Genomic DNA, 144,179 nt, shown 5'->3' on the forward strand with positions numbered 1-144,179 from the left:
AATAGCCAATATATGTAGGCAACTTGGGTGTGTATCAATAGATGAATGGGTAAAGAGGTGGTAAATATATACAATAAAATATTACTCGGCCATACATAAAAAAGAATGAAATCTTGTAATCAGCAGTAACATGAATAGACCTCGGGGAAGTTAGACAGAGAAAGACAAATGCCATATGATTTCACTTTATGCGGAATATAAGAAGAAAATAAACAATAAAACAGAAACAAATTCAGAGATATAGAGAACATTTTTATGTTTAACAGATAAGGGAAGATTTGGGGTGAAAAGGGGGATGGGATTAAGAGTTACCAACTGAGTTCTATATTACAAAAAGGGAAGGGGTTAATAAGTACAAATTTGTAGTTACAAAATATTCATGGGATAATAAAGTATAGCATGAGGAATATAAACAATAATATTATAACAACCTAACAACCATGTGTGGTGTCATATGAGTTCTATATTTATTAGGAGGATCATAAGTTATATAAAAGTCTAATCACTATGTGTATACCTGAAACTAATATAATATTAAATGCCAACTTTAATTGAGAATTTTAAAAAATATATTTTTAAAAATGCGTGACTTTCAATAAAGGTGACTCTTTTTGTGTATGACTTTCTTTTAGAGTTCAAAAGACACTTATAAAATTTTTCTGGGAATTAGCTCTAAGAGGGCTATTATTTCCTCTCTGAGGTGCTCTGCCTGCACATGTAATAGTCCTGACCTGCACTGACAGTAGAGCCTCTTTTCTTTTCAAGTTCTGAAGAAGGTCTCTGGATAACCTCAATATCATTATTTAATCTCAATTAATGTGTTGTGTTGGGGTTTTACTTTTTAAGAGAAGATACTGAAAAACTTAAAACCAAGAAGATAGTATTCTCATTGTATGGCCAGACAATTAGCTGTTTTGGACTTGGTATTCATGAGATGGTAATTTCAATTCCTAGATAAAGTAGTTAGTTTCTACTCCACAAACACTTGTTGGTCCTCATCAGTTCTAGAATCTCAAATCATCCAGTGTAGGTCCAAGTAGCAATTGCCATTATTTAAAGAAACTGTGACAATTGTTTAAAAAAGAGTGGATGCACCCATGTACATCTGTGGCATATGTATTCAACGAAATGTGGGTCAGTCAAATCATCTTCATATATAAAGGAAAGAACATATTATTACCTAAGTAAATGTACTGTCTTGGGGATAGAGACATAATTTGAAAAATGAACATATTTCTCCACTGCTAGTGATTCCCCTGCAAGTGTTTTTAATGTTCTTAACTTAATTACGCATAAAAACAGATAGAATGGAATCACAACATTCTAGATAATCTAAAAGCTATTTCTATTTAACTTTGGAATACAATGTTCACCATTCCTGCACAGACCCACTTTTCTCATTATGTTTTTCTTAACATAAAACTCGTATTTACTAGAGAAGGTCATTAGAAGATTTTGGACATGGACCTTTATGCAAATTTTCATTTTTTACTTTCCTTTAGATATTTTCACCAGTCTCTTCATCTTTTTTACCCATGCAAAAATTAGACGGAAACTTACACCATTAATTTTCCTGGGATGGAATGTAGTTTAGAGCCAAAGGAGGGCAATCATTTCTTCACGTATCTCTCTACTCTTAACTAGGTGAGCACTTTTGAGGACCAGGATTCATCTTTGTATTCTCAGGATGCAGTGAGTCCTCAATTGATGTTTATTGAATGAATTAAGTACAAAATATGTAACAATCCATTAAAATATTTTGCCAGTTTATTTTATAATTTTTTAAAACTGCTAGTTTAGCATAAAACATTTTGCTCTGGGAAAGCAGGTTAGTGACTATTTACAAAACATATTTATATACTAGATATAAAGTAGTTTAATGATTTGAATTGATTTAGTCTAATGTGGATGAAAGATGCTCTGGCCATTGATATTATTTATTTCCTAATGGTAATAAATGAGATTCCTTCTAATACCTTGCTGATGGCAATTTGTGTGTAGGTAGAAAGCTGGAGCTTTTTACTTTTTTACTTTTGGTATAGAGGCAAACAATATGACCCTTAAAATCCCATTTAATCCAGCTTTATTGTTTTACAAGCTATCGGACTCTTCATTTTCTTTCTCATAGTAGGAAGACAGGACAGGATAAAAGAAAGGCAGAGAGATGACCATGGGGCTTAAGGAGCTAAAGGGCTTAGAGATAATATAAATTTAAAATTTGGTGTGTTGAGAAGCTGCTTTCTCTCTAATCTCTCTCTCACTTTTGTTTTTTGGAAACATGTAAGTACATAAAACCAGGTAACTCACACATATAGAGATTTCTAACTAACTTGTGAATATAAGATTGTGAAAATAAAACAATGTCATAACCAACTTGTAGAACCAGGTAGGAGGCTATTTTACTATAGCAAGAAAAACTAAGGGACAAATTGCACCACAATTAATATGTTTAGTGAACTAAAAGACAAAGTTGAGATCATAGTCAAAGCCATTATTTATGATCATAAAAATAAGAGTTCCAGGTAAATGAGTTTCAAAATTTCATAACATTTGAATGGAAATCCTTAAATTAGGTTTAGTTCGTCTCTAAATAGCCAATGACAATTTTTACTCAATTTTCTAATTTTTTGGACAACGCATTTTAGATCAAAGCAGTTCACCTGGATTCCAGGAGCTGAACTGGGTTTTGGAGTTTAGAAATTTAAAAAAAATAATCTTCCAAGATTTCAAATAAATCATTGAACTGGAAGTCAGGAAAGCTGAGTCCTGCATATCTTGTCCTGCAATTCTCATGATTGTTTAATATCTCTTTCCTCAAATGTCTCCTGTACCAAAATGAGATATCACATGGATATTAGGCAGATGAAAAAGATCATAGGTAAAAAGTCGTGCTCTAACCCTTTGGAAGAAATACATTATAGAAATATCAGGGGTTGTTTTATTATGTCAGAATTAGCCAGTTCTAGCCATTCAGCAGAAGATAGATTTAGAAATAGTTTGAAGGAGAGCTACCCTGATGATTTAAAGCTCTAAAAATAGATGTTACTAAAGAAAATTAAAGAAACTGATACTATTTGTCTCATTGAGAAAATGGTCGAATGAGGATAAAATAATGGTTTGGAAGTAGAGCAGTTCTCAAAATGTGGTACCACAACCAATAGTAGCAGGAACTCTTGGGAACTTGATTGAAACGCAGAACCTAGGCGTCTGCCCCAATCTACTGAAGCAGAAATTCTGGGGATAAAACCCAGAAATATGTGGTTTAACACCTTTGCAAGATGATTCTGATGCACATTCCAGTTTAAGAACCACTCAGAGAATAGGAGTGATAGTCACAAGGGAAATAATAAAAGTGAGTGCTGCTCGCCCTTGAAACAGAAAAGAAGGAATGTATGGGTTATTTTATTTTAACATAGGTTTATTCAAAGATGACATCTTTAATATAATTGTATTAATTAGTAATAGCATGAGAAATAAAGTCACATTTACACACCAAACTCAAATAGCGATGTCTCTTAAATGTTCATAGTTGGTGAAAAAAGCCATAATTTTTCAGAAAATTGAAAGGGGGAAGAGAGGAAGGGAGGGGGGAGAGAGAGAGAGATACAGAGAGAGAGAGACAGAGACAGAGAGAGACAGAGAGAGAGAGAGGAAAGAAAGAAAAGAAAGAAAAAAGAAAGAAACAAACAAACAAGCAAAAGAAAATGGAGTACAGAAAAAGACTGCCACATTTTAGAAAAGAAAGAGTAAGAAAAATAATGAAAAGAGGACTTTCAATATTTCTGGATAATATTATCATCCAAAGCATAGCACACTGGAGCCTTGCTAAGAATTCTGTTCTCTAGGGTAAGATTGTGGAACAGAATTTGTCATGAATTTAAATCTTGTTTAACAATATGGATTGAGTTGAAATACCTTGAGTATTTTTAGGCATTTTGGTAGCTAAACCTCTGTATAGGTGCCAGACCATGCTCATCTTATGTAACTCCCTTCCTCTTATAAAGAATTGTTACTATAGTAACGAATCTTTTTTTTAATAACATTTACTTTTACTTTATTATGTGGGATAGGTAAGTGCAATGATATACAGACATATTAATATTCTTATATACTATAAACAAAATTATTTCCAACTCCCATGATCCTAATTCTTCTATTTTAAGTAGTTCTAATTTTTGCAACTGTCACCCAGGGCATTTTGCCAGATCACCTTGCCAGTAGGGTTAACACTTGCTGTCCCATAAGACTATATATATTTGTATACTTTTAAAGCTGTTGCCTGAGGATCTGGCTTTCAAATAGACTAAATCTAGGTGCATTCTTAGGGATGCTGAAAGCTCTTGACACATTCTAAACTACTGGGAGCTATTAAAAATATGATAAGCTACTTGGACAAGCACAAATATTTGAGAGACAACAAACATCCAGGGCAGGGTTGAACAGTAAGCTTCACCTCCTATATGAGGTCACTACTACAAGACTAGGAGACATGGCTGTTTCATCTATTGTATAGAAACCAATACAGAGAATTAAACAAGACAAAGAAACAAAGGAATATATTTCCAATAAAATAATAAGATAAAACCTTAGAATAAGAAAAAAAACTTAATGGAACAGAGACAAGCACTTTACCTGATGAAGAGTTCAAAGTAATGTTCATAAAGGTGCTCATGAAATTGGGGGAAGAATAGATGAACATAGTAAGAACTTCAGTAAAGAGATGGAAAAAGTAAGTACAAAACAGAAGTCATAGAACTAAAAACTGCAATAGATGAAGTTAAAAACAGATTAGAGGGGTTCATTCAATATCAAACTAGATAAAGCCCAAGAAAGGATCAATCAAATAAAAGATGAGGCAGTGAAACTCAGCCAATCAAAGCAGTTAAGAGAAAAAAAGAATTAAGAAAAAAGTGATGTTAGCATACGAGCATGTGGGACAACATCAAAAAGACCAACATTCACATTATAAGGGGCCTATAAGGAGAAAGAGAAAGAAAGGAGCATAAATCTTTAATTTTGAAGACATAATGGCTGAAAATGTTCCTAACCTAGGGAGGAAAACAGACATCCAGATCCAGGAAGCCCAGAGAGTTCCAACTGAGATAAATCCAAGGAGACCCATACTAAGACATGTTATATTCAAATTGTCAAAAGTTAAAGACAAGGAGAAAATATTATAAGCAGTGAGAGAGGTTTTAAAACATTTTATCATATTTATTTTCAATGTATTTATAATATATGAACAAGTCAATTACCACGTTTCTCAGAAAAGCTAACTGAACTTCAGAAACTTTAAAGAAAATAGTTACTGATAAAGTTAAATCTAGAACATGAGATCTTTGTATCATAAAAATAAAACTCTCAGTTGTACCTCTCTACCTTCACTAAATTTTATTTCCTAAAATTCTCCCTAATGTTGACTGAGATCATTCGTTGATTACTTTAAGTTCACTGAGCACCATCCAAAGCCATAGCCCATTATTCTATAATCATGGTAGTACTTTATGAGAGCATGTGTTTGATCATAATCTAAGTGAATGGGAGAGTTGTAAAGATTCCTTCTCTAGATAGTATGATCATTCTACTGTTGGCTAGGTTATACTTTTCCACTAAATCTACCAGTTATCACACTGTGGGCAGAGTAAGAGAAAATTCTGGAAATAAGAAATGCTGATGACTTTACTTATGCTTTACAATTGCACTGAATTTTTGTTTTCTCCATCTCACTACTGTATGTATGATAATCACTCTCCTCAACACAATACTTGACCCCATGCAATAATAGTGATGTGCTTATTCACAGTCCCTGTGACAAGTATTTAAACTGCCTTGAGCATCAACAAAAAACAAAAGGTTCTTTTTAATCCTTGAGTTTATTATAAGTTTAATAACTAATTAGATTTACCTGCTGTCAGGAAATAACCGAGGTTCTTTATCAATTAATAATCCAAGGGGTAATAATCAGAAGGTTGAGAGAAGAAGCCTAAAATGAGTTTTCCGATGGGCTAACTTAAGTGATTTAGCTAACTGAATACAAACTATATAATCAGAGCTAAGTTTAAGCCTCATGTCCCATGTGATTTTTACTAGTAGATTAATCTGAATAGCCTCATTCTTAAAGGACTCTCCTTCCTATGCACATATCTGCCACTTAGTGAGCTTCGTCATGCTGAGATTCATGTCACCATCATTATAGCTCTGCCACATGGTAAAAATTCAGTGGGCTTTGTCAAACCAGGATAACAAACCTCTCAATGTGTTAAAACAGTTGGTAGCCAATTCGTGCATGGGGTAAATTATGCATAGAGATTAATAATAATAATTACACACAAAGTCATATATACACATACAATCTTTTTCAGGACTGGTTTGCCTGAAATCTTGGTATCACGGAATGTCAAATGATTTTAAAATGTGATTATCTGAGCCTCCCAAGTGAAAAAGACAATAAACTGGCAGAGAAATGGGCATAATATGATAACTTAACATTTTACATTTTTCTAGCTATATAGTGGCATCCTTGGGGTTAACAGATGCCAGTATGTCTAGATCAATTAATTAGAGAGCACCACCTCCCACAGCTTCCTTTATGAAAACTAAATATCCCCACAGAATGTTGATAATAGCAAGATTTTGCTAAATATTCCCATTTTAGTATCCACATTTAAAATGTAGGAACCTAAAAATATACACAAACAAAATGCTGATGCATAACAGGACTTACATTTATGATTTCCTTACTGCATCTGGTAACTGCATGTTATTAACTATACTTGGCACAACTTGATACAGCTTGACATACTTGGGGATTTATTAAAATGTAAATGACAAAGCAGGAAAGAATGTTCAGACAATTGGATTACTCCATTGACTGAATGCTCCAATACAGTATCTATTTTTGTCAAATCAATAGTGGCTCCTGCTGTGGAATGTTGAACAGAATATTCCATGGCAGGGTATAGGGAGAACTTAAATAAAGGAAATTGAAACCTAATCATTGAATGTTTAATTCACCTCTCTAAAAGCAACAGATTTCCAATACTTTTTCAAAAATTATGATAATGTTGGCACATAATTATTGAAAGATTATAATTCACAATTACATATTCAGCAGCTATTTTTGGATCTGTAACTTTATTCATGAAAATAATGACACATTTGCTTGTTTTTGCTCTTGGTCTTGTTTTAGTTATGAACATTATTTGGAGAGCATGGATATATGTGATATGACAGTGAATATGCACAACCCAAAAGAGACATTTTCCTGATGAGCACTGTTATTATTTATTCCAGAAAAGAGAAGGTTGGAAGGTAGGTGTCTTTAAGGAGTTGAAAGGATTGAGTTTAGAGAGAATGGAGACCAGCTGTTCTTTGTTTCCACAGAGAACAAGAGAAAATGGGATTAAATGACAGCATGAAGGATTTGGGCTAGAAAAAAAAACACAAAAAAACAGAATTTCCTGGCTGTGTAGGTTCTCAAACACTGAAATGCATTTTCAAGGAAGTGTGTGAACATTAGTTTTATTTTGATGCTTTAAAAAAAATAGAAATGTACATGTTCAGTATGTGGTCTTATATGGATGAAGAGTGAACTAAATGGTTTCTGGTTCCTGGATTCTCTTGATCTATGAATAGAATCTAAAAATGTGGGATGGTGGTAGTTAAGAGAGCAACTATTTTTTATGGTAGCTATTTTTCAAAGCCAACTTTTCTTGTGGGAACAGATTGGACATTTTTACCTGTACTATGAGATGTTAATCTGAATGGAATACCATGTAATAAATTAGGTGAGAACAAAGAATATTGGAGCACAATGCACTCTTATTTTTTCCTCCCACTACCATTTCTGCTATTGAGTAGTTCAAGTTTAAAGGCAAAATGTCCTTAGTTACATGTGGTTTAACATGCAAATATCAATTTTTGAATTTGTAAGGATGTGGTTAGGGCTCCTGAGGAACTGAACTCTTTCTTCACACACACACACACACACACACACACACACACACACACAATGTTGTACATTTTCAAAAAAATGTTGTACTCTAACAAAATGAATCTATAATCCACATTTATCAGAAAAATTTGAGTACATAGGGTTCCAATTGATCTAGATTCAATTCTTGTTTTAATAAAAGTATAACCACAGTGGATGTTGTCTCTTGGTGTGAGGGCAATTATATTTTCCATTTCCCTGAGACAGCTTGGGATAGCAATAAAAGTTCTGGGTTAGAGTCAGAAACCTGGGACCGGGTCTTATCTCAGGCATGATTAACTCACTGTTTGATCTCAACAGCTCAGTAACACTTAAGTATTTGCTTGTATTCTGAAGAATAAAAAGTAAAATGAAGATAGGATAAACACATAATTTTGAAGTTTCTTTTTTGTTTTAACATGCAATCAATTATCAATACTTTTGATTCAATACAATATCGACATAATAATTTTTGAGCTCTTGATCTCTGAGCTCACTCTAAGATTCTTCCCTATAGATTAATAGTTCTCAACTTTGGCTAAATATTATAATCACTTTGCAGGGGGTGGGGAGGCTTTAAATAAATCAGAAGTTACAAAACACACCCCACTCAATTATATCAGAGTCTTTTGAGGAAGGACTCAAGTGTCACCATTTTTTAAATTCCTCAAGTAGTTACAATGTGCAGCTGAGGTTCTAACTCCTGCTTTAGGTACAAGCAGGAAGATATTAATGTTGCTTCACTATGAGGACAAGAATTGTGCCCATCTTGTTCCTTCCTATATGTGCAGGACCTAAAAAATATCTGGTACATACATAGAAGGTACTCAGAAAAAAACAAAAATTTTTAGTGAACTCTGGCCAATTCCTAAAAGAAACAGGGCTTATCAAGTCCAGTATTTGCTTTAAGTCCAATATTTGCTTTGATTATTTTCACTTTGATCTTATTCACTCAATAAGAGCTCAGTTCTCTATTTTTACTTGCCAGTATAAATAAAAAAGGAAAGTGAAATAATGGATAATCTTATTGCAGTGATACAATTCAACTATCCTTGGGATGAAAGTAAGGAGATAATCTATCATAATATCCTCTAGAGAACAGGCCCTTTGGAATCTAAAGACATGTTTCCTACATGACTCCATACATCTAGGCAAAAAGTAAATTAAATAAATAAATAAAATGTCTAAGTATCTGAGTGTGTCATTCATTCATTCAGCCAGTATTTATAAACTATTTACATTGTGCCAAGCTCTGTGATAGACTATTGTAGACTTTCTCAGTGAGGGCTTTATGTTAGAATTAAACCTTAATATCCTGGGCATCATTGCATGTAATGAATTAATTTACTTCCTATGCATATAGTATAGTTTAGTTATATATGCACATAGTATAGTATAATTATATATCATCCCTGAAAAATTTGAGAAAATAGTCACTCATATAATTTTTTTCCTCTATGGTTCAGATGACAAATTCCAATTACAAAAGGCTACATGTATAGGCAATGAGGTAACAAACAAAACATTAGAACAATATTGTCTAATAAAATTTTCTCAGTGATGGAACTGTTCTTTATTTGTGCAGTTCAAGAGGTTGGCCACTAGTTATATGTGGCTCTTGGATTAAGACGTGGCCAGTGTACCTGAGAAATTGAATTTTTAATGTTATTTACTATTATTAATTTAAATTGAAGTAGCCACATATGGCAAGTGGCTGCCCCACTGAACAAAGCAGCTCTAGAATTGCATATTCAAATGAAGAAGACTGTCACATAAGTTATAAGCTAAGTGATAAGTGCTAACATGAGGTAAACACAGAATGCTGTGAAAGTACCTATGAAATAAGCTAGTCTTAAGGGTAATGGCAGGATGGTTGAGGCAAAGACTTCCAAGAGAAAAGACTTGTGGAATGAAAACTGAAGGACAAGAGATGCAATCTGAAAGGGAAAGTAGACAGAGTACTAAGCAAAAAAGTTTAGGTGTATTAGAAAATGCAAAGATAAATAGAACATTAAGAAATGACAAAGATGCATGGCAAGAAAGTAGAAAAGCAGTGGGAAAGAAGTACTTGATGTTGAAGTTATTAGGCAAGGATCCAGGTTATGAAAGACTTTAGGTGTCCTGATATTTCAAGGGTCATGGGAAGCCAATGAAAAGTTTGAATCTGTGAATGATATACTCATATTTGTAGTTTAGAGGGATTTCCCTGGTGGTCACTTGGCAGTGCAGAGGGGAAAACTGGAGGCATGATGCAGTAGTCCAGATGAGAAATGAGGATTGTCTTAACTATAGTCACATATAAAGTGGAGATAAATAGACATATTTGAAAACAGAAAAAAGAAAAAATCAAAAGAATCTACCTGATTCACTGTCCATGACAGGAGAAAAGAGAGAAGACAAGGATCATATCTTGGTTTCTGACTTGGGTAGATAATAGTTATATTTACTGAAAGGTAACATGTGATCAATCAGAAATAGTCTCTAAATTAAAAATTTCCCATCGTATTAGTTCATTTGCTCCTCATGGATCCTGAAGCTAGCTTTGATATACACTAGTGAAAACAAATTACGAGAGTATGCTCTTCCAAGGAATCAACACAAGTTCACAGTTGATGCAATATTGCTTTTATTGAGGTTTCAGGAAACATATGACAAATCTCATAAAATGTCAACAAAGTCACATTTTGTGCTTAGCTACTCTTTTTAAAAAGCTATTTATAAACTTATTTAATGAGAACTGTGTGAGATATGGCCAATAATCATTTTGAAAACAGAACAACCTGAGTGTAACAATGCCAGATATCTAACTGGAAATTTACAACAGACAAATATTCAGATACTTCCACACATCTAGATATTTGTCCTTAAGCAGACACAGCTTAATTCCTTCAAGACATAACTCTATTTTGAGTCTCCGTGTTATCCAGCTAACTACTTTATTAATCATTACTAAATACCAACTGAATGCAAAGGGGCTGGTAAAGAAGAGTAAGATTTCCTCAGTTCTAGCTTTTTAAGACTGAAGTATTCTTGAGTTAGTTACATGGATAAGTGAGGATTCAAATAGTAAATAATCATTGACCTATTCAAAAACATAAGGACTAATGAAATAGTCATATATAAATATTTATGCAGAAGCGCTTATAAATATATACTGTGCCAAAAATTGGTTAATAAAATACCCATTATAAGGTTTGATTTGTTCAGGTGAACTAAGAAGTCCAAATAACATAAGCTTATCATTGAAGACATTGTACAAATAACTTGGACCATTATGTGTTCTTTGAGGATGGACCACTGACAATTTCTGAATCTGAAGATGTTGGTTCATAGCTAGCTACTTCTCACATTAACATGGGAAGCCAAAAAGGTGCAAAATTGAAGCGATCTACTAGGTACAATGCTCCCAGATCAGATAAAATGTTCTCATTGATCAAATTCAAGTTCATACTTCATTTAGGCGGGGTGGAGTCATTAAAGAGCCTCTGACATTAGACTGGAGGGCCTGGTTTCTGTACCTAGCTCTGCCACACTTCTGTAAGTGCTCTTCTGTAAGTCACTCTAATTTTATGGATATATTTTATTTGTAGAAAAGGAAATTGCAATAGATGACCTTTAACCTCCTGTACTTCCTTTTTTTTTTTTCTTTTCAAGGATTTGCAATTTCAAGCAGACCAAAGTAGAGAAACTTATCAGCCTGGAGGAAAAAAAAAAAAAAAAAAAAACTTGCGAAGATTCTGATAAGCTCTCTTCCCCAATATTTTAAATTTTCTATCACAAAAATATATTCTAGCACTCAAGTGTAATTTAAACAGAAAACTGAAAAATTAGAGGGAATAATTAAATGAAATAGCTATTTGTTTACCACAAAAAAAAAAAATCAAGGAATATAAGAAGTGATAATATGTGGTATTGATTGCAATATTGTAACTTACAGCTTTAGATCATGAGGTTTACAACTGTAATTCTGAATGTGGACCCTGTTTATGGCAATTTGGCAAGTTACTTTATCTTACTTAACTTCAATTTTTTTATTTATGAAATGTAAATAATTATACTTATTTTGCAGTTTAAGTGAGTTAATATAGAAAATGCTTAATATATAATGAGAATTCAATAAGTACCAATTGTTAATAGGTCAACAGAAAAATCATAAGTTTTCATATTATTACCAGTCATTTGCTTTAATGGCAAGGAAATATAATAATTCTAGGTGACACCTGGGATGGGAGAAGGGAAGTATATATATGTATATATATATTGGCATTAAATGTCTAGAGTGAAGTCAACTTGATGTATATATTTGTAATTTCCTAAACTCATCAAGTAGATTACTTCTTCCATGGCTTTGCTCACACAATACTGCATCTATTTAAAAAACACTATTTCCCCCTTCCTTTCCATTTATCTAAATCGCTAACATCCTTTAAGATTCATAAGATTTATAATTTCCTCCTTAGGGGAATTGTTTCCCTAAACACACAAGTTTTGCCCAGCTTATGGTGACCTCCCCCGAGTACCATGTTTATATCATTAGTTTTGTTTGAGTTTTGGTCTTATTTATTGACCCAATTTGTTATTTATTTTTTTCAAAGGTTTATGCACCTATGTCTAATAGACTTAAACTTTTTAGAGGCAATGACCACATCTCACAGACCCTAGCTTGCTTAATAAAAAGAACAGTTAATTGGTTGGTATCAGGTTGGATAATGTGGTATTACTACTCTGCATTAAGACTTTCCACTATTATTTTATCTTTTGGTTTGCCTCTGACTACTTTATTATTTCAAGCACTTTATATTCTTTAGGTCACTCTTAAGATCAAATTCTGTGTGTGGTTAAATGGATCTACGTATAGAATTAATTTTGTTCCTCAAAACATTAGCACATTGTGCAATTTTCTATTTTAAAAATTGGTGCATTAATAAACATATGTATACTAGGAAAAAAATTTTCGAAATGAATGTCACACTGAATTTAAATACAAACAGGAATACAGTGAGGAAGGGAAAGTCCTTGGCTCATTAAAAATTTAGATGTCATTAAGTTTTTTGATCTCTTGAAAAAATTGCCTCTTGTTCTGAGAATTCTATGGGCTGAAATTGCACCATTTGGGTGTGTTGCTGAGCAGGAGAAGTATCTTCAGGTGATCTTTGTTTCAACTTCATAGTTGGCTTGAGCATCCACTGGTGCAGCACTCTCTGCGGTCTTTGGCCTTTCATTGGGGAGACATTCCTGAGAGGGGGTAGCTATAGAATCAGCTGAAAGGAACATCAATACAACTAAAAAAATAACAGAACATGTCACAGAAAGTTATCACATTGACTCTTTAATAAAAAATAAATAAATATAATGATGCTTTGATACCACACTATTTCTAACTACAACTGAAATGTTGCATCACCAGAAAAACATAGCTCTTTCTCATTGTTCACCTTGCTCAAGAATCAGTGGAGCAACAGTGTTGCTTGAGTGTGTGTGAGGGCACCATGCTAACCACTCTGGGAGAGAATGCTCCATAAGACAAGCTTCAAATTTATCCCACAGTCAATTTGCTGAAATAGGACACGTAGGAAAATAACAAAAGAACACAGGGCATTAAGGACACATTCAAATACCTAAAGACTAAATGCAAAATAAAATAATTGTGGATACATAAGTGCTTTACAATGCAAGAGTGAATGAAGTCACTAGCATTGTTAGAAATTAATGTCAATTCCTTGTATTTGTATTTCTAGTACCTGCTCAGAGTATGATACATGGTATTCAACGAAAGAAAGAACAAAAGGAAGGAAGGCAGGAAGGCAGGAAGGCAGGAAGGCAGGTAGGCAGGAAGGAAGGAAGGCAGGAAGGAAGGCAGGAAGGAAGGCAGGAAGGAAGGAAGGAAGGAAGGAAGGAAGGAAGGAAGGAAGGAAGGAAGGAAGGAAGGAAAGGAAAGGAAAGGAAAGGAAAGGAAAAGGAAAGGAAGAAAAGGAAAGGAAAGGAAAGGAAAGGAAAGGCAGGAAAGGAAAGGAAAGGAGGGAGGGAGGGAGGAAGGAGAAAGGGAAAAAAGGATGGAAGGGAGGAGGGAGGGAAAAAAGATAGAAGGGAGGAAAAAGGAAGGGAGGAAAAAAGGAAGGGAGGAATTGAGAAAGGGAGAAAGAAAAGAGATAGAGAAAGAAAGAAGGAGAAAAGGAGAGAAAGAAAGATTTCTGAAATACAGAAGCAGAGGGATAGTGTGTGCGAGCATGTTCAAAGACCTGGGAGCCAGTTCTGCTTAATTCAAGAAGAGATTATATATTCGAGTGGCTTTAGAAAATGGGACAGGGCAAATTTCAGGAGGTTTTGAACACATTAAGATTTAATTTGGGAAGCATGGCGTATTAATGTAACTATTGTAGGCTTTTGAAGAGAATATTAGCATAATTCAAATAACTCGAGTGGAAAGAGAAGCATGAAAGTCAAAGGCATCGACCCAATGGGAAAAACCAAACCATACAGCAAGATATTAAATAAAAGCTTAAGGACTAAAGAATATGCATGACCTTAAAATAGAAAGGCAGGTTATTGCCTGTGTTTCTTCTACGTTAATATTGAAGGAAATGAGCTTAGAACTCAAATCAAGAATTTCCTTCTCTCACTGTGTCGCTTTTTTCATTCTTCAGCTGTTCCTCTTTTCTGTCACTGCTTTACTAAAATTGAACTTCAGTCTTTACTATTTTAGCATCAAGCCAAAAATATGTTCATAAATACAGTACCTGGAGGTAGAATCAAATATAACTTTAAGAGGCAACTGTTGGTACAACCAGACTCTAGAGTTAAGAGTCTTGGAGTTGTTCTTGCACCTCTATTTTAGAATAGCTTCAAAAATTCTTAGAGCTGTAAAAGAATTTAGGGACCAACTAATACTAATCCAACCCACTCATTTTACATATAAGGATATTTGGGAAGAGCTGTATTAATGTTTCTTTTATCATACAAAAGTTTTTATAAAAGAAATATACTTTGCAGGTGCATTTTAATTTAACTAAATGTTTTATTGTCGGCCTCTTCATTAAGCTAGCACAATGAAGATGCATAATGAATTAGGTACACTAAAACAGATAGGCTACCACATATCACTGCTTTCTGCCCTGAACACTTTGAATACATTAAAGACATTGGCTCTCTACATGGCAGGCATAATAAATTTTGCCCCCTAAAACCCGTAAGATAACCTAGTGTTAAATATTGTTAATCAGTATTTTTCTGTTCTGACCAAGCATGCAGTAACCGATCTTGGATGAGTAATTAAATGTACATCTTACGGATTTTAGAATTCATTATTTCGTGAACATAGAGGAGGCGGGTGGATGCTAAGCTTTTACTACATGTATGTAAGACTCATTTGTAAATAAATTAACATGTTACTGTGTTAAGGAAAGATGTTTCACATAACTTTTTTGGTGACTCCTTTGGGTAGTTTAATAATAAAGTCCTTGTATACATGAGCAGATAAAAAGTAAACCAATGTACTGCTTTGTGTATCACAAATATAGCCCACACAAAATGTCGCTTTTATAATATAGGCCTTGTTTTTAAAATGAATTTGAAAAATAGTATAAATAAACGAACTACCACATTTGAAATGTCTATTGAGTCAAATGTTTAAAAAATCAGCTTTTTGGGAGACTTATGCCTACTTAATGGGAATGAGTAATGTCTTGTATCATTTCAACACGAGCCTCCATTGGAATCCTTTTTGTCTCCTGAATATATAAGCATAAATTGGAACCTTTGCATTGCCTTGCTCAGAGTCCCTCTGTGATCTGATTGTGATGATTCTTGGAATTTTCATCGAGGTGAATCTTTACCTATTAAGCACATAGCAGGTGCCAATTGCCAGGCTGACCAATCAACTCAGTGTTGCCCTGCCTGGATTTTTACTTAATAGCTAGATCATCAAGGGTCAGCTCTTGGAAAGGAAGTCTCCAGTCCAAGGATACACCATATTTAGACACCAAAAGGATAGCTGATGTTACTGCATATGTGACCTAAGGCAGAGTGTCAGTTATTTATCATGTGCCATACAAAATGGAGAAAAAATAGAAGTTGTTTATTATGGCTATGATTTGGATTACTTTGATTAATTTAAAAATATTATCTCTGCCTAAGGCCATTTCCCTGGTAATTTATCCCATTATTCTAATAAAGGAAGTGAATTTCTTATAAATAATATTTACTATCCAAATTTGATCCATTACTTCAAGTTATCCACAGTTAGGGTGAAGATTAAATCAGGAAAGATTAGCAGATATTTTACAAATATTTTAAAACCACAATGATAACCCTTTCAGGATCATTAACTGCCAACATCTAGGTTACACACTTTCATTCCTGCATGAGAACATATACCATACAGTCCTTTTATTCTTGTATTAATTAAAAAGAAAAAATTTTTAAAGCTGACTTTAAAAACATTCTACTCAGGAGCCATTTCAAATGACGAGAAACGCCAAAGGGAAAAAAATCTCAAGTAAGCAACATGTCAAACAACATACAACTATATGCACATTAGTATAATTACACATTGCAAATTATATCGGATGTATCTAATATCTAATTTTTTGAAAGCTGATTCCACTTGAGATTTCAATAACAGCATCAACATTTTGCAGGTGGCTCCTTCTGTATAGTATCCAAAGGGAATTATTCCTCTAATGTGCTTACAACCCTCAAGAAAAAGCTGAAGTCCTCCCTTAAAGGACAAATGAACAATAAATACTAGGACTATTACCTTGATAGATAAAGAGGGGGGTGGAAGAGATCCACCAAAGATAATATTCAGCATGGTTATTCATTCTGTTCCTTCTGTGTGTAGTATGCTTATTTGCTTCAAGCAATAAGAAACAAACTTAAACACGAGCCTCATTATAAACTGTGGAGGGGCTTCATATAGATTCCGAGGCAATGATATGAAAAGCTAAGGGGCTGACAATTTTTTAGATGATTTTATAGATCAACTGATAATAGAGAAATCTGCAAGTGAATGGCAGACTATATCTTTGATTGAAGAGAGTCCTACATTAAATTCCGTTCCTATAAAACATACGATTAATTTGCCCTAAAGAGGATACCAGATCAAAGCTCCATTTTGACGAATAGGCTTTTGTTCTTATCTTTTGGTTTGAATCAACCAGTCATCAAATAACCAAATATATATTTCTGATCTTGGAAAATGGAGCACATTATTCAAGTTGATTGGATCCATTTTCTTGGTTCCTCCATAAAGATCTTTCTGCTAATTAGTCGGGGTTACTATAGAATTATTTAATTATCTACACTTTTGTGCAATGAAATATGTTGTCATATCACATATTTTATCATGCTGTTGCTGTTCACACTTAATGATGCCTCCATAGTTAGCAGTTTCCTTTGTTCTGCTCAGTAAGTGGTTTTAGAAAGAGGGTGGGCCAGGAAGGAGCCTGGGGTTTGTATAATAAAATCATGCATTCCTGGTGCTCATGCAAACTTTATGTATTTACATGAATTTTTTTTTGGAAATTAAGTTGCAACTCCATTTGGAATAAGCTAAGAGGCACATGTGGTGACTTCGAATGCAGCCAAAGGGATATTACTACACCTTGAACATCTCTCTGGTGTATTTCCACAGTAGTGCAATGGTAAAATGACAATTTAATTTTTTTTTAATCAGCAAGGAATGTCTTTAACAAGGAAGAAGTATATTATGATAATTACTCCGAATGGTCGCATCCTTGAGCATTACTAATTAGCATTTATTGCCTGGATTATAGAACAATACGTGTGAAACTGAACTGCGATTGCTCTTTTGCGTTAAAAAAACTGAAAAAGGCAATGGAACAAAAAGGCAGTATCATCAGTAGGTGAGTCAGTAGTTTACATCTCCTTGGCAATGTTCAGAATTACTCACTTTTGAAATATACAAATGTGGTCCTCAATATATTTGACCCATTCATTTTTTTTGTGTTAGGCACATATCTACATATGATATCATAGTCATGGGAGACTAATGAGAGGAGAAACATTTTTGTTATTATGTCATTTGGGAACAATTTTATTCATCATGACAGTTTAAGAATAAAGAGCATAAAACTCACAGTTTCATAAAAATATGAATTTTTCTTTGGAAATATTTACTTAAAAATGAAACAAAGGACTCAGTTCTTAGGTAATAAAATTTTACATTCACCTCTCCACTTTCTCTTAGGAGGACTACAGTTGAAAATAATTGAGAAAAGGCAATTTGTTTCTGGCTTAAAAACCTTTTTTCATTAGGCATTGGTAATAAAATAAATTCTGAAATTAGAAAAAAATAGATATTAATCAACAGACCAACATCAGTCATGTAAATAAATGCCACTCTTATAATTTGGCAACTAAAATTCCTAAATAACCTGGTAGATAGAGAGAAAGAGAGGAAAAATTAACCATTCATCATTCTTGCTGCAGTCTCACCATTTTCCCCACACCTCATTACAGCAAATGAAGAGTAAAGAACGTCGTAAAATAGAAGGCCAGAACCAAATACAGTCACTAGTCTTCCTAATACCTTTATGGATTCCCTACCCTGATCCTTTTTAGTTTGAAAGAATAAGTTTGAGTAAATCTGTGAGGAGATTAAACAGGCTGGTGATAAAATTAATTCTGCCGAATGAGCAAGTGCATTTGGATCGCAGAGATGCAAATAAGATAATACTTTTCTTTTCTTTTGACATACCAAGCGGATTAGTTTAGAATGCTAAATTTGATTTTATTAGAATATATTAGCAGTGTTTTAATTAATACCAATCAAACATTTTCTTTCCCTGAGGCTTGATGTGTTCTTAATGCTTTCTAAATCATCTGTCTCTTATCCATCAGCTGCCCCCTCCACCACCAAATTGCCAAAGCCTTTGTTACATTCTTCATAATTTTATTTTCTTCAACAGAAAACTATGAGCTGTGCACCTAAAGGTGTCTTGCCCATAAAATTAGTTCCCCAGTGCTAGATTTAAAATGAGCACTTTTCATTAGTACAGTTGATTTTTTAAAAATAGGATTAGAGTCTCAAAAATAAACATCTTCTGTGTTTTTCTTTTGGGGAAAAATGCTGCAAAAGGAATTTCGGTTGATTCGTATAACTTGGCTTTATTCTTCCTAGAGCTTCCTAGAGCTGTTAAATTTCCAACAGTATTGGTTTTGAGCTGGTACTTCTTAGGAAACAGAGGCAAAAAAGAAATAAAAAAAGAAGAAGGGAGGGGGGAGGATCTAGTTAAAAATACTGTGAACCAGTATGCCCTGTGAACTGAATTGTAACTGTGTGTTCCAAGGAGGTGCTGCATTGCATTTCACTCATTATCCCCTCCTTTTCTCTCAGCTTCCTGTCCTTCTGTGTCCAAAAGCTCCAGTTCACTTCTTTCTCTTTTCTTCCCGCAATAGCCCCCCTCCAAATTCCCCGCCTTATTTTTTTTTTTATCTGCCAAGCTGGATTTGCACTTTTAAAGATCAGTATCAATAATGCCCTGCTTGTTTCGGTTGCACTCTCCCTTTAAAAGACAGCCCCCTCTAATTGATGCGTCTGGGCTAGTCTAGACTGGTAGTGATTGAACCAACCACCAATTATGTTATTCATTTCACTGAACTTCACTGATGGGCTCGGTGAAGAAGGGGTGTTGAGAAACCTACCCTTACACTGAAGCGGTTCTCTGCTGAAATATAAAATCTTGTGTTGTTATGCACTCCTAAATGCCTGTGTGATTCAACAGTAACCTCAGAACATGAACAATTAACTTGAAAATATGTAAAAACCCAAAAGAATGCTTTGGAATATAAACTGTATCACTTGTATTAAATTACTTTCCTGTTATAACTTAAAATCACAGAAGAATTATATCTAACATTTTTTTATTGACCCACGAATACATTTTCAAAAAATTAATGGCAGATATTTTTGATTCAAAAAGTACCAAATGTTTTACAAATATTTGATATAAATCATTGGTAATATTTATCCATAAGTTAAATAGATGCCTTTCCATAATTTCCAAATACCTGTGCATACACATCAGCTAAGATGGGGAAAAATCATTAATCCAGTCTATAAAAACCAAAAGATGACTGGAAAATCAAATAATTCTTTTCTTTGAAGTACGTTCAGACTATCAAAGGCTGGAAGGTAATATTTAAATACTACAACTACACAAGAGGTTTCAACAAAAGGTATAGTGCAATTGTTGCACAGTTCATCTGCTCAATTCAGTTTTCTGATACAAAATGGTTTCTTGACTATGATTTGGAATCATTGACTAAAATTGCAATGGACACTTAAAAAAAAACAAGGAAATAACAGTTTCCTTAACTTTAGACTACATGCAAAAAATGAAGTTACAACCAATATAAAGTCTTTAAATGAAGAAAGCATTTACATTTATAGTCAGGACCAATTTAGGTATTTTCCAAAAATAAAAGACAAATGTTGGCCCAAGAATACTAAAATTATTTAAATGAAATTGTATATTGGAATTTTTCACAACAAAGGCAAATTAATGTTTCTTTTCTCCAACTATGAGACAGATCTAAATCAGTGAAATTATCACCACAAAAAGTTAAATTTTCAGAAAACTACAAACTATGCAATGCTAACAATGACCTTAAGAGAAGATAATTTTAAATATATAACTTGATGTTATAAATAACTACGGTGGATTAAATTTAAATACTAATGAATGTTTTTCCCATTTTTAAATGAAGGATGATAATAGGCCTAGATTAGTCCTAAAGGATACAATATAGTGTGTGTATGTTGTTATATCTTTCTTTATATATATATATATATATATATATAATGTATTTCCAATTGCTATTACTTTTAAACTCATTTCGTATAGCATTTTGAAATAGATGCCAAGCAAAGAGGATATATCTTTCCTTTTATTTTATTTTTTAAGATATTGAAAGAAATACAAATTTAGTCTTCATTAATGGCATAAATTCCATCCTTCATACAGCATAGCAAAGTAGAATTTTTAGCTTATTGATATTTTAGCCAAAAACACTGATTTACCCCATCTGTGTCTGTGTGTTCACTGTCTACCATATATGATACACATGCATGGGCACTGAATATATAGTAAGTCCACATGCCTATTTTAATCAGGCACAATTTTAAGATTAACTGTTGAGTTTAAAAGTTGGAGGCATGGGGCATGCTGGGACTTCTGCTGATAACGTTCTGAGGTCAAGCACCAGGTACTGAGCTGTTCTTGTTACGCTCGGATAGTACTGCGTGTTGCTCTCAAGGAACAGACCCATGGTAGATGAGTTCCACAAGCCTCAAGCATCAATAATAAGCATTCACACACATAGCAGCCAACACGCTATTATAACAAAATATACGCCTAGTTTAACAGAAACCCAAGAGCTGCCACTTTCTGGTCACCTGATCTCATCTAACAATGAAAACCTCAGATATGCACTCAATCACTCCAGACAAACTTTCTTTTCTTTTGTTTTTCCTTTAAAGAAAAAAGTTCCACCAAATTTCCAGGATGCTAAAGCACTACTCACAGCTCCCAAGAGCCTAACCCGTGGATTTAAACGGTAAACATCACAAGTTAGGGTCTCAGGGATTGAGAGGAGCGCAACAAATTGTTCTTTCTCGAGACAAAACAAAGCAAAATAAGAATGACAAGCAATTTCTGTTCGAGCTTCATGACTGAAGGCAACAAACAGGTGGCAGGATATTTACCCCTTCGTTCTTCAAGCGCCCTTAGTTCGCAAAATTTAGATTCCACTTAAATGGAATACATACATACACATATAAGCAATACCTGTGGGTGCATATACATACCTGGACATACAATCGCAAGCATACCAGAGAAAACTCTTTGAAGCTTTGGGCAAAATTGCTTACTAAAATAGAAAATAATATGAATAGGCTCTGAAATGCCCATGTTTTTAAGATCATGGTCTAAAATTAGGATTAAGTGTCTCTTCAAAGCTTTAATTTACAACTAGCACAACTAGACTGTAAAAAAAAATATAAGGCATCTCTTTCTCCCTGGACAAGCATGCCACATGCAAAATCATAGAGATTGGATTTTTAGAAGAAGACCAAGATATAGGACGTGGAGGTTGTGAGAGTAAAAATACAAATAGCGTTTTAAACTCACCCACTGGAAGTGGAGCAGGGCTGCAGCCTCTTGTCGCACCATTCGGAGAAAGGGGGGAAATGTGAGCTCTCAGTGCGCTAGCCTGGGAGAGGTGTTTCAATAGAGGACCGAAAACTGGGCGGGGAGGGGGAGGCGGGGGCAGAAGCCATACACCAAATCTAGAGACTGTAACTCTGTAGTTTATGCTTTGACGAGAAAGGGGGAAAAAAAAAACAAAACGGCTATTTTGGTGGGAGTAAAGGAAGCGGCTGGGACTAATCAAATTTTGAAAATATTCAGTTAAAATTTTTTTGAAAATTAGAGAATTAAAAACCTTCCCAGAGCTGCCTTAAATAACCACGTTCTTCCTTTTTTTTTCTTTCGCGTGCACTTTGCCAGTCGTGCAAACCGGGCCTCCTGTACATCAGCTACTTGGCTGCAGCCAAGGCCAAGTCACCCAGAGCCTGCACCAGGCTGTCATTTGGTAGATTCAAAGTGGAAAGGGTGGGTGCAAGCTGGGGAGACACAGCTCCCCCGCCCCACTCCTGCCGCGGACCCTTTGAAGCATTTTCACAATATTTCGGCAAAATCTGAAGCATATTTCCCCTCCATCTTCGGAGACAGCTTTTGATTCTGTACATGAAAGCAGTTTTTCCCCATTTGCCTGAAAACTGAGCTCTCCTATGCGAAGTCGGCTCCTCTGCCGCCTCCAAAAATGAAACGAAAGGGAGGGTGAGTAGGAGGATGATGACTCTAATTTTTTTCCTTCCCCTTTTTTCTTTTCTTTTCTTTTCTTTTCTTTTCTTTTCTTTTCTTTCTTTCTTTCTTTCTTTCTTTCTTTCTTTCTTTCTTTCTTTCTTTCTTTCTTTCTTTCTTTCTTTCTTTTCTTTTCTTTCTTGCTTCCTTTCTCTTCTTTTTCTCTTCCTTTCTTTCTTTCTTTTTTTTTTTCTTCTTTTATTCCAGTCTGAGCAAGGTAGATGGCTGGCTGGCTGGCTAGTCAAAGAGAATAACAAAGCAGCCCCCACAAGGAAACACTTGGAGGGGGTCTAAAGCACTTAGTAAAAATGCTAAATATTTTGTGTATATTTCCATATGCAACTAAATCCCTTAAAGCTCCAGGCTCTTCCCCTCCCCCCTTTCAAAATAGAATCATACCAGCAAGACAGCTAAATTATGTCTCTTCCCCTCTGTACAGAGTCTATTCAGCATCCCCACCCCCATCTTCAAGACAACTTTTTTTTTTCTCACCTCTGTAGGTTCTTCTCAGGCACAATCCTCTGCTCAGTTCAGGGTCTCCTTTTTCTCTCCCCTCTTCCTCTCAGAAAAGCTAGTCCGTCATCATTCTACCTAGTCTGTCTGTCTGTCTGTCTCTCTCTCTCTCTCTCTTTCCTTTCCCCCTTTTTCTTTTACCGTTAATAATAATAATAATAATAATAATAGCCCTTTCGACATAGGAGCATGAAGTGGCTGCGTTTGAGAAAGCACATTTAATCTTTTCTGGCTCCCCTAGGCTCCAGTGAAGAAGGAGAAGGCAAGAAAAAGGTGGGGGGAGAGAAATAAAAGATTGTAAGGGAGGCTGCTGACGGACAGCAAGCATCAGGCACAAATCAGCGACAAGTTGAATTTTCCTAGACCACACTGCCCCCTTTCTTCTCAGCTCTCTCCCTGGGCTCCTGGAAAGCTTGAGTGTCTGGTTACAGGAGGCGATGGGTCTCCTTTGCCAACCATGGTGCAGATTCCTCGTATGCCTGCTTAAATCTCTGGCAGAATAAGGAATCGATATTTCTATCTAATCACCTTTAGCTTCTCTATGGCCTCTCCGCTTTTCTGAGAATCCACTTGGCTCTCCTCATTGCTCCCCACCCTGCCGGAATCCTACATACAAAGCTCGCAGTCTTATCATTTCTCATTTCCTTCCATATCTTGAAGACAAGCCTCTCTTCCAATATCCTCTCATGCACACACACTCTCTCTCTCTCTCTCTCTCTCTCTCTCTCTCTCTCTCTCTCTCTCTCTCTCTCTCTGCTGTAGTGTCTCATCCCTGACTCGCAGCACCGGATGCACTAAGGCATCTCCCTGACTACTAATGAGACCAAAAATATACTCTCAGGTTAGGGGTAAGGCCAGACATGGTATTATACAAATACAAAATTCCTCAGCCTGCTAAATGCAGAGATCAGGTATCACATACTCTAAAAGGATAATAAAGGGGAAAGGAGTAAAGAAGAGAGACCACAGTGCAGTTCTTTGCCCAACTGTTCCACATCCTGTGGGTATTTAAAACATACATGCGCACGTATGAGTGCAGGTAATGTGTGTTTGTGAATCTAGGTTGGTTTCTTTATGGACAGAAAGTTAACAATGTCCAGATACTTCACTGAAATTGGCATTTGGAGGGATAAAAATCTATAATTTAAATATGCGGACATTCTATTCACACACGTGATGACTACAATGCTAAAATTCTTTTTTCCTTTCAGTGGCCGCATTTTGCTTGACTATATTTTCCATATGTATTAATTTACCACTTACACTCCCTTGGATTTTGAAATGAACTCGTTGGTCACTGTAGCTCATCCTAACCCTTTGCTTCTACTGCAGACATTTTCCTTATTCCTCAAGCATTTTACCTCAAATGTCCATCAAATACATATATACTTCATTGATAAGCCTAAAGTTCCTCGATAATGATAAGCAATCATTCAGATACAAAAAGTAGCACAAGAAAAAAATAAAACACATCTAATTTATTGAGCTGACTAAGGGAACATCTCCTACCATTTATCTTCACATGTATTTTAAAAGCTTGACAACACAATGATCCTGTAAAATAGGTATTGCCTGAAAACTAGGGTATCCACCTATTTAAAAGCACAGTGGGTATATATTGCCATCTTAACCCAATTTTTCAGGCTAGAATAATGCAGACTACAGGTGGTGCTGTATTCAGTATAATGCTGGGTTTTATACATAGTAAGGAAAGGAGGAAGGTATCTTAGGATACAGGTTTCCTCCAAGTCAGTGTTTTTAAAAGGTAGCTTCTTTGTGCTCAGCTCAGACATTGTGCTTTGTCTCTAATTGGATACCTGCAGTAACACAGCTAGATGCCTAGGAAAAGGAGAAGAAAAAAACCAAGTGAAGAGGAGACTGAGGGAGAGGAAGGAGGGAGAGTGGAAAGGGTGGGGGTTGGGGAATGGGAGACGGAGCAGAGGAAAAGAGAGGAGAGGAAAGAAGAGGAGAAGGGAGGGGAGGAGAGGGGAGGGGAGGGGAGGAGAGGAAAGGAGAGACAAAAAGAAAAAGACCTATAACCATAGTGTTGGATTTCATTTAAACTTTTTTTTGCTTTTTGTCATTATTGGGAGAAAGAGATGGTTTGCAGGGGTTAGTGACTGGGTTAGAATCTTTTTTAGATTTGGCTAATAGGGTTTTTGCACTAGACTAATGCAGAAAAAAAAATATACTAAAATAATCATAAAGGGTGGAGCTGTCAAAAAAAAGTCTTTGACTCACTGGGTGCCTCCCTGTAACACCAAAATGAATCATTCCTAAGCAGAATCCTTAGTGTACTTGTAAATGAAGGCCAGATTATGGGAATCATGTTATTACATTCATCTTCAAAAAGTAAAGATAAACAGAGAATGAAATTTACTGAGACTCTCCTAAACTTCTATGTATTTACAATGATAGTTCAGCATGATTTTTCATATGAAGTTAATTTGTCCTGTCTGTATTTGCTCAGCTTACAAAGATATACAAATACATGAGTTATGAAAGTTTTGCTATGAACACATCATTTTCTCTATACAACTCAGTGATGTCTTTGGAGGATACTTATTTCAAGCAGTTAACACCTGACCCCAATTTCTGTGGGTAATTAGTGAGCTAGATAACCACGCAAAGTGGGTAATTATTTAGTACCCAAGGGTATGGCTAGAAGTGGGTAGTGGTTTTGTTAACAAAAGCACATCTCTAATTATTGTATTTATGATGGGTGTTTTAAAAATACCAGTTACTATATTGAATGAACCATGATAAATAAGTGAACTATTTTGCTGTCCTCAGCATATCCATAGGTATATTCTATTATGATTAATAACATTTACCTCTTGTATGGAGTGTTGTTAAGATTAATTAGTTAACATCTGTAAGGCTCTCAGAGATGTAATGTGCTAGAGAGCTTTAAATACAGTATTATTATTGTTATTACTATCTTGGCTAATAATCTCAGGGTGGGAGAAGTTTAGGGAGTAGATGCAATTGTCTGATCTATGTCTTGGTTTGAAAATATGCTGAGATCACAAATGTAATAAGTTTGATTATGGAGGATGGTCTCCTACCTGACCGGGTCTAACACAGGCTGTAATAGAAAAGAATGGTAGATGCTAATTTATTGACAGCCAGCTCAGGATGGATCTTAGGAGTCAAGATGGGAGATGGGTGGAGGAGGAGCAGGAGGAAGGAGTCAGTAATGGGCCAAGAAGCTGGCTGAATCAGCCGGACCACACCCTCCTTCTAAAGTCTTTTTATCATTCTCTTTGATGAGCAGCAAACATGCACAAAAAAATTCCCAAAGACGTTCATGTAAAACCTGGGACAAATTAATCATAATTACAATCAATCAGCCACTTATGTTTTTTTTTTATTCTGGAGAAGAACAATCAGTACAAATTATTTTATAAATGCAGATACATTTAAAAATATTACAATGTTGAGAATAGGCACACCCAGATCAAGTCAGATATCTTTAACCCAGGGTATGAGCAGTAATAAAGAAGCACTTTCAATTGCTTTTATGAATCTCCCCCAAAATGGTAAGGGGATGTTATTTATTTTTGCTGAGAAAGAAAGAAAATAAAAAAGGAAACCCCATGCTTTCAGGAACCCTGATTCTGGAGGGCAACCAAGCCTAGAAAACAAACAACGACAAAAACTTACTGTTTTTATCTCTGTAAATGTTCATCTTCTTGAGTCAGCTCTCTGGAGTCTGGCCGAGGCAAGACAGACAGAGGCCTCTTGGATCCAAATCTTCAAGTAGGTTCACCACATTTTTTCTTTTAAAATGAGGTTGTCCTGAGGATTAACTCTAGGGGACTGGGGAATGTGAGCATGTGTGAAGGGTGAAGGGAGATATGCAAAGCTATTGCATTCACCCAAGTTTACGGTATCTAGGTAATAGTAAAAGAAAAGAACCTCTTTAGCAAGCCAACAGGTACCACTGCCGAAATCTCTGCTGGAAGACAGCCTCCAGAACATGTGTTTATGCTGTGATTGGAGGCCAGTGGTATGATGAGCACATTTTAAGAGTTTGAGAGCAAAGGGAAAAATTTTTCCAAAATCTATCCAAACCCAGGCTTCTGACCTGAAGCCTAGCATTTGTCACCCCTTTTCTGAGCTTAGAACTACAAAGCCATTCACCATCCTGCCCAGCTTCTTTCAAGCTCATAGACTGTGCCAGACTGGCCCCACCTCTCACTGCAGCAAATTCTGTAGCCCTGCTCCAGGCTGCGCTGTGAGGAGCCAGATTTCCCTTTTAATTGTCCTACCAGGCCTTCCTCTCTGGGACTGCCCTTGGCTCATGATTCCTGGTGTGGTTTCAAAGACCCAATCAATTGCTTTCCCTCCCCTAACATCATTTTAAACACTTTTATTTCTTCCTTCTTCAAATTTTTATATCTAAAATGTTTTTATGGCTCACAGTTTCTTTCATCTCTGGCTACTACCAAATCCTTTCTTTGGCCTTTCTCATTCTTTTGATTGACATTTTTCTTCTTCTTTTTTTTTTGTCACATCAAAATATAGTTCTATCTCATGTTATAGACTGAAAACCCAAAAGTCTGCTGCTAGTATCTTCCCATTCCCAGTCTTCCTCCACACACATTAACGTATATGACAATTTAATCTCTGGGCATTTCCCTAAAGCTTACCTAAAGAGAGCTGAACAGTGGTGTGTGTGTGTGTGTGTGTGTGTGTGTGTGTGTGTGTGTGTGTGTATGTGTGTGTGTTTTAATTGGCCTAATATATGGATGCAACAGGAAAGGGCCTGATATATATATACATGAGTAGAAGGAAGAATAGAAGAAAGGAGTCTGGCATATTTGTGAATATTTAGAATAAAAGCAACAGAAGCTAATTATTGCAAGAACACACAGAGGAAACATTATATTTTGTATATGTGAGTAATTTATGTGTGTGTATGTATATATTTGCACACACACATACATATATATGATTTGTATCAAGCTTCTATGTGACACAATATCCTAAGATTTCCTGATATCTGAAAGGGTTATTTATTATACTCTGGACAGTGACAGGCAGAGCTACATGGTTCTGCCCCTGAAAGCTGAACACGAAGACCTTTTGGGGTGGATTGAGAGAGGAAGACAAACTCTCATAGATCACCTGCCTCTCTTTACCCTTGGCTGAGCTTAAAGGCTAAGTACTGCTATAGCATCTCTACTGAATTTCTGCCATGAATTTCTGCCAAGCTTATTATCATTATCTAGCCTTCAAACTATTTGCACTCTTAACCTTATTACTTAATGTTGTTTTAATGTTGCAAATCTGTTTTCTGAAACTCCTCTAATAGCTGCCATTGAAGTTCTTCTTTGTGACACTTAAAGATAACTAGTACATCATTTAATCCTCAAAACAGCTGTGAAAGTTATCATCAGTGTTTTATAGATGCTGAGAATAAGGTTCATAATAGTTAAAATTGTCCAGTTCATGAGTGGCACAGCTAGAATTTAAAGCCAGATCTAACTCCATAAGCATGATCTTTCCTTTGCATCATTATACTCAGTCCCCTCAGAGTAGTCTAGTTTGTTTATATATTGATATCTAATGTTTATAAATTGATATCTAATGAATTTTAAATGTTCCCAAGTTGTGCTGTTTCAGTTTGAAGCTGGATAAAGTCTATCTGAAACCTCATTACTCTGTGGATTAGGAGATAGTGTCAAGTGATAAAGTATCCTATCCAGGATGATATGGTTGTAAAGGACTATTCTGCAACATGCAAGAAGGGAGTTCTATTGCACTTCACAGTATGTAGAGAAGTCCAGATTTGAGATAAGCAACCTAGCTTATATGCCCTCATTTCAAAGAAAGAGGTTGAGAAGCTACAAATGGTCGATGACCATATGACCTAAAGTCCCCACAGTTTCATAATACGTATTCTGAAAAATTATTAGACAATTTCTCATTTTACCTAACAAGGGGCTATTTAAGTACGTATAAGTGAACTCCCTGGCAGGCTAGCTTCTATCCTAGTCTTAAGCTGAGCAATTCCTCCCTCTGAATAGAGAAGGGCAAGGGGAACAGGATGACGTTCTTTCTGTCCTTGGACAAGAGTCGATGCACATTTAGAGTTTCAACACCACTGAATTTAGTTACAAATATGTGACTATCTTCACTAGGCAGAAATAAGTTCCATTATATCAACCTAGAATACAGTTTCTAAAGATGCATCCTCAGGGGTTGGTGGCATCTCTCAAGGGAGGGCTGAATGGGTAACCATAGCCCATCTACTCCAAGTACTCCAAATGTACTTTAGATGTGGCCTAAATTCCCCCAGCAAGAGTCCCTCATCGATTGACAAAAATATTCCTTATTACTCTTCACAGGAAGTTAAGCAATGGGAAGCTTACTTAGCACTGTTTAGCGAAAAGCCTTTTTCCTAAAGCAATGAGACTTTGAACCAGTACAAAGCAATGTTAAGTTCAGGCAATTTGTAGCTCAAGTGTTCTTGAAAGGAATCATATGGCAAGTTTTAAACTCCAAATCCACACCAGCTCCAAGTGTCAGACTAAGTGCTATCAGGCCAAATACTTGCAATTTTGACCTAGTAGAGAAATATTCTTGTTGTTTTTTGCTTTCCTTAGGCTTTTAAGATATTAGAGGGAATCAATGGTGAGACAACTTTTTGGTTTATATATTCAATAATATTGTTCTATGAATATGTAAAATAAATAATTTGTCTCCTATCCCTTATTGGGTGAGTTTCAGGGATCTTTTCTTGGCTTCTAGCTTTAACTCCATAGAAGGGCTAGTTTTATCTGATGGACCCATGTGGTTTATGAAGCTGTCGGAACATTGCTTTGGTCTTGACTCTACCAACTTGTAGAAAGTACATTTCAATAGTCTTAGAGTGTAGCAAGATAAGAGAGAAAATTTTCTTTGTTGTATAATAATGGGAAAACAGAGAGAGAAAGAGAAAGAATCAAGATCCTTCTAAAATGTGGGATCCCTATTACCTGAGCACTAAAAGAACTGACCCTGACATAAACATCATTATTCTTGACTGAAATGTGTCATCTAAGAGCCAAGTTCTATTTTGGTCTAGGTTCCCTGCCATTCAATCATTAAGTTTAGGCAGGCAAGCAAAGAGGCATATTTCTATGATCTTGGGACTTCTGAAGATAAAAATAGTTAAGCAAAGAGTCTAGAAATGATATGCAGTGAAGGATATAAGCCAGGGATTTGGACTGGAGTTGTTCAGATATTTTTTTGAAACTGCTACCAAAGCCTGGAGGTTGTGTGAGAGAGAGGTAGGGGAAGGGGAAGGTTCTGGAAGACAAGAGTGTTCTAATCTCAGATCCAATTTTATTGATGCCATGGTTCCTAGAGACATCTTTGCTGGTAAAATTAATACTCTTTGAAGATCAGGTCTCTTTTATGTTATTCACCATTTCTGGGTCTCTAAATACTTTCCAATATAATGAAGAGAGGTATCCACAACAACAGCTATCATTAAGAAAGAGATTGTATTACAATTCAGATTTCAGCATTTCCAGTCAACTTCTTAATACTGTATCTCACCTTTTCATTAATGATCATAAAATCAAGACACACTCCTTCTTCACTTTCAGGCCTTTCATATTTTTCCATCTTTTCCATTTTTTAAAGCTATTTAAGTATTAAAGTTTTAGAATAAGGAGAGGGGGGAAGCAAATATCTTCACATAATTTTATTATTCACGTTTTATATTTCAGAACTGAGGCAATTAGTGGGTAAGTTCTTTCTCAAGAAGGTGTTACAGCACTAAGGATAGAATCTAGGTCTCTCAACCCAGCTGTTGAGAAGAAGAATGGTATATTGTGTATGAACTATCTGAAGTTCATTCAGAGTGAGTTTGTGTAAATCCAAGGCATCATTAATAATATCCTGTGCATCTTGGTTTCTTCCATTATTAACTGACACAACATTAAGGAAAAGCTTCCAAAAAATATGATTAAATTTACTTGAGCATTTATAAAATAGATGAGTTTCAAAAATGCTGAGCACGCAGAATTAATATAATTAGAAGAATACAGAAACATAATTTGAGACACATTTTTGGGACTGAGGTGCAACAGAATTGCTGCTAAGATTAACATAGAGTGCAATGAATAGGGAACACTCTGGGCAGAAGCAGAGGAATATTTTAAAGGTGGAAACCGCTCCCTCAGATTTTAAATTTGGCACATTCGGTGCTTCTCAAGGAGTCTCTCCATGATACAAATAGAAATTACATGAAGACCTCAGAGAATTGTCAAATGGAGCCAGGCTTGGTTTGTAGGGTCTGATGCTTTGTCCTTCAGGAATGTTAAACTACATGCTCCAGTTCAGGCCAGCACAGAGCAAACCAACTATATAGTTTGTGAGCAACCCGCCCTCCCAAATAAGGAGAGATTAAGTAATTTGTGTGTGTGTGTGTGTGTGTGTGTGTGCACGCGCGTGCATTTTTGAGCCTCTAAAGATCCACTGTGACATTTTGACTACCTACCCGCAAGTCTGTATTATTCAGTTTATGGGTCCATGTGTCCATGAGCTTAGGGCTATATAGTTACATGCACTGAATGAAGGCATGTGCTGAATTTGATTCTATTATGTTTAGCAGTATGCCTGTCACATAATATGTACTTTGCAAAGTACCGTTAATTCTGTACTCCTCTAAGAATTTAATATAATCTAAGGTTATAGTGTTATATAACACAGGCCAATCAACTGATTATACATAGATAAGCAAACTTTAATTGACTCTTTTTTGTCTCCTGCCATGAGTTTAACTCCTCAAAACTCATATCTTAAATTTTATGGAAAAGTGAGAAAAGTTTTAAGGTAAAGGAGGAAAAGAACTTTGAAAATAAAACAACAACAAAAATCTGGCTGATGTTAAAATTCAGTTTAAACCATTACCAGTGCTTTGGGTGTTTCTAGTAAACATCTAGGTTTCTACTCATCAGCGTGTTTTTAAAAACAAAGTAAACAAGGAAAGTAGATTCAAAAACGAAAGTTGAGGAGGAAATGATTGGTAAACGATATCTTTGCCCAAACAAATCTACTAATCTGTGTATATCGCTGGGCTCTGATGACTCGCTTTCCACAGTGTAGTAAGAATTGATCGAAGTATCAGGAAACAAGCTTTGCTTAGAGAATTCATGGAGAGCTGGTGAAGTATCTAAGACTGGGGGTGGACATGGAGGTAGGAGAAGAATTCTATAGAACAGGTCCTCAAATAGTGTTTTGTTCAATATAGTTTTGTTATAATGTTGATGAGATGCTGTAGGAATTTAACTTGTTTACATCAATTAGCTTGTGGTAAAATTGGTGTCATTATATTCATTTTGTTTTAAATCACAGAACCTATCAACAACATTAAGTGAAGACTTACTGTATAACTATTTCTCTTCTGTTGAAAACAAGGGAGAAATTACTCTGAAAAATACCATTACATAACATTAACTTCTCTGCCCTAATAAGGAAGGGGATAGGAGAGTAAAGACAAGAGAATTATCACCCAATCTGCTGTTTTCTTTGACTTCTTTGGATGACTTCAATCTCTCCTTCCTGGGTGCATGCCACCACCCGCTACCCCCCACCTCCCCGCCTGACTCCTTGCAGCAGCACTGTAAGCATATCTTACTCAGAATGTGTCACACTGTGATTGTAATTAAGAGACTGAGGTACAGCTCTGCATCTCCAGACCTGGAACACAATAAACTCTCAGTAATTGTTGATATAAAATGAAATAAAGTCAACTTGAAGAGAAAATTTAAGAACTATAAAAAAAATGCAAGCTCAATCATGTCCAAAATAAACATGAAAAGGTAGGAGTTCAGTTATGTCCAGGGTTCAGTTAGGTGTTATAGGAAAGGAAGGGTCAAAGAAGAGGCTTCAGAACCATGAATCCTCCATCCTCCATGACAATGTTGACCACTTGCTGGCCAAGTTATACACAGAGTTGGAGTCTGGCCCTGGGAAAAACCAAAGCTTACATATGCTTGTCTGGTCTGCTTATTTGAACTTCAACTTCTGTTTCTGGTTATAGTAATCCCAAGACACATGAACCAAAAGAAAGAATATAGAAGTGAAAGTTAAAGAGACATGGAGTTCTCTGCTTAGCTCTGTCACGGTAACCTTGAATGAGACATTTTACCTCTCAGATCGTTAGCTCCCTCAACTATAAAATGAGAGTTTAGACTAGATGAACTCTTAAGTTCCCTCTGGGGAAATTTGGATAGTTTCCTCTAGAATTGCATAGTCCTCCTCTCTGTCTAGATTCCATTCTCTTAGAAGAATATTTTCTTAACAGTTATAATATAGATAGAATTTGAATTTAGAGAAATAAATAAAGAATATCATCTGATGGTAAAAACAATTTAGAGACTAAATATACAAAACAAGAGAAGAAAAATGTTGAGTCTAAGAATGCTGAAACTAGCAATAGTAGATTTAAGTCATGAACAGGAGATCCTCAATTAGCTGCCTCCAAAATCCCCTGATCATTGTGTGGAAAAAATGAATGTTTGACTTGATTTGGGGGCAATAAGAAAGCATGTTGTTGAGAAGGGACAAAAGTTATTCATTCTATTCAACACAAAGGAAAATGAAAGTCCAGAAAGGATAGATAACTCATTCATTGTGACACTGTGAACATGAAGTCAAGCCTGACCCCAGGAATCCTGCCTCTTACCTAGTCATGTCGTCTGATGAAGGAACCAACACTGCTGCCAATGACCATGAGGATATGGTGCCACAGTCCAGTGGAATCAAGCAGTCCCTGGCTAACTTGACTTTTATCTGCTCTGCTGAATTCACACCTGTCGAAAATTTCCATAATGTTGATTTCAAAAGAAAGCACACACGAATGACCCAGTGGACCCTTTGGAAGATTTCCTATGGTCTTGGGTCAGAATATCTGGTTTCCATTCCTTCATCTGTCACTTTAGGATTTTGCACATAAATTTCCTTCTTTAAGAAGAATCAAAAGACTTATTAAAGATACTTATATTTTAGATGAATTTTTCTCTGGTATTACTAGTTGTTTAAAGAAATTACTCTTACTTTTTAAATGTATGTGTGTATTTAAAATGTGTGTGCATATACATATATACATATAAGCATTTTAAATATGTAATCACATTTTAAATATATATTAAAATGTATATATGTATTTTAAAATGTGTTTTAAAATGCATAGTATATATATATATGGATATACCATTCTTATAAAAATTATGTATATACACACATATATACATATACATATGTGTGTGTGTGTGTGTGTGTGTGTGTGTGTGTGTACCTCAATCTAGCTGGGAAATCTGTTTCAAAATCAACTCTTACTCTCTCCTCAGACTTGATATACAGCCAAGCAAGCCATTCTTGATTAACACAGCTCCCTACTGGGAAAAGTCACAGAATAACTTTATTGATTTCACTTTACTCTTTTCCAAATTTCTCTGCTGAATTGTTCTCTCAACTTTTAAGTGTAAAATGAAAGGAAAAATAAAACTAAAATGAAGAAATTTTCTTCTTTAGGACCATGTTGATTTTAAATTTTTTTCCTTATGTTCTAAAAAATTTTTGAAGCACAGGGTACTTGTGTTGAGGGTATCTAAATAGTTAAGAAAAGAGAGGTTGCTATGTTTTCCAAGGTTTTTATGCAATAGATTTCTTTATATTAAAACCTATATTTTGCATACAATACTGGAATACAGCAGTACCTAAACCTCTTCTCCTCGTTCTCTTTATGACTTGGCTGGACATCTTTGAAAACTGCCAAGACTTTTAGGCAAACAGTCACTCCAGTGTTTCCAGGAGCATAACCTATACATAGGAATATAGGAAATGTTTGTGTTTTTTTTTTAATCATATTTTCCTATGTTAAAAGATCCCAGCAAAATGAAGTTCTTTAAGTACAGAAAAGTCTTTACTTACAAAGATTTCAGGATAACTCCAACAATTTTAGAAATGTAAAAGTATGTTCTCCAGGCAGAGTCTTTTTACCTTGACTTTATAAAATTACTGTGGAAGCATTACCCAGAGTCTCATTCTTATTTTCCTTTTAGCTTCTTAGTTATCCTGTGCTTTTGATTGTGACTGTGGGGAAGGGGCGGGATCACAGTAGTGGAAAAAAGTAGAGAAGGGGGACATTGGAGTGACTTAAAGTAAAAGCTCTAAAAATACCTTTTCCATTTTCTTTTCTTCAATTCATCCCACCCATAGGTTTAGCTCTACTTACTCTAATAACTGAGTTCGTAAAAGACTAGTAGAATTTCTATTTCTTTCAGTTCTCTTTTTTAGCATCCGCAGCTTTTCCTATAAAGGAAAGGAAAGGACTGACTTATTTACAACACAATCACAATCAGATTTTTCACTTTAAGCAAATAGAGATGCTAGAGAAATAAATGGATTGTATTATTTAAAATTTAAAGCTTATGTGAATAAACCACCACTCAGAAACAAGCTTAACAAAAGTACAGAAAGAAAATGAAAGCCTTGTGACTAAATAAGGTTAAAATGATGCACAATGCTGAGTTTACAATTTAGTACAGCGATTGTTAACAATATCACAAATATCTACTGCCAATGTACAAATTAAATACAAAACCATAAGAGGACAGTGATGCTACCCTGAGGTTTAATCACAAAGGTTTTGTTTCTTGGTTTGTTTCTAGCAAAATATTTTTTTCCCATGAACTTGCAAGCTTAGTTTTAATTAAATGTCATTTTACTTTTTACTAGCCACTTTATCTTTTTTTTTTCATTTCCCTGTTTCTCTGCACAATTTGAATCGAAGACAGTGATTTAAAAGCATTATGGGTAAAAGTGGTTAGAAAAGTATTGGGTCTTTTTTGAAATCAAGTTCACTTCTGTATTGTGCAGCATAAAGAAATGGGAAAATTTGTCCTAATATCTTGCTATATCTATCCCAAATCACTCATTTCAGAGGGCCTCAGCAGGGGAATTATGTAGAAATGCAATTGGTATCTTGGTTAAATAGGAAAGTCTCTGGAGTGCATTTCCAAGAGCAGCCCCCTCATGGCAGAGGAGCCTAGATTGTACCTTGTAAGAGGAAACACTGTTTCCTTAGGCTATGTAGGTTCTTTGTTGAAACCGGCAGTAGGTAAGATGGTTCATTCTGCCTCTGGATAAATAGAACTGTCAGAAGCTGGTCTTCCCTGGCAGCATAGAGCACTCTCTCAGCTCCTAGTATCAAATAGAAAGGTTCTTCCTGGCCTCTTACAACACCTGGGTGGAGTACAGCCAAATTCACCACAATTTGAAAATATCGTGTAAGAAAGTTCAGAATCTAACAACCATTATTCAATCATTTCATTCACTCAGCAAGATTTTATAAGGCAGCTCTTATATGGACTGTGCTAAACCCAGTGTTAGGTGGGAGGAAGAACATGGTTATATTCTGCTCCAACTTCTATTATTCTGAACTCCTACTATGCCTTGTATTTCTCTTGATTTCAAGTGGCTACTTAAAAACCCTCAACCAAAAACAGCTTCCAAAAGAGCATGTATTTATTCTATTTTCTTCTCTTTTACTTTCATGTAGAATAGTATTCATCCAGGTTTGCATGATAAACATTATTAATTAATTTTAAGTCTCAATAATGTCCTTTCAACAAATTCGATGCCCAAACTACAGGAAACTATCTACTACCTAAAAGTGAGAAAGAGTCCCTTGGTTATCTCTGACATTTAAAAGGCGGGAATGCTTTTTATATTTTATTTTACCTAATGTGACCAGCCCTAAGAGTACTTGCTTCATTTCTTACTCAGAGAGAACCCAGAGCTGTGGATGCCTAAGGAAGTCATTCTATCAGAGACTAGAATTTCAAGGGAAAGAATTGATCCATCTTCCTTGTCTGATGCTTATAATATAAGAAAGTATTGCCCTAGTCATGGCAGACCACAGGGAATGATCAGTGTGAATTGTTAAGTTGTCTCTTTAATAAGTTGCAAACAATTTCCCTAGAGAAGTAGCAAGTTCTTCACCCCAAAATTGTTCATGAATGAATGAATGAATGAATGAATGAATAAATAAATAAATACTTTTTTTTCACTTTAGAAAGAACTTTTACTTCAATTGATAGTATGGAATCATAGAAAAACATGCCTTCCCTTCTAGTTCTTTGGTTAAAATGTATTAGCAAAATGGTGCATTATTCATATTTATAATTGTGAAACTCCTAGTTATCACATGCAACTCAGATCTAGGTAACTTACGGAGTACTGTTGCATTGAAAGAGAAAAGAGTCTAAAGGTGGAATCATCTTAGTAGCAGCATAGAGGCAATGTGATTGGATCTAGTGTTTCCCATATCTTTTTATCAAGGCATAAGAAGGAATGTACCTTGCACAAATTGGCCCACAGAGCTTTCTAAACTGAACCAATCTGAAACATACATAAAGGTAAGATCTGTTGTAAAGAAAGATCCTCTTCTTTCACACCAAGCCATAAAGATTGCTTGATCTATCATGGCCTTGATCTCTTCATTTCCCTTACGCTATTTGGGTAGAAACTCAAGAAGCAGTGATGTCCCCAGTTAGCCACATCCAAAATGATGGCATCTGATATCATCGAATGAATGCCAGGGAGTTGTGCAGCATACTTTGAAATAAGTTTGCTTTGGATCTTCTATGCTACTTCTGCATATTTTTGTGCTATACACAGGGAATACTTTGGAATTTTTCTAAATTTACAGTGATCCCAACACTCAATTAAGGGTACCACAGGCTATTCTATTCTATGAAAGTTTAAAGGTAATGGGAAAATCCATTAGGTGTCTTATAGAAGACCAAATGGGCAAAAGTACAATTGAAACCAAGAACATGGATAATAGGATCATTTAGACTTGTATATGTGAAACTTAGATCTGCAACTTAATAAATTAGTGGACTTAGGCAAAGTACTCAACTTTTCTATACCTAATCTATAAAATGGGGATAATAATATCTTCTATGTGTAATTATTTTAGGATTAAATGAGATAAGAAATATAAATTTTGTATTACAGTGTCTGATATATAGTAAGTACTCAATAATGTTAGTTCCCTTAGTTATCTTCCTTTATTGATGCATGCTTTCCTTCTTTCTATCTAATCTCTATTCTCTGAGCTCATAGAATTCTGACTTTCCTGTACTATTAAACAAATAAGTCTATTCAATTCAATAGTTTTAAAAAATTATTCTAAGTATCTGACATAGAAGAAATAGGAACTTTGAATAATATTTTCCATTTTTGCAAAAGAGGCTCAAAATCTACTAAGTTAGAAACATGCCTGTGTAAGTATAGGTTAGATAACAATAAATGGAATAATTTCATAATTTTGGCATGAGGGTATCTATTATGTGGCAAGCACTATACAAGGAGGCAGAGACTCAAAGTTATATAAGATGCAATCATTGAATTTTAGGGCCCTTACGTTAGTATAGGGAGAGACATATGGACAAATAACCTTGAAGGAAGGTGGAGGGTACAAATACTACTAGATAAAGCAGTGGCACAAAGGATGAGAAATCATTTCTATTGGAGGTGTCAAGTAAGGTTCCACAGAAAAGAAAGATATCTAAGCTAGATCTATAAAAATAAGTAGGTCAGAACTTAGATAAAATGGACAAAGTTTTTGAAAAATACAACTGAGTAAAACTGACACAGATGAAACAGGAAGTCTAAATAGCCTTATATCAGAGCAATTAAATTCATTATTTAAACCTTCCCATACAGAAAATTCCAGATCCAAATAGTATCATTGGTGATTCCTATCAAATATTTCAGTAAGAAATAGCGCTGATCTTACATAACTCTTCCAGAAAACAGAGGAAGAGAGAACTTTTCCAAACTCATTTTGACCAAAGTTGGACAATTAAATACAGGCCAAGGTATAAAATTGGTGATAACAGAAATTGTACTTCATAAACATAGATACAAAAATTCTTTAAAATTAATAAATCAAATCTAACAATATATAAAAATCACATCATCACCAATTAAGAGTTATTCCAAGAAACTAAGATTCGTTCTATATTTAAAAATCAGTGTGATTCACCATATTACTAGAATAAATGGGGACAAGTATCATTATTTAAATATATGTAAAAAAATCTTTTTTTATATAAAACTCAACACTTGTTCATGATTTAAAAGAAAAAACCTCTCAGGATATTAGAACGAGAAAGGAAGTGTCCCAGTCTGATTAAAAAAAAAAAAAAAAAAAAAAAAGCTCTTTAAAAAAAATTTATTGTTAAGATCATTCTTAACAATAAATTATAAAATTATTTCGCCTTAAGATCGGTACAAGGCAAGGATGCCTGCTCTTACCACTTCTAGTCAACATTTCACTGGATATCCTAACAATTATAATAAAGCAAGAAAAACAAAAGGCATAGATAGAAAAAAAAAGTAAAATTGCCTTTGCTTGGATGCAGCATGCTTGTCTATGTAGAAAATCCTAAGAGAATATATATAACAATGACCAAAAGTAATAACCATATTTAGTAACATACAAGAATAATACATACAAGTCAATTGTATTTTTATATAGTAGCCACAAATTATTGGGGGAAAAATTAAAAATCCATTTATAATAGTGTAATAGTATAGTAAAACATAAATACTTAGGAATAAATTTTTTAAAGTATGTGTACTGAGTCAAATTGTGGCTCCTAAAAGATATGTCTACATGGAATCTCAGAATGTGAACTTTTTTTTTAAAGGTCTTTGAAAATGTAATCAAGGTAAAGATCTCAAGATGAAATCATCCCAGATTAGGCTGATTCCTAAATTCAAGGGCAGCGTCCTTATAAAAGAGAGAAAAAGAGAAGACACTTGAGACATAGAAGGAGAAGACCATGTGAAGACAGAGGCAGAGAGATTGGTCAAGGAATGCCAAGGATTGCTTATAGACACCAAAGCTAGGCATAGAACAAATATTTCTCCAGAGCATCTAGAAGGAACCAGACAACCAATACCTTGATTTGAGAATTCTGGCTTCCTGAACAGTGAGAACAACGTGCTGTTGTTTTAAACTACTCAGTTCATGATCATTTTTTATAGCAGTCCTAGGAAACAAATATAATGTGTAAGACCTTGACATTGAAAATGACAAACTACTGCTGGGAGAAATTTAAAGACCTAAAGAAATGCAGAGATATACTAGGCTGATAGATTGGAAGATTCCAATATCATTAACACGTCAATTCCACCCAAATTGAGCTATAGTTTCAAAGCAATCTCACAATCAAAATTTCGGCAAGACTTTTTTTTGCAGATATTGGCAAGTTAATTTTAACATTGATACAGAAAGGTTCCATATTTTTCACAGTAATTTACAAAAAATGGAGGCTTTATACTACTTTATTTCAAGATTTACTATACAGTATAATAATAAAGTCAGTGTGGTATTGGAGGGTAGGATAAACATACAAATCAATAATAGAGTCCAAAAATAGACTCACACCTGTATGGCCAATTGATTTTTTGAGAAAAGTGTCAAGGAAATTCAATGGGGGGAAAAAGTCATTTCAACAAATGGTGCTAGAAGAAGATAGCTATATGCAAAAGAAAGAACATCAAAACTATTTCTCACCACACATAAAAATTAACTCGAAGAAAACAATAGACTTGAATGTAAAAGCTAAAACTATAAATCTTCTAGAAGAAAACAGAAGAAAATCTCCAAAATTTTTGGAGTAGGCAAAGATAACAAAGGTAAGACACAGAAACAAAGGACTATAAGAGAAAAAAATCAATAAATTGAATTTGTTCAAAATGTAAAACTTTTGCTCTTTAAAAAAGACACCATTAAGAAAATGAAAATACACACCACAAATTGAAAGAATATATCTACAATATATAGAACATGACAGACTGGTATCTAGTATATATAAATACCTCATAAAACTCAATAATAATGAAAACTTAATTTAAAAAAAGATACAAATATAAACAAATACTTCACAGAAAAAGATATATAAATGGCTAGTAAGCACAAGAAAAAGTGTTCAAAGTTATTTGTTATCAGGGAAATACAAATTAAAATCACAATGAGATAAGACTACACACTCATTAGAATGGCTACATTTAAAAGACTGGAAATAATAAGTTTTCACAGACTATGGAGAAACTGGAACTCACATATATTCTTAGTGGAAATGTAAAATAGCAAAACACCTGCATTTTCTTACAAAGTTAAATATACATCTACCATATGACCCAGCAATTCTACTCCTAGAGTTTACTAAACGAAAACATATCCACACAAAGACCTATATATAAATGTTCATAGCAATTTTATTCACATTGGCAACAACTGGCTATGTCCACCAACCAATAAATGAATAAAAAATTTGTGATATACCCATACTATAGTGAAATACTACTCATCAATGAAAAGGAACAAACTACTTACACATAAATGAATCTCAAAATCTTTATACTGAATGAAAGAAACCAGGCACAAAAGAGTACATGTGTATGATTCCATTGACCAAAATCTATAGAAAATTCAAACTATCTATAACTACAGAAAGCAAATCAGTCCTTGCTTAGGGTTAGGGCCAGAGGGAGAATAGACTACAAAAGGGCACAAGGAAACTTTTGGAGCTGATGAAGATATTCGGTATCTTTACCCTCGTGGCTGCTTTATGGGTGTAAGCTTATCAATTGTCAAAACTCATCTATGACTTTTGATTGGGTCAAAACTCATCAATTATATATTTTCAATGGATGCACTTTCATGTAAATATTGCATATAAATTAATATCAGTAAATTTGCTAAACATAATGAGTGGAAGGATAGCAGGTGGGGGGTGCAAAACATTTCTTCAGAGAGAAGCAAATGAACAAAGGCACAGAAGTATGAATGTATATGTGCATTATCTCAGAAAATAATTTACAAATTCCCTCCAGGCAGCAATTCTGTCTATTATATCCACAGTTTTCTGAGTGTGCAGAAATAAGGAATAAAATTATATTTTTGAGTTGCATGGAACCTATATACCCACAGGCAGCTGCTTAAAGAGTGTTAGATCTATTATCAGAAGACTGAGTACAAATCACAACCCTTCTTTATCTTTTTGAGACCTTTGGAAAGTCATTTTACCTCTCAAAGTCTAATATGAAAAATTATCCTTATAATGCATTTGCTGTAAGGGTTAAAATAATACATATGAAATGCCTAATAATATTGAAGTACATGAAACATATCCATGAAAATTGGTAGGGCTTCAAAAACCATTTGTTGATTGACATGCCAACGGTTATTTCATTATTCATGTACTCAAATATCTTATTATCTACATAAGTATTATCCATATGAAACAATTTTCCTAATCAGAGACACATTTATATTCACTTTGGTCAATGAAGTGCCCAGAAATTAGAGTTAATTTTAATATTAGGTTGAGCAGAATACAATCATCAAGGTAAATTTGTTCTCCCCAAAACCAGATCAAGCATTCCAAAGTAGGAGTGATTTGTGGATTGCCCATGGTTTCTAAATTATCTACGCCCTGCTCTCTATTAGTAAAGTCAACAAAGAGTAGGCTACTGTCTAAACAAAAAATAAGCAAAGAAAAGATAAATAAGTGGTGGGAAAATGTGGTCACAATGTGAAGATTTCAAGGAGAAAGGGAAATAATGAATATGGTAAGGGCATATGAATGAAAAAATCAAGGTGAAAGAAGGATCCTATAAATACAGTTTCTTAGAAGAGGAAATGCATGTTAGAATATTATTTTAAAGAAACAACCAGACACAATTAATAAAGGATACACTGATTCCTTCTCCTAGAAAAAAAAATGAATAATATAATCAACCTTTCAAAGACTGATTCATATGAATGTTTGACTGAAATGACAAATTATAGAAGAGTGCAATTATAGTTGTTGAGACATTCTGTGATTGAGGATCTGATGAGCTTTGTCGTTTTTCCATGTTCTGCAATATACTGGGGAGGAACTCTATATTACATATAGGGAAATGTGGGTTGGTTTCAGTACATTTTTGTTAGTAAATGAATGTCTTTCTTTTTGTTTAAGTGTCAGCAAACCTATGTCCTTGCTTGTCCATTCATTACTCTTGTCTATAACTGTTTTTTCATTACAATAGCAGAGTTGAGTGGCCTGCAAAGCCTAAAATATTTCCTCTCTGGTCCTTTATAAAATTTCACACAGCCCTGTTCTAGATAATACAAAATTAGATTCAGCCATCAAAATATCTGCATTATATCAGGAATAGGGTAGATGCATTCATAAGAATAAGTAAAAAGGACACATTGGACTTAAAAGAAAAATATCCAAGTCCAATAATATGAATCAACAACAAAAATGAACGATGAACCAAATATATTTAGCTCTAGGTCCTCAAACTACCTCATATTCTACAACCTTATTAGAACCAAAATCTTATGGAGACTGATTAAAGTGAAGTTTGTGAAGAATTGAGAGTAAGTACTTAATCAGCTCAACCAAAAATGTCTTGCCAAATTTCTTTCTCTAGCATATGATAAGTTAAATCAGCTGTCCTTTCTACTCACAAAGCAATATCAGCATCTCAGCTTAGTGAATTGTTAATTGTCAGACTGTGTTCAATGCCAATTTTATTCAAATATAATGAGATTCACTCAGTTATGGAGGCAGCTTAAATGGTATAGTGCAAAAAGCTCTGAATTTCGAAGAAACAGGTTAGCATTGGGTCTTGGCTCCACTTATATGAGTACTTGTTTGATGTTAAACAGACCACTTAACCTCTCAAACTCATGGCTTCTTCATTGTAAAATAAAAATATTAATTCTTCAATTATAGTGTTTTGGTAAAGAGTAATGTAAACAAAGTAGCCACTCAATAAATGTTATGACTCATCTTCCCTGTCATTATTCTAGAGGCAATCATATTAATTAAAATGGTTACCTCAACATCACAAAGTGATATTGAATGCTACTGCTTACTAGAAAGTCTCCTTAACATGTTTATTTGAGGGAAGAGATTAACTTCTACACTTGGCTTTAATTTGAGTCTTTACCTAGGTATATGATCTTTGTCTCTTCCTAGAGAAGTATGTCATGTTTCAACACATTTTATATATGTGGAATACCCGCTATGTTTTCCTAACAACTCTGTATTCTTTACACTGATTACACAAGCATTTGCAAAATTAATTTAAAATATATTTTTCTTAAAAACAAAAAAGCTTTTCAGAGAGTTTTTTTCTTCTCATGATGCTATTGGGATCCTTTACTGACTTGAACTTTCTAATTTTTTCTGAAACCATTTAATTGAAATGAGGAAAAGCTTTTAAATACTGCAACCCATTTCATAATTTAGTGGAAGAAATCTTGCAGTAAAATAGAAGTTCAGTTTCAATGTGCTGCTCAGATAGAACCAATCATAAGACAATCTGTGTATTTCTGTTCTTGTCTCATTGAGGGGCAGGATTCATCTTTGGACTTCTGTCTGACTATGACTAAATCCTGAGGCCCTAAAGCTATCTATGTCAGAAAACAGCATAAAACCAAGCTGGAAAGAAACCTTCCATTTCTAAGACTGATTTTCAACTTTGCTTACTAACCTATCCCTATTTATCATCTGACCTTTAGATTTTGGGACCATATCTATTTGCTTAGACTTGGTCCTCTTTTATAAATGACTCCTCTGCACTCGAACCTTACTCTGCTGCCACCAGACTGTTTCTACTTAATTGAACTTCTGTCTTGTTCCTTCCAGACAGCCTTGATGTGTTGCTATCCACATCCCAGCATGACCCTGTGTCTTTGGTTCTTCCTGGGTTCTAGTGTAAGCATGTATAAAATGGGAATGCTGTGTTCTCAGGCACTCTGCACAGATCTACTAAAGACAAATAAAAAGGCCCACTGGAGATACAAGCAGTATTCTAATTTCAAGAACAGATTTTCTTATTGCTGTTACTAATGGTAATCTAAGTGGTAGTTTTAATCAAACTATTTCAATATCAGTTTAAAAGAGCCAGTCTGGAAATTATAAGTTTTAAATCTCAAAATATTTTTTTTTAAATAGTAATGTGGCCTGAAGAATGAAGAATATGGCCACATGCACATTCTTAGACGAACCTAAAAATAGCAAGGGAAGAAAAGAATGCTACATATCACCTGACTCATGAAAAGCCCACCTAGATACCAATAGGGACTCACAAATAGCCCTTGAGAAGTTTAACACAAACTCTACACTCTGAGCCAACTATAGTACTTCTTAATCTTTCAGTAATAAGAGACGTGATCTTCAAAGTGACTCTTTTCATTTTCCATCTCTAACCAAAGTCCATGTGCCTAGCTTACTCTTCAATGTTTGCCTTTCAGAACACTGTTCTATGACTCACGGGAGACAGTACTAGTCAGAAGTGCTGAAAATGACAGCATTCCCATTAATGGAATAAAAATGTCCACCAGTGAAATTAACAAAGCATTGTATGTATATGTGTGTAATTGGAAGAGGACAGCCAAAATTGGATTAGAATATTTATCTTTATTTTAATAATGTCATATTATGCTACATTTCTATTCTATCGGATTGATTACTAGAAAGTCTAATTTCCTCCACTTTCCAGACATGAGACTTTGCTTTCTAACCTTAATGTATGTACTAACTTGTGACCTAATACCCTACACTGTAAATAGAGCAAAACACCATGTCCCCTTACACAGAGGTCAGTATTTCTTCAACCTCAACTTCCTAGAGCCTACCTTAGAATGCAGAAGTGAGCAGATCATACTTTTGAACACTCAAAGTAGCAAGCTGAATGTCTCCACGGTAAAGTTATATGCTTTTCTTTTAGACCCCTACTTGGAACTGTATATTGACTCATTTCACTTACAATTTATGACAACCTTGGTTAACTTGGTTAACCAGTCCTACAGGTGTTTTGGAGTAACAAACTATAAGTGAAGCAGGGGAGCAACTGAGGGCCAGGCACAAGAAGAGGGGGAAGCAACTGCCAATAGATGGCTACCAAAACCACTGAGAAGCATAAAGCAAAGAAAGACTTTTAAGAGTGCAGAGTTCAACAACGGCAATTTTTATTGGATAACCTTAGTCATCAAGTGGGTTAGTTACAGAAAACAGTTTAAAGAGGTACAGAAAACAGTTAAAAGTTGCTGTAATGACTAGATAGGTGAGTTTTGATTCTTTTGAAAATTTACTTAACTAGAATATTTTGTTCCTTGATAAAGTAGGATAGTTGAAATATTGCTAATATAATTTTGTTTGACCATTTTATGTTATTTTCTCTCTTGCGCTTGCATGTTGGGTCTACATATCCATAGAGGGCAAGCCCTTGTGACCTTTGCCCAGTGAGTACATACTTAGCATAAGCACGCTCAATCAGGTGCTTGATGAATATCTAGTGATGATTATGATCAAGAGCTGAATAAAAGGGTCTTTTCTAAAGGCTGATTAATGGGGCTTCAAGTTAATATCTTTTCATTCTCTCTTTGCACTTATTTGTGTGTTGGAAGTGGGCAGAGTGACTATAAATTGAGTAGTCATTGAAAAAATAAATAGAATGTTCTTTTTAGAAGTATGTATATAGCTTTGTCAGAATACCTCTGATGGCTAAAGAATGAGATATCCAAAACTTTACTCCTATGACTCATTTTATGATTTAGATATAATTTATCTTAACTAATTTCAATTTCTAAGATTTTCATAACCACATTTACCATTTGCAACATTTTAAATGAATTTGCAGTTAAAAAATTCTTAGTTTAATCAGAAACAAAATTTATTCCTTTTGTAATAATATCATTTATGTGCCAGGAAACCAAGAGGTATTGACAGCTACTCTAATCCTACAGTTCTGCTATGCCACAGAGGAAGTCATTTATGTTTCTACTTGTATATAGCATTCCATAGACATCCTTCTCTTTATGCTAATGGTGATGATTTTTCAAACTTAGTCTCTCATCTAAGAATTACTCTTGTCTTTTATCACCATTAAGTTAAACACAAAAACAAAACCAATCTCACTTTAAACAGGATTTTCTCTACCAATTCCTTTGCTCCTGCCTACTGAACCATCATTCTTCTGGATTTAAACTGTGGGAGTTATTTTTGATTTGCCTGACCTCCTCCCTCCCCAAATCCATTTTTAGTTGCAAAATTCTGTTGCTCTTCTGTGGAAATGTATATTTTATCTGTTGCTTCCTCTCCATTTTTCACTATTTGTCTAATTTCTTTGCCTTCTCACTTCCTTGATAACTCCCACAGCTTCCCTACCAGCCTCCCTCTCTCAACTTTCTTCCCCATCCAGTCAATCTTGAGTTCTATTAACAGTGTTTTAAATTCTGCTTTTATTTTGTTATTCCCTAGTCCCAAATCTTTATTGGCAACTTATTATGTACCATTTTATATCTATAAGACCATGCATACAAGAAACTCTGCAAGCATTGAAACAATACAGAATTACTGTCATTAGTGTCAATGATTGTCACATCATTAAGTCATATCATTTGTAGGATATGACATAATGTGACCCATCTTCTCTGAAGTATAATCTGATTTGAAGCTGCTAGGCAACATGTCACGTTGGGCTCTAGCTAGGTTGAGCTCAGCACTGTCAAGAGCAGCACATGTCCTGCTCTTCCCTCTCCACATGTCCCTCTAGAGGGAGACACAGAGGCTGCATGATAGTGCAGGTGGGAGCTTTCTATATTGTGAAATAATCAGACATATATGACTCGCCCAAGAGCTCTGTTCTTGACTCTGTCTTGTTTGTTTCATTAAAGCCCTGGGGTGAAAAATAGATTATATTCTTATCAAATTTATAGATTTTAAAAGTGAGGGAAAATAGAAGCTATGCAAGATGACAAGATCAAACTCAAAAAGAACTCTAACAATAGGTCAAAGTGAAGAGCACAAAATACAACAGAAATAAATAAGTTTTGAATGTTAGATTCAAAAGTACCACAGAATTGAATAGAGAAGACCTCTTATAATACTTATTACAAAATATTTCCAGGGAAATAGATCAGGATGAGGGTGAGGGCATGAGAAGTAGAGTGAGGAGGAATGGATTATTTATAAGAGAACTACCAATCAAGTCAACAGTTTTGCTTCTAAAAGAGCAAAAGCACTCTTAGGCTGTGTTAATAGAATTATGCTGTCTAGAACAAGTTACATTGTGTTCTTCACAGATTTGATAGTTTGAGAGTATTTTCAATTCTGGTTGTTATATGAATTGATAAACAAATACATAAAGAATTGTGTAGGATCTAGAAATCACATTAGTACATAGATTTTTTTTACATGTTTAACTTGATGGGGGCATTAAGAAAGGACATAATTTCCATGTTTTAAATGACTATCCTGAAAAAGAGAGTAAGATTGTTTTCTGTAGCAAAAGGAGGGAAAAACTAGACTCATTGGTGAAACTTTGGAGGAGGTAAATTTTAGCTCAATAGAATTTTTTTTCTGTCAGTAAAAGACAGAAAAAGATATCTTAGTGAAATAAAATATCTTAAGAAATTAACTTCTTGTCACTAGAAATATTCAAGTATATATTGAGTGACATCATCTCAGGAACTTTTTTTTTTTTGGCATTCTTAGAATTCAGAGAATTAGACTAGATAATCTGAATGTTATCTTCTTTTCCTCTCTAAGGTGTAATATTACTGCCACATATCTGAAATACCCTCTCTTTGCCCATCTCTATACAATATTAGTTATATGTGCTCTTGATTCATAGCCATCTTTGTCTTCAGTAGAGTGGGAGCTCCTTGAAGGTAGGAATTCTGTTTTGAATTCCAACACCATACTCTGGGCTTCTAGCACTGCTCCTAAGGAGCTGAGCCAATATATTTCACTAAATTATGAAGTTCTACCTAGGAAAACCGTACCTATCCTTCAAAGTCTAGCAGGAGTTCCCACTTTCCACAGGAAGCCTTCCCTAATCATTCCTATAACTCTTATATTCTGTACAATGTAATTTACCACAATGCAGTTCTATATATCTTTACTCATGTAATGTTTAATCTGTGCCATACTTATTTCCTCAGCTAGACTGTCAGTTCTCAATGAATTAAAGAATATTCTTTAAAAATTATGCCGATTACTTATTACCATGCTCAATACTGAACTAATGAGCAATAAGGTACTTGCTGATTAATTGAAAAGTAATCTAGAAAATTTTAACATTAAAAAATACTCCACTTATTAATCAACGAGAAGAAAAAAATGTAACTTTGTAATAGAGAAACATGGCACACTACCTTAATCATGTGATCAAAATTAAATATCACCAGTCAGACAACATGTTAACATTATTGAAATTATCTCTTCTGTGTCATTTTTGCTGAAAGTTAGTAATCTCAATCTAATTGTGAGAAAACATCACATAAATCCAAACTGAGGAACAGTCTACAAAATATCTTACTAGCAGTACTCTTTAAAAGTGTTCGGTTTCTGAAAGACAAAGTAAGAATTTTTACAGATTGGAGGAGATTAAGGAAACATAACACTAAATGTGATGTGGAATCCCAGATTGGATCCTGGACTAGAAAAAAAAGACATTAAGGGGAAAAGTGGAGAAACTCTAAGTTGGTCTGTTGATTAGTTAGTAGTAGTATAACAATGTTAATTTCCTGGTTTTAATAATTATACTATAGCTATGAAGATGTTAACATTAGGGAATATAGATGGACACCATACTCTTTGCAACTTGTCTGTAAGTTGAAAATTATTTTAAAATAAAAAATAAATTATATTTTGGTTTCATTGACAAATTACCAAGGGAATAGTGTCTAGGCAAAGTTTATACACTTCTAAGAGGGAATAATCATTACAGATAAAGAACTTGAGTGTGGCCAAACAACTAAGACAGCTATCTTTAACCAAAACAAAAAGGTACAGTCAATTCTTGTTATTTGTGGTACTTATGTTCCATAGAGTTGCTGCAAACACTGAATTAGTGAATACTAAAGAATTGCTTTTAGGGGAAATGCAGGGTTGGTTTCTTGCAAGCCTCTGGTCATATTTTCACAACTGATCAATACATAACCTTGTTTTATGCGTCTTTCTGCTTAAAGACAACTTATTTAATATATACGATTGATTCATTATCATTGAACTTATGTCCAACAGCACTATAGCTGATGCCTGAATGAAGCTTATCTAGCACATGCATTTTCTTCACAGCGTATTGTGCTTACAGACACTAGATAGCACTTCAGTATTACATCTGGAGTCCATTTTAAACAGTGAAATCATAAACAAAAAGTACAAAAATGCAAAAAAAAAAACTGATACTAAATAGATCTCAAAGAGGACACAGTATGAGAGCTGTAACAGAAAGGCAGAGCATTGCCTTGTTTGACTTCAGTTGGGAATGCGTGTTTCAGTTGACATGAATTTTTCATTGCTCTGTCCATGTCTGCAATGACCATAAAAGCATTGCCAGTATTAATTTGGGTTTTCAAATAAATACATTTTAGTGAGTTGGAGAATTTTCAAATATGGAATTGAAACACATCTAATGACTGTACCTTTAAATATATCTAGTGACTGTAAATTTATATTCTTTGTCTTCAGTGAATAAGAGAATACATATAATATTTGTACTCAATTCTCAAAGAATTAGAAAATAACTGACAATTCTTCATTTATCAGAACCTGGCAGTAAGAGTGGGGCTTCTTCACTGAAACTTGCACATTTTAGCATCGCAATTTTCTTAGAGATTAAGACTGTTCATGGAAATCTGTCTCTGAATTTTCATTCAGTAATGGGATGTTCTAATTTTATAATTTAATTATATCACAGTTTACAGTCTTTTCCCTAACCTTGTCTACATTGAGTACCTTTCAAAAATCCTGGCCTAATAAAATGATATTTATCTCCTTTACATTTTTGTCTTCAGTACACATGGCCACAACCTGAACTTCACCATTATCTGAAACTGCTTACTCCTCATATCCACTCCTCACTTCTATTGAATCTATTAAATTTCTATTTGTGACATAAATACTTCAAAATTCCTACCTATCCCCCAGCCAATCACTCTCTAGCTGTACTTAAACTTTATCTCTACTTAATTGGTACCGCTTATGAAGTCATTTCAATTATGTTTTCATTAGCACCAAAGCATCTATTATCTTTTGACCTTTCACGTTTTTTTTTCCAAAACTATGATCTAGAGTAATCATCCTTTGTTTCCTCTTTATTTTTTTTTTTTATTCCTGGTCTGTCAAGTATTTCTGCAAAATTTACATACTGTTTTTTTAAAAAATAATTTACTTAATCAATCTTCAGCAAGTCTTTATTGCTCTTATTCCTATTTATCCAATGTTGAATAGCAGTTGCACTGACTGGATCTGCCAAACATTCTCTTCTTTCTACACACATACTGCCAATACTGTAGTTCAGAGGGATACATAGATCACTTGTCTATGGTAGTAAGTTCTTAACTAGTTTCCTACATTCTGCCCTGTCCACTTTAAAAGCTAATTAATCATTTTAAAGTAGATAGTTAATCATCCAACATGCTCCCCATAGCTATCTGGCAAAATTCCAAACATCTTTACATGCCATTCATGTCCCTTTATGAAATGATTTCAGATTACTTGGGTTGATCCCAAGAATAAATGTGCCTGTTAAGAAAAGCTCCTGGTGGCTAATTTGGCTTAAATTTGTAAACATTCTCTAATATTTATTGCTAAACATGGGCCTCCCATGCACTCTGCATTTCAGGGAAAAGCCACAGACTGAGATGCAATCCTCTTGCACTGTGCTCTTGCTGTCTAAGTTAACCCTTATCAGAGAGCACCTAGGGTAGAAATTTGACCAACAGGACTGAAAGTTTCCCTGTCCAATCAGAACTGAGGAACTATATCTTGATTTGCATTTGCACTGACCAATCAGCGTGGCTCCATTCCAATCAAACAGCATGGTGCTATTTAGACAGATTAAACTGTGTAAATTTGAAGTCCTCATTTGCATAGAAATGGACCAATCTAGGACTGGGGGAACCACTCTTTTCTAAATAATCCAGCTTTGCCTCTTCCTCAAGGGAATTATCTTTCAGTTTCTACCAAAGACTGCATTTCCTGCGGTCCGAACTATAACATCAGAGCTGCCTTGCTTGAGCTTCCTTACAGCTGAATCAAGATTTTTCTTATATTAAACCAATTTGCACACTATATCTAGGCCCAAGTGAACTATTTCTGTTCTCAATATAGGTCAAACTTCTCTCCAATCAAGCCCTTTATTTACACTTTTCTCTTTATTGGGAATATTTTGCTCCCAAACTTTGTCCCTCAAAATCTTACCCATTCTTCAAGCACCAGATCAAAATACCTATCTTCCATGAAGTCTCCTCTGGTTCTACAATTAGAAATTCCCTCTTCCTCTGATTCACTATAGCACTTCGGAATTGTATCTAATGCATTCGTATTTATGAAGTAGTTATCTTGTAATTATTTTATTCTCCTTACTACATTTCAAGATCTTTGAGGGTAGGAAACATACCTATCTTACATTTACCACAGTGCCTAGCATAATGCTCAGGAGAGTGCTAGCTACTAACTGAATGAATAAATGTGATATATATCTAGTACAACAGTTCCCTCCTATCCATGGGGGATACATTTTAAGACCCCTAGTTTGATGCCTGAAACCATGGCTAATACTGAACCTTATATATACTATATTTTCCCTATTCATACATCTATGATAAAGTTGAATTTAGAAATTTGGTACAGTAATAGATTAACAATTAATAATAAAATAGAACAATTTTAAATAAAAGTTATGTGAATGCGGGCTCTGTCTTCTTTTCTCAAAATATTTTATTGCACCATGTCAACATGCTGAACAAATGGATAATTTACATGCAGGCAGGACTGAATGGGGCAGAGCAAGATTTCATCTCACTACTCAGAACAGAATAAAATTTAAAACTTAATAAATTGTTTATTTATGGAATTTTTCATTTAATGTTTCCTGACTATGGTTGATCATAGTCAACTGAAACAGTGGAAAGCAAAACCACAAATAAGGGGAACTACTGTGCCTGCCTAATATGAGTATGTATATAATGTGTGTGTGTGTGTGTGTGTGTGTATATATATATATATATATATATATATATATATATATATTTAATATGATCTATGTACAAGAGAGAAGGTATAACACATTGTTAATGGTCCATATTATTGATGAATTAAAATGTGAAATAGACATAGGGGAACAGGGAATAGAAGTGTAATAAATTAACAATTATTTGTTAAAGTGAACAAAATGAAGGGTTAACTATTATAGCCTTAACTCTTTAGATAGAGTTGTATTAAAATATTTCCAGATAGACAGATTTATTTATTTCATTCCTGGGATTAAAAAATAAAATATAACTTAAGAATAATTGTATTCAATGAACACTTAAGTGAAATGACATTTCTAGACATAGTTAATACTATAATAGTACATCACTTAATTTGAAAGACTATTTAGTTTTGATTGAGAAAGTAAAATAACTCAGTATTTATTGTCTATTGTATTTGTACAGTAAATACTAATGAAACAAATCACCATCATTGCTATCACTATTACTATCATCACAAAATATATTCTTTAGTTTAAAAAACCATGAAAAACTACTAGACATGTAGTTCAGTAGGAAGCTACAACAACTGGGAATCTTATTAATATCAAAGCAAAATCATTCATCATGGTAGTTTTATTTACACTCGATAACAATGCAGAAAAGGGTATATCAAGAAAGATTTCTTCCCCAGTCAGTTTTGTTCCTCTTCAGGGACACTACACGTGATTACACTGAAATAAAAATTAAGTCATGCAATTTAGTCAATTCTGTTCTGATGAGCATTAAAATATTTCTCTTTGAGGTTTATTTTACATATGCATAGTTTAATGAACCTTTCAGTATCTGGGAACTCCCAACATCCTAAGAAAATTTTAAATGCCAAGCCTCCGTTGCACTTATGTTGACTCGGCTATTGAACCTGTTTCAGATTCATTCTTGTGCAGTGAAACAATAGTAAAATGAAAGGAGAAATTTCTATAGATGCTACAGAATGCAAAAGAGAACTTAAATGTGGGGTACGTATGTTACTTGAGTTCAACGTTTCCTAAATCATATGCCTGTCAAAAATTGTTTACTGAAAGAAAATTTTGTCAAGTGAATCAACACTTATTAAGCAACTATTATGTGTCAGCCTGGAAATAAAAAGGTGGTTAAATTGTTGTCCTTCTCATCAAAGAACTCACAAAGACTCATATAAAAGGGTAGCTGTTAAAGTATTACATGGTCACAAAAGAAAGATATGCCAGAGGGAGGTGAGAAGGGAAAAAAAAGAGAGAAAGTGACTTTTAAGCTAGACTTTGGAAGATAAAAACAGTCAAAACAAATGTATCCTCAACCATGAACACAGCCCTCAGTAGAAATATAAGTTTTAGGGCAATTTCAAAGCACGAGCTAAATAATTGAGATTAAAGATAAATCATAGGTAGCATGTATAATAAGACATTAAGCTGAAATATGTTAGTAAAATGAGCTATGTTCAGGAAGATGATATTTTCACTTAAACAGTAAGACTGATAAAACAGTAAGAGTGAAAAATATATTATATCCCATATTGAATTTACTGTGGGAAGTACCCCTGAGAGATGTTTACACTTGACACAGATGGAGTTAGGAGTGTCTTCTTGTGGTTTTTAGTATATACTATCAGACAGCCTGCAGAAAAAAATGGTTATTTTTAAAGAAACACTTTAGTTTAAGGATAAAAAACATAATAAACTGTGTAATAAGATATAGGAAGTCAGAAACTACACATTATTTATATATGACCTTTCTCCAATGTGCTGAAATAGAAAGGATTTTTAAATGTAAATGAGGACTCTGAAAGCAGAAAGCCTGAAAGAAATAGAAGGGACCAATCATTGAATACTCAGACAGAATTCCTCTCTATCACCATTTTTATCAGATAAGATCAGCATCCGGACCCCTCCTCTGAAAATAATGACCTGAAGTTTATCCAATTGTCTTAGGAATACAATCCATCGGTAATATGAGAGTTTTGTCATTTGTCTTCTTAATTGGTATATCTCCCTTACATTCTTCTAACTTAAGCATGCCAGAGCAAGTTGGCAAGCAAGTAATCAGCTGAGAAACTCTAAGCTCTCTGAGAAGATCTCTTGTCTATCCTTATATTTATTTTAAGAGGGTGCAATGTTGACAAATACCAGAGAGGAAGTCAAAATGGCATAGAAGATAGAGGCTTTGTTCATCTGCTCTTATGACCACATCAAAGTTGTGACAGAAACACGGTGCAAACAGTAAGCAGAGTCACCTGGGGTATAAATGGATAACCCCTAAAACTAGGGAGAAAAATAAAGAATCACCCTAGAACAGGAGGAGGTAGGATGGGCAAAGACGTGAGTCTGCATGGTTCTGATTGGGACAGAGGCTCTGGCAGTAGCAGTTTGCTGCTGTAGGTGCTTGTTAAAGGGAATGTGTCTGCAACCAGACTATCGCAGTGACAGACACACTTGCTTTGAGCACTAGCGCCCTGTTGGTTGCTTGGGGGTGTAGGAGGGGCACCAGGGACATACAGGGGGACACTGAGTTGTCGAAGCAAAGGCTGGAGACAAGGCTTTCTCTTAGGCAGAAGTGTTGGTGATATCCATTGTTCCTCTGTTGAGCTCTCTTCACTCCCAGCTATCCAGCACTGCCATAGCTGAGACATTATTAAACTGGATAACAGAGGTTGCTTTGCCCAAGGGATTCCTTGAAACCCTCCTCTCCCATCTCACAGCCCCACCCAAGCCACATCCAGTTGTATCCTCAGCAATTCTGTGCCACTTGCTGAGCAGTGCTTAGACTCACACTGATGGCGGCTGAACTTGTTATCTGGCATGGCCTCTTTAGGCAACTATAATGAGTGATTCTAGAGGGACACAAGCTGGGGCTAAACTTGGCCTACAGCTGAACTCCTCTCAGGACTGTGCCACTGAACACCTATTAAACAAAGCCACACTAATAAGACTGAGAGATTTAGAAGCTTTGTTTAGTACATAGACACATACACAGAAAGGCAGCCAAAACGAGAAGACAAAGAAGCAGAAGCCATATAAGAGAACAGAACAGAGATCCAGAAATAATGGAGTAAAGCAATCTAACAGATGCAGAGTTCGAAACACTGGTTGTAAAGATGCTCAGTGAACTTATGGGAAGTGTAGATGAATTCAGTGAGAACTTTAACAAAGAGATAGAAAACATAACAATGGAAATGTTAATTATAAAAGAGAACCAGTCAGAAATGAAGAATACACTATCTGAGATGAAGAGTATATTAGAGGGAATCAACAGAGTGAATAAAGAAGAGGATTGAATCACCGATTTGGAGGATGGGGAAACCAAGGGACAACCAATCAGAGTGGCAAGAAAAAGGAAACCAAAAACATAATAATAATTTAAAAAGTCTTTGGGACAAAATTAATTGTAAAAACAGCCACATAATAGGGGTGCCTGAAGGAGAAGAGAGAGAGCAAGAAGTAGAAAAGCTACTTGAAGAAATAATGATGGAAAACTTCCCTCACCTGGTGAAGGAAATAGGCATACAACCCCAGATAGCTCAGAGAGTCTCAAGAAAGAGGAACCAAAGAGGCCTACACCAAGACATATTATAATTAAGATGTCAGAGGTTAAAGACAAACAGAGAATCTCAAAAGAAGCAAGAGAAAAGCAGTTAGTTACCTACTAGGGAGCACCTATAAGACTGGTAGCTGATTTCTCAAAAGAAACTTTGTAGGCCAGAGGGGTTTGGCAGGATCTACAACCAAGAAGACCTTATCCAGCAAAGCTATCATTTGGAGTTGAAGGACAGATAAAGAGCTTCCCAGACAAAAATAAGCTAAAGGAATTCATCAACACCAAGCTACTATTACAGAAAATGTTGGAGGGCCTTCTTTAAGAAACCATGTAGCAAAATCACGAATAAAGAATGGTAATAACTATGTTCCTATCGACAAGTACCTCAAATGGAAAAGTATTAAGTGCTCCAACCAAAGGATAGGGTGGCTGAATGGATAAGGAAACAAGACTCCTACACTAGTGCTTACAAAAGACTCACTTCAGATTAAAAGGCACACACAGACTAAAAGGAGGGGATGGAAAAAGATATTGCCTTGGTGGACCTAGAGGGTATTCACTGAATGAAGTAAGTCACATAAAGACAAATACCATATGATTTCATGGACATGTAGAATCTAAAGAACAAAATAAACAACAACAACAAAAATGGAAACAAACTAGATACAGAGAATATTTTGAGGGCTACTAGACAGAAAGAGGTGGTGGGGGGATGGTAAAAAAGGGCAAAGAGAGTAAGAAATACAAATGGATAGTTACAAAATAATCATAGAAATATAAAGTGTAGCATAAGGAAACTAGTCAACAAAGTTGTAATAAATATGTAAGGGGGAAAAAGGGTACTAGATTTAGTGGGGTGATCACTTGAGCTCTAATCACTATGCTATATAACTGAAACTAATATTGAAAAAAACTCATCAAATTGTACAATGTAAATATGAGCAACCAATTATCTATTATATTTCAATGAAACTTGTAAAATAAAAAAGAGGGTGCAATGTCACGTATGGAGGGGATTTTACTTTAAAATTAAAAAACATCAACAACAATACAAACAGTTTTGATTTTTAGTCTGTGGTAGACAAAGTATTACCTTGTAGGGATAATATGAAATGTCTGGACAACATGAAGAGAGGAAAAAAAGAGTTCTTTAAAATGTTGACTATGTCAACACAGTCCTGAGAAACTACTATTTGGTGTAAAAAATTGATATTCTTCTCAATGCTTCAATTTTCTAGATACATGTAGCCCAAGGCACAAAAACAGAATCAGTAAAGTTGAAATGCACAGTAATTATGCTTTATTTATCATGCTTGTATTTTTCTAGCAATTTTTATTATTCTATCATTCCTAACATTTTAAATTTCCCAAGTGCCTGTGATAGAATGTGAAATTAAAACAACAATTAAACCAAATCTCCATTGAAGAGCTTCTTTAATAAGCATGGCAATGGTTTACTGATTTAACAGGACAACTTGTTTTTAATTTGCTGGTGGCAGAAAACTAAATAGTACTGGGGAATTCTGACATCTAAAATCTATATACTGAGATGCTGGTGGTAGGGGGGACTAGAGAGGATGTCTATGATTTTAATTTACTTACCCTGTTTAGAAAAAAAAAATCACTTGAGTCATTCTGGTTCACTTTCCTTAGTATTAGTCATATTGCATTTCCTTAAGCTTGTGAGTGTGTTCCTATGTAAATAAACTATGTAGTTCACTTGGGGATAAAATTCACAGTATTTAGAGATTATAATGAATTATTAGATCATCCGGTCTGGCCCACAAGAGATAGTCCCTAGATAGGAAACATAACTGCTGATCTTTGCCAAGAAGCCAAGAAGAAATAGTTGGCAAAACTATTTTCCCTGCTTTTCTTTTTGTTTTTGTTGTTTTAACTTATCTAATAGTGCTTTGGCCATTTCCCATGTGGACTAGTAAAATTATCATTAAACAGTTTCACTTATCTAGAAGACCAAAGTTAACTTATTTGAGTTGCCAATGTTCCAACAACCTCTACTTGTTGAAGAAATGATCTTGTTTGCAAAATATGAACAGTGAAGGATCTGCACTTTGTAACTAGCCAGGTAGTTTCCTTTCAGTAAAGAATATCAATGAACAAGTAATTCCTAACTGTTTTTTCCTAATCTATTTTCACAGTTTCAGAGAAATTATATATTAAAACATTGTTTTTCACAAAGTAGGAAAAGAATACTATAAAATACAATATAATATCAACTTAATGACTTTATGAATCAAAGCATTTAGCATTTCAATTTGCTATATTTCATAGAATTTGGAGTAATTTTGAAACTTAAAGCATGGAGAAGTTTGGCACTGCAGGAAAAGTCAAAAAGCAAATCAGTGACAGATACCCCAAAGAAATAGTGAAAATACACCTTTTGGGAACTATTCTCTTTACTCTGCAGTTCTTAAATCTTATGTCAACCACAGACCTCTACCCAGATTATATTCAGAATATTATCAATACTACTGAAGAGGCGAAAGCCATAAAAGTAAATGTATATATATATATATGTATATATTAAGTACATATAAAGTATATATAGATATATATGTATAAAGTAAATTATATCTATATCTATATCTATCTATATCTATATATCTATATATAGATATATATCTATATATCTAAAGATATATATGTATAAAGTAAATTATATATATCTATCTATATATAGATATATATCTATATGTAGATATATAGATATAGATAGATATACATTACCACCTCATTCCCTACTATTTGTTAGTTTTTCCTATTTGTTATATATCTATATATCTCTATCTATCTATATATCTATCTATATATAGATATGTATCTATATATCTATATGTATATCTATATATATCTATAGATATATCTATCTATATCTATCTATATCTATCTATATATAGATATAGATATCGATATATAGATATATAGATATATAACAAATAGGAAAAACTAATAAATAGTTATAGATATATAGATATATATAGATAGATAGATAGATAGATAGAGATATCTATCTATCTATCTATCTATATATAGATATAGATAGATATAGATATATAGATATATAACAAATAGGAAAAACTAACAAATAGTAGGGAATGAGGTGGTAATGTAAAAGGAAAATTAGACCTAAATATTTTAACATAATTTTTTCATCTATTAGCTAAAATCAACCTAACCCATGAAGTAAATCTTCTATTTTTATCAACTTAGAATTTTCAGAGTAACTGTGATAATGTGTCATGTGAAATTATTAAAAATGCTGTTTAAAAAATATAGTTCTTGACTTCTTGAAGTCTACATCCTAAATTAAGAGCTTACATTCCATTTAAGTCTATAATAAATTTGAGGATTTCAGAGGAATTCAGTAACTGAGCATGCACTGTGAACTAAGTCCTTCGCAGGTATTGCAAAGAATCATAAAGGAGGTATTATACATGGCCCCTACCCTTCCAGAGCTTACTGTATTATAGAAAACAAATATCTACTCATTCATCCCTCATCCCCCACACAGGGTGGAAATTGAGTGATTAATTTCTGTTATCTAGCTTATAATGACTTTAGCTAGAAATTCAGTGTCCTGACAAGAAAATAGTACACTCAGATGGGCAAATTGAGGGAAGTTTAGCAAAAGGATTACAGTTGACCCTTGAACAATGTGGCACTGACCCTCATGCAGTCAAACATCAAAGTATAGATTTTGACTCCCCAGTCATCCCTGGTATCCGAGGTGGAGGAAATTGGTTCCAGGACTCCCCACAGATACCCAAATCCATTGATGTTCAAGTCCCTCATATAAAATGGAATAGAACAATGCATATAGTCGGCTCTCTGTAATTGCAGTTGGTTTAACTCCAATGTAAATATGGGGATACAGAAGGCCAACTGCATATTTATTGAAAAATATCCACGTATAAGTGAAACTGCTTGGTTCAAATCCATGTTGTTCAAGGGTCAATTGTATTTACAAAGATTGGGTAGAGTCCAGAGAGACCAACAGTAGATGGTGAAGTGTCCTAGGACTAACAATAGAAAGAAGTTATTACCACACCTAAACCTGAGAGAACAAGCATGGGGGTGGTTGTCAGAAGCTGGAGAGAGAACTAGAACTGTAAGAAGTGGCCATCTTCAGTAAAAAATGAAGCCAGATCAGCCCCATATCCTGCAAGAGGAAAGGCAGGGTGATTAAGTACCCTGACCTCTCTCTCCACTTTCCCTTGGGTCTCCTACTGGTGCTTATCTTTGGTTGAACGCATTAGGAAGCCAGAGTGCAAAAAGGATCACTGAGGAAGCCTATAAAGATCAACTGCTGAGAACATAGAACAGGATGGGAAAATGTAGAGAGAAGATGTAGCAAGGCAGAGAATACCAGCAGAGCTGGCTAAATTTAAAGACATACAAGTTCACAGGATAATATATGTGCTGTATTCAGAACTAAACATTTTGGTTAAGAGTAGTGTTTAATTTGCAACAGAATATTTTGGCACTTTTCCATTAGATGAGATAAAGCAGTCAATATTAAAATGAGTTTCCAACTTAAGCCATAGAACGTAAATGGTAAAATCTAGTTTAACAAATATTCTGCCAAGCTTAGGTTTATAATTAGTACTTTGACATGTCAATTAACAACATTTAGCTGTATGATGTTGATCTTAAAGCATTCAGGATTCTGAATAATTTATAAATCTTAAAGAAATATTACATGGTATTTAAAACAATTTTACATTAAGTAGAATATCATCTTTATTTTTTAAACTGATTAGTCATGTATCTTACATATGGTGATTTTGTTTTAAAAAAAACTATATTGATTAATGAGAAAATTCTGCTTCTTGGTCATAAAAGATAATAAGAAGTTTACTCTCTCCCTCCAAAAAAAAAATCTGTTTTTCAAAAATTCATTTCATAACTTTCTGTTCAGTCTTTAGAGACATATTGTCCTTTAATTATGCTTGATCTAATTTGTGTTTTGCATATTGGTTCTAGTGTATCATCAGCACTTTATTACTCAGTAATAAAAAGCTACAAATAGAGTAAAGGACTGTTAAACTCTTAGAGGATCCGGAACACACATTACGAGTGTCTCATTTATGCTGTGAAGTTGCTATTAACAGCTGACCAGAAGCAGCATATTGCTATAACACTGGAGCCATTCTATACATCTTATTCAAATTTAAAAATGGCAACCACAGAACACTTGGAGCCTTATTCATTAAACAATGATTCATTCTGGAATTCCTTTCCCTGTTTCCTGGACTTGATGAACTTTAATACGCGAAATTTGGCCGCACTTGATACAACTGAATCAACAGTTACAGTACTAGTATTACAATATGATACTGGTTTGAAAACATGTCTAAAAGTCTTCAGTTTAACATAAAGCCAGTCTCAATTTTCATGCTCCCCTCCCCACTCCTAAAGCCAGTACATGCATCTGAGAAGATTGAGGGGTAATCAGTAATGTATATCCTCCAAATGTTTCAAAGACTATTATAAGATAGAAAATCTGATAATTATTTGGTGTATCTAAACTGTGAAGATAACCTCTCAAACATTCTTGATCCATATCTATATATCTCTATATATCTATATCTGTATCTATATCTATATCTATATCTATATCTATATCTATATCTATATCTATATTTTTATACCACAGAGTGAAAGTCTTCAGGTCCTAAAGAAATGGAAAATCCTAATTTTAGTTTCTGACCACAACTCACAAACTATAAAACAAGTTTCTTTTTAAAATTCTATGGGAATAAGAGTTGACCTTGACTAATATTTCTCTGAGGGATCCTCTCAAGTAAACGGGCAATAGGACCACAAAAATATGTTTGCATATACTCTTTATATACAGAACACACAGCCTACTTTCAGGTAATTTTCAAGTAAAAAGCCCAGCATAATTATAATGCATTGTTCTTTTGCCATGGTCTCTTTCACAAATATATATAATCATAGTTCCTATACCTGAAGCACACAGATAGGAGATAAAGGGGCAGCTATGTCATCATATATTTAGAAAATACCCCATAAAGCTTCCACTATGATTAGGCAGAGTCCTCTTTCCCTGAGTTTGTACCTTGAAAAGTTAAATCTCACTTCCTCTTACCAGAACTGGAACTATTTTTTGAAATAAGAGAAAGAAAGTGAAAAAGACATAATCCTTTCTCTAGACAAGACTCAAGCCATAACAAGCACAATGTTACATGAACTTCTCCCCTCCTCCATCCTTCCTTAATGCACCATATAGAGAGAGCTCTCATGTTGTAAAGATGTCATATATATTTTCTCTTCACTCAAAGCTTCCTGAATAAAGAGAAATCTATTTGTCTCCATGGTGTTTTCACCATTAACAGTATCAGAGCTGCAGGAACACAATGGGAGATGTGTTTTCTGTTAACCTCTTGACTCAGAGATGTCCTGATGTTAAACGTTATTGCATTTTGCATTAGCACAGAACAGTGGGAGTTCTGTGACTGATGTAAAAAGGTTGAGAAGGGCCACAGAAGCTCTCATGTGCTTCATATTGCAGTTGGTGGTAGGGCATGAAGCACATATTTTTTGTTTAGAAAGAGCACAAACAGGAACCAGGAAAGAGGTGGTAAATTTCACATATCCAACATATCTCCCTCCTGTTCAGCACTGAGATAATCTCTACTATAAAATGATATTCAGTGCTTTAAAATACCCTGTTCATAGATTTTAACCTGGCAGAAATTAATTCACTTTCATTTATTACCCTAGTAATCTGAAAACCATGAAAGGAGGAAAGGGATTAATATTTGCTATTGGTTTAGGCTACTTTTTCCATTGCCTTAATGTGGCTTTCATCATTAGTAGCTTATTGTGGTAACCATTATTGCAGACTGTTCCTTATCACTCTGTTCATGTCCCTTTGACAGTACAGAGACAGAATTGGGAATATTCCCTTCCATATTATAGGACAGAAGGATATGGCGGCTAAGAAGTAAGTCATGCCATCTAAGATTTCTGAATTCTAAGAATTGCAGAATATTCTATATTAAAGCCACCTCAAAAATTATCCTCTGTAGTCCATGGGCTTATATAATTGGATATTTATATTCAGAAAGCTTAAATGATTTGGGTATTGCTGAACCAGGTTTGTACCTGCACTCATGTCCCTAGCTGAATTCTCTTTGTGTGAGCTATTCAGAGATGTTTCTGTTGAATGAATGATCACTGTAATACAAAGATCTTTATAGTCAATGTCACAATGTCACTATCTCTAAAATGCAAGTTTCATAGTGCTGCATCTTAGGATTCTGTATTACTGAAAGGAACAAAGATATTTTTAAAAATTAAGCTATATGACTACAATTAAAAGGGAAACTTGCCGTATTTAAGTAAAGATGAGAAGCTCTCTCCAATTTTTTATTCTCAGGTTAAATGCCTGGACATCTTGGAATTTGGAAGCATTTGATTTCACAAAATCTTGCTACTCAACAGTGTGTATCATGAACAAATAGCATCAGCCTTACTTAAGAGTTGCTTAGAAATGCAGAATTTCTGGTACCATCCAGACCTACTAAATCAGAATCTGCATTGTAACAACATCCCAAGGAATTCATATTAATTAGTCTGGTAAACACTATTTAAAGGATAGAACTTGGAAGTTCAACTATTAGAGAAATAAGCTATTAAAGACCACTAGAGGTTAGTCTTATTCAGAATAGAAAAACAAATGTTTTGGTGGGGTTAAAATTTGGAGAGCAAGAGATGAAGGGGAAATGGTCCAGTGGGACAAAAATATTAATGAGGTAGGGTGTTATTCTATTTACAGTCAAAGCTTGCACTAGGTATTTAGAAAATATTTATTGATTGAAATAAGAAAAACTCAATTTATTCATTCTTCCCTGTGTCTTCAGAAAGCTTAAAGAAGACAATGAGCCAAAACCAACTACGAGAAAGCTAGTGTTTATCTTTACAAGAATGTCTTTGTAAGTGCATACTTACCCAGTAAAAGATGTGGCTTGATTGTGTTATCACATACTAATTAAATGTCTCTACTAATAAACCAAGTCAAAAAGAATGTGATGAATACAAATAAAAAAGTATAGATGACCTGTCGTCAAGGAAGTATGTAAACTCACTTTTTTAACTGGCCAGAGTATCCTTATATTGCATTAGCCAAACATGCCTTGATTGATGAAGAAGGTCAAGATGCCAGCAATGCATTTATGTTTTGAAACTTACCAGTGCTCTAGAAAAGAGCTGGATTAAATGACCAGATTCTGAAAAATTAAAATAACATTTATACCACCATATAGATATAATTTCTTGATGATATTTTAAAAATGTAGCATTCTGCAACACATTTTAAAAATCTTTTTAAGTCCTAACATTAATTCTAAGGAGATACTATTTTTATTTATATTAATGGTATAGTTGGGATATCTGGGATTAAGAATGATTGTCAGATATAAAATTCAATGAAGTGTTTCCCTAAGGACATTGAACACATACTCACTAATGATGAAGGTAAGGATTGAATCATTTTGAAGAATACTTTACCTATTCATTATGCTAAAACTGATACTAAAATGTAAAGTGCCCCCCAAAACATAATTTATTTTCCATGTGGGTCCCAAACTTTGTTGTAGCATGGGATAGTAGCTGAAAATAAAAGTATTACCTCTTAGACATCATAGCCATTCTAAAAGCAAACATTACTTAAACTCTGGTAGATAGAACTTTATTACCAAATCAGTAGAAAATCATATAAAAGTTGCTTTGTCTTCAGAAGCAGGAACTCAAACACTACTTTTCCCTTGGGAACCATGGCTGTATGAAACCACTCAAGATTATGCAACCGAAAAGGAGAGGACCTTATTATCTTGTACAGAAAGATAACTTATATTTTTTAAAAAAAGCTTTATAAAAGTATGAACAGTATTAAGTAGGTCCTTATATGTCAAGTAGCTATAGATGTTTAAAACACAAACTCTTACTCAACACGGATATAGGTAATAGCTTTGTTTCATGTCAAATTTATAATAAATGTGACAAAGCAATAATTGACAGTGTCTTCTAGAGCAAAGCCACCAACCCTTCTAAAGGATGGATGAATGAACTCAGAAATAAAGGCCGTACAGGAACCTTAGAGTCTGGCCCTTAGTTATGCTGCAGACTTTCAGAGTAGCCTAGAACTAACACTGAACCTTTAGCTGTATTTTGTAATCAAACTGGGGCTAATTATCCTCAACCTGTTAGTGATATAACAGTCACTATGACTCACCATAAAAATATTTGAGCATGGAATCAGTGGCGATACAGGGATTTCACCTTTTTTTTAAGACAATTTAGAAAGAGCTATAGCTAGAGGTTATAAAACCATTCTTTTGTATATATGTTGTTTATTAAAATACAAGAAATTAATAAAATTAAATAACCTCATTAGGTACTTTCTGACTACCTGTTTGTATTTTCTATTAAAATGTGTCTAAGCTTGGAGCAACATCATCTTAGCCAAGAGGACTGGATTGTAGTACTGGTTTGCTGCTCATATTCTCCATGGAGATTGTGTGAGTTTAGTCCAAGTCAGGCAAAATGTCCATTATTCATAATATTGGTTATCACCATGAAATGACTAAGCTTTAAATTCTAATATAATCAATCCCCACATTATTACCATTCCAGTCTCTTGATATTTTTTCCACAGAAGTTGGTTGTAGTATATCTCATTAACAAGAACATAAATAGCACTCAAAGACCAGCTTAGCTTCAAATTCAAAGTGTAAATTTACAAATATAGCTCTTGATCTTGGGGGCTTCCTAGGATGGAGGTATATAATTACTTTCAATTTGGTGAAATTCAAGAAAGTGCAATGCAATTGCTAAAATGGATCCCATTTGTCATGCATTCCTGTGTTCATGCCCTTTGCCATGAAACTTTATAGTGCCTCCAACTACAGCTCCAGGCTTGGTCATGTGACTTCCTTTGGCTAATGAGGAACAAACAGAAAGCCAGTGAAAAGTTACAAAATATTTAAGCCATTTGGCACGTTCTTGTCCTTGCTCTTCTGCTTTAACCATGAGAATGTTCTAGGAAGAGGTTGTTGGAAGATATGATACATGAAATAGAACTGAGTTGTCCAGTCATCCTAGTGACCCCATCCTACATATGACAGCCAGAATGAATGAGACCAGTCATGGCCAGACAAACTGCCCAGTATGTCACTAATCCACAGATTCATGAGCTAAATATATATTTATTGTTGTATGCCACTGAGGTTTTGTTTATTATTACACAGCATTATTGTGATAGTGAATAACTGGTACACTGAATCTCTCAAAGTCTTATGTACTGTTAAACGAAATTAGACCAGAAGAAACAGAACATGAAAATACAACATGGGTACGAGAATTAAGCAAAACCTGAATTCTAAAATGCCAGTAAAATAACTGTACCAAATCTTACCTTTCATAGGCTTTCCTAAGAAAAAAAGGCCTGGAGGAATCATGATTGTTCTTGGCATGTTGCTTTGTGCAGGACCCAAGGAAAGCTAGGAGGCTGTACAGTTATCTCCCTTGATGCAATTCTAAACTATACAACCTACTACCTCAACCTGGGAACATGCAGTCACATGGCTGGAAAGCGACTATTTCTTAAGCAATAAAATTGCAAGTCGGTCTTATAATTATTCTTTGTGCTGTCTCCTATTTGGGCCATTCAAAAGAGACAACACATTAAAAAGTCTGACAGTAGAGATAATACCACAAGAATCTTGGCTTGCAATTATTGTGCAGACAAAAAGGGGGAAAATATTTGGGATTGGTCTCAAAATTATTGTGCATGAAAATTATGGTAATGTCATATAATGGCAGTTGTTCTGATCAATCTAATGTCCTCTGGTGTCTGTTGACAGAATACAGAAGTAGAACAATATTTAAACATGGTCAATTGAAAAAAGAATTAGGAAGACAGATGCTTTCATTGTGGAACTGAAAACTTGAAAATCTAAAGGATCAATAAACAAAGGGCAATAGCGTAAGCCAAAACACAGTGAAAAGATATACACAAGATTCTGAGCAAAACAGAGGTAAATGAATAATATAGAAGTTATGTTGAACATTCACTCGACAGTATTGATCATATATGTTATACAATTCACATATTTATAAAATGTCCCTCCTTCCAGAGTTGAATGTTTCAGCACTTTCCAGAAAGCCTGTCCCCAACAGTTTATTTAGCAACATATAAAAATGTGACTGTATTTTTTTCTTTATAAGGAGATTTGGTAAGTTTCTCTATTTCTTCTTTTAATTTTTAATTTGAGTCTTTCCTTTACCTTTGTCTCTAGTTAGATGCTGGGGCAGAAGACAGACTCACAAGTTTGGTGACTTCCCATCTCCATGTGAACTTATGTTTGGTCAGGTTTGTTTTTTCCCATGAGGACTACTCTGTGGTCTATGATGGTCTCCTCTCTTCATTGTTTAGATGGACCCTGGTTTTGCCTGGTAAAGGCTGTTCCACAAAGGAGCTAAGCCTAGGTATTTACAGATGGAAGAGTGTCTGAGTACATGAAGAAGAGGATGATTCTATCATGCCGATTGTGTTCAAAAGTTAGATACAAATGCTGTAGAGGTGATATCTCTTCATGCTTTTCCACTAACTTGTAGAAGGATTATTTTTCTAATCCTATTCCCATACGCAGCTACTATAGGGTGGGGTAGCATTTTTGAGGAGGCTGCCTCCGTTGAATCAATGCTGCTTGGTTCTGGGGAAACACTGGGAAGTTATTTTTATCAAGCAAACTCTCATTAATCTCTCAAGTCTCAATTTAAAGAGTTCTTCCTCTGATTATCTTATAATTTCACATATTTATAATTTAATTTAGAAATTTCTGATTTAACCCTAACGCCATTGCATTATCATTTATATGTCTCCCTCCTCTACTAGAATCTAAGCTATTTGAAAATGGGGCTGTGCCACTAACCTTGACAAATTTAGTATCTCTTGCATACCGACTACTTAGCACATAGTAGAAATTTAAAAATATGTTTCTTGACTGAAAGCAAAAATGTATGACTATATGGATAAAGTGGGAGTATGAACCTAAAGTCAAGGACCAAGTGATTCTTATTTTAATGTCAGGTCTCTTGTTCTTTCCCTTTTATTATAACTTCAATTATAGTAAAGTGGATTTGCTACCAAGATTCCCCAGGGGGAAAATGCAGAATGGCTGAATTCAGCCTGGCAAGTTTTCCTCAAGTCTTGGATATCATGTGGAAATTCAAGGAGAAACTGTGAGTCCTCTGCTTCTAGATACTCACTTATGTAAAAGATTTAATATTCACTGAGACTTTAAAAGAAAATATATTTTCTTTCCTTTGCATTTGAATTTCTTATATTTTCCTTGCATTGACCATTTGCCTGATTCTGTAAAGACCCTTATGAATGGGAAACAAGGCAGTGAGGGGCAGGTAAGAGTTAGAAAAAGAAGATACAATAAAGAGAGGATAAATTTCTATGTGCTAAAATGGTAGTATATTAGCCTAAACATATAGCTTATAGAGCTTTTAAATATCTGAAAGTGGAAATATTCATGTTTCCCCATGTACATTTTTCTTCTATTGGTCAAAGATAAAAGGATGTTGCTTTAGAATACTAATGGTTTTCAATATCCCACTCTTTTGGTTGTGTGAATTTCCTTGTTTATTTACCCTGATTTTAGCCCATTATCATGTATTAGTGCAATTATGGCTCATTACATAATTAGTGTAAATATTTGTAGGCATGTGATAACAACATGCAATTAAGATATGGAATGATGTCATAGTCTCATTGAAAAGAAGTAAAAATTCATATAACTATCTTTTATAGAAGAATAGTAGTTATATATTTTAAGCACAGAATATCTATTATACTTTTTAACTTTAAAAAAGTATATTCTAAAAGTATTCTGAATACATGTAAACAGACTCTCAGTCTATTGATCATTGAGGTTTTGAATGCTACCAGCAGCAAATCCCCCATCCCCAAATGAAGTAAGAATGAACCTCAAACAATATTTTAAGTGTCTGGAATTATGGAAGAGCATGGACTCCCCATTAGTAAACATATTCTGTATTTGATTAGGTATTTGGAAGTGGGACAAATGTTATGATTATAATATGTGATTTATTAAAACGTGTCAGTATGGCGGACATGGAATTCTGCAGAGGGGCTCCTGACCAGATCATCAGCGCAGTGTTTTGAAATAAGAGTCATAATTTCAATCTTTAGCAAAGTGCTAAACACATAGTAAACATTTACAAGTTTTGCTGAATGAATAGAGCTATATGGTTACGCCAGAAAAAAAATGGCTCTATTCCAACTCATAATTTATGACCATGTTAGCTGTTAATAAATTTTTGGAATTTTTGAGGAGTCATTCATATTGATGTCTCTGTAAAATTTCAGCACTATTATAGGCATAAGAAGCTTTCAAAATCTTAATTAGTGAGGCTACATGACATCTGATGAGGTTAAGCACCATAGTCAGCAGACGAGGATCCATAAGATCTAACAAATATTGGGGGATGATTAGTAAGCACATTAAAAAATAAGAGATCATATTAACTTAAAATTCAAAGTTAATCCTATCCTACACACACTATTTTCTTCTCATGTAGAAAATCAATTTACTAATTTTGGAATACAAATAGCAGATATTTCCAAAACTGAATATCAGCTTCCCTGTCTTCCCCAAACTCTGATTTTGAGGAGTGAATTGCTTAATCAAATGCAATTCTTAAAATAGAAATTATTTTTTCTATTTAAAAAATCTAAACTATTTTCCTATGTTACAGCTTAATAAATGTATTTTTATAGTAACAATTTGAGAATTTTAATAAAACTAGTTTATTTTATTCCCATTGTGTCTATTCCTCCATGCAGTAATGACTACTGAAATATCTTTTTCAAATATTTTTGGGGAAAAATCTGAAATTCTATAGCTCACTGTAGAACATTTGGTCCATTCAGAGGAATCTGCAAAAGAATAATTAGTATCTACAGCATCATTTATTCATGAATAATGAAGAAAGAAAAAATACTGAATTTTATCATGTAAAATATTTAATATCCTGTGTTTCTTTTTTTGGTGGCCAGTGTCCAGGGGCTTTGGGCTTTCTATTGGAATATTTTCTAGCCAGGTGAATCAAATAACAATGATGTCTTAGGTCTTTCAGAAACTTTGAAAAGATTGACTGCTCTGCCTAATCTTAATTTTTCTTTGGGTGGGGTGAGTGGTGGTTAAAAATCTCTTCTTAAAAGAAACAACCTGGTAGTCACCTACTGGCCATCCTGCTATCTTCACTTCGTGTTTGTACAGGGAATATAGGCAGCTTGGTGTCCCTTTGGATTCATGAATTCGATGGTCTCTCTTGTAGCACACTTAACAAGAGGTTAAAAGGATTATGAGTAGATGTGATTTTGTCTTTATCAAACATAAGTGTTTATCCAGAGAAGGTACAAGTTTAATTTGCTAACAATTTATCCATTCTCCATCAGCCACTTCAAAGAGGCATGTAAAGCCCACCAAGTAGATTGTTTGCTTAGTGGGTCAATAAAGGTCTTGGGCAAACAATTATACATAATACATACACACCAATGAGGACAGTCTTTCACTTCTGGATGTACTGCTCCATCATTCAATAATAAAGCAATGATTTCTTAGCAAACTGGAAGTTGAGATCTACAGACAACCCTCCTCAGTGCTATGCAGAACAAATAAAGGAAATGCATATACACAGTATCCTCTGGGTTTAGCATTTGCAGAGATTGATATTCTACTCTTCAAACATATGTGATCTATATCAGAGCCTTCCTAATTCTGACATACAAAATTTAATTTTTATATACTTTTTCAATTAAAGTTGACATTTAGTATTATTTTATATTAGTTTCAGATGTACAGCATAGTGGTTAGACATTCATATAATTTACAAGTCGTTTCCTTCCCCTCCCTATTACTCAAGTATCCACCTGGCACTATACATAGTTATTACAATATTATTGGCTATATTCCTTATGCTGTACCTCACATCCCCATGACTATTTTGCAGCTAGTAATTTGTATTTCTTAATCCCTTCTTCGTCTTTTTCATCCAGCCCCTCAACCCCCTTCCCATCTAGTAATCATCAGTTTGTTTTCTTAATAGAAGAATTCTAACTATCCCTAAACAGTCTGGCTCTTAAGAAGAGACATAATTTGATAAGATAAAATGTATCTATTTGTATTTCAAACTTTTTGCTGATGTTAACTCAATAACTACTTCATATTCACTCTTTTTGTTATAAGAGGTTGCAAAAAAAAAATTAAGGGAATTCCTGGTACCAAAGGAAATGCAAAAGTTTAAGAGTTATCCAAATCGGATCAATTTTTCACCTTGGGTTCTGTTTACAGACAGACTCTTCAGCTTACATTGTTGGAATGAAACAAATATAGCCAGTTTTGCTTTGATCTGTAGTCAGTTTGGCTTTCCAATCTTGGCACAATAGTAACATTTAAGAGGCAAGGGATAAAATTACTTTCATTCCAGCCTTTTAAACATCGTGAAGACAGAAAACAACTCTGGTCAAGTATGAAGTTGGACTTAAACAGGCTATTTCTTATTTTAAAAAGTTCTTTTGTCTTACAGTACTGAATATTTACAGAAGTATTAATGGTTAAGCATATCCATTCTTTGCACTAATTTTATTTTTAAAGATAGGACTGATTTGACTGTACTTGGAGAACAATGGGTGAGGAATAATTGCTACAAGATACAGCCTAAAGCAAGGTGAAATGGATCTTATAAATAAGTCCTTGTAATTTTCCAAAAAAAAAAAAAAAAAGATCATCACTCTGAAAACAATTGGTCAGGCTTACAGAAAATAAAACAAACCCTTGTTTACATATCTATTTCTTCATCACTCACAATAAATTGTCTGAGTCACCTGAATTCTTGCTGCCTCACCCAATATTTTAATTTGATAGCTGAGAGTAGTTATAAGAGATAAGGGACTTGAGGGCAAGCTTATAAATTGAAGAACCTCATCCATTCCAGAACAAATGGTCTCCTTCCTTTATATCAGCTCATCTTTCCATTTCCACCAGTCTTAAAGGAACCAAAGGGGAAGAGAAGAATAAAGGAATTTGAAGGGATATTAAGTGGCATACAGGCAAAGCCTGTAGTCTGTGAGATTGCCTAACAGACACATACCTATAGACACAAGCTTGTGTGGACTAACACCACAAGTTCGGATCTACGGGTTTGTGGCAACAGGCCTCAGTATCTTCTTTCATTTGGGGGTTAAAACCTTAGTCCAACCAAAGATGATGCTATTCTGTTAATTTATGCCAGAAATTGGAAGGCTTCATCCTATTCTTAGAGTAAAAGTTAAATGGCATCTTTTATATTTTTCCCCACATACTTCCCTTTGTTTTCACATATTCTACAGATTGGTAAACTTTAGGCAAACGTCATCATTTTACTGTTTAACATTATGAAAGACTCTTTCGTTCAGTCCTTAACACACAATCTGGGTAAAGTATAGCAAATTTTTAAAATAAAGGAAATTCTTTAAATTGTAGGGAAGAGGATGGGGCAGGAAGAAAAACATGAGAGTCCAAATGCAGTGTTAAGCAATAAGTTTCAAGAAAACTTTCTGAACTCCCTAGAATTGAATGTCATGACCATTCTACTTACTGGCTATGAATATTATAAAACTGCTTACTACTTTTAAAAATCAAGTTTACAATGCAGTTATTCTTCATAATTAAATCATGTATGCTCTAAAAATTGCAATACTTGAGGATGGAAAATTTGGGGGAAATTATAGGAAAATACTAATACCTGAAAAAGTTACTTCTTATGAATCTTACTTTTTGAACCTGTTGCCATCTTGTTAGGCCAATATCTTCAAACCATCCACCTGTGTCTGGAAAATAAAATTATTTTAAATGGATCACAATATTTTTGCTTTTTTGGTTGTTTTTTGTCATCCAATTCTTTTCTAATGCTAAATTAGAATTAATGCCAGAAAGAGAGTAAAAAAAAATATCTGAAACTGAAATAAAAGTAATTCTCAAAAAAACTGGGCAGCATTATGTTTACTTCATTTTCCAAACAACATATGATATAAAGTTTCTGAAAATAAGTAACTTTTACATTCTTCCTGGAATTTCCCTGGCTACCAACGAAACTTGAGAACGACTTTACTAGAAAAATGATCAAATAGGAATGTGAAGTCTTGAAATACTCCCAAATTCCAGTGCTTTATACCAAACCACTCATTCACTAAATATAATTAAGAGTAGGCTATCAATAATTAAGAATGGTTAAGTTATAATCAGGTTGGTCAATCATTACCTGGCATGATGTAGCATCACTGAGATATTGTTTAGCTTTTTGATTCTGAAATGATTTGAGAATCATTATTTCTCTCTGCTAATGGGGTTGTTGGAAAGAAGTGGAATATCTGATTGTGGTGGATTCGTGAATTTATCCTCCTTCCACCACAGCAGGATTCTTGGCTTCCTTTTCAACGTGCTTTCATTGCCCATGTTTTAGACACAAGGTTTATTTCTCCTTCATTGTTCCTTTACCAATGGAAGGAAACTCACTGCACAGTTGCTTGCAAAAGGGATAATTTATTTGAGTTTTGTCTAGCTATGGACTTGAACACCAAATTCATGGTGATGTCAGGAGAATGATACTAACAGAAAGGTTTTCTGTCCTCCACCCTCTTTCTTTTTAAAAGATGTATCTCTTGTACAGAATATCAGCCAACCTTCTTTTTCTCAAGGGGATAAATCAATTCGATTGAATAATTTTTTGTAAAGGAAGGAAGGAGGAAAAGAGACAGAGACAGAGAGAGGAGAGAGAGAGAGAGAGAGAGAGAGAGAGAGAGAGAGAGAGAGAGAGGAAGAAAAAAGGAAAGAAAAGAAAAAAGAAAAGAAAAGAAAAAGAAAAAGAAAAAAAAATTCAAATCTACCCTTTGGCGTTCACTCTGATTTCATGAAGCTGGGGAGACAGCTAGTCTTCGGTCTTCCTATGGCTTTTCAGTTTTCTTGATATCTTTTCTCTTATCCTCTGCAGCCCTTGTTTTTTTGTAGAAAGATCCAATAGCCTTAACAAAAGAGGCACATCCAGCAATTGCTGCTCCAAGTGTAATTTATTGGTGCCATGTGACACACAATGCTTTGTCCATCTATAATATTGCCACCAGGACACCAGACACCAATGCGGGAATGCCTCTCAAACATGCAATGCAGAGGCTTCTGGCACCAAAGCCAGCTAGCTTAAGTGAATTAATTCCTATCTACCCAGGAAAAACTGGCGAGGAAGGAATAGAGGAGGGAGGAAACTGCCAGAGCAACACCAAGTTTTTCACATTCCTTTCAGGCAAAGGGAAAATTAGAAATTGATAGTTATAATATCCCTACCACTCACTCCTCACATGAAAAATATATTTTATGTAAAATAAAAACTAAAAAATGTGGCTAGGTTAGCTAAAGAATGAAGACATGAAAATACCATGATAGGATAAGATAGATTAAACTAAAAAAAAAAAAAAATGATGCCCTTAGATTAATTGAGTAGTCAACTTTTTTTGTAATTTAAAAACAATCTTAAATCCACTAAATGTTCATTTACAACAGATGTATAATGAAGATCAACTATTTAAGAGGGAGAAACTGGAGGCAAATTTGCTTTTGATACACTCAATGAAACAAAAGAGAAAGAGGCTGCAAGTTACAAGTAGTTTCATGTGCAGCTGGCTAAAAAAGACTACTTTCACTTTTGAATGAAATACATTTGCTCAGGATATTTTTCCTCCTTTTTAAAATGCAAACAATGATGCCAGCCTACAACTTTCTTTCTAGCTATATTGTTAAGAAAGCCAGGAATATATTTTAAAAATTAAAATTTTAAAAATTATAGATGTTGATTCTGACATAAGAACAAGGTACGTATTTTTAAAAATCAGATAGATGTCTGTCATTTCTTTAATATAAATAAATTATATGCCATACAAGTCTTCCTATATGCCAGTCAACCATAACACTTTTATATTCAAAGTTATATTTTGTTCCTGAGAAGGCATACCACTATTAGATTAGAAAGCTATGAATTAAATGAGGGTAAAGGGTGGCTTGGAAAAAAATTGCAGATTCAATCATTTGTGTTCTGCAAAAATAGAGGTATGCAATATCCAAAGCATCGGTGTTTCTTTACAACCTTGATTGTATAACAATGGGATTCTTGTTCTAGAAAAAGTACAAAAAAGTCTGGAACTTCCATAATGATATTTATAAAAAGAGGCAACCATCAAACACAGGGAACAAAGTTCAACTGAAACAGAAGACGTTTGCCTTACTCCCAAGTATAGATTCACTTAGAGGAAGGAGCATCTGAATACCTTACTAACTCTCTCTGCATTTCACCCTATGAGAGATCAGCTTTTCTCCTCTAAGGCTGTCCTTGTCTACTGATTTTCACATTTTCTTCTTCATTTGAAACAACAAGTAAACAAATGAAATACGATTTTATATAACTCCACTACATTAAAGCTTGGAAAGAAAAAGATATTAATCTATATTACCTACTTCTAGCTCTAAATTTTTCCCCAAATTGATCTACCCCCTGAAAAGCCCCCACTTCAAGCCTTTTTCTCTCCCCCTTGCCTGTCTTCTTCCTTCTCTCTTTCTCTCCCTCCAAAGTACACATGTATGCATGCACACGTGCACTCATGCATATACAAACGCATGCATGCACACCTAACACATACTGCTGCTTGGTCCAATCTGGTGCCTGCTTAACAACAACAGAATGACAAGCAACATCTGTTTGTAAAAGAGCCAAAATCAAATCTTAACATTTTTGGTTAGGTTTCTTTTTTCTTTTTCTCCCCCAACTCTAAAAGGGGAGGAGGCAGAAAGGAGAAATAGTAAGGTTGATATTCAACATCAGCTCCAATGAGGCAGCAACTATACTTCCCCCAGAGCCATTTTAAGGTAAAGCAATTTCAAGGTAAAACCACTGCAGTATTTATGATTGTCTCCCCTGAAATGAGTCGAGTCACATAAAATCCTACATACAGATTCTTAAGAGTCAGGTTTTTTTCTAGTAGCTTTATATGTATCTTATGATTAGAATTACGGATCTTTTGTGCTTGTGTGTGTTGGGGTGGGCATGAAAGATAGAAAGGGAGAAGAGCATGACAGAAAAATAAAAGAAATAATAGAGAGGAAGAGAACTCTGCTGTTTCTCCCCTTTTACATCACACATACATACAAACATAAAAACAGGAACATTTACACAAACACATGCCACACACAAGAACATGTACTAGGAGAGGCTGTGGCAGAAATCTGCACAGCTGTTGCCACATGAAACAGACTCTATCACTCTCCGATGGAAACTTGAATTTCTGAAAAGTTACCAAAAGTGCATAAAGTCACAATACAAAAGATCTACTAAACAGGGGTGGGGTTAGGGTAGGAGAAGAGTTGGTAAGGGAAAGAAGGGCTCATTAACCACGTGAAATAGTTTCATCCTCATAGAAGAGAAATAGGGGGACTGTTAGATACTCAACTCCTATTTCACTGAGAGTTTGGAAGAAACTCACACACATCAAGGGAAAAATAAATTCAGACAAGTTGCTAAGGAGACTTGTGTAAACTCCAAGCACAGACACATTTTTTGGCCTTTCCCCCTATGCTCCATCTTGTATTCTGATCACACTGCTCTGCGACAACGTTGCACCAACCTTCTGCACTAATCTTGGCCTTCACCGTGCAGACTGGCAAAGCACACTGGTTGTATATATCATCATCTTTCAAACCTAACAAGTTAAAAAGTGTCTGTGTATGTGTGTGTGTATAACTAGTTGGAGGGAGAGAGTAGAGTAATTTAATTTGAATTTTGAAAACATAGGTGTTGAACAAAGAAGAATACTTAGACTTCATGTTTGAGAGGCTTTGTGTTTGGGGGGCAGGGGTAGGTAAAATATCTACCTTTGGAAATTTCCCTTTGCCTGTGGATTTTGTCTTTTCTCTATGCCCCTGCCTTTTCCCTTTCCCAAATCTCCAATTAAAATTATTTTTCTCTGGCAGAGGTAAATAGTGCCTGAATCATTGCAGATACCCATGTAGGTGCCCAGACCTCTGCAGAAGGCAGTGTATTGTACAAAGTAGAAGCCTATTCCCCTGCTCAGGAGGGTGTCCCAGAGAGATCAGCTTTTTGAAAACAATCTAGGACAATTCATAAACCTTTAAACCAAATGTGTTTAGATTCTACAACAGCCAGAATTTCAGAGAAGAAACTCCAAACCAATATCCGTGCTCAGGAGTAGAAAATTCACCCCATAATGACACATCTTTGGCAGCAGCTGATATGTATCATTTGATTTAGGGGAAATTTTAACATTTTATTTCAGGACAGAGATGTTTGTAGTGTAAAAGCCATATTTTTCTTTTTCAGCCTCCTGTATTAAAATTTCGAAAATCTTCCCCAGGACATAGAGGGTTAGACAATAAATAGCCTTAATTATTGCTCAGAGTGCTAGGGCAAACCAAAATCAGGTATGTGTGTGTGCGTGTGTGTGTGTGTGTGTGTGTGTGTGTGTGTGTATTTCCCTGTTTTGCAATCATGAACAGAATAGTAAGACACACACCAATGTAGCTGGATGTTGGCATCTGCATGTTCTCTTCCCAAATTCAAAAAGTTCAGAATGTCTGGCCACCAGCCACAACAGAATAGTTTCAGTAAGGAGTAACCTACCAAGCCTGCTGCTGTTTTAGTCACAGTCCCAGGGGTGGCCATGGGTCAAGGAATTTGGTAAGGGGATGGGAAAAGTTTCTGCATTCAGTGCATAGGGCTGGGATTATCTCTTCATGCTCCAAGAAGGCTATTCCAGCTTCCATTTCTTCCCTTTGCCAAATGTTATTTGGTTTTCACACTTCAAAGCTAAAGCAAGCTGTGCTGCCTCAGTTAAAGAAAGGCAGTCAGGCAATTCATGCTAGCAAGATGAAGATTTTGCTCCTGCCATTCACAAAGAAAGACACTATCCTGCAACTAACCCTTCTTGCCTACCCTTTATATGATTCCATGAGACCGAGCTCTAGATTTTAGGGAAAGGGACATCACTGGAGTTCTTTATGATCTTTTTTCCCTACAAAGCATCTTCTCGGATGTTTTGTAGCACTAAGCCATCATGACTCAATCAAAATGAAAAATGAACCCTGATGAAGAAAGCAGGATGGGCCTATCCCAGCAGGTAACTGAAAAATTTCCCTGTGACCAAATTGGCCTAGGGGCAGGAAGCTTCCTTAGCCTGAACCCCAGGAAATCCTGCCTAGTCACCTGTTGGCCTATTTGTCCTTCTTGCTGGCAATAGAAGGCTGTTTCACCCTAAAGTAAAGATATATATGCTAGCACACTGTAGGATCCTATATCATCTAAGAGAAGAACAAAATTACATGATCAGTGCAACAACTAGTCCTATAATAAAGGATTCTTTTCATCTAGATAGTCAACAACAACAACAAAAAAAATTCTACCCTTTATAAGTTGGCTTACTGCTTTCTCAAATTCCCAAAGAACAGAAAACATATTAGATGGCTTTTATTATATCACCCCGTGTCTTCTCTCTAAACCTGCCAGTCCTTTGTAGAAAAAGGAAAGATACCAGTAAATAAATCATTAACCATGGCATGTTAGTCTAGATGAAAGACTGCATCGGAGGCATAAAGAGTCAACTCAGATGACTTTTAGTAAAAAGTACAGCTGTCCACATCATATTGAAAAATCTTTAAGGAGTCTTTTCTTTGAGATGAAGAAAGAAAAATGGCCATATAAATAGTGGTTGGTAAACTAAAATGTTGCCCAGACACACTTCGAAGCATAAAGTAATATAATTTCTATTTTTAACATGGATTTTTAAAGTATTTGCATTATAAATCTCTCACCTTTAGCTTTGAGGTCGAAGAGCACATCTTTTTCACATTTTGTAAAATGACCTTCCCTTAATCCATCCTGAAATTCAGTCTTATGCCCCACACAGAGAAGAATGTTTTCTTTCTTTATCTTTTATGAGCTCATGCTTCAGATAGCAAAATGTTTTACATGTCAGTTAGTTATTGTCTCCTAAGTCCAGTTGGTACTGTTACTCTATATTGCGGTAGAGAGCTAACAAAGAGAAAAGTTAAGTGGCTTTCCAAAGCTCATATATTACTTACACTAAAGTAATATATGAAGTAATATATGGCAGCACTGAATTGGATAGAGAGCTTAGGTCAGGCTGGAGTAATTTGGTGCTGCCCCTTCTCTCATTTTGCCCTATTTGTCAGTCAGCCATTTTGAATCACCTATAATCCCAAGATATAGAAAATACTGGCCACATAGCAGCTGCCATCTTGGGGAACCCCAAAGAATAGGCAACTAAATGCTCATATCTGAGCTTGACATCAGAGGTTAATTAAGGTTGAGAAAGGTCTCCAGCGGTGTGTTTTAGTCAAGCCAATCCAACTATAAATCTGATCATGAGTGCCATATAAGTCACAACTTGATTCTACAAAATGATTTTAGTCTATCTACACCTAGACTAAAGTCCATCTACCTGTTACCTGAGGTAAATGCTATTGCTCTCTGAAATTCTATTTGTTTTCACTTATGGGATGGGAGAGGATAAATGCAAGATTTGAAGAGAGGACATCAAGTTCAAGATATCCTCTGTAAAATTTTTATATATTTTCTATGTATCAAAGTACAATTTTAAAAGTACTAGTGTTGCTCAGGGGGGCATTCAAGGTAGTTAAGCTCATTCTCTTGGATAGGGTTAATATTCATAATATAATCAATCACATATCGATATTTTCATCTCACATAAATAATTTGTTTTTGACATTTAATATAGACCAGACAATACCTTATAGATGGCTCATAAAAGCAGGATCATATTTCCCATTTAATTCTGGGTAGTAGACAAGAATGGGTAGGGTATGTCTTGAGTCTTGAATCCCAACTAAATAATTTGTAAACAGAAAGTCTGGCAAAAGCCACACAGTCCAAAACTCCTTCTTGAGATACTTAAATTATGCCTTGTAGAATTCAAGATGCCACCTTTTACAATTTTATTTTATTTTATTTTATTTTATTTTATTTTATTTTATTTTATTTTATTTTATTTTATTTTATTTTATTTTATTTTATTTTATTTTATTTTATTTATTCCTTTATGCCAACTCTGATTGGCTGGTTGGGGCTGCCTGGAGTACAAACTGAGAAGTATTATGAAATCCTGTCTTATTTCAGCAGGAAAGAGTTTTATGAGCACTCAGAAAGCTATCACTGCCATGGAGGAAGGAGATTAGGGATGAAAGATAGATGTATCAAGTATTTGTCATTCCTGAGTGACCCCAAACTCCTCTTATATCAGCATTTATTTGTCTTCCTCATGACAAGGGGGAAGAACTGTTCAGCAGCCACTCTGTGGTAAATTTTTGAATTATTAGAAAGTATATTGTTGTTATTATATCTCTGGACATTCTGACTACTAAAGAAGTTCTGGTTGATTTTTCCTTTGCATGAAATAAGTCTTAAAATTTTTATTCATACAATCTTTAGAATAAAGATCTCTCCCCAAGCAATACAGCTGGACTAGATGAGCATTATCATTTCTCCATGGAAGCTTGGAAGGTCTCTGGTGCTGGCTGAGGGCAAACAGGAGCAAGGAAAGGCACTGTGATGAAATCTGGATGCATCCCATCCTACAACATAGAATTTGCCAAGCTCCCTCCTTTTATGAGGCTAGACAACTATGACTGAACAGGACCTAAAATCAGTAGACTTGACCTTTATTCAGGACAATCATCCACAGACAGACTTCACCAGAAAACTTTAGTCTCTGAGGAAGCTTCATCATTGTAATTGAGGTCACTATAAATTCGTAGATTCACTAATAAACTCCTGCCACCCAAAAAGGTAAAGCTTTAGTCTATGGCCCAAGTAATTAAAGTAAAAATTCCTTTTCAGAAACAGGGGTCGAAGGGGACTGCATCAGAGACTTTCTCATTCTTGTTGATGTAGCTTTCTCTATAGAATTCTATGTTTCGAGCTGTGAAATTCACCTTCTGAGAAACAGAGTGGGATTCTTTCAAAGGGCAAGTGGATACCAATTCTAATTTGTGGAGAAGCCAGCTTTATTTTCAGATTTCTGATATGAGATAGAGGATACTTTCCCAGCTTCAGCCTTAAGAAACTTGGCATAAGAGTGTAAAAGGTAGGGATCTTCCAACCATTGAAGGGAGGTTATCAATCCTTTCTTGACTGAGTCAAACAGACAGACCATTACCTAGTTCTCCAGAAGTTAGACCATTACCTAGTCACCACAGAGGACTACAAATGGGTTCTACAATTCCTTCTCACTTCAATACACTTGGCAAATGGACAGGAAGGGTCAGGGCTGCCAGATGTTTTCAGTGAACCTGTGTACATACAGTGAGGGATTAAGATCAAATCACTGATGAGTTTTCCTCATGGATCTGGAGCTCCCAGAAGAAGTAGTGACCACAGGAGAGGGAAATCTCAACCTTTGAGTTAGGGATTTTCAAGAAGACCTAAAGGCTTGCCTTCTAAGGAAGAAGCCTGGTTTGAGCTCAGAAATAAAATACAATACAAACTCTGAATCAGGTTTATATAGGATCTCCTGGGTATGAGAAAATTAAGAAAAATTCCATCTGGGAGCCAGGTGAACATCATAACCTTGGTTTTTGCACATCTGTAAGACCTATTAGTGGACTGATTTGGAACTGCAGTTACACTAAAGGGGCCTTGGAGATATGAGAGATAACCTATCACTTCCTCCGCCCCTTGTTAAGAGCTTTCTTTGAGGGTATAAGAGCAAAGGGAGCACAATCTCAACGGTACCCTTTATCCTAAATTATTACCACCATCCTTGTGCAGGACTATAATCATATGTCTCCCCAGCTACTGCTTAGTTTCCATGACTTTGCAGATAAAGATGTTGATATATTACTGCTGAAACCCAGAGCTGGATTTTCTTCTTAGCATGTTCACAACCCCTCTAGACCCATGGCCCTGAGAAAGAGAAACACTTGCTTCCTAACTACTTTTGTTACAACATATGACCTCTTGTCCTCACTAATGTTAATATGATGAAATTCCTATTTAAATATCTTATCAGAGGGTTCTAAAATGGTATTGGCCCCAATGTGCATTTTCTTTTTTGTTTTTGTTTTCTCTTAGATTTCTGCTTTTATTAGAGTCCTACTTCCCTGCATACATATAACTAACAAATGGGTGGTGCCAGATGGGCTCTTAATCATAGCAATCAGCTGAGAAATTAAATGTTGTAAAATACAGCTAGTTTCCTGAATTGTCCTATTTGAGATCAGGGCCTGAGCTGTCACAATGTCCTATGTGAGACCCAGGGTGCCTTTTAAAGAAGGGTCAATGTGATGGACCCAGTGTGGGCTTCAAGCTTTATGGTCATTTGTGTTTCTTTCTCAGAAAATGACTGCAGCTCAATTCAATTTTGTTTAAATTCTGATGGCTGCTATTAGTACCTCCTATTTAGAGAACATACACCTCATCTTGGAAGAGCTCAAAACATTTACAAAAAATTAACCAAGACTTGCAACATCCCCGTCAAGTAGCCAGAAACTAGATATTAGTATTTCATTTCAGAAGAAGAAATTGAGCTATTAAGAAAGAAAATTTCTTTGCTCTGCCCTGTAGACAGGACCCATGGCTCACTCATTTCCAGGGCTCTGATGAACCTGCCTAATGAAGTGGTATTTACTTATACTGTACTCACTAGCTTATTACACTAATATTTTTCACAAACACAAACACACACACATAATGCTATAAGCTCTTCTTTCTATAAATCTCCCCCCAAGTGTATATCACAAGTTTCCTCTAGTGGGTGTTCAATACATGAGATTGATTGATTTGTAAAAAACCTGTACCTCTTTCTAGAGTGGCTTTCTCTCTCTCTGCCCAGAAGACTCCTAGCTTCTGTTTAAATGTCACTTCCCAGATGTTGCCAAGGTTCTGTTCTATCAGCAGCTAGATTTTTGAGTGATCCTATGGTAACCGTCTAAGCACTTATCCCAGTCTATTACAATTATTAGAAAGTATAATAGTGGGAAAAAAAGTAACTCTGTAGTCTTTGAGACAGATATGCCTCCATTTGAATTCTAATTCTGCCATTATAAGACCATGGACAGGTAATTAACTTTCCTCTATCTTCTCATCTGTAAAACAGGGATAATATTACTTTGGAATCCATCATGGGACTAATTGTAATAGGAGAAAATATAAACAATTTAACATTTGTCAGTATGTAAATGGTCAAATACGTGATGGTACATCAATATTGGGAAATACTCTGTAGCTGTTGTAAAGACTAGACATATATAAAGAAAGAACAGACAAAGAAATACTTCTAAGACATATTAAGTGTGAAGAACAAGTTGCAGAGAATATATATAATTCTCTATATATGAAAAACTCCCAAATTATGTTATTATTATATACAGACTTACCTAAAGCTAAGGAATGAGAAAAGTGAGTGAGATAAAATGTATGAAGCATGTATAAATAAAGTGTTCCAAAATGGGAGCTACAACTTTTGCTATGTATAGGTTCCTTGGAGGTGGAGCTGTATTTTAATCTTAGTATCATATCTAGCTCCTGGTACAGTACTTGGCACATCATATGGGCTGATTTATTGAGTGAAAAAATAACTTTCAATGAATGATGCAATCAGAAATTAATTGTTGAGTCAAGAAATAAAAGCACTAATGTGAATCACAGAGTCATGTTTTGTTTTGAATGTTTTTTTTTTTTTTAATGTAGGAAAGCAGCATAGTCCTTTGGGAAGAAATTAGTCTGAGAGTCATTGAGGCCTAGATTCCAGATTAGTGTTTCTTAAAGTGTGCGCTCAGGCCCCTCCAGCTGCCACATTACCCAGGAGGCTTATTAATCATATAGATTCCTGGACACATCCCTGATCTGAATCAGAATCTCTGGAATTGTGATACAGGAATCTGTTTTATAACAATTTCCTTTTTATCTGTAGATCAAAGTTTGAGAATCATTACTTTAGATCCTATTCTGCCTTCCTGTTTGACTTTGGGCAAATCACTAACCTTTCCAGACCTCAGTTTCTTTTCTATATTGTAGGAGTTGGATCTTAAACGCCATTTTAAGTTGTAAAATTATATGCCTATGACCAATACAATTCCCTGCCTTTAGGTAGGCCTGTACATAGCCATATAAGATGGACTGGTTAAACCTGGTTTGAGTTGCCTTTGTGTCTCTGATCTGTCATTTAGATACTTTTCAAATTCAGAAGTGCTTATTATTTCCTCTTGCTCCTCATACTCTTTAATTAGTAAATCCAACTAGTAAGGACATTCTCTGAGCATTTGTTCTTAATGGTTAAAATATATAATTTTTTTATTTTTTATACATTTATGTTTCATTATGATATATTAACATAATTACTATAAAAATAATATAAAAATACACACACAGTTAAGGGAAGGTGGTATGAAGACTTTGAAATGGATATGGAAAACAATGTTAAGAAAGATTACTGAAGAAGGTCAGTAGAATGTCTCTCTTTGGCCTTGAGTATGGATGGAAATAGAAGAATATGTTCAGTAATTTTCGCGGAAATTAAAAGCCAAGAATACAGATGGCTAAGTTGAAGAGGGACTCTCTAGCATGTCCTATGTGCAGCAGGCCGAGAAATGGCAAGTGATAGCATCCTCTAATAAATTCCAAAGGTTTTCAGAAGACAAGATCCAAAACCAAATTAACCCCTCTTTTAGTCTTCAGAAGAATTTCTTAGAGTCACCAAGAAGTGGCCCTAAATTTTAATAAAAATACTTTGAAAGAGATTTTACCTAAGCCAAGGACTTTGAAGTTAATGAATCTGTAGTTATGTGTCCTCCACCCTATTTATTAGATGTGTTCTTGGGTGACTTCCTTAGTCGCTTGAAGCCTCAATTTCCTTATCTCTATAAAAAATAATAACGAAATCTATTTCACAAGATTATTGAAAGAATTTCAATAGTTAAATGAAAAAATGCACGTGAAAGTACCTCACCTTGTACCCAGGGCATATTAAGCCTTAGGCCAATATTTAAAAAACAACACCCCTCTTTCTACAATGATATAGCAGATATCTGTCCTTCTTCACAGAAGTCTGATAGAGTGGTGATTTAGGACTTCAAGAGGGTCATGCTTTTTTGAAATTCTCAAATTGTTTTAATTTTAGAGTTTCTATTTTATTCAGCTCTGTTTCTTATTCTCTTTAATGATTAAAACCAATTCATACACATGCATGTTGAGTTTTTTTCTCAAAAAATAAACTCTAAAGACCTTTTTAGAGGCACCTTGAAATAAATCTTATAAAAGGAAAGCCAAGTTTGTTGGTGTCAACACAGTCAATGATTTGAGGCTGATGAAATCCCATGGCCTGGGATACTGCATGGCACATAGTAAGTACCAAACAAATATATGAAAAAATGAACACAAGATCTAATGCTTTTAGTCATTTTAAAACAGGAAAGAAAGTTAAATTTTTTAAAGGTTGACAGTGTATAGATAGTAGAGATGGAAGGCTAAATCTGAAAAGTCATTGGTAATCTTAGCTGAGAGTGAAACAAGTCACCTGGTAATAAGTTAGCCTCCAAAAACCTAGATTATTGGAGTTCTTTAGACATTTTCACATTTATATTAAACTCACACTCTGTCACCTCTACAATATCAAGTTCTTCAAAAAAGTTTGAGAGAGAGAGAGAGAGTTAAAATTCCAGAATTTAAACACCATCTTTGGAATTCTTTGGCCCTAAAAACAGGGACTGACTTGGAGCCCTTAGATTTGATCTCTTTCTACTGTCCTCATCCCTTTCCTTTCTCACTCTTACTCCTGTTTATGAATATTCACTTCATTTTCAGGTATGAGCCAGACTCTGCACCTTCTTAGAAACAAGTTTCATACTTTTCTTTCTTGCTGGCATATGCCCAGTCTTGGCATTGTGTTGAGCACATAGTAAGTAGTATGGAAAAAATGTTATATAAATTATATATCAGCTCAGAGTATCAGGGAGAGTCTATATCACGGGGAAAAACTTATTCATTGTTTGACTTTTACCAGCCATCCCAGTCATCTCTACAGTACCCCACTATTTCCTATTGCTAGGCATATATTATTCTAAATAGTTCATGTATTTATTTGTTCACTACTCCATGAGCTGTGAAAGTCCCCAGATCAGGTTAACATCTTCCTCCTCTGTATCCTCCCACAAACAACCACTTTAAAGCTACACCACAGTGGTTGATGATTCACTAAGAATGGCTGCTTGACTCAGAACCAACATGATTGGTACAACCCACTCTAGACCTCCCAAGGAAGTAGTGACCATGCCTCCCTCATGCTGGCATGTAGTCTAATATTTGACCTATCCAAGATTCTCCCTAAATAAGAAGGCAGAGAGGCAATATAAATGAATTAAACTTAAAAGAAAAAATCCAAATATTATATAAAGCCAAACATGCAGCAAAACAAATTCATTCTATCCTGCATTCATTCAACAAATAGTTATTGAATGCCTACTTTGTGCCAGCAATTGAACGTGGCACCAGTGACTTACAGATAAATTATATATGAGTGAGAATGCATGGAATGTCCACTCTAGTGGGGAAGGAGACGATACACAAGTGACTGCATGTGTGCTGGTGTTGCCAGTGGGTGAAGATAAAGTACAGTACTTCTTGTACAGGTGCAGAGGAGGCAACAAAGAGACAGGGAATAACCAGGGAGAAATAAGGAAAGGAAAGAGAAGATTAAAGAATATTCAACAAAATTCATCTACCCCTGCAGCAAGAAACTTCTTGTAAGGACAAATGTATTCAGGACATTAGTCACTCTTTAAACTACTGGTTTAATGTGATGACAAACTCTGTATAGCAGACATCTTTTATGCACAGTGATATTGGCATGCATTCAGCCAAGAAACTCCAACATTCTCATTTGACTGACTCATCTGACAAACTCAAATGCCTAAGATCAAGGGTGGGCTGAGCTCCTTGACCTTGGCACTTACACAGGAGCTGTTTCAGTTGTTTTAACAAGTATTGGGAAGTAGTAAGCTGCTGTTTCTCTTGATTTTCAGAGAGTTGCCTGTTGACTTGCACCTGTCATTCAAAATACCATTTTGTACCTGGGAGTCAAGCTCAGTAGGAAAGAGTGGTGAGAATAAAGGATGACGAAGAAAGGCATTTGAGAAATTATCAAAACAGAAGCATAGGCAGTTAAACACTACATAAAGCTATTTGACAAAAGGACCCAGAAATGAGTTATAATATTTACTTAGAATTAATTCGAAATGTCATGGTATTGGCAGAAAAACAGACACACAGACCGGTGGAACAGAATCGAGAGTCCAGAAGTAAACCCATGTTTATATAGGCAAATAATTTTGGACAAAAGAGCCAAAAACAAACAGTGGAGAAAGGAAAGCCTCTTCAATAAATGGTGCTGGGAGAACTGGAAAGCCACTTTCAAAAGAATGAAACTAGACTGTTGTCTATCATCACATATCGAAATTAACTAAAAATGGATTAAGGACCTGAATATAAGATCTGAAACAATAAATTGCATAGAAGAAAGCATAGAAAATGAATTTATGGACCTTGGACTTAAAGAGGATTTTATGAATTTGACCGTAAAGGCAGAAGAAGTAAAAGCAAAAATAAATCAATGGGACTACATCAAGCTAAAAAAAAAAACTTCTGTCAACAAAAGAAATCATCAACGAGGTAAAGAGACAACCATCTGAATGGGAAAATATGTTTGGTAGCAACACCTCCGATAAGGGCCTAATTTCCATAATATACAAAGAACTCATATAACTCAATAACAACAAAGAAACAAATGATCCAATCAAAAAATGGGTGGAGGAACTGAATAGACTCTTCTTCCAAAAAGACACACAAATGGCCAACAAAGATATGAAAGATGCTCAATATCACTAGCTATTAGTGAAATGCAAATGAAAACCATAATGAGATACCATCTCACACCTGTTAAATAGCTGTTATCAATAGGACAAGTAATAAGTGTTGGAGAGAATGCAGAGAAAAAAGAACCCTCATACACTGCTGGTAGGACTGCAAATTGGTACAGCCATTCTGGAAAACAGTATGGAGTTTCCTCAAAAAACTAAGAGTTGTTCTGCCATATGATCCAGGATTCCTTCTACTGGGTATTTACCCCCAAGGACTTGAAACCCATATCTGAAAAGATATTTGCATTATTCACAGTGGCCAGGACACAGAAGCAACCAAAGTATCTTACAATAGATGATTGGATAAAGAAGCTGTGGTATATAGATATACGATGGAATATTACTCAGCCAAAAGAAGACATGAAATACTGCCATTTGTGACAACATGGATGGACTGAGAGATAATCATGCTAAGCGAAATAAGGCAGGCAGAAAAAGTTGAAAACCACATCATATCACTTATATATGGTATATAGACGTAAAAGCAAAAAAATGAACAGGACAAACAAAGACTCATAGATATGGACAATAAACTAGTGGTTACCAGAGGGAAGGAGGAAGTGGGAGAGGGGATACAAATGGGATAAAATGGGTCAAATATGTAGTGACAGAAAGAAATCTAACTATGGGCAGTGAACACATAATGCAATACACATATGCCTTACTGTTGAATTGTACACCTGAAACTTGCTGTATTTCTTTCGATGTCACCATAATAAAAATAAATTTAAAAAATAGAAAAGAAAAAAAAAAGTATCAATTCAAAGTCAAGTCCAATACTTTGAAGATCAAGATGGGTAAGAGGAAACCAAGGTACTCTAGAATTTGACCACATACAAATCTTTGATCTGGCACTTATAAGTCCATTCCTATTCTACCTTTTTCACCTCTTGTGACCATCTTGGCCTGCCAAATACTATAAGTGCAGTCTTAGGTCCTGATCTCCACATCTGTAAAATGGAACCTTCACTGTTGTATGAATATTGGAGGGCCCTTAAGATCACACATGTGGATATGCAAGTGAGTGTCTCTTTGTGTTTGTCTGAATAGAAAAGGAATTTAAGGACTTCTGGTCAAGATGGCAAAGTAAGTAAATATGGTGCTTGCCTCTTCCCATGACCACAACAAAATTACAATTAAATTATAGAACAACCACCCTTGAGTATCATACAACGATTAGCTGAAGAGAACTCTTATAACTAAAGATACAGGGAAGAAGCCAAAACAAGACTGGTAGGTAGGGCAAGATATAGAATGGGCTATTCCCACATCCATGTGTGGTGGTCCTCTTAAAGAACCCATGTGAGGGCCCACTTGATGATAGATGTACTTGCTTTGAGCTCCAGCACAGCAACAGCTTGAAAAGTACCAGGGACATACAGGGAGGAACTGAACTGTCTGGCTTCAGATCGAGAGTTGAACGGGCAGCTTTCTCTTTCGTTTTGTTTCTTTGCTGAGCCCTCCTCATCCAGCCTACAAGTGCTCACAGGTGCCAAATCTGAGTCTCCATCAAACTGGCTCTAACCTGATGATTCCCTGAGAACCTGCCCCACCCGGCTAGAGCATAGACCTAAACCTATTTCAGCGACTGATACTCAGAAGCAGCTGGCTTACACCTACACTGTGGACTTTCCTAAAATTTCTGAAAGTACACAAACCCTGGACAATCAGTGGCTAGCTTTGTGATGTCCTGTACCTCTTGCTAAGTGACCCTAAGCCCAGTGTTAGTGACAGTTTACCTTGGTTCACAGCATAGCCTCTCCTAGGTGCCTCCAGGCCCAGCATAGGCAGCTAGCAACCACAGGTCACTTTATAGCCCTTACTAGGTGGCCCTGGGCTAGGCTCAAGCAGCAGCTGACCTTGGCCTGCGCCAAAGCCCCTCCCAAGAGGCCCCAGAACAACACAGCTAGTGACCAGTTTCAGACCCAATTAGCTCCACAAACAGTATACCCAAAAGATTAGCTGAGCAAGCAGTAGAGTCCTCCTATAGTGAATCCTTCTCCATAGGGTTAGCTCCCACACAATAGCTTGTCCGCTGTAGTCAGAGTGAGTCATTATAGCCAGTCATCCTGAGAGTCAATTGCACCCACATGTCAACAGCAATTAAGACTCAACTACAACAGGAAAGCACACACTACTCACATAAAGGACCCAGATCAGGTGATCATGGTGACTGCACCACTGGGCCCCATAGGACAACTACATAAGACCTCCCTGGCAAGACTGGGAGTTGTAGCAGATCTACCTAATACATAAAAACAAACACAAGGAGGTAACTAAAACAAAGAGACAAAGAAATGTGTTTCAAATGAAAAAATAGGACAAAACTCCAGAAAAAGTACTAAACAAAATGGAGACGAGCAATCTACCAGATACAAGGTTCAAAACACTGGTTATAAGGATGCTCAGTGATCTCAGGGAGAACTTCAACAAAGAGATAGAAAACATAAAAATGGAGATAGAAAACACAAAAAAAGAACCATTCAGAAATGAAGAATACAATAACTGCAATAAATACATTAGAGGATAGTTTACATGGTCTCTGGGACAACCTCAAACATAACAACATTCACATATCAGGAGTCCCAGAAGGAAAAGAGAGAGAGCAAGGAATCGAAAACCTATTTGAAGAAATAATGACTGAAAACCTGCTTAACCTGGCAAAGGAAATAGAGATTCAAGTCCAGGAAGCACAGACAGTCCCAAACAAGATGAATCCAAAGAGGCCTAAACCAAGACACATCAGAATTAAAATACCAAAGGTTAAAGACAAAGTGAGACTCTTAGAAGCAGCAAGAGAAAAGCAGTTAGTTCATACAAGGGAGCTCCCATAAGACTAAAATAAATATTTTTTTTATGAATATGGTACATATATACAATAGATTACTACTTGTTCATAAAAATATAAAATTTTATCATCTGTGACAACATGGACGGACTATAGGGTATTATGCTAAGTGAAATATGTCAGACAGAGAAAGAAAAATACCATATGATTTCGCTTATTTGTGAAATCTAAAAAACAAAATGAATGAACAAACAAAATAGAAGCAGACTCATAGATCCCAAGAACAAACTGATGCTGGCCAAGTGGCAGGATTGGGGGGCTCAGTGGAAAAGGTGAAGGAATTAAGAAGTACAAATTGGCAATTACAGAATAGTCACGGGAATGTAAAGTATAACATAGGGAATATAGTCACTATTATTGTAATAATTATGCATGGTGTCAGGGGGGTAATAGACTTATCAAGGGGATCACTTCAATAGTTATATAAATGTTTGACCACTATGATGTACTAAAATTAATATAATATTGAATGTTAACTGTAATTGAAAATTTTAAAAAAGGAAGTAAGGAAAATAAATCTTCAAATGGAGTACTCCTTATCACCTAGAATGTCTTTTTATTCAGTTTTCTAGGATTATTTATCTGTCCTAAGGAGTTCAATATAGAAATGCAGAGGCTGACAGCCAAAGATTTCAAATACAGTCCCACCTAAGATAACACATCTGAGATACAAAACTGAGTAATCAAAGGTGAATAGCAATCAAAGGGCTTTGAGTAGCAATAAAGGAAAAAAATAAAGACATTGTTCCTTTGCGGATAATTTCTTACTTCTCCCACATGACCACTTGCTTCTGGATGACAATGCCCCACATCCAGTTATGTCTACGAGAAGCTGACTTCTGCAGGCTGCTATCCTAATCACATAGCCATCTTTCCCCAAACTTCTCAGGTGAGTATTTCCACTGGATAAGAGCTTCTAGAGACTTCTCATAGGATATGATGCCGACTGTACTTGGTCTTAACTCTAAGTCAGGCAGGCCAATGCCATTTTGATTTTTTATGTGTGATTTCTTTTATAAAAGGTAATATTGAGAGAAAGAGAGAAGGATGCATATCCACCAAACTTTTTGGGGATCCTGAATATTGTTCTGTTTAAATGGGTGTAATTGCAAAACTCTAACACACTAAATGATAATTTACACACACTCATAAATGATAACTCAGAAGTCTAAAAATAGCCAAGACATGAAAACAACCTAAATATCCCGTGATGAATAAATGGATAAATAAACTGTGGTGTGTGTGTGTGTGTGTGTGTGTGTGTATGTGTGTGTGTGTGTACACACATATATATACATATGTATATATATATAAATGTAATATTAAGCCATAAAAAAACAAGAAAATTTTAGCATTTGTGATAACATGCATGGACCTTGAAGGAATTATGCTAAGTAAAATAAATCAGACAAAGATAAATACTGTGTGATCTCATTTATATACAAAATTTTTTTAAAAAAAATCTCAGTAAAAGAGATTAAACTACTTGTGGTTACCACAGTAACCAGAGGTAGAGAGTGGGGGCAGGAAAAATTAGAGAAAGGTGGTTAAGGGTACAAACTTTCAGTTAAAAGATAAATGAGGACTAGGAATATAATGTATAACATGACAACTGCAGCTAACACTGCTGTATGACACAAAAAAATTGTTAAGAGAGTAAACTTTAAGAGTTCTTATCACAAGGAGACAAATTTTTTTCTTTTTTCTTCTTTCTTTTTATTGGGTCTATATGAGAAGATCCATGTTAACTGAATATATTCTGGTAATCGTTTCACAATATATGGAAATCAAACCAGCATTCTATGTGCCTTAAATTTATACAGTGATATATATCAATTATTTCTCAATAAAACTGAGAAGAAAGGCTTACACTCACATTTAAATTTCTATTTCCCATAGAAAACAAATGTAAATGGCACTTTCTTTTAATGGTTTATTTATCAGCTGAGCTTCAGAAATATTATGTTCATAAAGATATTACATGAAGGACTATTGCATCTTTCCTTAGCAACATAATAGAAATATAATATAATTAAGTGTTTATATTATAATAAAAATATAATTAATATAAATTAATCTAGCCAGCTATTATTTATGAAGTGCTTCCTGTGGATTAAGCAATGAACTAGACCAATAGAAATGCATGTATAGAAGGAATTTTTACATTTTCTTGAATTGTATTTATTAATATAGTTGATAGACAGATCTCATGGGTATACAGTGAAATCTGCTGTCATATTTTTTCATTGCCTCACACAGCTTTCATGATATTTTTGTGATAGCTTTTTTTTTACTCTTAGTATGTTCTCTCTTTAATTTTTTTAAATCCAATCTCAAAAGTATTGTCATCTCTAGTATACATATATATATACATATATATGTATGTATATATATATATATATAAAATATATGGGATCCCTCATTTAGGATGAATTTACATGTGCTATGGAAATATTGATTCTATAAAGAGAGATTGAGGTTGGATACTGTTGGCCTCAAATCCCAAATAAAAAATAAGTACATAAACCAGGATGATAAATATTCTCAAATAAAGCCATCCTTTTTCATAATTTCCAAAGTTAGTCATGTTTGTGGTAGTCTTTAAAAAAAAAGAATGGGGAATAGAATGGAAAAGAGAATGTCTAGTAAAATAAGTAATATTCTCATGCATGTATTTAAACTTTATTAGGGTTTTCTTTTTTAATCATTCAGCAAATGTCTACTAATATGTGCTAGGAAATAAAGCAGATTATTGAAAATAAAGTAAGATAAGATAATAAACATTCCTAGCATTTATATATATAATACCTTTTGAAGAATTTTAAAAATTACTAAAACACATATATATTTTATTTTAAATAAAGTAACATTTGTAAAATGGTATTCCAAGAGTATGATAGTATTACTCGTTTGTCCATAAGAAGTGGGTTAAAGGAAAATAAAAGTGGCATTTCTTAAGAGTGGTGGGTAAAACATGTTGATACTTATGATAGGAAATGGCAGTTAATGACTCAGTGAGTAGACAAAGGCAGGAGGAAATTTTAAAATGCAGAAAGATAGAAGACACGTGGCATTGGTCATCATCCCACCTGTTCCAGAGACATGAGTTCCATGTGACTTCTACCACTACGAGCTACTGTTTATTGAACAGTAAACCAATGTCAGGTACCTCACAAGTTTTATTTATGTATTTCCTTATTACTTCTCACAATAGAATTTGTTTTGCGAAAAAAATATCAGAAGGTTGGTGATATTTTTCCTATTTTCTTCATTGTCTAAATAAGAATGTGAGACACAGAAAAGTGATACATCTAAGCTCACATAGTCAGGGAAAGTAGAGCCAGGGTCTAATCCAGGATCAAGGGTCTATCTGACTCCAAAGCTTGTCCTATGTTGCTCATCTCTGATTAGGTTCAATCTAAAATTCAAGGTGGAATATCTAATTGGAAGATAACAATGAACATTTCAGAATATTTCCTTCCATTATGACTCTTACTACTTGTTGGTTCTTAGACTTCTATAACAATTTTATGAAAGCCATAATCACTCTTCCTAGAAAGAAACATGAATGTTAACAATTTTTTTTGTGTGTGCACTTTTAAGGGATTTCCAGACTCCTCATAACTAAGGCTTAGAACATGTGCCCTGAAAGCTGCAGGACCTGGCAGGGACAAAGTGGGTAGAAATATCTCCTTGGCCCAACAAATCCAGTTCATACAAATCCTATAATATAAGCAATTCTTGGCAACCATAGAATTCACCTTTAAATAGGGTGAGTCATAATAGACAGAGACCTCAAATTATAAAGATATTCACAAAGAACACAGGTTACATCCTGATTCTTGCTGGATCTTTGAATGGGAATGAATCAGCCAGCAGTGTCTAAGGGATTAGGAAAGAATATTGCTAGAATGAATGCTAACTCTGTAGTTGGGCTGCATCTCTTGGTCATGACCTTGAGGGTCAAAGAATTATCTAAGCCAATTCCAAACTGAGCAGCCATTTCACACAGTCCACAGCCCAGAAGGACACCATGCTCCAACTCTGCCATTATGACATTGCTATCGGCAGCAACTGAGCTGAGATTTCTCAAGATTTCCTTTCTGTGAGGGTTAATTTGAAAAATCTTTGTGCCCTCATATGCCCCTCAAAGGAGACTGTGATTTTTCTACTTTCAGTTTGCATCACTGCTGTCAGGGAAAAGATGCTGTAAAAGCCATAGAAAATCTATTTTCTTGGAGGTTCTGTTCAAGCTATGACTTTGGTTTGTTCCAGCTTATGTCTATCCTCACAAGTTTCAGCTTGCTCTCATCTTCAGCTAAATTAACCATAACATAAAGCCTTGACTCACATTACAAAAGCCTGAGAGAGATCAGTACAAACCCGGAGCTATGCATCACTACATCAAAAGCTGCAGGCCAAGGAAGAAATGCAGAAACAGCCCTAATATTTGCATAGCACTTTAGGTAATCGAGAAGATTCCTTTAGCTTAAGATCTTGGAGTGGAAGTTCAAATGTGTTGTCTGAGAGCAAAGAAAATGTCATTTGATAGTAATAAAAAGAAGTAGAGTTGTTTAAGAAATAGTGAGATTGGGATAACAATGGATGAGAGGGCAGAATATAGAAAGGAGGGTGTCTCCTAAACTAAAAAAAGGGGTAAGAAAATTACCTAAAGCTTTGTTGATAAAATTTGGGAAAATTAAATTAGGGTTAACAAATATCTAGGAAGGTTTGCATCTGTGACCTTGGGTAAATTGTTCCATCTTCTGGGTTTCCATTTGTAAAGTAGAAATAGAATGAAGACTCCTTCCTGCATGCCATGATAGAAGATAGAAGAAAAGCCTTTGAAGCCAACATAATGACTCCTCTGTCCAGGGAAATATAAACAAGAATAACTCCAACAGCTTTCAGCTTTGCTTTGAATGAGTTCTTTACTTTTGTCTGAGCTATAAAGTAGTTCATTCCTAGGGGGGAAATTGAACGTGGAATGGTAGACAACATCCTTTTCACTCGGTTTCATGATGTTATTTTGAATTATTATTAATATATAGAACATTCAATATAAGTTAACATTTTACTGAGTATCAGCCATGTATCCAAGGCTGCAGAAGCTCTGCAGTAGACAAAGAAAAAGTGTGTGATAAGTTTTAGTCTCAAGAACCTTAACATCTCAGAAGTTTACTTGTTCCATTTTGAAAGCCAAGCTGAAAATAATCCATTATATTTAAAGGTTTAACTTTTTAAATCAATATTACTTCTTGCTCTTAATGTAAGCAACTGAGTTTCACTAAACTCACTTGTTTTTATATTTTTACTAATACTATATATGTATTATTTATCTCAGTATGCATTTCTTCAAGGAAACTCACCTTGGCATTTGTAAATCTCACATTAGCTTGAATTTTGGTGGGATGTCTCTAGGTAAAACAGAAACAAACGTCAAATAAAATGACTTTTTGAATTTTCAAGCAAATGCAAATTTGTACATTTTGAAGTTCCACTCAAGTGAAATCTGTATAGGATATGAAAGAAAACTAAATGAATCAATTTTTTGAAACTGCTCAATTCTTGGGTATGCACATTGGTTAATATTTTTACATATCTATTGAACACTGATGTTGCCTCAAGTTAATTCCCAGCAATGGACTAGTATCTTTTGGTGATGTCATCTATCCCAGACTATTTTTTTTCCTTTGAAGTTTTCTAAGACAAATCACTAATCAATTTATTACAAATGATAAGCCTTTCCAAAATAGACTGGATTAAAACAACTTTTCAGGAAATAAATATGTTTCAAATGAGGTCTTTGCAATAAAAATTATCTTCGTTATGACCTGAAAGTACTTGTTCCAACTGTTCTGTATGTATATGCTTTTGCGTATTTTCAATTAAGTATATTTAAACATATAAAAATAATGTAAGACATGGTATATCCATTAATGGAATTTACAGTCATATTCCATATTTCTAAGCAGTTTATTAAATGATGCACCAAGAATTTAAGTGTGTTATTCTTACTTAATAAATAATATACTGTATTACTATGTTTTTCTTCCAATAATTCGAAGCACTATTTTGTTCCTTAGGTATTCAAAATTGAGTTAATTATACTCTTTAGATCATGAAATGTGAAAGCATCTTTATATGCGTTGTTTCTATGGTAAACACAGTAATATGAGAGGCAAAAATTTAGAGTGACCAATCACCCCTGGTTTTCCTGGGACTGAGTAGGTTCCCAGTACATAGCACTTGCCATGAAAAAGTCCCAGCAAATAAAGGACAAATTGTTCATCTTATGGATGTTATAATTCCTGCTGATAGTAGGGAAAACTGAAATAGAGAGAAGCAAAGTGCTTTACCTGGTTCATCCAGCAAACTAGAAGAAGATATTACACTTAGTCTTTTACATTCCAACAAGAGCATATTTGCAACTAAACAGATCCCTGCTGTGTCCTCTCCCTTACTTTCACCTGGAACTGTAAGGAAATTAATGTTATCTTTGCCTTTCTTGTATGCAATATCTCAAAAGTGCTAGGTTGAAATACTATGGATACTAGGGAATGGGGCCCTTTGTTGATACTTCACGTTATTCAAGAGGAACGGCATTGCCACTTTGTATTTTAGAGTAAAAGATCAGAAGGACTGGGAACTTATAATTATCACAGTTCCTAAGAGCAGAAGAAATACTAATATAAGTTCCAACTTCACTAAGTACCTATTAAGACCATCATCTGTCTCCATTCTTAACTGGGCCATATATATAATTTCATGAAACAAATCAACTTAAAAAAATCTCAGGAAAATGACCAGGTGGCCATCTTTTGAACAACAACATGGCAACAGCTAAAGTTTACTAAGGGCTTGCTCTGTGCCAGGCACTAGGCTTAGAGCTTTATGTGTATTTGATTAATTCAGCCCACAACGTTTCCATGAAGTAACAACTAACGTTCCCAATTTACAGATAAGAAAAATGAGGTTTAAAATGGTTAAGTGACTCATCTAACATAACACAGCTAATAAAGGTTAGAGTCTGAATTTATAACCAGACAGTCTGAACCTAGACCCAGTGCTTTTAGCCACCCACTATGTCACTTTTAATAAAAGCAGCTGAACCTTGCAGTTCCCAACATCCAGTCACTCAGACAGCTATTAATTAGGGTACACCTAAGACTACCTAGACTACACATTCCTGAGATGCACAGCAGATGTGTTAGTCTTACCTGGTCAGGTAAAAAGGCATGAAGTTTTTTAGTCATAGGTAGTAAAGGATCTGAAGGAAGACATTTTAATCTGTTGATTCATTCCAGAGTGAGATAAATTGCCCTGTCACGATTCTCTTATTTCTTCAATGCCTCTATTTCTCTTTCTGAAATATGTAAATAATATGTCCCGGGCTTCTCTAACAAATGACTGGGTAAAATAATGGGAAAGCACAATGCAAACTGTAAAGTGCTTTGTACAATTATCCCATGTGTTAAGGAGCTTCCAAACTAGCAATTTCTTTCAATACTCATGCAAAGCAAATGAGACACAGCTGCTAGAATGCTCTGCAAAGAGACAGAAATCCAGCTCTTTAAAATATTCAAGAGGGAAAACACATACCATAAAATTACCCCAACGATGAATTTTACAAGAAGCACAGGAGTGTCTTCAAGTTTTTTTGTGGTTAATTTTAAGAGTAAGAACATTGTAAAGATCAAACAAGGCCATTCTTCCATAGAAACCTGGGGAAATCCACTGCTTTAATGACACTTGCATAATAGTTAGAAATATAAATTATACTCACATGAGAAGCAAGAAAAAAGAAGTCAAGTTTACTGGCTCTTCTCAATCTTTTCCAGAGACAAGTCTGTTGGGGTGGGGGGAAAGGACTTGTTCTAAACTAAACATAAGGAGGACTTAAAAAGAAGAAAAGGAAAATATTAAGAAAGGATGAGGTGTTCTGGAATGCTATGAAGCATTCAGAGTGACTCAGCACTTGCCAAGGGGCGGCAACAATTAAATGATTTTTTTTGAAAGAACTCTAATAAAATCAGCATTCCCTGTAATCTCTGACCAAGATTCACCATGAAAGAACTTTATCAACAATGCATTTTGGGGGCTGTGGTTTGATGGAAGCTTGTTGGGGGTGAGTGAACTCAGCCATGAGTCACAGACTCCTCAGATGAAGTGGACTAAAACTAGAGGAAGCAGGGTTGGGTCTCTGGGTCTCTGTTCTCTTTCCTCTGTCTCCCCCTCTCCTAGGGGATTTCTGCCCTTCTGCAATCAGACAAAAGTAGCAAGTCAGCTGGCCATTGGGCAGTAAGAATTGGTCAAATAAGTGAAATCAATTTCACCTGTAGCACAAAGTATAAAATGTTTAAACTGTATAAACACATCCTGAGACGGGAGGAAGGAAGACTTTTGTGGGGTTTTCTTCATCCATGAGAATGGTTAGTGTAAATGTCTGTATCCAGGCAGGAGAACACCTAAGTTATCGAGATGGAGGCTATGCAGATTATTAAAATTCTTTGGAGAAGAAGAATGTCAAAATTCCTCTTAGTAACTAATTTAAGTAATTTTTATCTTTATCCTTTAGCCATTAAGTTCTGTTCTAAAACAAACATCAGTTTCTCTTGTTCTAAACTGGTATTTCTGAATATAGATGGATATTTTTTCCCCATTGAAAAGTGTAAATCTGCACATAGTTATTCTCATACTAAACTCATATTGGAAACCCAGGCAATTCTCCTACCCCTTTACAAATGAGAACTTCCCACCTACCACTTCAGGTCATAGAAAGAAAATATGTATATATTGATCTTCTTGTATCGTTTTTCCTATTTCAGTGGCCAACTACAAACTGAAGAGCTTATTTTTTCACATCTTAAGATAAAAAATTTTCAAGTGTTAAGAACTTGAAATCTGACATTTCTGTATTAACATTTTTTTCCAAAATGCCTGTATTGATTTCTTTTTTGTTCTGGAATAAACTCAGGTATAAACTATTATAATTTACATATTCATTATCAAATGAACTTATTGATTTTATATAATATTCATGAACTGAATATTTGTCAGTTGTTCTGCCAGCCAAATTGTTCTCCTTCATTCATAAAAGGAGCTGTTCCCTGTTAAATAACTGATTACCAAGAATGAAGGGAGTTGACCTCTTTTAAATTCTTTAAAAAGCTATTAAAGTCAACCTACTACCATTTATTTTCCCCTTAAAAAAGTTATTATTCTATTTGATTTATTTTGTTTTGAATAGAAAAATTTAAAAATTAGGATGTATTCTTTTTTTTTTCAAAAACCTTTTTATTAAATTTATTGGAGTGACTTTGGTTAATAAAATTATATAGGGTTCGAGTGTACAATTCTATAATAAATCCTCTGTATATTGCATTGTGTGTTCACCACCCAAAGTTAAATTTCCTTCTATCACCATATATTTGATCCCCTTTATCATTATCTCCCTCCCTAACTCTCTGCTTTCTCCCTAGTAACCACTGAACTGTTGCCTGTGTCGATGGATCTCTGTTTGTCTTGTTCATTTGTTGCTTTCAGATTTATATCCCACATATAAAATCACATGGTCCTCAACTTTTTCTATCTGACTTATTTTGTTCAGCATGATAATCACAAGATCCATCCATGTTGTCACAAATGGCCATATCTTACCTTTTCTTATGGCTGAGTAATATTCCTTTGTATATATGTACTGTATCTTCTTTATCCAATCATTTGTTGAAAAATAACCATCAACAAACAGAGGCAACCAATTGAACGGGAAAATATATTTACAAACAACACCTCTGAAAAGGGGCTAATATCCAAAATATATAAAAACAAAACAATCCAATTAAAAAAAAAATAAGCAGTATACCTGAACGGCCACTTCTCCCAATAAGACATACAAACGGCCAACAAACATATTAAAAGATGTTCAACTTCATTAACTATTAGGGAAATACAAATCAAAACCACAATTAGATACCACCTCACATCTGTTAGAATGGCTATCATCAACAGGACAACTAATAACAAGTGTTGGAGAGGTTGTGAGGGAAAAGGAACCCTTATACACTGCTGCTGTGAATGTAAATTGACACGGTCACTATGGAAAAAAGTATGGAATTTCCTCAGAAAACTAAGAATAAACTTACCATAAAATCCAGCAATCTCTCGTCTGGGATTTACCTAAATAATTTAAAAACATTTACCTGTAAAGATATGTGCACCCAGATGTTCATAGCAGCATTATTCATGGTGCCCAAGACATAGAAACAACCAAGGTGTTTTTTTATTTTATTTTGGCATTCTTATAGGAAAAAGAGGGAATATTTTCTATTTCATCAACCAGAACAACACTAGTTTGACATTGGAACACAACCAGTTCCAGAAAAACTATATTATAGCTTCCAGAAATGAGAAGAAACTTTTGTCTCAATGAGACAGGTGAGATATTCCTTTTGCTTTTAACATTTGTTAATACCAAAATGTGAAACATTTCCACACACATGTTTGGAAGCATGAACCAAATCCCATGATAGGTAGCAAAGTAGCTGACTCCTTGATACTGACCAAATCAGCAATATGCATTTGAATTTGAGTTGTATTTAGATGAGCAATTCAATAAGTTGTATAGCAGAAAGATGACTACGGGCATAGGAATCAAATCACATCATGATCTTGGTGAAAATTTTGCTTTTATGAACAGTTTAGTAGTTAAGGTCAGTCTTTTAATTTACTTATAATTTTACAGAGAGTTTTCACACTGTAGCACGTAATCATTTCTCCCCAACTTGATTTCTTCATTCTTACGATTGGGTTAATACTACTTACTGTGCAGTTCTATCATGAGGATTTAATAAAATTTAAATATTATGCTTACTATAGTGCCTGGTATATAAAAGCTGAATGATTGTTTTTTGTTCATGATGGTTCTACTAAATATTGTTTTTTAATAAGGTAGCAGACTATAGTAATATTCTGCCACCCTCTCAATTCCCGGAACACAATTAACTAAGAAAATCCCTAATTATCACAATTTTATTGTATCTCTCCCAAGGAACCCGGTCACCTTACACCTACTATAATAACTTATTGGAAATTTACCATGAGCCATGCTCTGTAATAAGCACTTTGCTTGGGTATTCTCACTTTATTTCTATGAGTTCGATACTACGGTTATTCTCAAAAAGAAAAAAAAAATGAGAAATAGAATTTAGGTTAAAGTGTCTACTATCTCTTTTTTTTAACACTCTCATTAATATCTGTTTAAGAAATACAGACAATATATACAAAATACAATTGACAACACTAAAAAAACAGTCAAGGTTAGTCATCTGTTGAAATAAAAGGAAAAAGGTCACTGAAGAATTCTCTTGAAAATTACTCCACCCACATTTACCATTTTAAAAACGTTATAGAAATTCATGCATACTGAATTGGCAAATAGAAAACTTCTATACAAACAGCACTGGTCTTTAGTGCAGCAATGAAAGATGCCTATGTTTGATACAGAGACATTAACCAGGAAAAAATTCCTTAATGGGAATATATCACATCTCTATTTAAAAACTTCAGTCAATTTGTATAATTTAGAAAAACTTCTAAAATGAAACATTTATGGCATATTTTTTATATTGTGTTTGGCTCTTTCTTTCTTTCTTTCTTTCTTTCTTTCTTTCTTTCTTTCTTTCATCCCCAGCTTTATTGAAATATAATAAACACTTAGTTGCTCATATTTACATTGTACAATTCAATGAAGTTTTCTTTTTCAGTTAGAGTTGGCATATGATAATATACCAAGACAATAAATAACAAGTGTTATTAACAAGTTTCTGTTGTATGACCTAGTAATCAGAGGTCTACATAATTCTCAAAGTGATCACCCCACTGAATCTAACACCCGTCTTATCCCTTACATTATTACATTATTAATCATCTTCCCCATGTTATACTCTACATCATCTATATCTCCATGTCTATTCTGCAACTATCCATTTGTACCTCTTTATCCCTTTGCCTTTATTTGCTGTCCTCTACAACACCCCTCCCATCTAGTAGCCCTCAAAATATTCTCTGTATCTATGAGTTTATTTCCTCTTCTGTTGTTGTAGTTGTTGATTTTGTTTTTTGGATTCCACATGAGACATGGTTCCACAGTGTAGCAGTTAGCACGGCTGCTTTACACACAGAAGGTCCTGGGTTCATGCCCCAGTGGAGCCACAGTCCATGGACTATGGCCATGCCACCCAGAATAAGTTCAATGTCTAATCTCAGAAGCTAAGCAGGGTTGGGCATGGTTAGTACTTGGATGGGAGACTACATAGGAAAACCAGGTGCATTGGGCATAAATAATAATAATAATAATAATAAATAGGTTCCACATGTATGTGAAATCATGAGATATTTGTCTTTATCTTTCTCATTTCATTCAGTGCAATACTCTCTAGGTCCATCTAGGCAATATCCTTTTCCATTTCCTTCCTTTTAATTTGTGTGTATCTTTTAATCTGAAGTGAGTCTCTTGTAGGCAGCATGTGTAGGGATCTTGTTTTCTTATCCAATCAGCCACTCTATCTTTTGATTGGAACACTTAATTCTTTTCCATTGAAGTACTTATTGATAGGAATATAGTTATTACCATTTTTTATTTCTTTTTTTTATACATTTTTTTTTCTTAAAGAAGTCCCTCCAACATTTCCTGTACTACTTCCTTATTGATGATAAATTCCTTTAGCTTATTTTTGTCTGGGAAGCTCTTTATCTGTCCTTAAACTCTAAATGATAGCTTTGCTGGATAAAATATTCTTGGTCATAGATCCTGGGTTTTCATCACTTTGAATATTTTGTGCCAAGAACTTCTGGCTTGTATGGTTTCTTCTGAGAAATCAGCTGCCAGTTTTATGGGTGCTCCCTTGAAGGTAACTAAATGCTTTTCTCTTGCTGCTTTTAAGATTATCTCTTTATATTTAACCTTTGGCATTTGACTTATGATGTGTCTTGGTGTGGGCCTCTTTGAGTTCCTGGTTTTGGGGACTCTCTGAGCTTCCTGGGGTTGTATGTCTATTTCCTTCACCAGGTTAGGGAAGTTCTCCTTCATTATTTTTTCAAATAGCTGTTCAACATCTTGTCTTCCTTCAGGTACCCCTATGAAATGGATATTTTTACCTTTAATAGTGTTCCATAGGCTCCTTAAATTATTATTATAACCTTGGCTTCTTTTCCTTGCCATTCTGATTGAGTGTCCTCGGCTTCCCCATCCTCTATATTGGTGGCTTGATTCTCTTCTTTATCCACTCTGTTTTTCCATCTAATGTACTCTTCATCTCATATAATGTGTTCTTCATTTCTAACTGGTTCTCTTTTATAATTTCCTTTTCTATTTGTTCTTCTATCTTTTTGTTAAAGTTCTCATTGAATTCATCTACATCTCCCGTAAGTTCATTGAGTGTTTTGAACTCTGCATCTGTTAAATTGTTTGACTCCACTCTTCCTGGATCTATGTTCTGCTCTCTGATATGGTTTCTCCTTCTTTGACTTCTCATTTTGGCTGTCTTTCTGTGTCTGTTTCTGTGTACTAAGCAAAGCTCCTAAGTCTCCCAGTCTTATTAGTGCAGCTTTATGTAGTAGGTGTCCAGTGGCACAGTCTTGAGAGGGGTTCAGCTGCAGGCCAAGTTTAGCCCCAGCCCCTCAGGAGCCACCCGTTAAGATTCAGCAAGCAATCCAAGATACTGTGCTAAAATTTGCCTCAAGAAACTGAGGCCAACTGCCACTAGCGTGAGTCTTGGTTCTACTCAATAAGGATCACCTGTCTTGCTGAGGATACACCTGGATGTGGCTTAGGTGTAGCCGTGAGCTGGGGGAGGTGGAGTTGCACGGAATCCTCTGAGTGGAAAAACCTGTTATCCTGTTTGATGATGTCTCAGCTATGGCAGCACTGTGTCCACTCACTGGGGGTGGAGAGAGCGGAGTTCAACATAGGAACAATGGATACTACCAGCACTTCTGCCTGGGAGAGAGCCTCACCTCTGACCCTTGGCCCTCACTTCAACAACTCAGTGTCCCCTGTAAGTCCCCCATGCTCCCCATGCAGCCTACCCAGTGCTGGTGCTCAGAGTGAACAGGTCCATCACCATGAAAGTCCCTTCACACATTTTGCTTTAGCCCCGCTGTCCACTTTGCTGTTCTTTAAATATGCTACATATGCTCCACCTTTTGGTCTTTAAAAAGGCTCTCTCTCCCTTGGCACTCTTACACAGATATGTACATGTTTATAGTCTTACCTGACTCAGGTCTTTGCTCAAATTACACTCCTATTTAAAATTGCAAGAATACACACAACTCTCCCTTGCTAGCCCCTAAAGTCCTAAATTTCAGTATTCTTCTATTATTCCTCCTCCTTTTCATAGGATCTATTACCAGGAATATAATATATCGATTTATGTATTATGCTTACTGTCCATCTCTGCTAAAATGTAGCCTCTGCAAGGGCAGGGATTTGTGTAGGTTGGAGTCATACCTTTTCCTAAGCATCTAGAATTGTGCTTGGCATGCAAAGTCACTCAATGGGTATTAAATTGAGTTGCATTAAAGTAAATTAAATAGGCTTTCAGGAAAATAACATGAATTGATAACATTGTGCTTATACTAAATAAAGACTCAATTTAAAATAGCTCGATAGATGATTATTATCTATTACCTAATTAGATCATAAAGCAAGAGGACAGAACATCTAAATACAGGGTCAGTTTGTTGGGAAAGAGAATATGGAATAAAAAAAATCATGGAAGAAAATGAAGGTATAGCTTCCTTCTTTGCTTTTAAAGATTCAAGCAATATATTTTCAGATGACTCAAAAAGGAGTTTTGAAAATACCATAATAATATGTTCTATAAAGTCAGAAAGGAGCTGAAAATTTCTATTTTAAAAAACAATTCTGTTGTTTTTTTTCTAGTGTTCATCATGGCTCTATATAGACACCCTGACTGCAGATGTCTGTCTATGGTTTGATCGCTTAGTTGAGTTTTGTTCCATTAAAGCAGTCTCAGAAAAGAGCAACAGCCCATGGAATATTCTTTTTACCAGCTTTGGCAATATTAAGGGCGATCAGGTAGCACAGTATTCTCAGTGTGTGGTCCCTGTATCTATAGCATTAGCACCACCTGAGAAGTCATTAGAACTGTAAATTCTTGGGACCCACCCCTCCCAAGATCTACTTAATCAGAATCTTGAGGGCAGTATCTATTTGTGATTTAAGAAGTCCTCCAGGTGATTTTAATGCCTCCTTAGGTTTGAGAACCATTGAGGAAGCAAAATGAGAGAAATCGTCAGAATTGTTCATAAGTTTACACTGACTTCCTTAGGAAGGCAACATTAGAATACAGTTTTCCTTCACTAATAAATGCAATAAGTTCCTAGGTCATCTAGCACCCAACAATGCTCAATGGACTTCTCTCTTGCATTAACACTTATGAAATACTCTTTTTGGGCACTATGTGTCAGATTAACAAGAAAATGGTAGATTGGTCATATACTAGAAGCATAATTTAACTGATTTCACAATGCTCTGAGCCACTCATTACCTGGATTTTCTTCTTAAGATTTGTGAACCTAAATTGTAGCAAACAATTTTTCGACGTATCAAGTTGACGATTTCATTTTAACAGTATAAAGATGGTTATAATAGAATGTGAATTAAAGGGAAAAAAACAGATATTTAAGGTTATAGGAATTTGTCACAAAATGACTTACTAATTAAAAATATTAATTTACAAGTAGGTCACCAAGAGTACCTTTGCTTTGATTATTCACATGAAAACCAACAGTGTATAAAATATTTATTTAAAGAATAAAACTCCACATGGTCTGTGAAGTCTAAAACAAATATTCTGTAAAGCTCAATTTTCCTTTAAAAGTAGAGATATCCTAATTCACAGCTGATGTAATAAAAGCTCAGTGATTTATCTAAAGATACATTGTTATTAGTAAAATCAAGACCAATCTCAGATTTCTTGGATTTTCTTATAAATGTTAATTCAATATAATCAATATGTATTAAGTGCCTGCTCTTTTCTTGACTCTGAATTAAGGGATAGCTATATAAAAATTTCTGACACTGGCCCTGCCTTTGAGGAGCTTAATGCTAGAGACCCTGTGTCCCAGATCATTTAATACCAACTTTTGGCTGACTTTGAAGTTTTAGCAAAGTGAATAAAAGGAATAGTAAAGATGGTTGATTTCCATTCTAAATAAATCTTGGAGCAGTAAAGATTTTATCACGAGGAATCCTAAAGTCCTCACACTGACCAAACAACATTCAATCAAGGCACCAAGATATCACAAAGACACATTGGTAATAAAGAGTTTAAAAGTCCCCTTTTGTATCCTATTAATATTTAATACCGAGGACAAAATGTCGAGACACCATGTGAAAAAAAATGTTTGCACAAAGGCAATGGAAATTGAAGTTCACAGTCAGAAAAGACTAAAAGCTATCTATGAAAAATAATTTATTTTACAAATAAAAAATAATGATGTTCAGATATATTTCCAAACAAAGACACATTAGAACTGGTATATGTTCCTTCCATTATTCTCTTCATTATCTGAGTATGAGGTTGAGTTGGGGGAGGTCTACATTTTTACAAATGCTACCAGCTCAGCTTTACTAAATGTTCAAGTTAAGTCAATAAATTTATGTAACTAAGAATTGGAGACCTAAGTTCAGGTCTCCATTTTGCCACATGCTGGCTTTATAATTAAAGGCAAATTATTATTTTGTGGGGGGCAGGGGAAGCAATTAGAGGTTAAAATAAGAGTAGCTCAGACAGTGTTTTATGATAAAGTTAAAGCTTTCCATAAAGTGTAAAGTCTATACAAATATGAGACCATATTTATCATCGATAAACATTTTATTTAGGTACATATAATGCGCTCTGAGTAGCACTAGGTCCCATGGATACTCAAGTGACTATTAAAAAGCGTTGGTGTTTTTTATTCTATTATTAGAATAGCTGACAAACACCTCAGAATAGTAATCCAAAATGGCCTGAAGTATAGGAAAACTAGACTTACTTAAAAGAATTTTTAAACAAGTTAAAATTGCTTGATTAAAAAATAAAAGACTAAGGGGTACGCATTAATATTTTTTTTAAAGCTTAAAATGTCATTTTAAGATAAACTTAGGTCAGTCAATATAAGAGCAAAGTAAAAGTTTGGGGAAGATATAAGAAAGAAAGAATAAACTCCTTCTAAAAGGACACTAGGGCTGGTGATTGCATTCCTCTGCTGCTTGGCTGAAGATATTCTAAACGTGATTAGCTAATTCTCTCTCTCAATGGATTTAAAGATATGACTAAAAGTGGAGTGCTAGAATAATTTTTTTTTAAGTTCCACTTCTAGAACTCTGTGAATGGTAACTAGGTGGATTAAAAGTCCATTTTCTTTTCTCTGCCTTATTTGGCTGATATATCTAATTCCAGTTTTGGAAACTCATAGACATTACCATGAAATGTATCATAGACCATGACTCACTATGAAAAGGATAAAGGATAAGTGTGTAAATTGCCTTACCAGTGAAAAATGCTCTGCCTCTTCTGCCTTTTTTTTCTGGGATAAAACTTCAGTTTTTTTTTTTTTTCTCTGATTCATATCCTGAGGAAATCAAATCACAAAATGGCTGTGTTCAATTAAAAATATCTTTATCCCACCACATTTTAAGAATGCATGGTCTTTTTAAATCTATATATTCATTATTTTCCCAAGAAAGCTTTTCCTTAAGAAAAAACTTGGTGCCATTTAAGATAGTTAAAAGAGTCAGAATTCCATTTATACACAAAAGTTATGAATTAAGTTCCTTTAGCCAACATGTCTGTCAATGGCAACCATTTTAAAGATGAGAATTAGCAGGAGAAAGAGCTAAAGTTTATTTGAGCCCACTAGTGTCGGCTATAGTAGGGGATCTTCTACAGTAATAATTAACATTAATAGAATTCTTACTAGGTTTGAAGTGTCATTTTAAGTTTTACATGCATTATATCATTTAATCCAAACTGCTCCATAAGATAAATACTATTATGGATTCCAAATCACAGATGAAAAAAATGAGGATCACAAAGGTTAACTAACTTGTTCAAGATGATACGCCAAGTAAGAAGGAAAGATGAGAGTCAAACCCAGAGTGTCTGATACCTGAGCTTAAACTACTATCCTCATATAGTTCTTAAAAAAAGAGAGAGAAAGAAAGAAAGCTATAAAATAAAAGTTCAAAGAAGATAAATAGCTTGATTAAGAACCCAAAGATTATTAAAAGTTTTTAGACTGGGATTTAAACTCAGGTCAGATGGATTACAACATCCATGTTCTCATCATGTAGAGATTAAATTCAAAAGATGAGCAAATATCCTCACTTAAATTCAATCCACGTAAATTATTCTTTTTTTCAACTTTTTGAATTTTATTTATTTATTTTATTAGTTTCCAGTATACAGTTCATTGGTCAGACATTTTTATAGTTTATAAAACAATCCCCCTCATTGCTCCTTCTTTCCTCTGGCTCTCCACCTAGCCAATATAACTGCATTCCCTATGCCATGCTTCTCATCCCTGTGACCATCTGCCAATTACTAATTTATACTTCTTTAACCCTTCACCCTATTCTCCTAGTCCCTTAACCCCCATCCTTTCTGTCTGTCACCAAATTTTCCTCAATATTTCTGAGTCAGTTTTTGATTAACTTGGTTTTTTTTTTTTGTTCCTTAGATTCTGCATATAAGTGAAATTATATTGTATTTATCTTTCTCTGTCTGACTTATTTCAACTCAGCATAATAACCTCTAGGTCTATCTATGTCATTTCAAATGGTAGAATTTCATTTTTTAATGGCTGAGTAACCTTCCATTGTGTATATGAACCATAACTTCTTTATCCAATCATCTGTTGTTGGGCACCAGAAACAAATCCATGCCTGTATGCTCACTTAATATATGACAAAGGAGACAAGAATATACCATGGGGTAAAGATAGTCTCTTTAATAAATGGTGTTGGGAAAATTGGACAGATACATGCAAGAAAGCAAGAAAGCAAGCAAGCAAGCAAGCAAGCAAGCAAGAAAGCAAAAAAGCAAGAAAGCAAGAAAGCAAGAAAGAAAGCAAGAAAGCAAGAAAGAAAGCAAGAAAGCAAGCAAGCAAGCAAGCAAGCAAGAAAGCAAGAAAGCAAGAAAGCAAGAAAGCAAGAAAGCAAGAAAGCAAGAAAGCAAGAAAGCAAGAAAGCAAGAAAGCAAGAAAGCAAGAAAGCAAGAAAGCAGAAAGCAAGAAAGCAAGAAAGAGAAAGAAAGAAAGAAAGAAAGAAAGAAAGAAAGAAAGAAAGAAAGAAAGAAAGAAAGAAAGAAAGAAAGAAAGAAAGGAAATAAGAAAGAAACTGGACCACTTTCTTATACCGCATACAAGAATAGACTCAAATGTATTAAAGATTTAAATGTAAGACCCCAAACCATAAAATCTCTAGAAGAAAACATAAGCAGTAAACTCTCTGATATTGCTAACAATAATTTCTTTTCAGATATATCTCCTTGGGCAAGGGAAACAGAAGAAAAAAAATTAACAAATGGGACTACATCAAACTAAAAAAAAATTGCACAGCAAAGGAAACCATCAACAGAACAAAAAGACAACCAACTGATTGGGAGAAGATATTCACTAATGATACATTTGATGAGAGGTTAATATCCATGTAAATTATTCTTAAATCGATTCAAATAAACAAATGTTTACTTTGTACAGAGCTGCATATGAGACTTTGAAGATAATATGAAATATTAAAATACAGTCTACTTACCTCCAATGAACTTTAAATTCTAGTCGGCAACGAAAATACACAGATGAATAGACAGAGGTCAGTTGCAAAGCATAGTTGTGTCACCATAGATAAAATAAAATCCTCTGAATTGAATAATTTCTGAAAAAGTACTGGAAAATCAATGTTAAAAGGAGAAGAAAGTTGACCAAAGAAAGATTTTGAGAGGATGAATAAAATAAAGTATATACAAATTGATACAGCCACTATGGAAAACAATATGGAAGTTCCTCAAAAAACTAAGAATTGATCTTCCGTATGATCAAGCAATCCCTCTACTGGGGATTTACCCCAAAGACTTGAAAACTCATATCTGAAGAGATATTTATGCACCAATGTTCATAGCAGCATTATTCACAGTGGCTAGGACATGGAAGTAACTGAAGTATCCTACGATAGAGGATTGGATAAAGAAATTGTGGTACATATATACAATGGACTATTACTCAGCCATAAGAAGAGATGAAATATTGTCATTAAGACAACATAGATGGACCTTAAAACAATCATGCTAAGCAAAATAAGCCAGATATAAAAAGTTAAAAACCACGTGATATCACTTATATGTGAGATATAAACCTAAAAGCAACAAATGAACAGAGACTCATGGACAATAAATTAGTGGTTACCAGAGGATGGGGGAGAGGGGAGGAGGGAAGTAGATGGGGTAATAGGGGTCAGATATGTGGTGATAGAAAGAAATCTAACTATGGGCGGGGGACACACAATGCAATATATATGTATTTTATATATATGTACACACACACACACACACACACACATACATATGCCTTAATGTTCAACTGTACACCTGAAACTTACTGGATTTCATTAAACAATGTCACCAAAAAAATAATTAAAATAAATTAAAAAAATAAAGTATATAATGAGTAAAGTTGATTCTATTGCCTATATGATCACAGACCGATAGAAAAATCGAAGGAAAAGAAAGGATTTTTCTGTGGTGACAACTAAAACTATTGCTCTTTCTCTTGGCCAGCGGTTTTCCAGAAGGTCCCATCAAATACAAACTATAATAGTTATAAATCAAACCTGGACATAATGTTTATAAAGAAAGGAAAAAAGGCAAAGGGGAATGAGAGGAAGAGTTGATTTCACCATTTTCAAGGAATTTGAAATTTATCCAGTCTAATAGAAAAGGAAAACCTTTTTTTTCTGAATTAATATTAGAAATAAAGCTTTATTAGATGTATGTACTAGAACACTGACTGTTTATTTCAGCCTTCCTTCCTACTAACCTTTGATTTAATGAGGAATGGGCTGTTTAAAAGAACCTTTGGGATAGTAAACATGTATTCCCTAATTTCAAGGATATATCTAAACTATATTCAACTTTTCTTTATTCGAAGATATAGATTTCAGCCTTTAATAAGACTATTTACTAAAATTTATCTAAGAACATCATTTTCCAAACTATGGAGGAACAAGAGGTACTCAGTATGCTAATGAGTACTGCTAAATAAAACAGTTCTATAGTCAAATAATTTTGGAAAAGCCGAGTTCCATTTATTTTTTGCAGCCTCAGATATGTGTGTGTATATTTTGTATCTTCAATGGGGACATATCCAGAACTTGCTTGACCTTAGAATATCTTCTTATTTTGTGGAACTTGTATTAATACCTCATAGGCCTAATATTCTAAAAAAGGAGCCATGTTCTTCCTTACATAAATTTTAGAAAGGCAGCTATCAGAAGAGTTATGTCCAAGGAGATTAAATAATGCATGGAAGAGAGAGAACTACCAACTGGCCGTATCTTTGATCCCATACTTGGGAGTTGATGGACCTCTACTTCTAGATTTTCTGGGTTTATCTTTGAACAAGAGTGGGTAACAAATCTCTATCATTTCATCCCATACTTTTCAGGGTCACCCTCATAGCATCATAGAAAAGTATTGGAGTCAATCTACCCTGTAATAATCAGCTTAGAGTTGGTCTTAGTGTGGAATATGGGAGATGAGGCAGGGGTTTTTTCTCATGGGAGGGCCTAGAACTCTGGAAAATTGAAGGATCACATGGAGTAAAATTATTTACATTGTGTGCCTAAACACACTGCATCAATTACAACTTAGCATTTGCCCACAGTCTTTAGGATATATTCAAAGAGTTCAGATTTCTTCAGTGGATCATTCTCTATCTGTCAGATGTATTTCCCTGCCTTCTTCCATACTTGACCAGAGCATAAGACAGACTCACAGAATATAGTGGAATTATACTTGTTCAGATCTTTTGTATGCCATGTGACTTTTGAAAATGCTGTCATTGTTTACAACCATTTGCATAGTAGAAAATGGAAGCACTGAAGTGAAAGTTTCACCTCTTAGACTTCTAGAACTAGAAGGAAATTCTTAGGCTAACTCATCTACAAGGATATATATATAGTTCACTTGGTAGAGAGAATGCCTTATAATCACAACATTCAAATGACTTAATTACTAGCATATCACATGTCTAGTTGAGTCAGACTGCCTCCCCTAAAGTGGTGTTTCTCTTCCCTATTCTCAGAGTTAGAAATGTATAAAAAGCCATAGTCAACTTATTAAGATGTTATAAATTTATAATAGCATTAACCAAATGTTTAGCCAATAAGTAAAATTAACATGCCTCTTAATGTAAATAATGTATCTTGTCATGTAACTATACTTATATGCCTTTTTATGTCTTCCAAATATTCTTGTCAGTTAAAAATTCTGTTTTACAGATAAGCATGTTTAAAGAATAAGTTTGTATAGTACTTTACAATTTACTAAGTACTTTCATTTACATGTCTTATTTTATCCTTAATAAAACTCAAGAGATGAATTTTAGTGTCTTCGTTTTATGATGTAGAAATTAGAGATTGGGAAATTATCACTAAGTTAATACCTGGCAGAGTAAAATTGAAATCCAGACTCTTTGATTTCAGATTTACCATTGTCAGCTCCCCATGTAGTGAGGCGACACCTACATTTTTTGAAGAATTCCCTTGTTAAGATCATGGTGATCTCAAGCTTTTCTAAACTCCTAATGTATTATACTATAAAATTAGTACTTTACTGGAAATTATCTTGTTTTCTAATAACTTCATCTGTCTTATTGTCTTATTGATTTCATTTTAACATAAGCCTTTGATTATGCTGTAATTTCAGGTATTCCCTGAGCTCTCATAGGCTATTCTTACTGCAAAGAATGTTTCCTGCCTCCAGACCTAACACACCCAGGCCTGATTCTAGTCAAAAGAAGGCAGCATAGGCCAGCAGTGGCCACCTTTCTATTTCTTGGAAACTCTCTCTGGCCTTCTCACCTCTGTTCTTGGTTCAGGGAGGAGACTCACCCATGTACTCCTATAGCATTAGTGCTGATGACTATGGTAAACTCATCCCATTTCATTGTACTGCAAGTGTCTCTTTATCATATGTTTCCCACTTGGCCTTGATCATCTTGAGAACAGGGATCTTGAATTACTTCTCTGTGAATTCTCAGAACCCACCACACAGTAGACTATCAATAATTGAGAAATAAATAATCTAATAAATAATCTAAACCAATTAAGGGAGTAGTGCCTTTGAAGGGTTCCCAGTCTCAAGGTGAAGAAAAACCTGTTAATAGACCAGGACAAGCAATATGAAGAGTTGGATTTCTGTAGTGAAGGTGAGTTCATGGTACTCTGAGAGCATAGGTAGAAGAGATTGTGTTGTCCAGGCAGTCAGCCCTCAGAGATGGTGAAATTGGTCAGGGTCTTCAAAGAGAGTAGGTTATCAGCCAATGTGTGTGGAGTGATAGGAGTAGAGTGGGAAGAGGCAGTAAATGGGGACAGCAGGCTTAGTGGAGTTCTGGGGGTTTTTTGTTTGTTTGTTTTTTCAATGTACAGTAACCCCTTCTCTGGGTCAGGTTCCCCCTCTCCAGCCAACCTCATGGTTCTAATAGCACCTCTCGGTTATGGTATGCTATTTCTCTGGTCCAGAGAACTTCCCACAGGTTTTACAAGTTTCTCTAGGCTCACAGAGAATGCAGATCTGAGAGAATAAGCTGATCTAGAAAGAGAAACCAAGGACAAAGTTGAAGGAAATGTGTCATGGAAGCACTTGAGTCCTTGATTCTGGTAATTCTGGAGTCTGGGGTACCTTACCTTTCCTAGAGTTTGTTCTTTTACCTCAACTAATCAAGCTGGATTTCCATCACCTACAAACATAAAAATCTGGATCTTCACTAAGACCTTGAGGAAATCTCCCACAATATGCACAGAGATAGGCACAAAGTAGCTACTTAATATTTTATTCCTCAAACAGACCTTCCCCCATTCCTTTAAGTGGAGACACAGGCTTAAGTACCTTTTCCAAAGCCACCCAATCCTACTCAGAACAGAATTTACACTAGAATGTGGACTTTTCACAAAACGGTTTCATCTACCACACACTACTTCTTTGTCATTTATTGCTAATCAACCTCAAAGTAAGAGGTGATTGTGGGATTCAAATTTGGTGGAAAAAAAAAGACACATAATTCAAAATAATGACTATAAAGTGATACATTATTGTTTTTTAAATATAGCTCCTCAAAATATAGCTCCTGACATGCATCTTTCTCTGTGATAGGTGGGTATTTTGAGACAAACAAGGCATGTTCCTTGATCTCAAGTAGTTCTTAGAGTGAGAAATAGTATGGCTTACCAGAGCTCATATACCTCCAAATTAGTTATCTGGGAGAATATTTTACTAATTACTTTTGAAATTGTTGGTAAGTCCCTTTTGAACCAGCTATGAGCTAAACAAAATGTCACCTCATAATTTCATAGCTGCATTTAAATTCCATTTTGATCAAAAATGGTATCATCCAGATGGACCAATTAGATAGGTATTTTGTTTTCTGAAAAGTCAAAACACCCTCCAAAGACAGTGATTTTCTCCTATGAAGTATATTAAAAAAAATATGCTATAGGTTCTGAGATCAACTGTAAAATATAAGTTCAAAGATGTTTTGCCCTGAAGGGAACTATATTATTTAGAATGGGTAAATTTTATGTACTATTAAAATCATGAGTTCTAAAATTTATATTAAATTTCCCGATAGGCATATTTTCCTAGAGGCAGATGCTAGGATCACCTTAAGTTCCTTTCAGCTCTGTAATTCTGCAATTGCTTATACTGGATTTCTCCAAGCTTGTGATGGGCTGAAGAGCTATTTCTGTCCTAGTTCTTTTCTTTATATAGGTTAAATCCCATTCCAGTGAGTACCATAACAATAACCACCTCATGCCCTGGTTATTTTAGACAGCCTGATAAAATGAGAATCAAGCATGACCTCCAAGTCAGAGTTGGCTGTTACAGAATATGAATATTATTTAAGCAGAGATAGTCAGGGTCTTAAGTTTTTATTTTCAGCACACCGAACCATTGCAGAACAGTCAGACTGAAGGTACAGAAAAATTATTAAAGGGTCAAAACCACAGTTCTCACATTCCTGAATCAGTAACTTCATTTGCCTGATATACAATGCAAAACCAGAGTGTCTGGAGACTCAGTGCTATCTATATCCATATAAAAATAATGTGTATTTTCAGTCTGTCAGCTCCAGCCAAAGAGTGTCAAGGCCACTTGCCCATCCTAATTCAGTTTTATTTGTAAGCTTTCTTATCATATTGGGTACCCCCAAATCCAAGCTTTCTTTCTTTACTCATTCTAAGTAGGGCTGAATTTATACTTATTTTTGCATATGTTGTTCCTTCTTGGAATGAAGTGCTAGTTGCTGCTCTTGATAATGTTCTTCTGCAAGAATGTAAATTCCCTAAAGGTAGAGATTTGTTTGTTTGACTCCCAGATGTATTTACAATCTGAGTGCTCATGCTAGAATATAAGTTCCATAAAGCATGGAATCTCATATCTAGAACACAGCTTGTCATGTAGTAAGTGCTTGATAATTATTTGTTGAATTAATGAATGAATACATGACGAACAACCATTCTTTAGAAGCCAACTCCAATGCCACTCCTCCTCTCCCAAAGCAGTTATGGGTCTTTCCTCTGACCCATTAGTACTGCTTGCATTTCTCTATTATAACATTCATGAGATAATCTACGTATTGTGTTTGTTATGTATGTTTTCCCAGATAAATTGGGGAATATTTTATGGAAGGAACTATGTTTTATAATTCCATGTTCTCTGAGCCTAAAACAGTAGGAGCACAATAAATGCTTTCTGCTTGAATAGTTAAAAGAATGATTAAAAGTGTTTCTCTTGTAAAATGAACACTGACAATTTATGATTTACCATTGTATCTCAAATTCTGCCTAGACACCAGAGGTTTCCAAACTGAAGAAGCTGTGAGTCACCAGACTTGGAGGGGAGGGGTATTTGTTTGTGGAGGACTTGTTTCCTGACCTCAATGAATCACATGTATAATCACCCCAACTGCATCCTGTCCAGGGAAGTAACCAAACCCCTATTTCTGGTCCCAATGGCTTTTTGGTTTTATGAGTAAATGCCACTGGCATGTCATTAAATAAATGCCCTCAGAAAGCCCTCAGCCAGTGCTATAACCTCCGATAGTCAGGTTACAGAGGAGCATTCTTGCAGTTAGAGTACAGGATGAAGGTGTTACTTCATTCATGTTGCCTGGACTGTTGCTCTAACTGCTAAGCAGTGACACTGCATCCAAGTTCTTTTCAAACATTTGTTACACTCTTTTCCAAATCACAGTATGGTCATGTAATTCTTCTGAAGAAAAAAAAATGTGATGGTTCTCATCATCTGCAGAATGAAAACCATACTTCTTAACCTACAATTCTAGGCCTTCTCATATCGGTCTCTGACCTACTTCACCAAACTTATCTTCCTCCATTCCCACATAAATATATGCTACAAATGGAATGAACAACTTTCTGATCACATACAAATTTTATACTTTGCTCCATGGCTTTGTTCCCTCTCTTTCCTCCTATAATGCACACTCTCTTCCATTTCTGTATGTATAAACCTACATATTCTTCCAGATTCACAAAGTGCCACTTTTCCCATAATATCTTCAGTGACTTTCCATTAACGAAAAATACTTCTCCTTTGAGCATGCTCAGATTTTATCTTCACTCCCATTCTATTGCTTATTTCTAATGTGTATTATAAATTCACATGAACATGCTCATATCTCTAATAAATCACTTCCTGGAGAATGTCTGAATCATAGTCAGTGTGATAGTCCTTCAACTCCTGGCAATGCTAGCCATAGTGGACTCCCAACATAAAAGTTCGTCAAGTAGAAAAAATTGAAAAAGTTCAAATACTTAAATCCTTATCTTTGGCTTGGAATCTTCAGGAAAAGTTTGACATAGGAGTTTCTTGTGTTTTATTCCTTACCTCCTTTCCAATGAAACATAATGTTAAGAAAATCTGAGACATCAAAATTACAACTGAATTATAGAAAAATCCTCATTGAGAACCACATGAAGACTAGTCGAACAAAATTCTTATAACTAAGGATTTAAAGAAAAGCCACATTGAGACTAGTAGGAGGAACAGAGACACGAAACAGGCAGGGTAGGTAGTTAAGAAACAGGAAGAATATTTCAGCTTTGGAGGTTTCCTCAAGGAGTGAGGAATTCAGCTTCACATTAGGCTCCTGACCTAGTGCCTCAGTGCCTGAAAGAGAACCCCCAAAACATTTGGCTTTGAAAAACAGCAAAGATTGCATCTGAGAAAGACAAAGTGCTGCTAGAGACCAAGACACTTCTCTCATTGGGCCAGTGCACAACTCATTTGCTTACAAACCCACTTTCTGTAGGCTTCAGCACAAGGGCAATAGCTCAAAAAGTGCCAGGACATATGGGAAGAGACTGACTAAATTGACTAACTTTAGGGTGAGAACTGGAAAGGCATGGATTGGGGTAACTCTCTACAGGGACAGAAGTGCTAGAAGGCTCCATTGTTCCTTTGTGGAACTCCTCCAACCCAGCAAGCCCAAATTAGACAGGCACAAAATCTGAGCTCTCCATTACCCTGGCTAACAACATTCACCTCACTTTGGTGATTCACTGAGACCCCATCCCACTCAACTCACTCACCTGTCCCGAGCCTCTTCCACTAACTCCTTCACACAAGCAGCATTCCTTCACTTATAATGTGGACTTTACCACAATCTTTAAAAGTTTCACAAACCCCCAAAAATCATTGGCCAGTCTTAGTGTGACTTCGAGTTCTTGCTAAGTGGCCCCAAACCCAGCACAAATGGCGACTGGTCTAAACTTGCATAGTAGTTCCCAACAGGTAACCACAAGGTTGGCATAAGTAGCAACCAGTCTTGGTCTGGAATGTATCTTCAACTATGTGACTAGAATTCTGGCAAAAGTAGTAGGCAGGTGCAATTCACATTATGGTGTGAAACAAAGGGTCCTAAGCCCAGGACGGGTGGCAGCTAACCTCAGTTAGCAGCACAGCCTCTCCCAAGTTCCTCTAAATCTACCACAAGCATCAATCAACCACAGATCACTTTGTAGCATTTACCAGGAGGCCCCAAGCAAGGCACAGTGACAACTCATTTGGTGTACACTAGACACCCTCCCAAGAGTCTCTAGAAACAGCACACCCAATGGCTGGTTTTACAATACACCAGAGTACCATCTAGGCAACTGCATAAATGACACACCTGAAGGTCAGACACAGCTGACGTCAGAGACCTGTTAAAGTGATTGCCACACTGTATGGTAGACCACTGCAAAATAGCTCCTCTGCTGAAGTCATGAATAGACCTCACAGCAAGTCAGCCTGAGGATAAAACCCACCAACTGCTGTGCCAATAGCAGTTTAGGCTCAACTACAACTGGAGGGCACACTACTTACCCAAGGGACACCCAGATCAGGTGACCAGGGATACTGTGCCACTCTGTTAAGACTGGGAGACATAGAAGATCTACCTAATATGTAAAAACAAACATAGCGAGTCAGTCAAATAAGGAAAAAAAGAAACATATCCCAGATGAAGTAGAAGACAGAACTCCAGAAAAAAAGAGCTAAACAAAATGGACCTAAGCAATCTATAAGATATAGAATTCAAAACAATGGTATAAGAATGCTCAATGAACTTAGGGAAGAATTGATGAATTCAGTGAAAAAGTCAACGGAGACATAGAAAACATAAAAAAAGACTGGTCAGAAATGAAGAATACAGTACTTGAAATAAAGGATACATTAGAAGGATCAATAGGAGATTAGATGAAGCAGAGGATCAAATCAGTGATTTGGAAAACAAGGTAAGAGAAAACTTGAACAGCAAAAAGGAAAAAATTTATAAATGAGAATAATTTAAGGGGTCTATGGGGAAACATCAAACACAACAATATTTGCATCATAAGGGTACCAGAGAGAGAAAAGAAGGAGCAAGGGACTGAGAACCTGTTTGAGGAAATAATGACTAAAGACTTCCTTAACCTGGTGAAGGAAATAGACTTACAACCCGAGGAAGTGCAAAGAGTCCCAAACAAAATGAATCTAAAGAGGCCTACATCAAGGCACATCATAATTAAAATGCCAAAGGTTAAAGGCAAAGAGAGAATCTTAAAAGCAGCAAGATAAAAGCAGTTAGTTACATACAAAGGTGCTCCCATAAGACTGTCAACTGATTTCTTAACAAAACTTTGCAAGCTAGAAGTGATTCACATGAAATATTTGATGTAATGAAAAGTAAAGACCTATAATCAAGATTACTATACATAGCAAGACTATCATTTATAATTGAATGAGAGATAGTTTCCTAGAGAATAAAGACCTAAAAGTGTTCATCACCACTAAATCAGTATTACAAGAAATGTTAAAGGTTCTTCTTTAAGAAGAAAAGAAAAGATTAAAATTAGGAATAAGAAAATAAATGAAAAAACTCTCAAAGACAAAAGCAAACGGTACAAAAATTATGGTTCAACCAACTATAAAGCTAGTACAAAGGATAAAAGACAAATTAGAAATATCTATGTAATTGCAACAATAAATTAAGATATACACACAAACACACAAAAGAGGCAAAAAAAATAATGACAAAAACATAAACATTGAGGGGTGAGTAAAAATTGTAGTTATTTTAGAAAGTGTTCAAACTTAGCTACCATCAACTTAAAATAGACTGGTATTAATACAACTTGGTATTTATGAAGTACATGGTAACCACAAACTAAAAATCTATAAAAGATATACAAGTAATAAAAAGAAACAATCCAAACATAATTCTACAGAAATCATCAACATAAAAAAAGGAACAAGAAAATATGAATGGAACAGAGAACTACAAAAACAACCAGAAAACCATTAAAAATGGCAATCATTATATATTTATCAACGATTTCTTTAAATGCTCCAATCGAAAGATATAGAGTAGCTGAATGGATTAAAAATAATGAGATCCATATATATACGGCCTTCAGACTGAGATACACACAGACTAAAAGTAAAAGCATGGATAAAGATATCTAATGCAAATGGAAATGAAAAATAAAAGGTGAGGTAGCAATACTTATATGAGACAAAGTAGACTATAAAACAAAGACTGTAACAAGAGATGAAGAAGAGCATTTCATAAAGATAAAGGAATCAATTCAACAAAGAGGATATAACCCTTGTAAGTATTTATACATCCAACATAAGAGGACCTAAATATATAATGCAAATATTGATGGACATAGAGGATGAGACTGACAGTAAGACAATAATAGTAGGAAACTTTAACAACCCATTGACATCAATGGATAGATTGTAGAGACAGACTATCAGGAAAAAAATAGTAGCCTTAAATGACATATTATACTACATGGACTAAAGTGATATTATTAGAGCATTTCACCCAAAAGTAGCAGAATATATATATTCTTTTCAAATGCACACAAGACATTTTCCAGGATTGTCCACATGTTAGGCCACAAAACAAGTCCTAATAAATTTAAGAAGACTGAAATAATATCAAGCAACTTCTCTAATCACAATAATTTGAAACTAGGAATCAGTCATAAGGAAACTGAAAAACACAGATATGTAGAAGTTAATGACATGCTACTAAATAAATAATGGGTTAACAATATCGAGAAAGAAATTTTTAAAAACCTTGAAACAAATGTAAATGAAAACACACCAATCCAAAATTTATGCGAAGCAGCCAAATCAGTTCTAAGAGGAAAATTTAGCAATATGAGCCTACCTCAAAAACACAGGGAAAATCCCAATGAACAACCTAACCTTACACCTAAAGAAATTAGAAAAAAAAAAACAAAAACAAAAACAAAAAAATGAAAAACAGAGTCCAAAATGAGTAGAAGGGAGGAAATAATAAAGATAATCATGGAAATAAATAAAATAGAGTCTAAAAAAAAAAGAAGAAAAAAAAGATCAATGAAACGAAGAGCTGTTTTCTTGAAAAGATAAATAAAATTGATAAGACTTTAGCAAGACTCATAAGAAAAAATAGAGACATCCCAAATAAATAAAAACAGAAATGAAAAGGAGAAGTGACAATTGGCAACACAGAAATACAAAGGATTATATGAAAATACTACAAAAAGTTATATGCCAACAACCTGGGTAACACAGAAGAAATGGATAAATTCTTGAAAATACACAATCTGCCAAGACTAGATCAGGAAAAACAGAAAATCTGAATGAAGTGATAACTACTAACAGAATTAAATTAGTAATAAAAAGATTGCCAACAAACAAAAGTCTTAGACTAGATGGCTTTGCAGGTGAACGTTATCATACATTAAAAAAAAATAAATAAAACCTATCCTTCTCAAACTATTTAAAAAAATTAAAAAGGAGAAAAGTTTCTCAAACTCATTTATAAGGCCAGGATTATGCTGATACCAAAACCAGACAAGATACTACCAAAAAATAAAATTATAGTCTCACATCCTTGATGGACATAGATGCAAAAATAGTCAACAAAATATTAGCAAACCGAATTCAGAAATACATTTAAAAGATCACACACCATGGTAAAGTAGGATTTATTCCTGAGATGTAAATTTGGTTCCATATCCACAAATCAATTCATGTGATACTCCAGAGAAACATAATGAAAGATAAAAATCATATGATCATATCAATAGATGCAGAAAAAAACAAAATCTAACATCCATATATGATTTTAAAAAATAAGAATAAACTCTCACCAAAGTGGGAATAGAGGGAACAAATCTCAAAATAATAGGGGTCATGTATGACAAATTCACAGTTAACATTATACTCAGTGGTAAAAAGCTGAAAGCTTTTTCTTCAACATCAGGAACAAGACATAGATGTCTACTGTCACCACTTTCATTAAACATGGTATGGGAAGTCCTAGCCACAGCGATGAGATAAGAAAAAGAAATAAAAGGCATCTCAATTTTAAAGGAAGTAATAAAATTGTTATTATTTGCAGATGACATTAAACTATATAGAGGGAATCCTAAATAATCCATCAAAAAACTATTAGAACCTATAAATGAATTCAGTACAAATATAATATTCAAAAATTGGTTGCATTTTTATACAATAATGAACTATCAGAAAGAGAAATTAAGGAAGCAATTGCATCAAAAATAAACTACCTAGGAATAAATTTAACCAAGAAAGGAATATACCTGTACTTGGAAAAGTATAACACATCGAAGAAAAAAATTGAAGAAGATAAATAAATGGAAGGGTATATCATGTTCGCGGATAGAAAGAATTAATATCATTAAAACGTCTATACTACTCAAAGCGATCTACAGATTCAATACAGTTCCTATTAAAATACTAATGGCATTTTTCGGAACTAGAACAAATGATCCTAAGGTTTATATGGAAACACAAAATACCCTGAATAGCCATACAATATTTGAAAAGAAGAACAAAGTTGGAGATATCATGTTACCTAGTATCAAACCATACTACAAGGCTATAGTAATCAAAACAGAATGGTAGTAGCATAAAAACAGACACATAGATTAATAGAACAAGATAAAGTCCATAAATACACCCATGCCTATGTGGTCATTATGCTATGATGAAAGAAGCAAGAATATGCAATGGGGTAAACACAATCTCTTTAATAAATCATGCTGGGAAAAGCAGACAGACACATGTGAAATAGATGAAACTAGGCCACTAATACTGTATATAAAAACAAACTCTAAATGGATTAAAGACATAAATGTAAGACTCCAAACCATAAAACTCCTAGAAGAAAGTGTGTGTGTGTGTGTGTGTGTGTGTGTGTGTGTGTGTGTGTGTGTACACATGGGATATGGCTCCCTGGGCAAGGGAAAAACAAACAAACAAAATAAACAAATGGGACTACATCAAACTAAACATTTGAACAGAGAAAGAAACTATCGATTAAAAAAAAGAGAATGTACTGACTGATACAGCTGTCAAGGAATTAATATCCAAAATATATAAGAAACTCATACATCTTAACACCAAAACAAACAAACAATCTGATTAAAAAATGGGCAGAGGACCTGAACAGACATTTCTCCAAAGAGGACATACGAATGGCCAATAGACATATGAAAAGATACTCAGCATCACTAAACATAAAGGACATTCAAATTAAAATCACAACGAGGTATCACCTCATATCTGTCATAATGGTTATCATCAATACATCGACAAATGGCAAGTGTTGGCAAGAATGTGAAGAAAAGAGAAATCTTGTATATTGTTGGTGAGATTGTAAATTGGTGCAGCCATTATGGAAAACGGTATGGAGATTCGTTAAAAAATTAAAAAACAGAATTACCATATGACCCATCAATTCTAGTTGTGGGTATTTAGCCAAAGATATCCAATACACTAATTGAAAAAAACATATGCACCCTTATGGTCACTGCAGCATTATTGACAACAGTCAAGATATAAAAGCAACCTAAGAGTCCACTGACAGATGATTGGATAAAGATATGGTACATATATACAAAGGAATATTACTCATCCTTAAAAAAGAATGAAATGTTACCATTTCAGAAAACATGGATGAACCTAGAAGGTATCACGCTAAGTGAAATAAGTCAGACAGAAAAAGACAAATACCACATGATTTCACTTATATGTGGAAATTAAAAACACACACACACAGAAACAAACTCATAGATACAGATTAAAAATTGATGGTTGCTGCATGAAAAAGAGGTTGGAGAGAACAGATGAAAAATGTAAAGGGATTAAAAAGTACAATTATAACAATAGTCTCAGGGATGTAAAATACAACATAGGGAATACAATCAGTGCATTGTAATATAACTATGTATGGTGTCAAGTGGGTACTAGACTTACTGATGGGGGAAGTGGAATTATTTTTTATGGTACATAAATGTCTAATCACAATTTTGTATACCTGAAACAAATATAATATTGATGTTGACTGTAATTAAAAAATAAATTTTAAGAAAAAAAGAAAAAAGTTTCTTTGTCTTTGCAAACAACTTATTTTATAGCTATGGATCTCAAAGGCAAAGCCTTAATCCCAAACTTCCTTCCTCCTGCTATTCAATACTTTTGTGGCCCTCCTTGCTAGTAGATTGAACAAGCTTGGGGAAAAAAAAATCTAATTTTAATAATAAAGTGAGAAAAAAACATAAGTAAAAAGAGATTTGCTGTTTCAAAAATAAAACTTTAAAAAAGATAGTGTATTCCAAAAGAAAGACTTTTGCGTTACTAATTATTTCAGAACATCCATGCCACAGTGCCAATTTTAGGGCAGATACATATATTTTCCTTCAGTATGGAAAGCGAGAGTTGATGTAATAAAGTTTAGCTTTGATTGCAAAGTACTTTGCTTTCCCTTCTGTTTATTAATGTTACTCTGGTTATGAAAATAAGATGTAGAAGCAGACTAGGTTAAAATCACCCAGGCCAAAGTCAGATAAAAAGGAAACAGAATGTGAAGAGTTTTTGCTTACTCTACTGTCTTTTGGCTGTGACCACATCTGAGTAGGTAAATGAGATAGGCAACCATTATTGCAGCTTGAAAGCCATTTCCTTTACTGCTTCTCTAAAGACTGCTATGAGGACAGCACTGTTCCCTCTTCAGAGGCCAAGTCCTACCTCCACCACTTAAGGGTTGAATGACCCTGCAAACTTTTTTCAGCCTCACTTAACTGATGAAGTTAAGTGAGGATGATAATACCTGTTATAAAATAATGTGGTCAGATGATATAAACTGTAAAATTATGTTCAAATATTAGTTGATGTTATAAATTCAAAGATAACTGGTTTTGTTTTTGTTTCCATTATTCTATATCTGAGGCTGACAAACTTTTTCTGTAAAGGGCCGAATGACAGATATTTTAAGCTTTATAGGCAATATGGTCTCTGTCATTACTACTCGGTTCTGCCTTTGAAGTAGGAAAGCAGCCCTTGACAACATGTGAATGAAGAGATGTGCTTTGTTCCAATAAAACTTTATTTATTTACAGAAACAGGTGGCACACTGGATTTGGTCCATGGGCCATATTTGCAAATCCCTACTGTAAACCTTTGGAGAGAATAAAACACCAGAGGTAGACAGAAGGACATAGCTATAATTTTTTCCAGTATGAAGACTGATATCGTCAGTTTTTGTGTGCAATTGTCCTGAGACTCACACATCTCTTTAAGATACTTTTCAAAATCAGTTTTAGTTTTGTACATTATCTCACCATTTTCTTCATCATCATCACTTCATACCTAACTGAGAAATGTTACCAAGAGAGGCATAAAAAACCCCTCATTTTCTATATCAACTATTTGACCACACTGTCTTCTGGGAAAGACAGCTCTGATTGTTGTTACAGAAAATATCAATCATACTTGTGGTAAAATGTCGCTACATTTTTTAACAAATTGGTCCTTTGAGCAACATGAATTTTAATGCATTGGTTTATTAACCTAAAGGTTGAGCTAGACTGAGAGTAACTGAATGACTTGTTCATAATTAGTATTATTTATAACTATTTTACTTGGGAAAAATATCACCTTAAATGTCAGGATGTTTTTTTAATTGCTTCAGATGAGATTCAAAATAATTAACTTTGCAAATATATTTTTTAAAACTCATTTAAAAATATCTGAAGTTGTTAAGAATCAGTCTGGAAGAGGCAAGATATTGATATTCACTGCTAGGAACAGGAAGAAATTGATTCATGATTTTTTTAACCATGTGAATTACATATTGTAGTCACTTCTGGATTCTAAAATAGCTGAGATGCTGTTAGAATGCTGTGTTCTTTCTTCTTCCCCATCAAATATACTCTTTGAGTATACCACATGGATGTCAGTGTATGTTTTTTGCTCAAATATATATTTGTATATATTTTGTATTAAAAGGGGAGTAAATATATGCTTGAAAGAAGAGATGCACAGCTGTGTGTTCAGTGGTTTTAGAATAATAAAGTTGATGTACATATTGTGCATCTAATCATGTGATTTAGATAAGATATCAACTTTTTGAAGATTAGTAGGTGTAGATCTTAAACTTAGCATCTCTAAGTATTCAATTTATCTGTTGATTGGTGAAATAAAGAAGTAGGAGGACATGTCAACATCTGGAAAAGTCAGCTTTTAAAATTATTAAGGTTCTGAAATACAGGTAAATCACTAGTAAGAATAATAATGATGACGTCTTATAATTATATAACACTATAGAATTACAAACACTTGGTGTGTTCAGGTATAATCTCATGTGCACCTCATACCTACATTTGGATGCAGAAATATTTGGATGGGCAATAACAACTTCATTAGACAAATGAGGAAGAGAAGGCTCAGTGAAGTCGAGGGATCTGCCCCCATCTTCACTGCCTTCTCCATACACTACAACGTTTCTGGAACTAAGGAATAGGTAAATGTGTTCACAGGTATCAAAGCCTTCATAGGTCGACTGACTTAGACTTATTCAGAGAGTGCAGAACCTGATTTCCCATCTGAGACATTTCAGTGAATAGTAGTGTGAAAGGGACATCTCATGCAAAGACTATGGTGATGGGATTATAAACACAGACTATTGTTTGTTTCTTTCAAGAAAATTCAGTCTGACCATGTGCCTGAGATACAATGTGACATTCAATAGGGCAGCACAGTGTCTAGAACATAGACAGATAACTCTATCAGGGACCCAAGCAGATGCCATCAATCACTATCTACATGTTTGAGAAATAGAAAAATTTAGCCAAGGCCAGGAAAACAAACATTTGAAGGTGGCTAAAAGGGAAAGAACACCAAGTTTCTCACTTATCTGCCAAGGAGTTTCCTCTAGAAAGTGCAGCAGCAATCCACAGCAGTATATTTAAATCCTTCCCCCTCCAAAGCTTAGTAGGAAAACACTACCCTACATGTTAACCGAATAATTATTATTAATGTCATCTTTTATTTAGCTAGCAATTATAATCTATTAAGAGCATTTATTCACATTATCACACTTATTTAATCCTCAGAAAAACCCTAAAAGGCTCATCAGTAATATATTACTCTTTCCCTTTTATAGACAAAGAAAAAGTATACTCCAATGTTTCCTTGCTTAAACTAATCGCAGGAAATGGCAGAAAAAGAACTTCTGACTCCTAGTTCACTAATGGGTGCAACTGTAGAGACTGGGAGGAAAAGGGGAAAGTCTGAAACACATTAGTTCTGAGGGAAGAGAATCTGAAAACACCATCAGACCAAAATTCCTCCTAGTTCAGGTAAAAAGTACATGGTAGCTGTGGCTACATGACACACAATCGAAGCAATTAGATAGACTTTCAGGTACTCATTTTGAATTTTCTTGTTCTACTAAGCATTTGCTCTCAAACTCTGCCTTGTGAGGTTCTGTGAATTTCTAGGGTGGTCAAGTTGGAATCAACTTCAAACTAGTTTAAGTCTCAAATTCAGTTCACTAAACTTCGCTCTCCAGCTCCTGGGCCAGTCCTTTGTATCACAGCCTACAAACATTTTTTTCTTTCTTTTAAACTACTTCGGGGCTCTTCCCTCCACTCTCACTCAATCTCCCAGCTCCTCTCTGCAGAGCCTTCTCTCCTGACCTACTGTGTCTGCTTCCTTCACTTCTCCCACCATCAGGGGCTCTGTGTCTCTTTAGCCTAGAGTCTCTCCCATAGACTTCTCCCAGGAAACTATCTGAGCTCTGCAACACAGGCACCTCCTGGCTGCCCCTAAGATTACTTGATTCTGTCTTATATCTCTTGCCTCCATCCAGGGCCTGTGAGCCATGAAAGTCCTCAAGCTTTTTGTTACTTTTTCTCCTTAGTTTATAACACTAGATAATAACAACAAACAATAAAAGATGGCATCAGTTGTGGTTGTCACCCGCAGCCTCCAGAAGTGTTATCTTGGACCCTAATATTGCAACAAAGAAATCTCACATTTGGGTGCATAGCCTGAAAATCAGAAGACAAGGAGAAAACTTGAAAGCTTCCAAAATTCCGTTGCCTTCCGGAGGCTCCCCCTTGTGGGAGATTTGGGGCATGGCAAGGCAGTACCCAGCTGAGCCAGTGCTTCCATGTGAAGAGGGTGAGTGAAAAAAGAGGGCACACACTCAGGGGTGTGACCCAGAGGGTGTGGAGGCCAACTGCAGCTATGAATAATGCCCGCTGAGTGAGCTGCAGTGTTGAGGCCCTTCGTAATTAATCAGAGAAATGCTTTGGGAAGACAGAGTTCTCGGTGCCCGGAGGTCTCTAAGTCCAGGCGAATATGGCATGAGTCATGAGCTTGCACAGCTCATGCTCTGTATGGGAAGTGGTGATTGGTAATCATTTGCCTCTGCTTCATGTCCAATTCCCTCGTTGGCACAAATGTATCATAAAGTTGAACATTCACACAGGGCTGTGTTAGGGAGACAGGTGTGGTCTCTGCCGTCTGGGGAAAGGGTGATGGTCCAGTCTCCTGAGCTCTCTCCAGGGTGAGCACATGGACTTTTAGAGTCTTGGCATCTTACTGCTCCCCACTTTGATGAAAATAGACAGTATCTCCAAATAGGATCTTTCTCTAGAGAGATATAATCTCATTCATTCTCACATACCCTAATAGACAAGGTAGGAAATCAATTACTCTTTCTACAAACAGAATCAGAGGCTTATTGTAACCAAGTAAGATGTCCAATACACTAGGAAAAAAAGCATCAGTGGAACTAAGGGCCCAGGATTCCTGATTTCCCCCTGCCCTGTGTGTTTAGACTATGCTCTGTCTCTGGAGAGAAAGGGAAATGATGCTTGCTGATTTTCCTTAGTGCAGGGCAAGGAGCTGCACTGTTAAGGAGTATTGATTGACTCCCTAGTCATGAGGACAGCATGCTGGGTGTGACACAGATATAGAGACCCAGACTGAGCCTACAGAAGAGAATTTGCTGTTATGTCAAATGTCAGGGAAACAACCAATGATCCCCTTGGAATGTTCTTTATTTACCAGAACCAGAAGCAGGCCCTGAATAAGGAAATTTGCAGAATGGCAACAGTGTTCTGGTCAGAGTTTACCACATGTGTTGTGATACATTATCTCATTTCACCATCATACTAGTTCTGAGACCTTGGTTGTTAAGTTAGGTTAACTCCAATTTTATAGATGAGGAAACTGAGGTCCAGGTGATTACTATAAAATAAGTGGCAGAGATAGGAATAAAAATTAGATCTATTTATGCCTAGGACTTTTCACCACATCACATTGCCTCAATAACTCTTTTAGTCATCCTGCCAAAGAATCTTTGGCCAGGGGGTCAACATAAAACACCTCATATTAATTTTAGCGAATGACATCTCAAGCCAATTCCTACTGATCTCTATTAAATTCCACTACCTTCCTGATGTTGGCGGCAGCTCTGTACTGAACCATATGAGAAGACTGAGCTGGATTAATATATTACTGGTATAAGGAAACAAACAAATGATGATGGTAATGATGACGATGATGAAATAAACACAAGTCCAGATACTGATCATAAACTCAATAAATATTTCTCTGACCTATATTAGGCTCTGGACTGAATATGAAAAAAAAGAAAAAAAGGAAAGAAAAAACCTACCCTGAAAAACATTTAAATTTTGTTACAAACTCATATCAAGTAAAAAACCTTAAGGATTTGAAGAATTCAAGTAAAGCTGCAAAAACAAAATAAAATGAAACAAAAACCCCTTCCTTGTAGATAGATCTAAAAATGAAGACCTTCAGTGATAAGACATATATGAAGGATGAAATAAGCGTCCAGAAATATTCTCAAGGAGAAAGTATCAGGGAGTCTGGAGCATAGGAAGAACACTGGGCCAGGGGTTGAAGAAAAGAAAAACAAATGGGGTGGGAAGGAGAGTCTTGTTCCTTTGGGGTTGGTCAGAACATCCCTTTCTGCTCTGGACCCCACACCAAACGAAATGGAGTACACTGAAAATAGAGCAATCAAAGTATAGAGGAGACTGCAAATCTTGTCATGAGAAATTTTTAAATGTTTAGGCACATGAAGATACAACTTTGAATAGGAAATAATTGCTGTCTTCAAATACCAAAGGCTCTCAGGTAGAAAAGGAATGGAATTTGTTCTGTGGAGCTTCAGGGAATAGAATGGAATCAATGAGGAGAAAGTTCAAAGAGAATACTTTTTGACTCACTAGAAGAAAAACATTCCGCTAATTCAATCCAAAATTGGGAAGATCACTTCCTGTCTGGAGATGATTAAAAGGGCTCTGCCATCGGAAGTTCTTTGGTTAAGAAGAGCATCCAAGCATGAAGATCTACTGGACTGAAGTAACCCTTGAAGATGCTTCCAGCTTTGAGAGCGTTTGGATCTATAAATAACATACAATCCAAAGGAGAAACTAGACAAGAGAAACACATGAAATCCTCACACAGAGCATTTAACTCCTATTGATATTTATTATGGTCTAATATGTTCAATGATTACATAAATACAAAGTATGCTTGCTGCCTCTTCCTCTATTTCCCACAAACAAAATCATTTATTTTGCTGTCTCAGGTAGTTCCAATATTTAAGCACTTTAACATAGAAAATACAAAGAAAAAGGTAAAACTCTTATATCCTGATCAGTTTCAAGAGACTCTCAGATTTTAAAAGAGATATTTAGAAGTTATTTTGTTGAATACCCTTATCACCCATGTCTGAAATCTTGCCATATCTCCCCTGATTGAATATTGATCTCTGTTGGAATGTTTTCCCCAAAGCTTATTTTGTTGCAGGATAGTTTCACTAGAATGGAGAAAGAAGCAAAATATACATATAGAAAATGCATCAGCAAGACATGGAAACAAAGAGAAAGAAAAAATGATACTTTTCATATGCACTATGTCAGAATAAAAGGACAGAAAATAAAATTAGTCAGAATTTTTAAAAGTTGGAATTACAGTAAATTTTAAAAAATACCAATTTCAATTTGAGTAAACATTACTTATGACACATAGGATTGGTTAAAAGCATAGGTGAAATTGTTTCCTGTTATGCTATCTTTTGCCTATATGTGGAAACATTTCAATGCCAGCCGAAAAGGTAGAAGAAGGATACAATTTTTAAAAAGTCGAAGACTGCTAATAAGAAAGAAATATTGTAGAACTTTGAGGGATGCTGGTATGTGGTATGTGTTTGGAATTGCTTACATGATGTGAACTAGGGTAGAGATGTAAAAATGAGTGAAAAGCTGGCAAGGGTGGCAGACAAGAGAAATGGAGCATTAAAGAATTTACCTTTGAGTAGAGGGGATAAAGGGCTTATGTGAAGGAGGAAAAAGATGCAGAGGTTAGGGATTGAGGAAAATGGAGAAACATGAAATTAGTAAAGGAAATTTCAAGGTAGGGTCAAGTGAAGAGAGAGCCTATAGAGTGGCCAATTTACCTGGGATGTTCTCAAGACCATCTCCGGGTCTCAAGAGGTGGTGAGCAATAGGGATAAGAGTAAATGTTGAGGGGGAAGGGAGAGGCAAGGCACTGAAAAATCTAATGGAAAGAAGAGAACAACTCATCATAAGACTTCGTTTCTTCATTTCTCTGACTAGCTTGTGTCTTAGGGGAAGGTCGTCAAGAGTACCTTCCGAGCTGCAAAAGATAGTGAATTCATCAGAAAAAAAATTGAATCCAACAAGAGTTGACTGAACACCTCCTAACTCTCAGATATTTTATAGAAATATATCTCAAAATGTTAGTAAAAAATCATGAATCTGAATTACTATCAGTCAATTAACAATCATTTGTTTAGTAACTACTATGGGCTGAGGACCATGGCAAGCAGTAGGTATATAGTTGTGAACACCAAGCCTTCTCCCATAGAGGTCACAGATGATGAGAAAGTGGGGACAGGGCAGCCCAATGTAAAAACGACTGCAAAGAATTATAGGATGCTGCAAGGAAGAATGACTGACATAGAAAATAGTGCTCCAATGTTTTACCATTATAAGAAAAAAGAGATGTGAGGTACCATAGAAAATCAAGAGTAATCGGTCCATAGGGAGTTTCTTCCTGGCCTGAGAATGTCAGATAGTATCCCCAGTCAGGTTTCCAGTGTCCAGAGAAAAGTAGATGCTGAGCCCAGAAGAGGATCACTAAGGCAACTGGTAGGGAGCCAGACTGGCTTACTGCTCAGGGAGAAATAATGATGCTCATAATGGAAGGAGGAAGCCTACCCAAACTCCTTCCCTCTGCACCCTACTCATCCTGTCTTGAGTGACTAATTAAGTTGATATGGCCTCTGCCCACGGCTAAGTAAGAAAATAGTCCTTAAGGAGACTCTGTTATTTCCCAAATTTTTTGTCTGCCTTGCTTTTCTCCTTTGGTTCTCAGATGATCCCAGCTTCTCTCATCTACCCTAAACACCTGCTTCAGGGAAGCATTTGCATTTTCCTGGCACAGGTACAACTTGCAGAATTCTTTTAGGCCAGGCCAATTACAACAAGCCCTAAAATTTCTGAGCCAAGTGGTTTCATCAAGGGTCTGCTTGCTTTCCCTCCTGAAAGGAGCAGAGGGTTTGCTTTGTGTAGTCCCTGCACACAAAAAGTGCATGTTTTATGTTTAAGGTGGAGGAGGCATGGAATGTTTTTACCAAAGAGAGGACGAAGTGTAACAATTTTTATTTTGGTTTTACTTTGTTTGATTGGGTTTCATCTTGTTTAAGAGGATGGACAATATGGCTCAGAGTCGGCTACCTTGATGACTGTCTTGAGAAAGAGCTCGCCCCATGGGATCTCAAGTAGGCAGAATTTATATGTGCCGATACCCTTTCTCATTCTTGAACTTTCACTAGGTTCAAGGTTCAATATTGCAATTACATTCCTGTAAGTTCTGGCTTTGGGAGGAAGATGGGGTCAGTATGTAGATTAGTTGACTTTTTAAATAATCATGGAAGGATGTTAGGACAGAAATAATCCAATTCCAAAGAAATTACTCCAAAGTTTTTTCCTGATTTGAAAATTAGTACATGATGAGTTTTCAGTAAGTTTACCTCCCCGCTTATTTTCTATTATGCTAATATTAGAATGTGTAACAACCCCCTTGGTATCCCTAGCTGAGGGAAAAAAGAATGAAGAATATCTTAATGAGAGTATGTCAAGCAGTGGCACAGCCAGTTTGGAATTAAAAATTATCCATAAATAATTCACAAACCATATAATCCATATGCAGATCACTGAGAACTGACTGCTTCTGAGAGGTGCCTGCAAGACCAGCCAAATAGCCTTCTGATTACAAATAAATAAATAAATAAATAAATAAATAAATAAAAGATCATAGAAATGCATCCTCAATTTTTGGCATTGGTTCATACTTAACTAAGGCAACAGCATTGCAGGTCCATGTTCAGAGTCTGGGGGTATTCTTTAGACTGTAGAAACAGGGTCTTTTGAAAAAGAAATTGAACTCATTCTCACAGGTCATGATGACCCACGTGTGTCCAGAGATACCAAAAGCAATCATTTGGTATGGGACTTTCTTACTCAAACAGAAACTAAAAGGGTTCTTATGTTAAAACTACCTTTTCTTTTTAACTTAAAAAAAAAAAAGATTCAGGGCAGTTCTCATTTGCAAGTGGTAAACAAATACTAAGAACCTAGGCTGGTTGTCAGAAAGCCTGGTGTTATGAGCAAGAGGTTTGGTAGATACTAATAACCCTCCTAGAACTGGGTTCATTCAAGAGCCCAAGCACCAACTTATCCAGAAACCTTCCATCAATTTGCGGCCCCCATGGGGACCTAGCAAATCAGAAGTAACCACATGCTTAGGAGAAAAATTTACAAATCAAAGTTTGCCTGAAAACTACACAGATGTTTAGTTTTTCTGTACCAACTAATAATAATAGATATTAGCATTTCCAACCAAGAAGAGAAAAAACATCTTAGGTTAAAAGCAGCTTTCAATGTGAGAAATCAAATGGGATTGTAAGAAGAGTCAAATTTCTTGTCTTTAATTAAGAATACAGCTGGATCCTTAGGAGCCACTTATTTTCGGGGGATTTCATAGGTCCCTGCCAGAGATCAACGAGGATTATAAAAAAAGGAAACCTCTGGGCCTTTCTTTTAAAGAAAGAGTTGTAGTCATCTGGGCTTTGTTTATTGAAGGAATATTCTTTCCTATCCCAGAGTCAGCATGAAAATATTTGCTGCCAGGTTAACCGAGAGGCCCACAGGGAGACACCAAGGAGATAAGTATGGTCCCATACTGTAATCTTTAATCTTGAAAGCCAATAAGATGCCATCTTCACTATACTTCCCAGTACCTACTGTCTTCAGGTGGCATGGCAGCAACAAACAGAAAACTTAATTGCAAGTCATTTCCCATTTTATCATTAAAGGCAAGGAAATCAGTATCAGAGCCTTTGGTTTCAGAGTAGGGAAATGGTGACAAGAAGAGTGAAGTAGGAAGTAATTAAAACCACTAAAAGTCATCTAGAACTGTTGGTCATGCAGGATATTGTCATGACACTTTCTGTCAAATTTTTCACTCTCAATTATTTGTGAGCAAGCAGAGGCCCCTACTAACTAAAAGCAACCTGATTATTAGATCTCACTACCATTAAGAGTGGAGGTTGAGTAGTGGCAAAGGAATCCATACAATGGCATCACCCCTTGTGGAAGTACAAACCTGTGTCCACCGCCCTTTTTCTGATTTGACTCTGTGTCAAGGCCATATTCTAGCTATAATGATAGGTTATAGGAGTAAGTTTACACAGCTAATAGACTGCTATTGTGCCTTCCTTGTTTCTCAGCAAGAAAAATGCAGAAAGTTCAGTTACTCCCACTGGCCACTAGACAAATGCCCAATTACTCCCTGGGGGAATCTAATAGCAACTATGCCACAATTAATGCTTTCCTTACCCATAACCTTCCTTTAAAGCTGCTTAATTGCCACGGTCCATCCATTCTTTCTTTATTGTGTACCTTGAATTACTCCTTTTCTTTCATTCTTGCTTCAGTTGTCCCTGCTGAAGTTCTCATTTTTTCTCTGCTAGACATTTTTAAATATTCTTTTAATGTTTCAATTATAGCTAGCATATAATACTATATTAGTTTCAAGTGTACAACATTCACATCTATGTAACTCACAAAGTGATCACCCCAATAAATCTTGTACCCATCTGACACCATACATAGTTATTATAATATTATTGACTATATTTCTTATGCTGCACTTTATATCTCCATGGCTATTTTGTAACTATCGTTTTGAACTTTTTAATCCCTTCCTCCTTTTTCACCTACCCCCACAAATCCCCTCCTATCTGGTAACCCTCAAAATGTTCTCTGTGTCTAAAAGTTTGTTTCTGTTTTATTTGTTTATTTTGTTCTTTAAATTCCACATGTATGTGAAATCATTTGGCATTTCTCTTTTCGTGTCTTACTTATTCCACTCAGCACAATACCCTCTAGGTCCATCATGAAATATCTTTTTCTATCACTTTGCCTTCAGTTTGTGTATGTCTTTTATTTTTTATCTTTATTTAAATATAATAGATAATTAGTGGCTTGTATTTACATTGTACAATTCAATCAGTTTTTTTCAATTATAATTGGCATACAATAATATACCAGTTTCAGCTGTATAGCATAGTGATTAGAGATCAACATAATTCGTAAAGTGAACACCCCACTAAATCTAGTACCCCTCTTCCTCCTTACATATTCGTTACAACATTAACCATCTTCCCCATGCTGTACTATATATCTCCATGTCTATTCTGCAAATATCCTTTTGTATCTCTTAATCCCTTTGCCTTTTTTTGTCCCCCCAACTTCCTCCCATCTAGTATCACTCAAAATATTATCTGTATCTATGAGTTTATTTCCACTTTTGTTGTTGTTGATTTTGTTCTTTAGATTGCACATATACGTGAAATCATGTGATGTTTGTCTTTCTCTACCCAACCCATTTTATTCAGCGCAATACTCTCTCAGTCTATCAAGGCAATATCTTTTGTCATCCCCTTCCTTTTAGTCTGCGTGTCTCTTAATCTGAAGCGAGTCTTTTGTAGGCAGCATGTGTAGGATCTTGTTTTCTTATCCATTCAGCTACTCTATCTTTTGGGTGGAGCACTTAATCTTTTTCCATTTGAGGTACTTATTGGCAGGGAAGTAGTTATTACCATTTTTTGTTTCTGTTTTTTATACTTTTTTTTTTTCTTAAAGAAGTCCCTCCAACATTTCCTATACTACTGCCTTATTGATGATGAATTCCTTTGCTTATTTTTGTCTGGGAAGCTCTTTATCTGTCCTTAAACTCTAAATGATAGCTTTGTTGGATAAGGTATTCTTGGTCATAGATCCTGGGTCTTCATCACATCGAATATTTTGTGCCAAGACCTTCTGGCCTATATAGTTTCTTTTGAGAAATCAGCTGCCAGTTTTATGGGTGCTCCCTTGTAGGTAACTAAATGCTTTTCTCTTGCTGCTTTAAAGATTATCTCTTTATATTTAAACTTTGGTATTTGAATTATAATGTGCCTTGGTGTAGGCCTCTTTGGGTTCCTGGTTTTGGGGAATCTCTGAGCTTCCTGGGGTTATATGTCTATTTCCTTCACCAGGTTAGGGAAGTTCTCCTTCATTATTTCCTCAAATAGCTGTTCAACATCTTGTCTTCCTTCATGTACCACTATGAAATGGATATTTTTACCTTAAATAGTGTCCCATAGGCTCCTGAAATTATTATTATAGGCTTGGCTTCTTTTTTCTTGATTGAGTGTCCTTGGCTTTCTCAACCTCTATATAGGTCATTTGATCTTCTTCTTTATTCACTTTGTTTATTCCATTTAATATACTTCTCATCTCAGATAATGTGTTCTTCATTTATAACTGGTTCTCTTTTATAATTTCCATTTCCATTTTTATGTTTTTTTATCTTTGTTGAAGTTCTCACTGAATTTATCTACACTTCTCATAAGTTTATTAAGCATCTTTATAACCAGTGTTTTGAACTCTGCATCTGTCAGATTGCTTGACTCCATTATTTCTTGATCTCTGTTCTATTCTCTCATGTGGTTTCTCCTTCTTTGTCTTCTCATTTTGGCTGCCTTTCTGTGTGTTTTTATGTAGTAAACAAAGCTCCTAAGTCTCCTGGTCTTACTACTGTGGCTTTGTGTAGTAGGTGTCCAGTGGCACAGACCTGAGAGGGGTTCAACTGCAGGTCAAGTTTAGGCCAAGCTTGTGTCCCTAAGGGGCCACTTGTTAAAATCCAGCAAGCAATGCAAAGAATCTGTGCTTATAGTTGCCTCAAAAGGCCTACTAAAAACTGAGGCCAGCTGCAATTAGTGTGGGTCTTGGCTCTGCTCAGCAAGGAGCACCTGACTCGCTGAGTATACACCTGGATGTGGCTTGGATGTGGCTGCAAGCTGGGAGAGGCAGCAGACTTTCAGGGAATCCCCTGGGCAGAGTGACCTCTGTTATCCAGTTTGATGACATCTCCACAATGCAGTGCTGAGTCCCCACACTGGGAGTGGGAGGGCTCAACAATGAATACCACTGGCACTTCTGTACAGAGTGAGTCTTGCCTCAGCCCTTATTCTGATGACTCAGTGTTCCCCTGTAAGTCTCTGGTGCACCCCGTGCAGCTGAACCAGCACTGATGCTCAGAGTGAGCAGGTCTGTCACCGTGAAAGTCTGCTGGCGGACACAGCTCCTTTAAGAGATGTCTGCAGATACTGATGCCACTGCCACAGCCTCTATCCTACTCAGCCACTCAGGACTGGGCAGCTTCATGTCCTCACCTTGTCCTACCTTCTGCTGTTGCAGGGTGATTTTATAGATTTTTCTATAGTTGTATAGCTTATTCGTCTAGATTCCAGGTGATTTTCCTTACTGTTTGCTCCTTGTTTCTGTCATAGCTTTGATTTGGTTGCCAGAGGGATGAACAGAGCCTCTATCCTCTACATAATTGTTTTTCTGCCTCTGTGTGTGTCTTTCAATATGAAGTGAGTCTCCTGTAGGCAGCATATATAGGGGTCTTGTTTCCTTATCCATTCAAACACCCTTTCTTTTGATTGGAACATTTAATTCTTTTTCATTTGAAGTACATGTTGATGGATATGCAGTTATTGTAATTCTTTTTTCACATGTTCGATATGTATATTTTTCTTTTTCTTAAAAACGTCCCTCTAACGTTTCCTGTACTACTGGCTTGGCACTGACGAACTCTTAGTTTTTTCCCTGTCTGGGAAGTTCTTTATCTTATTTGTCTTCTGATTCTAAATGATAGCTTTGCTAGGTAGAAAATCTTGGTTATAGGTCCTTGTTTTTCATCACTTTGAATATTTTGTGCCAAGCCCTTCTGGCCTGAAAAGTTTCTGTTGAGAAATCAGCTGACGGTCTTAGGGGAACTCCCTTGTAGGCAGCTAAATGCTTTTCTCTTGCTGCTTTTAGGATTCTCTCTTTGTCTTTAACCTTTGGCATTTTAATTATGACGTGTAGTGGTGTGGGCTTTGGTTGCATTTTGTTTGGGACTCTCTGAGCTTCCTGGGGTTGTATGTCTATTTCCTTAACCAGATTAGGGACGTTTTCTGTCATTATTTCTTGAAATGAGTTTTTAATTCCTTTCCCTCTTCTCCTTCTGGTATCCCTATGATGTGAATGTTGTTGTCCCAGAGGCTCCTTAAACTATTCTCATTTTTCTTTAATTCTTTTATGTTGTTGCTGTTCCAATTGAGTGTTTTCTGCTACTATATTTTCTAAATTGCCAATTCGATCCTTCTTTTCATCTGCTTTGTTGATTCCCTCTAATGTACTCGTCATCTTGGATATTGTATTCTTCATTTATGACTGGTTCCCTTTTAAGTTTTTCATCTCTGCTTTTATGTTTTTTATCTCTTTATTAAAATTCTCATTGAGTTCATTGAGCATCCTTATAACCAGTGTTTTGAATTCTGCATGTGGTAGATTGCTTGTCTTCATTTTGTTGAGTTCCTTCTCTGAAGCTTTCTTCTGTTCTTTCATGTGGGACATGCTTCATTGTTCTCTCATTTTTGCTGCCTCCCGTTGTCTGTTTCTATGTATTTGATAGGGCTCCTACATGATGGCTTTATGTATTAGGTGTGCTGTGGAGCCCCGTGGCATAGTCCTGGGAGGGTTCCAGCTTCAGGCCAAATTGAGGCACAGCCTATGATCTCCAGGGCCATGTAAGAGTGACCTGGTAAGAGTCATCAAACAATCCTGTGCTTCCACCCGTGCTAGGCTTATAGGTACCCCAAGAGGTCAAGCCCGGAACTGAGGCCAGAAGCTGCTAGTGCAGGGCTTGGGGCTGCTCAACAAGATGTATAGCGAATGCCAAGGCCAGATGCTACTACTTTGGATTTTGTGAGCCTTCGAGAGATTTTAGGAAAGTCTGCAGCAAGAACCAAGATAGGCTATTTGTATAGAATAAATCATTGGAAGCAGCTTGGATAGGCCTACACATTTGGAGAGGTGGAGTCTCAGAGAACCACCTAGCAGAACAACCTAAATTATCTAGGTTGATGGCAACTCAGATATGGCGGCCACCTGTGTCTGTACCTGGGATGGAGGAGGGCTCAACAAAGGAACACTGGATACTGCCAGCACTTCTGTCTGGTAGAAAACCCCTCTAGCCCTTGCTCTGAAGCCTGATAACTCACTGTCTCCCTGTATGTCCCTGGCACTCCTTGAGCAGCTGACTCAGTGCTTGAGCTCAGAGTGAGTTAGTCTGTCTGCGAGTAAGTCTAGATGTGGGCCCTTTAAGAGGAATGCCTGCAATTCCTGCAGCTCTCTGTCTCACTCAGCTGCAATCTCTTCTGGTTTTCACAGCCAGATATTGTGAGGACTTCTCTTCCCAGCACTGGAACCCTGGGCTGGGGAGTCCAGGGTGGGGCTAGGAGCCTTTGCTCCTCACATGGGGGAGGAGTATCTGCAGCCAAGATAGCCCTGCCAATTCTCGATCACCACACAGAGTTGTGGGACCAGGTTGTTTTGTGTCTTCACCCATCCTACTGGTCTGAGGTGACCTCTTATTTTTGTCCCTAGTTGTAGGGCTGCTATTCAGCCATATCGCAGGTGATTCCACGTGCTGGTTGCTTTGTGGTTTCATTAAAATTTTGGTGCAGTCATGAGATGAGAAGTGCACAGCTTCTACCTTCTATGCCATCTTGGCCTTTCTCTCTGCTAGACTTTGATATACCTTTCCATTTGGTTTCCCTATACTAATATATATCTACCATAATTCATTTTACATATGACTTTCAGTTTAGTCTTCATGATGCATGCAACCTACCATGTCACGCTTCTGTTAAAAAATTCTTGGTGATACTCTACTGTCTATTGTTCACAGTCCAAACAATGATTCTACGTTACATATCAACCAAATTTTAATGAATAAATGGACAGCTTTATTTACAAAGATTAAGTTATCCACTGACTCACATGTTACCCTTTGAATAAAAGACTGAAACTGAGAAAGTTACTCAGACTTCAATAGCCCACACACCAGAGACAAATTTCACTTGACTGATTCAAATGATTTAATCTCCAATACATCCTCCCTGTCACAATCAAAAAGTTATTTACTTTGTCTACCCTGAATTATCCCTCATGCTCTTGAATTCTGCTATCTTTAACTATTATTTGTTTAAAGAGTGAGTTCCACTCTCAGGAATGAGACTAATACAGTAAAAAAAAAAAAAAAAAAGTGACTCCCAAGAAAAATACCAAAGAATAACAGCATATTGAATGGAGAAGGGCTGGAACTGAAAGGTAAGGTGATGAGTGTTAATGACTCTTGTTGGTATAATACCCTACATCTCAGGACCTTCATCATGTACAAACTATTATCTTGATTGTGATAGGTATTGCTCTGCTGCATTTATACTCCAGTTACTAAAAGCATAAGTATTTATTGTATATCACTACAATTAGACTGTAATAATCCATGATGATAGCAATGGTTTAATGGAGAAACATACTCAAGTAAAGATCCTTGGATACCAGAGCAATACATAAAGATTATAGAAAGTAAGTTGGAGAACAATGCAGAGAAAAATTACTCAGTCACTTTACCCATCATTACAACCTTGCTATTTCTAGGGCTGAATGCAACAGTGGCTAGAAGTGGTCATTAACTCCTTCTGGTGAGGGGCGGAGCACACCACATCATGCACAATTCTGAGGATTCCAATTCTAGGGCTTATTGTCACGTGTGAAACCTAGACATAAAGGAATTTTCCTCTACATAGGCCTAGGATAGTCATTCCCCTATCCCCAGAAGTAGTATGGATTATAATGATAATAGCCTAGAGAGTTGAGGAGCTAACTTTATTTAAAAAAGAAAAAAGAGAAAATAAAGAAAAAATATAAGCTCTGGAGGACAACTTATAATTTTGCCTGATTATCTCACCACACTGCACAGTTAGAAAGGTCTTCTTAAGAATAACCTACATTTCTCCTACAGTTTTTATTTGTTTGTTCGTTTGATCACAAATTGCTCATGGCCTCTTTACAAACAGAGAAATACTTACAGTCCAAGTTAGCTATTTGGCTTAGCTAACAGAGCTGTTTTAAAAGCCATGGTTAAAATTTCTGTCTCCCAAAAAGCCAATGAGCTTTGACCCATAGGAGAGCTATGGATCACACCTCTCAAACTAGACAGCCCTGCCATACATGCCTGAATGTAGATGCTATTGTTACCAGCTTCTATTTACAAAGAAAAAAATAAAAAGCAACATTTATGCTTACACTTCAATCTGACCAGAGAGAGCTGCAGAGTCAGATACCTGGAATTAACTCTATTCCCTTATTTACAGAGTGACGCTAGGCCAGAGCAGTGCAGTCAATAATTGCTGGCACCACTGACACTGGAAGTAAACCCTCTGTCTAATCTTCATTTGGTGATTACCTCATAAAGTCATTTTATTTCCCGGAGGTGAGAGTAGGGCTCTTTAGTAAAATTGTCAGGATGTAGTCGTACCCCAATTTTTT

At 35.3% G+C, this 144,179-nt stretch overlaps 1 long non-coding RNA gene across 2 annotated transcripts; it reads right to left on the reverse strand.

Annotated features, from left to right (window-relative positions):
* Nucleotides 1–27,425: 27,425 nt before the first annotated feature.
* LOC118602792 lies at nt 27,426–100,944 on the reverse strand. Of its 2 annotated transcripts, XR_004950774.1 has the most exons (6): nt 99,774–100,944; nt 97,357–97,404; nt 75,024–75,158; nt 73,883–73,967; nt 35,609–35,685; nt 27,426–34,184 (listed from the first exon to the last, which is right to left on the reverse strand). It is a non-coding gene; the product is annotated as an uncharacterized LOC118602792 (long non-coding RNA). The 2 variants fall into 2 exon arrangements; XR_004950773.1 differs by lacking the exon at nt 75,024–75,158.
* Between the last annotated feature and the right edge of the window lie 43,235 nt (nt 100,945–144,179).

This window comes from Rousettus aegyptiacus, unplaced genomic scaffold, assembly GCF_014176215.1.
Source record: "Rousettus aegyptiacus isolate mRouAeg1 unplaced genomic scaffold, mRouAeg1.p scaffold_m13_p_5, whole genome shotgun sequence".
Taxonomy (NCBI): domain Eukaryota; kingdom Metazoa; phylum Chordata; class Mammalia; order Chiroptera; family Pteropodidae; genus Rousettus; species Rousettus aegyptiacus.